This window comes from Myripristis murdjan, chromosome 5 (genome assembly GCF_902150065.1).
Source record: "Myripristis murdjan chromosome 5, fMyrMur1.1, whole genome shotgun sequence".
Classification (NCBI taxonomy): Eukaryota; Metazoa; Chordata; class Actinopteri; order Holocentriformes; family Holocentridae; genus Myripristis; species Myripristis murdjan.
In genome coordinates this window covers 21473420-21592702 of record NC_043984.1, presented here as the reverse complement: position 1 = coordinate 21592702, position 119283 = coordinate 21473420, and the positions used below count along the sequence as shown (strand labels likewise).

The 119283-nt window shown below is 40.9% G+C and overlaps 8 protein-coding genes across 16 annotated transcripts; 3 read left to right on the top strand and 5 right to left on the bottom strand.

Moving 5' to 3' along the window:
• The first annotated feature begins 1479 nt into the window (after nucleotides 1-1479).
• Nucleotides 1480-9968, top strand: nab2 (NGFI-A binding protein 2 (EGR1 binding protein 2)). The gene is made up of 7 exons (XM_030050896.1): nucleotides 1480-1844; nucleotides 2206-3123; nucleotides 3344-3477; nucleotides 4606-4666; nucleotides 4818-4932; nucleotides 5191-5376; nucleotides 7930-9968. Exons 2-7 carry the CDS (start codon nucleotides 2215-2217, stop codon nucleotides 8025-8027), a joined length of 1503 nt encoding a protein of 500 aa, XP_029906756.1. The 5' UTR covers nucleotides 1480-1844; nucleotides 2206-2214; the 3' UTR covers nucleotides 8028-9968.
• A 1644-nt stretch (nucleotides 9969-11612) lies between these two features.
• On the bottom strand, nucleotides 11613-17253 carry LOC115358857 (uncharacterized). 3 transcript variants are annotated; one of them, XM_030050944.1, is made up of 6 exons: nucleotides 17099-17252; nucleotides 13801-13921; nucleotides 13475-13503; nucleotides 12766-12906; nucleotides 12309-12682; nucleotides 11613-12198 (listed from the first exon to the last, which is right to left on the bottom strand). In XM_030050944.1, the coding sequence occupies exons 4-6, from the start codon at nucleotides 12881-12883 to the stop codon at nucleotides 12031-12033; spliced, it is 660 nt and encodes a 219-aa protein (XP_029906804.1). In that variant the 5' UTR covers nucleotides 12884-12906; nucleotides 13475-13503; nucleotides 13801-13921; nucleotides 17099-17252; the 3' UTR covers nucleotides 11613-12030. The 3 variants fall into 3 exon arrangements, with proteins under 3 accessions (XP_029906804.1, XP_029906803.1, XP_029906805.1); XM_030050943.1 differs by lacking the exon at nucleotides 13801-13921 and having other exon boundaries at nucleotides 17099-17253; XM_030050945.1 differs by lacking the exon at nucleotides 13801-13921 and having other exon boundaries at nucleotides 12309-12679.
• An 8700-nt stretch (nucleotides 17254-25953) lies between these two features.
• On the bottom strand, nucleotides 25954-32806 carry LOC115358821 (probable nuclear hormone receptor HR38). The gene is made up of 7 exons (XM_030050878.1): nucleotides 32702-32806; nucleotides 29653-30488; nucleotides 29385-29514; nucleotides 28955-29118; nucleotides 28567-28769; nucleotides 28262-28440; nucleotides 25954-28104 (listed from the first exon to the last, which is right to left on the bottom strand). The coding sequence occupies exons 2-7, from the start codon at nucleotides 30484-30486 to the stop codon at nucleotides 27842-27844; spliced, it is 1773 nt and encodes a 590-aa protein (XP_029906738.1). The 5' UTR covers nucleotides 30487-30488; nucleotides 32702-32806; the 3' UTR covers nucleotides 25954-27841.
• A 2784-nt stretch (nucleotides 32807-35590) lies between these two features.
• dgkab (diacylglycerol kinase, alpha b) lies at nucleotides 35591-48800 on the bottom strand. The gene is made up of 24 exons (XM_030050848.1): nucleotides 48676-48800; nucleotides 47769-47847; nucleotides 46350-46426; nucleotides 46099-46243; nucleotides 45261-45335; nucleotides 45076-45125; nucleotides 44678-44752; nucleotides 44212-44328; nucleotides 43866-43983; nucleotides 43567-43655; nucleotides 42476-42586; nucleotides 42259-42357; nucleotides 42085-42135; nucleotides 41289-41362; nucleotides 41034-41108; nucleotides 40542-40627; nucleotides 40360-40449; nucleotides 40105-40265; nucleotides 39378-39442; nucleotides 39168-39258; nucleotides 38851-39037; nucleotides 38591-38711; nucleotides 38434-38494; nucleotides 35591-37952 (listed from the first exon to the last, which is right to left on the bottom strand). The coding sequence occupies exons 2-24, from the start codon at nucleotides 47836-47838 to the stop codon at nucleotides 37872-37874; spliced, it is 2169 nt and encodes a 722-aa protein (XP_029906708.1). The 5' UTR covers nucleotides 47839-47847; nucleotides 48676-48800; the 3' UTR covers nucleotides 35591-37871.
• A 2079-nt stretch (nucleotides 48801-50879) lies between these two features.
• On the top strand, nucleotides 50880-63417 carry stx16 (syntaxin 16). 3 transcript variants are annotated; one of them, XM_030050930.1, is made up of 9 exons: nucleotides 50880-51345; nucleotides 56671-56682; nucleotides 56839-56946; nucleotides 57319-57459; nucleotides 58306-58468; nucleotides 59090-59178; nucleotides 60335-60478; nucleotides 61414-61494; nucleotides 61953-63417. In XM_030050930.1, exons 1-9 carry the CDS (start codon nucleotides 51265-51267, stop codon nucleotides 62052-62054), a joined length of 921 nt encoding a protein of 306 aa, XP_029906790.1. In that variant the 5' UTR covers nucleotides 50880-51264; the 3' UTR covers nucleotides 62055-63417. The 3 variants fall into 3 exon arrangements, with proteins under 3 accessions (XP_029906790.1, XP_029906789.1, XP_029906791.1); XM_030050929.1 differs by having other exon boundaries at nucleotides 50880-51396; XM_030050931.1 differs by lacking the exon at nucleotides 56671-56682.
• An 819-nt stretch (nucleotides 63418-64236) lies between these two features.
• On the top strand, nucleotides 64237-67752 carry LOC115358856 (EEF1A lysine methyltransferase 3). The gene is made up of 3 exons (XM_030050941.1): nucleotides 64237-64611; nucleotides 64706-64817; nucleotides 66470-67752. Exons 1-3 carry the CDS (start codon nucleotides 64450-64452, stop codon nucleotides 66865-66867), a joined length of 672 nt encoding a protein of 223 aa, XP_029906801.1. The 5' UTR covers nucleotides 64237-64449; the 3' UTR covers nucleotides 66868-67752.
• A 9931-nt stretch (nucleotides 67753-77683) lies between these two features.
• On the bottom strand, nucleotides 77684-82709 carry cnpy2 (canopy FGF signaling regulator 2). Of its 2 annotated transcripts, XM_030050946.1 has the most exons (6): nucleotides 82562-82709; nucleotides 82241-82347; nucleotides 82036-82151; nucleotides 80497-80694; nucleotides 79778-79874; nucleotides 77684-79658 (listed from the first exon to the last, which is right to left on the bottom strand). In XM_030050946.1, exons 2-6 carry the CDS (start codon nucleotides 82338-82340, stop codon nucleotides 79615-79617), a joined length of 555 nt encoding a protein of 184 aa, XP_029906806.1. In that variant the 5' UTR covers nucleotides 82341-82347; nucleotides 82562-82709; the 3' UTR covers nucleotides 77684-79614. The 2 variants fall into 2 exon arrangements, with proteins under 2 accessions (XP_029906806.1, XP_029906807.1); XM_030050947.1 differs by lacking the exon at nucleotides 82562-82709 and having other exon boundaries at nucleotides 82241-82521.
• A 1674-nt stretch (nucleotides 82710-84383) lies between these two features.
• LOC115358825 (natural resistance-associated macrophage protein 2-like) lies at nucleotides 84384-117107 on the bottom strand. 4 transcript variants are annotated; one of them, XM_030050888.1, is made up of 17 exons: nucleotides 116934-117107; nucleotides 107636-107720; nucleotides 105163-105302; nucleotides 104509-104628; nucleotides 103660-103779; nucleotides 102263-102369; nucleotides 102051-102121; nucleotides 101864-101931; nucleotides 101579-101734; nucleotides 101312-101470; nucleotides 101066-101152; nucleotides 100324-100443; nucleotides 99169-99318; nucleotides 98637-98710; nucleotides 97660-97813; nucleotides 96328-96381; nucleotides 84384-87770 (listed from the first exon to the last, which is right to left on the bottom strand). In XM_030050888.1, the coding sequence occupies exons 2-17, from the start codon at nucleotides 107667-107669 to the stop codon at nucleotides 87693-87695; spliced, it is 1692 nt and encodes a 563-aa protein (XP_029906748.1). In that variant the 5' UTR covers nucleotides 107670-107720; nucleotides 116934-117107; the 3' UTR covers nucleotides 84384-87692. The 4 variants fall into 4 exon arrangements, with proteins under 4 accessions (XP_029906748.1, XP_029906749.1, XP_029906750.1 ...); XM_030050889.1 differs by lacking the exons at nucleotides 107636-107720; nucleotides 116934-117107 and adding an exon at nucleotides 106921-106954 and having other exon boundaries at nucleotides 87693-87770; XM_030050890.1 differs by lacking the exon at nucleotides 84384-87770 and having other exon boundaries at nucleotides 94553-96381.
• Between the last annotated feature and the right edge of the window lie 2176 nt (nucleotides 117108-119283).

The window sequence follows — 119283 nt, the reverse complement described above, 5'->3', positions numbered from 1 at the left end:
TTTTAAGTGTTAGCTTTTGTTTGAACTTATATCCTGTTTTCAGCTCCGTGTCAGCAGCCAGTTTTCCCTGACTTCAGCTTTTTCACACACTTACTACGGTATGTGTTTACTGTCTCTGTCTCCACAATTTTCAACACACACATAAAAAATAAAAATGTTCAGCTGTGACTCCTCTAACCACTAATTATCTTGGTGATATCATGTATTCTATTTGTTGTATTTTTCCAAATGACACAGCTGTCCCTTTACCTCTGAGCCATCAGCCTCTCCCTCCCCCTCTTTCTCTCTCTCTCTCTCTCTCATTCACACACACACACACACACACACACACACACACACAGAATGTAACACACATGTGTGTTACACTCTTGCACGAGTTTCACTGTATAAAGGATATTGGAGGCATTTTTGAACTAACACTCCACACACTGACAGCAGGTTACCTAACAGATGCTGTAAATATGAGTGTGTGATTATTTAGCCTACAGAGGAGAAGGGATATGGTTTGATCATTTTAAAAGCTGAGTGTTAAACTTGCTGTGCTCAAAGTTAATTAGGAAGGTGCCACCTCAGTACTGAGGAAACTGCTGTTTGTACACAATGTTTTTCATATATTATAGCAGTAGAAAATGAGTGATAATAAATATAAATGATAGTAATGACTAATGACAGTAGTAGCCTGCTTTATGTCTATATATATATATTTGTAGTGGATGGTGTGGAGAGGTCCAGAGGCCTGGGGGTTGTGAGGGTGAGCCTAGTGACAACTCTAACAACAAAGCCGCCTCTGGAGAAGAAAGGTGTGCAGCAGATGGTACTGTAGGTAGGTGGCCTTAATTGGCTTCATCTTACCGTTTTCTTCACCCTGGTGACATGCAGTGCCTTGACAGAGTGAAACTGAGAGCCAGCGACCCACTCAGTATGGAAAGGACAAGGAGCCTCAAACGGCAAGCCCCTATAGACTGCACCCTGCACCATATAAATAGGCATTATAATATGTCTCATACAGGTGAACTGAAGTTGCAAGTGCACAATCAGCTGTAATAATGTTGCAAAAATCACTAAAATCCAATAAAAGAAATGATATAGCTAGACTATTATTAGCTGTCGCCTAACTTGTGTCCTGGTTAGTAGTGTGACTGGAGGACTTGCTGCTGTCCTGACTGGCTCTGTCTGTTTGAGGGCCTTTTACACAGCAAAGTTGTGGGAACCTCTGGTCCAAACTGCTGCATAGTGACAATCTTGGAGAAAGAGAGGGTTAATTTCAAGCCCCCACCACCACCACCCACATCTCCAATTTGAAAGCCGCCTCTCTACCGGGAGAGGAAGGCTCTTTTTCGGTCAGATGGCGTGCTGCAGTCCGCCCCCGTCATTCTCCAGCCCACACAGACTGCAAAAAGGCAGCCAGCAACCAATACGGTGCGCCGGAGGAGGATTTCTGCCAGTGATTTCAGACGACTTACGATACGCGCAGGGGATTTACTACGCCGATCTTAGTTTGGAAAGCGATCGGTAATAGGTAACAGGGCAAGAAACGCAGAAGATAATTACGATGTCTCTTTAATCATTGTAATTTTCCCCTCTTAACATCTGGCTCAAGAACAGCCCGTCATCCCTCCGTCGATGGCACTATTTGAACTGGAGCCAAGTGACCAAATACTTATATTACAGGCTACTAAAAAATCCGCCTAATTTAGTATCGCCGATCACGTCGAATATTTGTTGTGTTTTGTGTTTTTTGTTCGTGATTATCAGTCTCACTCGTGGATTACAAACCAGCGAAATCGGTTGATACCCTTGCGTACACGGAGTCTCCTCTTCTCCGTCTGTCTGACTTGAAGAAGGTAAGAGATGAAGGCTCCTTATTGTAGTCAACCATTTAACCATCCCGAAGTGCTTAGTGTTCAAATTACCTTAACAAAGAGCGAGTTTAAAAAAAAAAGAGAGAGAGAAAATAAAATCGTTTCTGCATGTGTGATGTGGCGACAAAAGCCAAGACAAAAGCATGCATAAACTTCCCACACGCGTTTTTTTTGTTTTTTTTTTTTGTTTTTTTTTTAATTATTGCTCCATCAATATGCGTTTGGAGCCAGCTGTGGTAGGTGTAGTCTAGATTGCAACTAAATAAACGGAACGACATACACCACCTTGTCAGGCGTTATTCAGTTGCAAGTTAATTTCTTTTCTCCTGCCTAAACTTTCCAGGGCTGTGCCATGTCTTTGCCGCGCACTCTTGGGGAGCTGCAGCTCTATCGGGTGCTGCAGAGGGCCAACCTGCTGGCCTATTATGATACCTTCATCCAGCAGGGTGGTGACGATGTACAGCAGCTCTGTGAAGCAGCGGAGGAGGAATTTCTGGAGATCATGGCACTAGTTGGCATGGCCACCAAGCCACTGCATGTGCGTAGGCTGCAAAAGGCCCTCCGTGACTGGGCAGCCAACCCTGCACTTTTTAACCAGCCAGTCTCCGTGCCTCTTGGGGGCATCCCGCTGTTTAAAGTTGATGGGACAGGCACAAGCGGATCAGCAGGAGGGCCCAGGAAATCTGTGAGCAATGGCCAGCCAGGCTCGCCATGTGAAAGAGAAGATAGGGCATGTCTCACCCCAATGCACAGTGGGAGTCCCAGAAGCCCGTGTTCGCAGGCCTCCCCGCAGCCCCCAGACACACACTACAGGGACAAACTATCACCGATGGATCCCCACTGGCTCAGCCCCGAGCCAGAGGGGAACTGCACCTTGGCCCCTGCACCTGCAGTAGAGGAGGAGCCACCCAGCCCACCCCTGCTCTCAGCATGTCCCCCAGGCCCCTCCACATCCCCAAGCTCCTCCTCTTCTTTTACTCCAGGGGCCCTGTCGGCCTGGCCCGGGGGGCAGCTGGATGGGGAGACGGCTCGGGCGGTTGGGGAGAGCGTGGAGCGGCTCCTGAGGACCCTGCCCAGGTCAGATCCTGGGGAGGTGAAGACCCTGCTGAGGATGAACAAGAAGATGGCTAAGACGGTGGGCCACATCTTCAAAATGGGGTCCCAGGATGTCAACAAGGAAGAAGAGATCAGAAAGTACAGTCTCATTTATGGACGCTTTGACTCCAAGCGGAGAGAAGGCAAGCAGCTCACACACCACGAGGTAAAGCTCTCAAACCAAAGACAACAGACCTGTGAGGTGCTGAGGCAAACATATCATATACAAACTCTTACATATCTTACATATGTATGCAAGTTTAGATTGTACGGTACAGGGTACTGCTTCTCAGACTTAAACGCACGTGATAAACATAAGTGCACACTTTATGAGATCATCATTACTGTTACCATCTCTCCCTTCACCCAATGCTTTTTCTCCTCAGTTAATCATCAATGAAGCCGCTGCCCAGTTCTGCATGCGTGACAATGCCCTTTTGCTGAGACGGGTGGAGCTCTTTTCTTTGGCTCGGCAGGTGGCAAGAAAATGTGCCTACACCTCCACACTAAAGCATGCTAGGTAAGAGCACCTCCTCTGGAGAGTAGGGATTTTTTCCACCCGCAACCAATGACCATCACACCCCACACCTACTGTGTTTTGATTGCTCTTTGATGCAGGAAAAATAGGTCCATGTTGTCGTCTTAGCTTTCTTATCCTGTAAGAGAAACAGGAATATCATTTCAGTATTCCTGTAACGTAGAGCAAAGCAAAGGCTTGGAGCCCTCATAAGAAGTATGGCAGTGACTAATATGTGTTTGTCTTTGGCAGAGGAGCTTCATTGGATTGGAATAAGCCACACTTAAATAATTGTGAATGAATACTGTAAATGATGGTATTTCGTAACCTAAAAAAAAAAAAAAAAATACAAAAACACCTCAACTTTGCCACATGGCCAACGCTTTTTTTCTGAAGCACCTAACAGCACCACAAGTGTTTATTTTCAGAGTGAACTTAATTGCTCCTGCGGGAATCAAACCCACAACCCTGGCAGTGTTGGTGACATGCTCTGCCCACTGAGCCAGAAACACAACACACCAGGCCCCTGCACAACCTGCCTGCTAAAGCACACAAAACATTCTCTTTATTTTTTTGTTATGTGATTTTTATATCTTTTTACTCCAAAGTGTCTTTGAGTACCAAGAAAAGCACTATACACTGTATTATTATTATTATCATATATTATCTACATCTTTATCATCATAATCACTGGCGTTTTATGTGAACCAAATTCCTCACTAAATGGCACTTCCTCCTTTAAGTACAGCAAAGCATTAATAGTTACTATAAACAGTTTTTATTTTTCAGCATGTTTTGAGACTGCAGTCAAACAAGTTTGTTTAAATATTATCAACATATAAACTTTTTTTAATATTTCAAATGCTGCTTGGCAATCAATATATTTCATTGCCACACTGGCGACATTTCAACATACTTGTCCAGAGAGTATAATTGTATGTATTTGAGGTATAGAAAGAGCAAAACATAAGTGAAATCTAAAGAAGACAATTAATTCTCTTAATGCTGAAGTGTTGTTAAAAATACATTCCAGGTCTTGTCACGACTTGAACAAAAAGTTGTATTCAGTGGGTTTTGCTGATAAGTTACGTATCTTGTGTAGAAACATTGGTGGGTTTGTTTTTCTTGCAGGCAAGACAGAACAAGTGCAGACGACAACAACATGATTTCCCAAAAGAGGATGAGACATGAGGTGAGCTTTCAGAGCATAGGAGTATATGTACAGTGACTGTGTGTGAATGGAGCAGGATCAAAGTGTCAGTCACTTGTCCTTAGAGCACCATTTCACCAGTGGTTTGTTGATTATTACTCCATCAACAGTGCACTTGTGTGATGTGTTAAAGGTAATTGTGCCTGAGAGTGTGTCCTCACTCCTCGGAGTGGAGGGGTCAGAGGGCTTGACCCAGAGGGCAGACGACGACAGCCTATCCACAGAAAGCCTGGATAGTGTATCACAAGGTAAAGTCTTCAGCTCTGCCTCGTAAAAAAAAAAAAAAAAAAACGATTTTCAACAAGTTTGGCTTTTGGGTACTTTAAAAAAATTCTAGCTCTGTCCTCTGCTGTAGATCATCTCTCATCCCCAGACATTTCCCATGTCTCTATAAATGTCAGCGTCTGTTTGTAAGAACCCTTGGCTGTCATAGGCAAACAGTGTTTCTGTCAAGAAGATCAGTGCTTGGAGATAGCATTTACACCCGATTCTGTCTGTCCTGTTAGACATAGGCTCACAGTGCAACCAATCTCCATCCCCCCGCCCCCCCACCGACACCACCAACCCTGCCAACTGGAGTCGCCATCTCATACAGCAAACGCTCATGGATGAGGGGCTGCGATTGGCTAGGATGGTGTCACATGATCGGGCTGGCAAGCTCAGCCTAGGGTCAGAAGGAGCTCATTCCACAGGTGACTTTTCAAACGATGGCTTAACAATATTCTCATTTTCTTACACACCTAATAATAGAGACAAAAATAAAGGTCTATTTCACAAGAGACCCATTCACAGTTTGCAGCATGTTTACCATTTCTGTGCTGACTGAAGTCAAAGTGGAGATATTGAAAAATAGGAGAAACTGGTGTGGGGTTGAATTGGGAAGAAAAAAAAGCAGACAGAGATTCCCTAATCTCTCTTAACAATGAATGTTTTATGGCTTTGCAGTTTGAACTCTAGTGAGTCACAATCTCTCTGAGGTGACGCCTCCCACCATCCACAGCTGAACTTCACTAGACTGTAAATTAGAAAGGATAGAAGTTAGAAGGGGAAACAGAAGGAGGTGGAGAGAGACACAGAGAGAGAGAGTGAGAGAGAGACAGAGAGAGAGAAAGAGAAGGGGGGGTAGAGGCAAAGGGGGGTGGGGTGTTACACTGTTATGTGCTAGAATAGCACATCTTTAATAACCAGTCACTGCACCATGTTTCTGATCCCTCGTAACAGTTTTTGTAATTCACAAAAAAAAAAAAAAAAAGCAAATGGTTCGGGTAAGTCTGAGCTGTAAAGCCTGGCCTGTAAAAGATAAAGAGACGAGAAAGAAGCCAGCAAAGACATGAGGGGGTGGGGGGATAGGAAGTACTCTGGGGGCGGCAGCATCGGACCCCCCCCCTTCCTCACCAGCAGCTGACGTCAGAGTGTGTTAGGTGCGTGGGCTGAAGGGCGGGATGGATGGGGCGTGGGGGCGAAGGAGTGGGAGGTAATTGGAGGGGCGTTACATTGACTCACCAAGCGACAGTGTACAAAAATAAAACCCGTGGGCAGGGAAATGGCACAGTCTTTTTTATACATCTCTCCCTCCACCAAGAGGACTGCGGAAATAACAAAAATGACATATGTTTCAGCTCTGACGTCGATCTCCCTCACTTTGTCTTGTTTTTTTTTTTTTTTCGAACTCATCCTAGTTTCCTTCTTCTTTCTGTCTCACTGATTGTAACCCAACTTCCTTTCTCTCCCCTTCAGCTTCTCTGTTTCCAACCATGCTTATCTTCCATTGTCACTTTTATCTAGTCACCTTATAGTTTCTGTTACCTCTGAGCACTGAAGGTTTAAATTATTAAAAAAAAAAAAACCCTTGAACCAATAAATTCACCATCTTATTTTTCTCCATGTATGTTTTTGAAAATATGTTATTAAAAATTTGATTTATTACAATATCATACATAATACACAAAACTGTACAGAAATTATTACATCATTGCGGGTTATTAAATCTAGTGGAAACCAGTCCAGCATATAGATTCTGTAGGAGCCTAATAAATAGTGATTCTTTAGCTCATAATCACAGAGGGGCCACTTGTGGTACTTTACAGAACTTATGCCTTAAACTACTGTTATGAAATGATAAGATGCATGCAGAAGTGGCATGTACACACAAAATCAATCACAAGTAGTGTTTTATTTACGATGTGACATGATTTATGGACCATCATAGCTCTTCATTACAAATTGATCACATGTATGTAAAATAATAGTCATAGTCAGCCATGCAAAATAAATGGTGAACATGAAGTTTTGTTTGATTTCTTTACGCTGTACCCTGCACATGATACAAAGAGGGGAAAGTATTGTTGAAGAAAGCACACTGTGACCCACCCAGCTCCTTGATTTATTTACACCCCATGACTCCCATTCCTAAGCTATCACCAGCCAGAGCCTCTGCAACCTGCAGTGCATCATGGGTGATTGTCAGGATTTGACATGCTCACACTAAATCATGAACAATAACAAAGTCAGCAAAGACTGGAGAGAGACTGGACTGGACTTTTTGTTGTTCAACAACTTGTGCCAGTGATATAAACCACATATGTCTCTTGACTTTGAGGAATGAGGAAGAATCTCCATCTCCCTCCTACAGTCCACTGGTTTCAATCAGTGAGCATCTCAACCATTGTAAACGTTTGCTGACTTTTACCTGTTATAATAACTCGTCTGGTGACTCTCCAGCTGATGTAAAGCATTTCCATTAACAGCATTAAAACTTAACCCTAATCCACAGCCATGCTCCCCAGGATATGCTTTGAAAAACTTTCAAAAATAAACTTAAAAAAAAAAAAAGAAGCGTTTGATTTTTAGCCATCACCTTGATGGCAGCTTAAAGGCCTAATTCTCCATGCAAATGTATAAATAAAAGGCAAGGCTTAATTTACTTTTATTTTTCCCATTCTCAAATTGAGCCAGCTCACAGTATGTGATGGTAATGGGGTTTAATCTGTGCCATATTTATAATGCTGATTCGTTCATGAATTACAGAACCACTTGCTGCGGTAGTGAGTTGCTGTTTCACTGTATGGTAATGCCGCAGTGTCAGTTTATCTGTTGTGAAAACGGTTAATTCTTCTAAAAGTGACTCATAAGCTCACAAGAACCTCAGAGGAACCATCTTTTTATAGATGCTCATGATCTCGGTGTATGTGTTGTGTCGTATTACGCATATTGCCTTATTTGAACGGCTTCATTTTTCTCCACAGACTTCGAGAGCAAAGCGGAGAGGAGGGGCTCGATAGCAGCATGCAGGAGTAGTAGCCCTGGCATCACCAAAGATGACTCCAACCACAGGGGGAAATGAAAACGCTCAGGGCTAACACAGAACTTGTGCTCAGACCTGCCGCTGAACTTCACTCAGTCTCCGCTACAGGGTGCAGCTCAGCAGGTTTTCCACATGTACTTACATCACTGACGTCATGAGCGCCTGATGGGGAGATGGCCACCATCAGCATCACAATCAATACAGTAAATGTCTGAAGTTATCGGCGATTGACATCACACACGTGCTTAAGGCAGTGACCTCCAAAGCTGAAGCTGTGTAACAAGTCTAAAATGCTCTGTGTTACCTCTGTATACATAACAGACACATTTTTTTAATACACATTGGCTATATGGACTATCAATTTGGGGGAATGAATAACAGGGGACAAGATTTGAGTCAATATTGGCCTATATGAAATTGATTTGTTAGGAAAAGTTTTTGTATAAGGACATTTAAAAGAAACTACTTGTGTCACAGCATTTCATGAAAATAATCTTATTTATTGTGTACAGTGGAATATTGTGGGAGTTTGATCTGCTTCAAATTAAATGGGCTCCACACAGCAGGGGGCGCCATAAGTAAGGGGCACTACAACTTTGGAAATGCGCCCCCATGCATTCTCACTTGCCCCAGAGTGAATAACATATTTCTGTAAAGTAAATTTGGATCATGAAGGACATATTTATCAACACTTTCAAAATGTCCAAGCATGATAACACATCTTTACAGACAATCACCCTCAGGAAATGGTTGCTATTGGTGATGGTTTTTGACTGAAAATGTGGTAAAGTCAGACTTTAAAGACATGAAAATAGCGCAGGACTTGAACATATATCCTCTAACATTCAAACTATAGTCTGTAGATGAAGTAGGACCAAAAGTAGAGTGTTTATGGTATAGGCTGATTTAGATTTGCTTGTGCTGAAGTATACATCATCATAGTCTGATCCTTAACTGCATCAGTTCCCACCATGCGTTCGACTGGAACAGGCAGGCCAAAGTGTGCAACATGTGAAGCCATGGGTCTGGTTCATCCTCTATCTTTCTATAATAATATTTAATTTATTTTATTTTTTATTTTTTTAAACAAATGGCAGACTTTTGTTTGGCATTTTTTGCTTTTATTGAGACATTTTGATACATTTCTATACCGATTAAACACAAACTCTATACTTATTGTACTCAAAACACCTTTGCTAAACTTGGTGGTGTGTTATTTATGGCGTTATAATAATGTGACACTGTATTGATCCCCCACTGGGAAGTTCTCCTTCCACTTGCCTCCCCCCCCTTCCGCAGGGAAATCAGGTTGCAGGCTCAGGCACGGAGCAGCACCCCAGGACCTGGAAAGGGTTCGGTGTCTCGCTCCAGGACATTTAAGCAGGCTGGATGCTTTCTGATTCAGGCGCAAGAGCTCAGGTCAAATGGTTGAAAAGTGCTCTCCCTGCTCTCTGCACATACCCGTAAACATTGTGCCCTGGCAGAACTGCATTGATCCATAATGTAACTTCTGTGCAAAATAGTGCAAACTTATGGCAGTGTACAATACAGTTAGCCGTAGACTTTGATATTAACTTCTACCAAGGTGAGTGTGATGTGAACCCCCATTTCAGAAACAATGGTTTTGTGCTTAGAGTTTTTTTTCTCCCACAGGGCCATTCATCTCTCTTTACCTTTCAGGCTTGACAAACAAAAGAAAGGAACAGAACCACATGCTTTAGCTGCTCGTGGTTTTCAGCAAGAGATCTCATGGTGCTTTATTTTTTGATAAACAAATGACACCAACCTATCTGGTCCTCATGTAAGGAATCATTTCTAATGTGTTTGGACTAAATGACTACACGGCTCATATTGGTAATATGATTTTTTTTAAAGTCTGTGTATTTCAGGATTAATTACACATTATGACAATGAGGTAGCTTGCAGTGCATCAGTTTCACCGGCCTGTCTCTTGAGCGTTAGATAACCTCCTCCGTTTATGTCGCAGAACAGATTATTTATTTTGTTAAATCTCAATAAATGTTATTTTATTGCTTAAAGCCATGTGTCGCACTTGTATCTCTTCAAAGAACTGCTTTCCTCAGGAGTTTGTCAGTGCCGTTTTGAGAAATGTGGTGAGTGGTAGAGGCTGAGAGGTTTGCGTCACACAGCCAGCAACACCTCTGCTCTGCTCTTATTTGCTGCTTGCAGGCCTGCGCAGAGCGGCAGCCCTGCACAGACGATACTGGCATGACTCACCTGTAGCTGTGATGTCATGAGAGCCACTGAGCGCTCTTCCACACACACACACACACACACGCACACACTCACACACACCCTCTCGTCACACAGAATATGAGCACTCTCAATCTAGTCAGACAACTCCGAGGCCCTTTGTTAAAGAGTGCTTTTGATTCCCTCTGCAAAAAAAAACTCGAACCCAGTGAACCTCTAGTTAATGGCCTTGAGGTTAAGCCTGGAATTTCAAGACCACAAAAAGGCCAAGTTAGATTTTGTTGTTTTGTTGTGAGATTTAACGTCAGCATTCAGAAGTTACCAAATAAATAAAAACAGCACATAAAGATATTTGGCTTTGAATTTTAATAGTGAAAATTAAGCATAGACCAGCTATTATTGTTTCACCAGCTGTTTTTATGGACCAAATACACAAAAAGTTGGTTAAGATTCCTTGATAATGGCAGTTATTCAGAAAGGTATAAAGAGAGGCACCAAGCGGCTGCCATCATCAATCAGCCGTCAGCAGTAACCTATCAGGAGCAAAATCTATGAATCTATCTTCAGCCAATGCTTCTTTTTCTGAGTAGCACTGTTTGCTGAGAGGCGTGCCATGAATGATTTATTTCACAAAGAATTATCTCTATTGATAAAGTAATTCAAAAAGGCCTGTGCATTCAAAAGTTTCAAATTTATTTTTAGAGTCATGCAGGATTTTAGCCTTGTCAATCAAATATCTCAACCACATACTAATTATCCGGTGATGATGACTTGGGATCTGTAAAGCCAAAAGTATTGATGTCTTTTTGTCAATATATCAGTGAAACAGAGGTGGAATTACTTTGCTCATTTTAACAATTAGGCTAAGTTTCCATTTTTAACTGAATCTGAAAATTTAATGCATGAGTGTTTTTACCCTCTCTGAGCTTGGTAGTGATCGTGCACAGTATCAAAACACTGATGTGAGAGCTAATTATCTGCACAAAGAGGGGCAGGAACCTCTGCTACCGTCATCTAGATTCAGTGTCCTAAATGTACACTGAGAATTACACAACGTGATGCCATCCTAGAGCTGCTTAGACCTATAGTGTCTAATATAAATCCTCTTGCTTCTAGAGCCTATAAACAAACCAAGGAAGGTGAAAGTGAAATATAACATTAAAGAAAGTTATCTAAGGCATCGGGGTATTTCATTTACTAAAACATCATCATGTCATGTCTTCCAGTCCATCAATGAATGATGCTTCAAGTGGCCAAATGCATGCAAGCGTCTATCACGCAGGAAGCATAGAGTGTCTCATACTGTGTCCAATTTAATTCGTTGGCTGGCCATTATAAACATGAAACCAGAACAAGTAAATTTTCTGGTGCAAAAGTGAGTTACCCAAAACCATCTACTAAGCATCGCCAAAATAAGGATGAAGTCAGCGGATGAAGGATGGAGTATGACCCTTCAGAGAATGTGAAGAGGTTTTGAATAGGAGCCATCTTTGACCAACGTATTGTAGAGTTACTATTTCATAATCACCAGCTGTACATATGACGGAAGCCAAAGAATTCCATGTGTCTTGATGCATTTTATATTTCCAACACAGAGATGATGGAAAACATAGTACCTGCACTGTTGATCCGTGAAAGACAGCTGAGCATATCAAGCAGAGGTAAATTTGAAAGCAGTTTCCGGGAAAATACCAAAACCAAACCATTAGTATATAAGCCTGTGAAGTAAATTTTCAAGAAAGACTTCGCCCGCGCCATAGGCCTATATCATATTAAAATATAGCCCACACATCAAGAGGCCAATGTGAGAAAAGAAGAATGTGTTTGTCTAGGTAATGTGAGAATGGAGATGTCGCAGGAACTCCCCTCTGGTGGTGGCGTTATCAGGGAAAACGGCCTGGCAGAATTCACAAACATGAGAGTCCAAAACCAGACCTGACATCAGCATCCCTCCTGCTTGGTTCAGACAGTCATTGTCCAGGAAGGGTCTCCCCACCTAACACAGAGGCAACGAGACACCACACAAGACAGAGTTTGTTAGACAGAAAATCATACAGATTGAAGTTAGAGGTTTTTTTCTGGGACAGATTCAGCTGGGACACCTACCATAAATGTTTGCGGCATCCTGTCCCCCACATAGAGACCTGCTTGCCTTGGAGGTTTGGATTCACTGGAAGAAGCTTTGTGCCACCCAGGGAAATCCAGGGCGAAGACGGGTGGCTCTTTGTGCTCCGTCTTCCTGTCTTCTTTTCTTTGACAGGGCTCATCCACACAAAGTTTACTCATATCCTCAGCAAGGAGATCAGAGAAAGGAGCCGCTCCCCTGGAGAGATGATCGATGCCATGCTGTGCTGTAGCGTTTTGTGCTGTGCTTACCAGTGGCCCCGGATCTTCCAGGAGACGCGCGGGGCCGTCCTGGGAGCACTGGACAGGGATGGACACCATGTCGCTCAGCTCTCCATTTGGAAGAAAGGTACCTGCTGGGTAAGAAAGGTTTAGATATGATCAGTGTTTCATAATTGAGCCCTGTTTAATAGCACTACTTTTTTTTTTTTTAGTTTACCTGAACCTTGCTGTTTCTGCAGTGCTTTTGTGAGTTGCTGCAACAGAGCTGCCTGTCTCAGGCACAGTGACCTCAGGCGAAGAAACTCCCGGTACAGCTCCATGTACGCTTCCTCCATCTCAACAGTTCACAGATCTGCAACTAGTGAAGATCAGAGAGGAGTTTACACTAGGCTTTACAGTACTTATAAATATCTACAGTATATATATACACTCAGTGGCCACGTTATTAGGTCCAACTGCACAATCTAATACAATCCAATACAACTCTTCTGCCATAAAGTTTACTTTTCTGCTGCCTATAATGCTCAGGTTTTCTTTTTGTCACAGTAATACAGGTGTTTGGCATTGAGCTCATAGTTAGTGCTGCTGTTGTGCTGGACTGCATTTTATTAAGAGGTATTTCCAGTATTCTGTCCCCCTCATGTATATAAATAGGAAGTACAAAATAATAGACCTGTGTAAACTACAACCTCAATAATAAACATAGAATTAAATTTACACATTCTCCACAAAGTCAACAAAAACTGAACATTATAAACTTTCTTAAAAGGTAGAATTTATGGCAGAGCTGTTGCACTGAACTGCATCAGAGTGTACAGGTGGACCTGATAAAGTGGCCACTGAGTGTATATTAATAAATATATCCTGCTTATTCATAACTCAGCACCCCCAGTATTTATGCAAATGTACTTGTATATGTTTCTTACCCTGGTCCTGGTCTTTCCTCACTGGTGCCCTGTAAATGCACAAATTGATTATAAACTCCCACTTGTAATTTACCAGATGTAACATGGCCTTGCACCTCAACATATCACTGTAATGAAGGTCCTTGGGGCTGAAACACATTGGTTAGCAGCCAGGTTGTTTTTTTAATTGTACTGAGACATGTAATATTAAAGGCTTTTTCAATATTTTTTCAAAGGAACAGTGTGCCTTGGATGTTTTTTAAGTTTGCCGGTCGTATTCCAGACAGCGTGTTCTTTAACAAAGGAGATGAACATAAACATATTCTCCATATCACTGATTTACTCACAAGCTCATCCATACTCTCCCCTCACATGATGCAGGGTTTGTTGTCATTCCCTGCAGCTGAAAGAAGACACCCTGGGCCGGAGCCTTGTCGTATCAAGCCCCCTCCCTCTGGAACAGGCTTCCTGCCATTGTCAGGCAATCAGACACTGTCTCAGTATTTAAATCCAGACGCAAGACCCATTTATTCAGCACCGCCTACGACGGATTTTTGACTGTGAAATCCTTTCTTCAGATGAGGCCTTTAAATAGCACAGCAATGGCAAGTCAGTCGCTCCCTTGGCGGTTTGATGTAAAAATATAATGTTTGAGTAGCAAATGCTCACGATCAGCACAAGAAGATAAGTGAACACTGCAAAGCAGCTGTGTGCTTTTCTGTTTCTGTTCATGGGCCATCAAAAGGAAGAGCAGCACTGCAAATAGATCACAGAATCTGACGGAAAATGTAAAACATGAGGAAGTAACAGCTGAAAACAGGGAAGTGAGAGTCTTGAGGAAAAAAAGGGATGTACTGTGACAATGTCTGCAAAAACCTGCTTTCTTTGGCAAGTAGTAAAGATATCAAGGTACACACACACATACACCTTTAAATGACCTTGTGATGTCCTTTGAGAATGCACCAACTGATTACTAAAGTGTCAAATTTCCTAGTGTGTTTTTTTTTTTGTTTGTTTGTTTGTTTTTTATAAACTGAACGGGGCACTACTACACAGTCAGTACAGAAAAAAAAACTTAAAAGTAATAAATAAAATAAATAAATAGATACATAAGTAGATAAGTAATGCAATAATGCATTTATAATGCAATTAAAAAGGTTAAAACAAAAAGAAAAGCTTGTTAAGAGTACAGATGATTATAGCGATCCCATTTTTTCGGGAGAGGCTGGCTCTGCAGCCAGCATTTTGTAATTTCTTTTTTTTTTCTTTTTTCTTTTTTATTTCTTAAGAATGAGGGCTGTCATTTTGACTTTGCCCTTCCATGGTTTCTTCTATTTTTCCCCCCAATAAGGTTTCCTCAGGAGATTTGCACTGAGGATGTATAACTCTGTTTGTGTTACATTAATCTTTTGATTTACAGGTGATTCCCCTTACAACATGTTTGCTGTCAGTGTAAGAGAATGAAGCAGTAATGTTGTTTACATGCACAGACAATTCCAGGTTTTTGGTCAACATACTGTAAATGTTAAAAGTCAGTTAGATTAACCCAGTTAATCTCATGCTGATTATGAGAAACCTTGGTTAAGATGTTTGGCTTACTCCCACATGGAACCACTTATTGTGTTGTCTCACTCCCTTCTGTTTTGAGTTTCAACACCTGCACCACAAACTCAGACCTGCACAGTGTTACGAGCATACAGATAGGTCCATAAGTATTTGGACGGTGACACAATATTCATAAATTTGCCCTTGTACACCACCACAGTGGATTTGAAATGGAGTGACAAAGACGTGATTAAAGTGCAGACTTTCAGCTTTGATTTAAGGGGTTAAATTAAAACATTAACCTTTTAGGAATTACAGCCAGTTTTATATATTGTCATCCCATTTTCGAGGCTTTCAGAGACAGATAGGAACAACTTTAGTAGTAGCCAAATCAACAGTTTGGTATATCGTGAAAAAGAAGGAATGCACTGGTAAACTCAGCAGCACCAAAAGGCCTGGAAGACCACAGCAGACATCTTAAGTGGATGACCAAAGAATTCTTTCCCTGGTGAAGAAAAACCCATTCACAAAGTCTATGGAAGTCAAAAACACTCCGGAGGACGCAGGCGTATTATTGTCCAAATCTACAGTCAAGAAACATTTACGAGAAAATACATACAGAGGGTATACAGCGAGGTGTAAACCACTGGTGTCACTCAGGAACAAGAAGGCCAGATTAGACTTTGCGAAAAACATGTAAAAAAAAAAAAAAAAAAAAAAGCCTGACCGATTCTGGAGCAAGGTTCTCTGGACAGATTTAACAAAGATTAACTTGCACCAGAATGATGGGAAGAACAAAGTGTGGAGAATGAAAGGAACGGTGGAGGCAGTGTTATGGCATGGGCATGTAGGGCTGCCAGTGGAACTGGGTCACTAGTGTTTATTGATGATGTGACTGCTGATGGAAGTAGCAGGATGACTTCTGATGTTTATAGGGCTCTACTATCACAATGTAAAAGACTGGCTGTAAAAGGTCAATGTCACATTTTTGTTCAAACCCTTAAATTAAAGCTGAAAGTCCGCACTTCAATCACATCTTGATTACTCCATTTCAAATCCACTGTGGTGGTGTACAAGATCAAAATTATGAATACTGCGTCACTGTCCAAATACATATGGACCTAAATATATTTGATGTTTAAGAAAATACATCGGAGGTGAGCTTTATTTACTGTAACTGTTGTATTGGAGCTATTAGTGAGTGAACGATTGTTCAATCAGAGCAGGAGAGGGTTGTGAAGTGAAGTTTTCTTCACTTCCTCCCTGGAGTTATTCTGTCATTAATGATCTGCTCTTGGAAACTGTGCTGGTGTGAAGGCATGAACACACACACACAGAGACACAGACACACACACACACGCACACACACAACCTACATTTACCCTATATGAATGTCCTTAAATGCCCTATAAAGATCTTGGTCAAAACTCTTCTGCCTAGAAGTGAATTGAGAACTACAGATAAATGTGCTGCCCTCTCAACTTGATGATCACAATTATTTTTACACTCACATGAAGAGTCGAAATGCAACAGGAATGTCCTCTAAGGGAATCTAATCCCCTAAACCCTGGACCAGCTCGCCCCAAGGAGGTCCAGCTGCACATCTCAGCATCTTCAGGTCAGCATCCTCACTGTAACCTTTTGTAGACTTTGTTTCATTTTCATTTCCAGCAATTACTTCTTGTGTTTCATTTCATCTCTAGAGATTTTATTTGATTGTTAAACAGAAAAAAAATGTGTGTGAGCGTAATAGAAACAACCATCAGAGCCTGTGTCTGCCCTGCCCTGGACTTTATCAGCAGCTACAAGGCGGTGCTGACAAACTGTGAACTCTGTCGGTAACTTCTTCCCCTTTGTGTTTCATTGATTTTCCTCACAGACAAACAGCCATTCCATTACATTTCTCGATCAGTTTTCATTCAAAAAGCGGAATTCACATGGTTTTGTTATGGCTTGTAAGTTAACCTTATGTCAGTGCATGGTGATTCGCCTCTTGACTTCACGGCTGACAGACAGACAGCCCATGACGGGCTTTGTCTCGGGTGGATCACCGGATCAGAGCGACAGCAGGCGATGATGAAGAGGAACAGGGTTACTTACAGCTGGAGTGGGTGTTGTTTCCCCCGCAGCAGGGAGCGCGGTCCGGACACACACCGCAGCACGAGCTGGCTGGCTGACCGTCACGGGTACGGGCACCTCGGCGTTTTGTCCACATGACGTCATCGGCGCTGCATACTTGTCTTACCTGCGTCGAGCTCGCGAGCGAGAGCCCAATAGTTCCTCCTTCAGTGCGACACTTCCGCCATCAACATAAAACAGCAACACATTTCAGAAGTGTTAGGTAATACTGGGGGACAAAAGTCATTTCAAAACCCTGAGATCATTGAGCCATGCACGCTGAAGCTCTATTATGTTGTTTGTTTTTTATTATTTATATATCATTATATGTCAGTAGTATAGTCTCTCCCTCTTTGTTTTTTTTTTTTTGTTTTTTTTTTTTGTTTTTTTTTTTTGTTTTTTAATTGTGCGCCAGGCATTTCCATTGTATTAGGAGCTAAAACAATGTTCTGTTTCATCCTCCACACAAAGCGTGCCAGACTGGAATTCCTTGTTTCCATTCTGATAAATGCAAATAAATAAATAAATAAATAAAAGCACAGATAAAGATCTGAATAAAGCGCCAAGAAGAGCCAGAACAGCCAAGTAAAAGAGACTACCAGCCAGCAAATCACCGCTCTGTTCTTGATGACAGAATGATGAGAAATTAGATGCGCTGACGCCCTGGAAGAAGCTGGCTCATACAGCAGAAACCAGCAGCAGGATGTGAATGAAAATTAAATACAGTGAAATAAAACACTGCTAAACCGAGTGTCTTCATGAATCTATTAACTTTCTTTACACACATTTCTCTATCTATAAAACCTTCATCACATCACTGAGGGCAGGCATGCCGACAGCAGGTATTTAACTGCACAGACCAAACACAAGATGCAAACTATTGTGAGAACAGGTTTGGGTGGAAAATCCTCTATCCCTGGTGGAGATCACACAATGTATGATCCTGTGTAATGGATTATCCTCACTTAGAGAGCTGCATTTCAAAGAAATAAGCAGTAAAAGGTCAAATCCCCCAAACATTAAGTGTCTAAGTTAATATACACTCACACTGTTTTTCAGACTGGAGGGGAAGTGGATTCCTTAAAAGGCTGAATCAAGGCGGTTAGTTCCTTGTCCCAGTCCCGGGCGTTCAGGTTCTGCCACTTGGTTCTTAGTCTCTTGGTTTCATACTAACTCTCCTTATCTATACAATCTATACAATCATGCATATACTTCAGCGCCATCTGTATATTGTCATACTCATTCCATATGTATATTTTCACATCTCGTATCTCCTTTCCTTAGGTTAGCCCTTATTGTATTTTTTGAGTCTTTAGTCTTTATAGTCTCTATTGTATATTTTTAGCCTTTATTCTTTTTTTAGTTAACTTTATTGTATGTTTCTACTGTTGCTGCTGGAACACCAGAATTTCCCTGGTTGGGATCAATAAAGTATATCTATCTATCTATATCTATCTATCTCATATCCACTGACTGTATGTTGACTTACTGTGTTGAATTATGTGCATATTGAAATGTATATATGTAAACTATGTATTATAATTGTATGAATTGTTTTTGCAAAATGCTATGGCAATAACATGTCATATTTGCTCATGCCAGTAAGGCAGAACTGAATTGAATTGATCTGAATGTAAGCAGGTATATGAAGGCTTACAATAGATATGAAAAAGAGAAAGTGATCCATGTACCAAATGAGGCATATTCTGGGGAAGAACCTTTGTGATGGACGATAGAGAGGAGTCACTCTTGTCCTGAACTCAAAACCAGGTGAAAAGCTACAACAAAACAGCCAACACACAAAACGAGCCTCACAGTCACTGTCAGAACAGCATTTTAATGAACAGACCAGACTACAACTCCCTGGAAGCTATGGGAGGGTTATTCATGTTTTCAAACAATGATAAAACCCTTTAAACCTATAGGAAAAACATGAATTTGATATCAGCTAGACTTTGTCTTTAAGAATATGGTTGTTCTTCCATGGCTCAACAAATTGCACTCATTTGTTAACATGAACAAGTATAATATAGTAGTGATTCAACTTTTACAGCGTATGAAAGCTACATTTTTTGCTGAACAGCTGTTTTCCAGAAATATGCTTTTTCATACACAGGAAGTGACGCGCTTTATGTGTCATTTAACTATTACGTGTACCCTGAGTCATGTGAAATTGTGTAAAAATGCAGGAAATTAGTTTTAATCTCCAGGGGGATCCCAACCCAACAAAAAAACAACCCCCGCACACCTTCCAAGCCAAAGTTAAGCCCCTAACTACTATTGACATCAGGGAGAGGAAAGATATTATGTGCTGGAACTGAAAGAAAATACTCTTTTGTTCAAGTTTTCAAAAAAAAATATAAGGGCTAGGACTGTTAGCCTGGTAGGCTACACTATCAAAAACAGAAATATTTATGACATAGGCAATATAAAGTGGAAATAAACAATGTTGTGCCAGACTAAAGAGCCTTCTTTATTTAAATAGGTAATCAACCTGCTGATGATAGATGAGTGGACTTACGGTTTTACTTGTTGGTTTCATTCTGCCTAAATAAAAATGATATAAATGAATACATAAATGCGTTTGGAGGTTCAAACAACAGTTGACTCATAGAGGTGAGTCTTATTCCACTGATGTGGCCAGATATAGACTAACCATCTATAGCTGTGCTGGTCAATTTCACATGCTGGCATCCCCACATGGCAGCCAGGGGAAACTGTTTGAATTTCAAGGACTTCAATACCCAGTGGTACTGTCAAATGACATCAGTAAACTGAGCACTCCTTGGCATGTAATTTCTTCTTCTTTGTGGTTGGCAGAGGTGATGAACACATTAAGCTGTTGTTGTTGCATCCAGCTTTTCCTGGATGGAGTGCCCTCTAAGTGCCGTACAGGGAGTAAGTTTTGTATTTTACTGTTGCTCAAATTGCCATTTCCTGCTGCCAGACAGGATTTTCTAGCCAATACAAGAATTTAGTTTGGTCAAACTGAGCGAATCTACAGGATCTTGAGCATTTTGCCTCAGGTTATACAATATATTGTCACTATGTGATCCTTTGGGGATGGTTGTGTTGACTGTAATCAGTCCTCCATGTGAAAATGGGAGTCAGATTTAAGATTCCACAGCGGTATGTGCTGGGAAGGGTTTTGGGTGTTCAGCAACATGCTGAATGTGGCTGATATTGGTTTAAAAATAGAATATTATCCCTGATTCTAAAGCAGTAGGGCACTGTGGGTGACAGATAACCTCCATACCACCCATTCACTTAAGAGGTGGAGCTGATTTTGACCTCAGTGTCAACCCATGCTCAAAATCACACCTTGGACACAGATGCCAGCTCTCCACTCTCCAGACATGTTATGTAACTCTGTGCAGGGGATTTCACTCAGCATTAATCCCTCTGACACTGAATACTGAACATGTCATTGTCGTGCTGCTCCTCCGTTACATTGTGTGAAAGCCTGCATGCTAATTCCAGTTTAAGACCTGCAGCCCGAGCTTGGCCTCTCAAGTTTCCACTGTGGTGCCTCGTCGCTTCCAGGACACTTCCATGACGAGACGGAAATTTTCAAATTTTCAAAAACTGTTTTTCTGCATGACGATCAGGATGCCGGTGTGAATTCAAAACACAAAAAAAATATAGAGCCTGATTTATGGCTATTTATGTTGTTGTTATTAATATACAGAGTGTCCATAAAGTCGCTTTACAATCGAACAAATTTATTACAAAAGCAAATGAATAGACAAATCTGTGGAAATTATTACAAAATGAGGAGTAGATATTGAAGTTTTTTTTGCCTCATTTAATACACCTCTATATGGGCACCATTAGTTGCACGAAGCACATCAAGATGGTACTCGATTTCTAGCTATGTTCGCTGTAGCATAGCCTCATCAATGGTGGCAATGGTGGCAATCAGTGATCTTTTGCTGAAAAATACAAATGCAATGTGATTAAAAACTTTGATAACCACTGAGTACATAGAACAAATCTGATTAACAAATCTTATCAACTGCTTTTGTAATGGATTTTTTAAATTGTAAAAACACTTTGTGGACACCCTGCATGTTGTACCCTGTGCCACCCACCTGCACCAGAGTGTTTGCTGTTTTGCACCATGTGTTCGCTCTGACCTTGAACCCCCTGCCCGCCGCCCCCAGCCTCACCCCCATTGCCTGTCCACCATCCCCTCTGCACCACCATCACTTTGCACTTGATCCCTATGTTGGGACTTTCTGAAGTGTGCATGTGTGTCTGTGTATCTGTGTGCATGTGTGCGGGTGCGTGTGTGTGTGTGTACGTGTGTGCGTGTGTGTGTGTGTGTGTGTGTGTGTGTGTGTGTGTGTGTGTGGATGCAGGGGCTTTGCTGTGAATAACTTCCGGGCAGGCAGCCAGGAACTGTCATCTGCCAGTGCAACACTAGCCGTCCTGTCAATCTTGTTTTATAATTGTAACATTCTCATATTCTCCTGGTGAGCAGAACGAAGTTTCCAACATGGTGAGGAAGAGAGCGAGAGAGAGAGAGAGAGAGAGAGAGAGAGAGAGAAATGGATGTCAGCAACATATTTTCTGTAAAGACTGGAAAGCTTTACCATAATTGCCCTGATGTTGTGAAACCTTTCAGTCTCACTCTGTCTCCAGCAGCCTCTTTATCTGTCATTAAGAAACTCTGTAAAGCAGCACTGATGAAATAATTCTTTTTCCTTCATTTGACAACAAAGGTTGGTGCTGGTAGAAAGGTAGCAACGCCCTCCTGCTTTTCCTTTTTCATGCATAGCAGCATGTAAAACAGCTTGCAGATGTCTGCTGTTTGTTACTGAACTAACATTAGCAAATTGATTTTTTCAGCAGATCACTGTTGTCTAATGGCTGCTTGTAATGAACAGAAGTTAATTAAACAAATAAATGTGTTTGATACATATGGTCTCTACTTTCTGTCAAGTAGCTTGCCTTCCCGCGAGTAATTATTATTTTTTTGCCTTGTGCAATAGAGGCTGAAGTCCACAAATAACTCAGATGAAAGTCTTTAGCACTGAATACATAAGTTGCCTGTGTGTGTGTGTGTGTGTGTGTGTGTGTGTTGTCTCAGCAGTGCAAGCTATTTTGGAGTTGAGCCAAAGTAAAAACTTTACTCTTGCTATTCCTTAAAGCCTGTCTTCCCACTCCTTTGGGTAAAAAAGGTAATTATGATACAATAAGTTGAAGTAACATCATAATTAAAGCAGTGTAAGCTACCATGTGCATGACAAAACCACTCAGCGTAAATCTAGGGGACTGAAGCCGAGCAAACAGGTTTCCAGCAAACCTCCTTTTCACACGCTTTAGAACGATAATGCAGCAGGCTTACCATTCACTTATGAATTTAATCCTGTGGGCACTAAGGGCTCAAGAAAGTGATATGGGCCGTACAGTTATGACAGAGATGGCATGAGTGGTGACGTCTGCCAACTCATTTATCACTGGACTCTCTTAGTGAGAGAGACCAGATCCAATTTCAGAGGTTTCTATGGGCTCAACAATGGCCTGCTATAAATACACTCACAGAGGGTTTTCCACACTCAACAACACACCCACACTCAGACTAATAGTCTTGTCCTGGTATAACTGTGTAACTGCATGTATGCTTGTCAGAGGAAGAACATGCAGTACAATAATAACATGACCGACGGTTTATCAGACCAGGAAGGAAAACTGAGTCTCGCGGTGATGTAATTTTATGTGTAAAACACACAAATGAGTGTTTTCATTTAAATAGAACAGACTGTAAAGAGGGATTTTCTAAGCTCTGCAAGCACAGAGAACGAGATGAATGCCTGCAGCAGAGAGAGAGAGAGACAGAGAGAGAGAGTCTGTGTGTGTGTGTGTGTGTGTGTGTGTGTGTCAGTGCACATAAAAAGTACAGAAGAAAACACAGGAGCCCCCCTACAAAGCACTAAACAGCCTCACAGAGTTATTTACAGCTCAATCCATCAATAAACGACAGGTGCAGCATCCTCACAAACAAACCTATTAGCTTTCCTCCCCCTGGAACAATATCCTCTCCAGCAATCAGCTGCTCTCTCTCTCTCTCTCTCTCTCTCTCTCTCTCTCTCTCTCTCTCTCTCTCTCTCTCCCCCTCACACACATACACACAGGTTTTTTAGGTTGTATGTGATTACAGTAGCTTGCTCTCTTACTAACAGGGTTTTTTTTTTTACAAGTATACTGAAAAATGAAAGTACAAACTAGTTCATTTTATTGGCCTCATTGCTTAATCACTGTAAAGTTAGCTGTGGTAGTAAACCATGATGTTAACAGTGGTGCCAACAGTGTGCTTTGTTTTTTCATTTCATCAAAACTTCTTCAACATCTCAAACTTTTTGTTCTGCAAAGTCTGGAAAAATCAGGATACATTACACAGCAATAGCAGCAAGGAGAGGCATGATGAAAATATAAAAGTACAAAGTGGCTCACTGGGCTTATTGAAAAAGTGACAATATTGATTATAACGTTTCATGTGATAAGACATAGAAATAATCCGACATGATACACCTTTAAAGGATAGGTTTAGTGTTTTCAGGAAGCATACTCAACCCAGGTGGTGTTAAAATATTGATACCCATCATGGATAATTGCAACGTCACTGTTGGTTTTTGGTGATGAGAAACAGACCACTGTGCTGCAGCTTCATGCCGGCTCTCAGCACAATCCAACAGATCACACATTTCCAGATTCAAACTAGAAGTGTGCACACAGCACAGTGCAGATCTCTGCCAGGCAGATATTCACACAAAAGCATCCCTTTTTTCATCTGCTGGGAGAAGGGGAGGAGAAGAAAAGACACAAAGGCCCTGCCTGCATATCCCTTTCTCTGGCGCTCATTATTCAATGGTTTTGAATAACCTCAACCACAAGAGGTCAAAACTCTGCACAAAAAAATATTAGGCTGATAGGCCCAGTGGTATGAAGATTAGCTGCGGACAGATATAAGCACACGGACAGGCACACACAACCGAAACGCAATATCCCTCTGCCTAGTGGAGATGAAAATATAAATCATCTTTTTGAAGACAACATATACCACAGTCAACTACATCTTGAAACTGTCCACCCCAGAAATGGTTGCAAACTGTGCTTTCTTTTTTTGTATTCAGCATTTACGATAATACATCTTTGCCTGCACCCACAACATCCTGCTGCTTGCTTTTCTCGCGCTGCATTCACAGGAACCAGGAGTTTCTGCCTGCCTGCAGCAACATGTGGTTCACAGTGTCAGTTTGGGATAGATGAATGCTCACAAGAAGAAACTCTGAATTTTCCTCCAGAGAGAATACCAAAGAAAAAAGCATCCAGCTTTCCTGAGTTGACACCACTGACACTAACACTTCATAAGACTGAATTTCTGAATCCCACGTTCGCGTGAACGCAGGATTGGCTGAGTCAGCAGCACAGAGTGGATGTTTACAAGGACATGTATTATGTTAAATGCAAAATCCAGCGTGGATTGAAGAATATCAATCTTATTTTGTTTTTCTATCATGGAGGAGTGAGCACTACATGTTTTCCAGTCCTGCTACAGAATACTATGCACTGTCACCGTTCTAAAATATGGCGAGTATGTTTGTGCAACAAATCACTGTGAGAGGTGTCCCACTATCCAGAGGGTCAGAACATAATGTTTCGTGAGTACCGCATGTAAGGCTAGACCTTGTTCCTGAATCCAGAGCGTTGCATGTCAGGGCAGAGGTCAGCAGGTCAATAGCTGCTCCAGATGGTACCTTTCCACTTTTGGAGGAAGGTGGGCCCAGGGAACATTGTACGGTGACTTCAAACATGAGACAGAACTGACACTGCAGGTATTTTGAGTTGTGTCTGGGCAATGTGAACAGGCTAGGTGTCACACCTGTCATGGAAACATGGCCATATCACGGCCAAAAGAAGAAAAAAAAAGTACAAAACCGCACCATAAAGGATAAAACAGATTACTTCCGATGCCTCTTCCATTAATATGTCAGAGGCAGACCAGCTGAAAGGTGCAATCCCTAGAGGAAGTGACAGCCAAAGGCACTCTCTTCGCTGTTCCATTTAAAACCAGCCTGTGACACTCATTTGGACTCATTTGCTGCACCCATCAGGCTCTGAGTTGGGCGACATGCTTGCCATTTTGTAACATAATGAACATCTCTGTGTTAGCTAGCTTTCATTTTGCCTCCTCCTCTTTTCTCCTCTTGTCCCCTTTTTCCACTCTGTCTGCCAACACCAAAATCCAGATGACCGGAGCATGGTGTACAGTAGGATCGGGTATCAAGCGGCTGAATGCAGTCCGCACTGCAGTCTGGTGCGGCTGAAAATGGCACAGAGACTGGAATCTGATCGTGGATGTTGTCAATATTAACGCCTTGAGTGAAAAAACACGACAGACTCACAGAGCAGATAAAAGCAGATAGAAGACCTTTTTTCTGTGCTGCATAAAATGACTGGCCAGTGTGGTCTTTGCCTAGAGAGTAGCTTTTTATGGCATGAAGGATTAATTATTTTCAGTATTTCCCACCTGGAGTAAATTATTCAAACATATAGGTGTGACTCCACATTTCATTTTGTGCGAGTGGCACAAGCAAAAGGAGAAATCCTTAAAAAATAAACCCCTTATTTTGGTAAGGGGGATAGATATAAAGATCAAAACTGAATATGAAAACTGAAAACTGAAACTGAATATGTGTTTTGAAATGAGAGAGAAACTACTTTTTGACAAACGCCACATGGTTTAGAGGAACACATTTCATTTCATGTATATGAATGATGTCAGCCACTGGTGTATTTTCCATTTTTTTATTATTAAATATTCTGTGTCTGAAATTTCTCCACCATATCACAAAATCCCTCACAGTATTTCAAATTCTTTAAGTCAAAAAAGATGTCCTTGAAAACGGATAAAATTTGTAGGAAAAGAAGTATTCTGTATACCGTGTTTGAACACTGGCGTGCTCTTAGCTGCTCGTCTTTTCATCACGTTACGTTGTGATTTCAACTTAAGAAATCTCTAGTCCATTTTGAGATTAAATTAAGGGAAAAAATGCAACATATAAAAACTGCACATGCTCCTATTTAGAAGAATGTGGAAGACAACAAAAAAGCAGCCGAGGCTGACACAAAAACACAGAGTTAAGGTTCAAAACACATACAGGGCGATCTAAGTGAGTGTTTCCATTTAACAGCAAAAAGCACAAACCAAATAATGCCTGTAAAATATGAAATGTCTCTCATTTGTTATGAACACGAGTCATCCCAGCAGGAGATTTTACACTGACTTTCAAGCATCTTTAGCCATACAGTTTTCACTATTCATCCTCCATATTCATACAAACACTCATTTTTCGTCTTAACCCTGACAGCTTCAGTTATGAATGACATTGTCTCGAGGGTTTGAACACGTGATCAAGCTTTAGTTCCATGGGGAAGGTCCTAGGTTCCTAAACCAACCGTCATCGATTAAAAAAACATTTCCAGTTTTGCTCTGCAGTTTGTGCGTTCAAGTATTGTATGCTTTTTGTCATAATACAGTCACACTTGCATTCCTCAGGCACTTCAAATCAAATGCTGGCACAGACCTGAATTTTTTTTAAACATATAAAATTCAGGATCAGAAATGCTGATGGTGATATTGGTTTCTTTCAGAGATTTATAAATGGGGCCCGTATGCTGTGTGGTCTTTGGAATGAAATCTGTGAATTTGCATTCATAATCCCTCTATGTGATTCAATAATTGGGGCTTTTTTTAAAGGCACTTTTGCACACTTTTTTTTTTTTACCATGCCAGTGTGCCTTTCTGTAAAATCATATGAAATAGAGCTTAGTGGATAGTTTGCCTATATAAAGTTAGGCAAGGGGAACCCCGCCAGCAACCATGTTTACAAGGTGTTGCAAGATGGCAGTGTAACAGTTATGGCAGTATGTTTAAGTTAAGGCTTTAAGGTGTGTAATCTGTAGTATCAAAATAAGAATAAACTTTGGTCCAAGACCTTCCACAGGTGCACAATTCAGACTATAACCATCTTTTGTGATATAATAAATGCCTGCAGTATAAGAGCCTCCAAATTTATAGTAAAAAACTCTAAGAAAAGTAGGATTCTACGGACTGTAGGAGATTAGAGGTGGTCTGTCCCTGTGTGCGGCTACTTCAGTCTAAGTGGGGTGAAAAAAAAAAAAACAATGGTGAAGACACTGTGTTAAAGAGATTTGTGTTCATATTATAGTGTTTTTTGGTGAAGGCTAAGTACATAACACTGCATCACATCTACCTCACCACCCATGTCCTATTTGCAGCGTGCAAAGACAGCATTCACATATGTTGCAAAGCAATAAAGCCACTCTACAAATGCACACAAAAAAACTATTCAACTTTTCTCCTGAAATATTTGATTTCAGTTCCGTCTGTGACAAATTCATTGAGCTGAAATTAAGATATTCAGCTCTGTGTACTTGCACATATATGTGCTAAATTCAGTTTTCAAACTTTATGTTAGAAAAATAATGGTCAACTGGTCACTGGAAAAGAATCACACCCCTATCAGTGTGGTGGAGAGGGGTGAAGCACACACCTCACAAAATGCATTCAACAGTGTAGTTCAATAATTAAAGAACTCAGTCTCGGTGTTTGCTTTCCAGTTCCTTTGAGTCTGTCTCTATTTCCAGAGTTAAATCATCAGTTAAGATTTTGTCCTTTGATTTATTTGGCTTTTACTCTCAGAATGGCAGGGTATCCATAAAAAGTTTGTCCACAATTGGTGGAGGGGGAACCAGGTCCTCCAGTTTCAGGTAGAATATGCGCTGCAGGCCCTGGGTGCAGAGTGTCCTCAGTTCAGGGAGTTTGCCCAGCAGACGAGAAAGAAAGTTGGGCTGGGTGCGGCTTGCCTCGGATCCGTTTCCACTCACATGTTCCCTTAAACACGTGATGATATGGTTCTGGAAGTCCTCAACCCGTTTGGGCTCCTTAAGGCCATGGCGATCTAGGCGCAAACATGTTCCAATGAATAACATGGGAAATCTCTGTCAATCTGACACAGTAAAATGCATAGTGCTCATAAATGTAAAATTCAAAAGGCAGAGATAATTACCAAAGAAAAAGAAGTACAATCAAATTGAGGTCATGTAAGTGAGCCTCACCAGTGATGATGACGAGTGCTGCCAGACAGGCAAAAGAGGACACGTCCAAGTTCATGCGGTGAAGGCTCTGGGAGAAATCCATGATGGAGTGGATCCAGTCGCCAAAGCTGCGAACACACTGCATGCGATGAAGGACGACTCCATTACAGAAGATGAGCTTGTTCTTCTCCGGACAGGACCTGCACACAGTTTCAAGCTGTTAATACCATCAGGGGATTGAGAGAGTGCACAGAAATATGTTGAAATGATCATTAAGGATGTTAACAGCTTGGTTTTAATTGTTTCTAATGATATAACAGGCCAACCTGTATGCCAAGCGAAGGATGAAGAGTTCAACAAAGGAGGATTCAAGGAGCAGCTCCTGGTCCTCCACGCAGAAGTCTGTAAATCCTGGGATAGTCTCAGCCCATTTCCTTATCACATCCAAGGCACCAGACAGAAGGTTGTAGAATTGCTGGATATCATTGGCATCCTCCTTCTCTGACAGGCTGACCTCTGTCTCCTGGTACTAAAGAGAAAGAGATGACAGCAGTAATGACTACCATCATCCTAAATGCCTCTGGTTTTCTGGAGATAATTGCAAATATATTCAGTGAGCTGTTAAGCGTCTTTACATTCATTTTATATACATTCTAAAAAACCAACTGAATTAATATTAAGAACCTCTGAGAACTTCATTCTCAGAATCTTTACCTTGGAGTAGTCCAGCTTTCCTATGGTCGGATTGGAGTCTAAATGTGCCCTGACGAGAGAAGCTATTATGTTGACATGGGGGGTGGTGGATGAAGCCTCAGCCACAGTCTTAGGTTTAGAGGGTAGACGACCCCGACGACCTTTGAGGCTGTCTGTGCGAACCACTAAGATGTGGAAAGAACAAAAAAAACAGAAATATTGATTCAAAGGACACGTTTGTGATCCTCACATGGCTGTCACCGCACTGCTTGAAAAACAACTGCTGTATCAGTTTCAGTTTCTCTTTTTCTGCAGCTGGCACCGTAAAGCTCCCGTTACATATGTCTGTCATTCCAAGCTATGGTTTCACAAGACTCTCATTACAAACCCAAGTTTCCCATCATCATACATTAGTTACTGAAAGGTTTAAGTGGGGCTGACATTGCATTACCTTCTTTGACCATTCCCACTGCAATACATTTCTGGAAACGGCAGAACTGGCAGCGGTTCCTGCGCCTCTTGTCTACCGGACAGTCTTTATTGGCGAGGCACACATATTTTGCATTTTTCTGTACAGTTCTCTGTTAAAAATGGACAAAATGAGTTGTGTTACTAGACAGCCGCAATGCTACAATACAAATAATAATGAAAATAATCAACATGAAGGTCCTCTTTAGTGTGTGACACGGAATACACTGAGTCACTGGTTAGCTCCATACCTTGAAGAAACCTTTGCAGCCCTCACAGGTGCGGACTCCATAGTGTTGACAGGATGCATTGTCCCCACAAACAGCACAGCGACCCTCAGTTTGTGCTGTGCTGCAGGTTTTAGGAGACATCATGGTCCCCTCCATTATCCTAGGGCTTTCCAGAGGTCCGTGGTCCAGGGACATCGGGGGGCAATGAAGTGGGGAGGTATGCTGCTGAGGAGACAGGAAGAAAGGGTCCTCCTGGCCCTGCTGAGGGTCCTGATGTTGCCCGAGGGGAGTGTGCTGCTCTGCTGCAGAGCTGAAGGTAAAGAAAGAAAGCTGCTGAGCTACAGCAGCCTTATCAGCCACTGAGGTTGGGGGAGAAGTATAGGGGCTGAAAGGGGAATCCCAAGCAGGTGTTGACTGAGCCTGAAAGCTTGGTGTTGGGGGAGAGCCAGCAGCATAACCTGGACTGCTGTAGTAGTCAGAGCCACAAGATGACAACGTCTCATCAAGATAGCTGAGTGCAAAGGAGCCTGGGTAGCAGCCATATACCTGGAGGTCATCCAGCTTGAATGGCTGGTGCTGCGTCTGAGGGCTGGAACTTCCTGCTACTGCAGTATGGCTGAATGAACCAGTAGAGGCAGTGGCTGAGGCTGTAATCTTGCAAGAGTAGGCGTCAAACTCCCCCACATAGCCATTTCCCACCAAAGTGTTGATGCTGGGCAACGAAGATGCAGATAGCTGGTCCTTATGGCCACTGATGTCCATTACCAGTTTGGCACTGAGGTCAGGATTCAAGAACTCAGAGCTGAAGTAGCTGTCATGCGGCAGGGTACCATACTGGGTTTGTACACAGGGCATTGCTAGAAGAGAGAATGACAGCTATGATTGCAACTGATAGTCCACATAACATGGCTGATTTTTTTCTAGTTCGTTTGGCATACCATATAAAAAATACATTTCCATGCTTAGAGAATGTCAAAATTATTGGGGAAAAAAGACTAAGCATGTAAATAATAATAAGAATGCATTTTATTTATAGAGCACTCTTCAGGATACTGAAAGATGCTTTATAAGTTAATCATCATAAAAAGCAACACAGTAAAAGCATATAACACACAGCATTAATCATTCATTAAAAGCAGCCCTGAGAAGGTGAGCTTTGATTAGTGATTTTTAGATTGGTGCAGTCTCAGATGTGTTTGGGGAGAGAGTTCCAGAGGGAGGAGGCAGCTATGCAGACTCCTATACTGACAGCTATACTGTTGCCCCAGGTACAGCACTCGGTCCTACCAATGATAATGTCTGATTTATCACAGTTTACTTTGAGGAAGTTGGCTTACACCGATGGTTTAATATCAGTGAGGCAGTTGGAAAGAGTTGAGTGAATTGCAGTGGTGATGGATTTAGTGGAGAGGTAGACTTGGACATCATCAGCATAGCAGTGGAAGTGGAGACCATGTGTGATTATGGCGTATGACTTTACCAAGGGAAAGCATGTAGAGGTAGAACAGGAGGGGACCAAGCACTGAACCCTGAGGGACGCCTTAGGACAGAGGAGTGGTGGAGGAAATGCAGTTGTTGATGCTGATGAACTGTTATCTGTTTGTGAGATATGATTTTTTAGCCAGGAGAGGGCAGGACAGGTGATGTTGAGAGAAGAATGGAGTGGCTGATGGTGTCGAAAGCTGCAGTTGACTACTGACTTTTTAAATGCTATCTAAACTACCATCATTCATTCCCTTTTTTTGACAAAAATTAACATGAACTGGAGCACATTAATGCATATATACTGAAAATATCATTTTAATAATTCAGCTTTCAAAGTTAAAGAAAGCAAGTGACCCAGGTCGATAATATTGGTTGACTGTTTATAAACATGTATTGGAAAAAATTCAAATGCCAGAATTTAAGTGAACAACTCAACATTTTTCAAAACTCGTCCTACACCAACCCTATTAATTCAGCATGCCCTTACACTAACTTTAGGGCCTATCAGTCCCTCTAAGAAAATGTAGAAGGTGGTCAAGTGAAGCAACGGTATTGTGTTACTAGCTTTTAATGCTTTGAAAACCTCCCTCAGAGGAGGGCAACCCTCTTCCACAAGGACTGTACAAGGGAGTGCAGGAGATTATATTTCAGGGTGGGCTAAATGCCAGCTGAAGTGGGAAAGGTGGCAAAGCCTGTTGCTGTGCGTGTGTGTGCATGTGTGTGTGTGTGTGTGCTAACTCTCTCATTCAGTTGCTCAATCCATGAGTGAAGCACATCTCTAGAGAACATCTAATTATTTTTTGAGAATCATTGAGTTCAACTCAACATTACAATTGGCTCGTTCTTCAAATCGAAAGGGAACACCACTACAATTTAACCCAGTAAACTGGTGTTACCCTAAATTCAAATTAATTGAAAAAGTAATGACTTAACTCTTAAAATCTGCTAATTATCTGCATGAGAACACAGACAGTAGACAGCTGATGAGATCAGGACAAGAGACACAGCAATGAACACCCACTGTGCTGTAATTGTAGTACTAGCAGTAATTGTAGTACTTTAAATATGTTATTGATCCCACTCTGGGAAATGATGATGACTAACAATAATGCAACACACCTAGAAGAATAATGTAGCCAACTGGAAGCCCAAAAATACTACTATGCTATAACAACTTAGGAGGAAAAGCAAACTCTTGAGAACAAATGAAACAATAATGTAAGTTACAACTTTGACTTAAAACAGCTATAAAGTCCTAACCTTACAGAATGGCAACAATGGGACTGTTCCCTGAACACTTATGAGATACACATGATATTTTCACACACTCAGGAATCCATCAGACTATCTAATTAATTATCAAAGTACAAGACACAGAGGGTAGAATCCCCATCAGTGTTGATTTTAAGTTATTATGAAAATAATCAGTATGAGAAATAAGCAAGCCTGATTTTTTTTTCTTACTGTAGCCACAACAAAATTATCAATAAGGGACCTCTTCCCCAAACAAACAAATACATAAACAAACAAATAAACAAAAAAGTGAATAGTAAAGCATGGAAACAAATAATCCACTTTCACTGACCTGATTCATTCAGATATCCGGATTTTGTAGGAGTGTTTTCGTTTATTCCACACGGATGAGAGCCATGAGCGTCACCTCTGCCGGCCGCTGCGCGCTCACACACATACACACACACCGCGTCAGGACTTTGGGAGAAAGCTATAGCCGTGCACCAAGCACCATTTAGTCTGTTTTATTTTGCTTGCATCGACATAAGGCGTGTCCTTGTCCATATTTGGTTAACGGGGCGGTGGAACTTTCCGGGTCACGAGCCAATGGCGTCGCTTCCACACCGACGTTCTTCCGTCTGACGCACGCACGGGATTCCATTGACGCAAGAGCCGGCTGAGCGTCTGATCTAAAAATAGACCAACAACGACTACGGCAGACACGTGGGGCTATTACTGGCCGAAATATGCTAAAAATAAACCCCGACGTGTTAGATGATGATATTTTATGACTGGAAATGTAAGTTTAATTTCATGATACTGCAATAAATGAATGGATGCGGTCCTCGTAGCTCTCTGCTTGGTGTTTGTGAGCTGCGGTGCATGTGCCCAGGAGGTGATGGGGTCAATAGAGGTTTGCACTGATCAACTAAATGAGATTTTTTTTTTTTTTTTTTTTAACTGAAGGTTAAAATTAATCATTACACCCTGCCTTGTGTGTTTTCGAAACAAACTGAATGCTGACGGAGTCTCCAAAATCATATTTCACCCACGAACCTCTGATATTCAATCACAGATATAAGACATTCCGTTTGACTTCTAGGAAACGGAAATTCATCTCTAGTAAATAAAACAATAACAATAATTTAAAAAATGTATATGTAGGCTTTTAGTGTTGATGAATAAAACAGGACGATTTGCTTCTTATTAATTATTCAATTCATTTAAAAAATTGTCAGTGATGTTTTTAAAATAGCTGAAGTCCAGGGTACAGAGGGATTTTTGTCACACGTCTCTTTCTTATGTTCAAAACTCATCTATTTTCTATATAGTTATGTCAGAAACTGATCATTGCCAAAGGGAAAATTAAAGCTGTTCATCTCGTATCTCTATGTGGTTATTGGGTAATTGATATGTTTCTAATGATTTTTTTATATAAGTATAAAATTTTATTTTATAAGTAAGCAAAAATATTTCAAAATCCATTAAGAAATGCAGGTTGTTTTGTAGTGAAGTTTCAGAAAACAGCATTAAATGCGCCTTTATGATGTGTAACATATGTCAGACTAACATCACATGTTATTAGGAGCAAAGAAAAAAAAAACTTTGACACACAAAAAGCACAAGTTATTATTATAGCCTGTCAGTGTACACTTTGCATTTTCCTTTTTCCTTTGGAGCTCACGTATCACACTGCAGTGACATCACCGGGCAGCCTGCACTGTGTCTTAGTCACAGCTGTAAACTTTCATTTGTCAGCATTAACAGAAGCATCATATCAGCTCTGAGGTCATTAGTTCCCCCCCGCAACAAGGAAAAGCAACACACACAAACACTTGAGCCCTCTCTGGGGTCTGATCTAATTAACTCCTGGTTTCTTTTTTAAGTAGCAGAAAAGAGATGGACACCACCGGGTACACTGGAGTCTAGACTATCTCTGCAGAGTAAAATGAATCCAGTTTCTGCCCGGGTCAGCTGTGCTCTCTCTCTCCCTCTCTCTCTCTCATTTATTTATCTATTTGTTTGTTTGTTTGTTTGTTTTTTCATTTCTCAGGGACATTGCATATTAGGATAGTTTTTCATGTAGTCCCTGGCCAGGTGTGAAGTTGGCAGCCTAAAGTTGACCTAAAATTAAGAAACATATTCGACAAATCTACAAAGTCAACCTGAACTCAATGGCATGCCGTTCTTGGCGAGGTTAATAAGGTTAATACAAAGAACAGCACTCCCTGTGTCTTCATCATAAGGTAAAAATAAACAAATAAAAAAAATAAACAATGGACTGGATTCTCTGATTCCCAGCTTTGGAGAGAGTCACATATGTTCATAGATATAGTTTGAGGTATCTAACAGAAAGATTTCCTCATTTCCCTCCTGTGAGTGACCAAATCCACGGCGTCTTAATCCCGGGCAGATGGGATGTTCTTCACTTCTGCAGCCCAACTGTGTAATTAAAAGTTTTTCTGCAGCTCCCAGTTTGAATTTCAGTGTAATATACTTTTTCTTCTTTTTGTATTTAACCCATATACACACTACTGATGGTACTGCTGGTGATGTAAAATGACTTCAGTGATGTTTAGCACAGGAAATGGAAAGCTTTCAATAGCTGCGTGCAGGTTAAATCACCATTGTGTTGTGTTCGTCAGGCGTAGATATTTATGTGCAGAGTATGAAAATATCAGATTGCAACTTTAAAGTAGGCCAGTGTCAGTGCTTTCATATAGAGGACCACTTATCTACAGCCGCCTGCATATTTATGAAAGCTGGGGAGGCAGAAAGAGTCTAAATTAGTAAATTCCACCTTAAAACCCACTGCTCTGTTTGATTTTGTAGTTCCATGCCACTACCTCCCCTCTCTGCTTTTTCCCCCCACTCTTCCTTCCAATCTACCACTCACTCTTCCGCTGCAACCTCAGCTCCTCACTGCGTCAGCCCCCCCACCACCACACACACCTTTTCCTCACTACCTCTGGATTAACCCTCATTCTTAACCCTCCCACCTTACTGATCCAAAATTACATTTGTACATACCTCATGTTGTCACACCCTCATACTGAGAAGATTATATCTGCATACTTAGCAATACTTTTCCACAGGTGCATACAGGTTAATACTGTGGAATAAAGTGTTGGTGAATATCCTTTTAGACAGGTAAAAAAAAAAAAAAAACACGTTCAGACATTTCCATACAACTCTATTCCAGGTTTTATAGCATGGATTCACTGCACTGAGAAAAGCATTATTTGAAGGTAAATTGTGGACTTTATTTCACTGTATTAAATTTGGGATGTATTGCCATTTGTTCTTTAAACACTGACATTTAGATGAGAATAATGCTTTTTAGAACCTAAACACACAGTAACTCAAAATACAGGCCTGTTTCACTCTGCTCTCATATATGCTCTTTGCATATATGAAAACTTAGACAATAAATTACAGTGACAAATAGTTTCAAACTGAATAAATGCCTATCACTGTTGTCCAAGCAAAACCTCTGACCTGTATCTTCATAATATCAACTTTTCAGAAACTAAGGAAAACAGTCAACTTTTTGAAACTTTAGGGGAGCATGAACACTCAAATTAAATTAAAACACGACAATCACCAAAACTGGAGATGCAATGTTTTCAGTGGACAGATGCTGTGTAAACAGAAAACAGTCATGGATAGTGTTTCAGTGGACTGAAATTTCAGACTGGGCCTTAAACTGCCCAATTCATTGTATTTTATCAATGCGACGCTGCGTGAGCTTCACTGTAAATGATCCTATAATCAGTCGAGACACACATGTAAACGACTACTGAACAACCTGACATAAAGACAAGGTATGAAATAAACAAAGAGTACAAATGATCAACCTTTTCTGGTCTATCATACAAACGTACATGAGACTGACTCCTGAAAGTGAAAGACTTAAAGATAAAAGATATACCACTCACAAACCAACTAAATATGTCATTGCATTTTTCACCTTGGAGCTCGCATGCTGCTTGTTTCTGCTTAGATGATCATTATATGATTAAGAAACATTTCCGAGCACAGTCTACAAAAAGTAACCTATTAACTATTACATTCAAATTGGGTTTAAAATGAATTGGCCTGCACGTTGAGCAGTCAACAACACACACACACACACACAAGAAAAAACATTTTCACAGAGCACAAGCGCATGCCATTGAAATTACATTTTAAACCCTTTTCCAAACCTCCTCCAGGCACTAATACTTGCTCCTTCCCCCTCTTGTACAAAATAAATGTTTCTGGGCAACTTTCAACCACTTTTATGTGTAATTCCATACTTTTTTTTTTTTTTTTTTTTAAATTGAAGTTTATGTCTAAGGGGTCCTCTGTGTAATTTGTGGTTATTGCTCAGCTGATGCAAAGCGTTCATTCACTGCATGAAAACTGAAGCAAACAAGAAAGGCAAGTCATCGGGAGTGTGACGTTTCTCCCGTCCTATACAGCCACCTTGAGGCATAAAATACAATGACAGGATTTTGTGAGTGGTAATCTGTTTTATTTCATGTGATGGTGGAAGCCTAAACCATCTGTAGGCCCAGACGGCCAGTTAGTTGTGCCGTGTTCCTGTTCTTGGTCCAGTTTTGGGTTCAGGTTCAACTAAACCATGAACGTCCCCTGAGCAACACTTTCAGGACTCAGCCGTAAAAACAGCCACTCTTCATCAAACCGAATTCAGTCACATAGAGTAAATCTCACATGGTTTTCTCAACACATTTAAGAAACGGTAAAAAAAACAATGACATACAATATATTACATTATTTCTATTAGGTATAGTGCACTTACAGGTTAGCGTTGTTTGACATGGTGATGGAGCGTGAGGTAAAAGAGACAGAGCCACTTTAATCACTGGCTGTGCAAGGAATTACAGATGAAACGCAACGGGACGTTAAATGAAGTTAATTACATTTACCACAGTAAAAGCTACCACAACATACAACACAAAAATTTGTAATGCTTATCCAATTGGATGCAAATTCAGCTTGAGGTGAAATTGTGTCCTGCTCTACTTAGCAAAAGAAACAACATTAATGTCTACTGTGTTGGCACACGACGACGCCGGTCAGACTGAAACGCTGTGAGACGTTATGGTGCACCAGCCTGCAAGCACACAAAGCAACTGCTGCTGTGATAACCAGCCAAACACAACACACTGCATGTTGAGGTCTGGCCGAGTTTAACATCAAACACCCGCTCCGCTTACAAGAACGCTTCCAACACTTTGCTGTCATGTGCTGATGTTCTGAAATCATTGAAAACAGTGGAGAAATTTGCACAAAACCTTTGTGATTTGGTGAGTCAGTGTGGTCACCGCCTACATGCTAGCTGCTGTCTGTTATGAAATAATAAGAAATCTGATCATGGATTATGTGCAAAAGACATACACAATGATGTTTAAAAAAAAGTATACCACTTATACGCTGAGAAAGAAATCGTGTGTGTGATCTTGTGCAGTGTTCTTCACAGGTCTGGAGGGTGCGGTGTCACTGATCAAACAGCTGCTCTACTTGAGGTGAAAGAAGCCGGATGGCTTCGTAGGGGCAGCCATGAGCATGTTAGCCTGGTTCTTGTGAGTTATGTGGATCTATGAGAAATGAAAGGAAACACAGGACTTTAAAAGTGACTGGAGACTAGCTACATTTCTGCAACATGTTTGTTACCAGCCAGGCGGATGACACTGACATTCAGATGGGAATGTAATTTAACTGGACACATAGCTCTTTAAATTGGTACATAAATAATCAAGGCAGTGTAATATTTAAATTCCTCCAAAAACTGTTGTTGTATGTTGTTTGAGGATTTGTTTGCATCTTTTCTGATAGCTTTGTATATAGGGGGTCTTGTGTTGGCTTAGAAGTGTATGCTGTGAGAGGGACATTTTGCAAAAATCCTCTCTAATAGCTAGAGGTTCACCAGTATTTTGTTAACATTTTAGTTATTCTATCCCCCATAATATTAAATACACATCACTCAAACCAGTTAAAATTACTGAGCAGCGCACTACAGTTCTGTTCATATATATTTATGAATATGGTACATAGTGGATGTGCCATCATATCACTTACAGTGCAAGGAGGCTGCATCCAGGGTTCCCCATCAATTTGCATGGCTAGAGATTTGTTGGTCCTGGATATGGAGAGATTAAATTAGACCATTTATATATGAATATAATGACCATCTGAGTGTTTGTGGAAACAAGATTGAACAGGCAGAGTGGACAACCTGATGGTTATTTGGGAGGTCTGTGCCAGTCGGTGCCCAGCGCTCTTCAGCCCAGTGTAGATCTGACCCATCTCCAGGACCCCTTCAAGCCCCACCACTTCCAAACGCCTGTCACTCATATCTGGAAAGAAATAAAAACACACAAATGAAGGTAAAAGAGTAAAAGAGTTGAAAAAGCACGGTGAGAGGACATGAACTATAAAGGAGGAGGATGGATGAGGTGATGCAGGGGAGGCTGTTGCAGAGAGAGCAGGCCTCACCTTGACAGCTCATTTTAAGAAGCTCAGGGTCGGTGATAACCTCGCAAGGCTCCTCCTCTGAGATGCTGCCTCTATCTGGCTTCTTTGCCTCTCCCCAAAGGTTAGAGCCGCCATGCATGCTGGGTATGTTGAGGACAGCGATGCCCTCTAGAGACAGGTTGCTCAGGTCCAGAGGAACCCCACAGCACTGGTGGAGGCAGACAAACAGCTTATAGACATAACTCAATAACAAAATAACAATGATTCAGAAAACGATCTTTTTTGAATCACAAATAACTAATCACATGACTTTCACAGACTGAATCTACATTTCTCACCTCGATAGTCAGACACTCCTTTATTTTCTTGCATGAGGCGGAGATAGACTCGGAAGTTGCAAACTCAAAATACCAAAGTTTGTTCTTCATTCTTAAAGACAGCAGGGAAAAAAACAGCCTTTAATATTACTGACAAAAAATAAAAAAAGTTTTGGGAGATTGATGCTGAAAAAATGAATATACATTGACACGATATGGATTCCCACTCACCTGCTGTTAAACCTCTGGGGGTGTTTCTCTCTCATGGAGTGGAAACGGTGAGCAATCGAGGCATCCTACTCAAATGCATATTCACATACACACAGGCAATCAGCCATGCATTTACAGCACTTATAGCAGGCATTTTGATTTGAAAGCTTTACTTTATGAAAGTTGTCAAATTTGATCTACATAGGAGAATTTCTGTTTATTTATGACCCTCATAATACTGTGATGCATCTTTTTGTTTGTCAACACAAAATTTGACAAACTAAACTCTGTCAAAGAGACAATACTCCTATCACAATGAGACATATCAGGTAAAATTAAGGTAAAATAATATATTTACACATTTACAAAACATACAAGCATAATAACAAATAGGCTAATTCTATATAGTGATTTGATCTGAGTACATTCACGTAATGAATAAATATACTTTGTTTACAAGGTTTATGAAATGTGACCTAGTACATGCAGTTTATTCTAACTCTGTTATTCTGAGTGTTACTGACAAATTTTTGACATGATTTTCACCATCATTTCAGATTGTTTAAAATGTTTCTAATCGCTCAGACAAATTTTCAACCCCTCAGTCATTTACATCCTCTGTGCCCTTCAACAGGAACTGACTAGATTGTGTACTTCAGAGGTTATCACAATAATCTGAATGATATGGTTCAGGGATGACAGTAATCAGTACCAGGCGACGGCACATAAAGATGAAACTGTGACTCACCACGCCGATGGAGAAGTAGTTGTTGATGATCTCATAGGGCACGGGGTCTCCCACCTCTTTGGGGTCATCCGGTATCACCTGAATGCTCCAGCGGTCCATGGGCAGCACCACGCTCCCCTCGATCTCCTTTAGGATCTCTCTCAAATCGGACCCCTCATACCCTTAACACAGGACAGTGATTTCGGCAATGAGGCACAGTAAAGATTGTGTGATGGTTACTTGATTCTGCGTAAACGTTTTGAGCATCTTTCTTACCTCCTCCCCAGCGCAGGCAGCGGGCCAGGTCATTCCCGGTGCCCAGAGGCAGGACTGCGATTGGAGGATGCACCTGGAGCTCTGCCTTGTCTGAAAGTACAGATGAACTGTTTACCAATCGTTCACAGATCAGATGGCGTTTATGTTGGGGTTTAATCTCACCCAAGAGGTGCCTGCAGTACCTATAGCATCCAGGATCCACCCAACCGTGCCGTCTCCTCCACACACCAAGATCCTATACTCGTGCAGGGTGCGGAATAAATGAAGCCTAGAATAGCAAACATCACATTTACGGAAAGAAACTTAAAAAAATACACCAACTTTTTGTTTTTTGTTTTTGTTTTTTTAATCCCATTTCAAATATACATGATACACTGTGTAAATAAGACAGCATCGGAGCTGCTGTAAGGTCTATTTATTCACTTTGACAGAACTAGGCTAACAACTCCCATAGACTTCAAGTCTTTACGCTAAGCTAACACAAAATCCTACCCATTGGAACCAAACCACTGGACGCACAGATGGGAAAATGGCATAAAACATCTTGTCTAGTTCTGGGTAAGTCGGAAAAAGGGTGTCTTCCCCAAACTGGTGCAGTATTCCTTTAAATCAATGACACATTTAAAGTGCCGTTCTCACTCTGACTCCCACAGCGGTAAAAGAGAGTACTGTACCCTGGGGCTGGACCTCCATTGGAAAGGTTGTACACTTGACGTGGGTTCAGTAGGTACTGAAACTTCCTCAGCACTCTGTTACACACACAGAGAGAGAGAGAGAGAGAGAGAGAGAGAGGGAGAAACACAGGCAATTTTGCAAGTTAACACCAGCAAACCCAGGCAGAAAAACCCTTAAGTGGAACATAATCTTATTCTCAGATGTAAAAAATGGAAAGGTTACACTGTCTGACATCTGCGCTGTGCAGTGCTTACCTCTCACCCTGTTTGCCTCCACTCTTTGGGTTTACAAACACCAGCAGAGGGTGGGTGTCTGGAATTGGTGCAATCTGAAGAAAAATATAAACACATGATTCAAAAAGATCCACTGGAATATGTTTGTCTCATCTGACAAATGTACTTTAAAGTGTAAGTGTTAATGGTCCTGTGCTGCCAGTTGTTCTATTCGATAGTTTTGTTGTGTTTTTATGTCCATACTCAAAAGACTAGAGTGTACTGTAGTAAAATTATGTTATTAATAAAATTTCAGAACCGGCATTAACTAAAGAGGCCCCCTGTTTAGCTACGCTTCCCTTGTTTACTAGGAATATGAGAAGTGGTGCAAAGGATTTAACATTCCTGTTTTTCCTGTGGGCTGGTACCTGTTTACAGTGATGAATCATAGTACAGTGAGTGCTCCTCAATTCATAGGTTTTTGCAGACCATAAAATTCTTGCCTATAGGTTTACAAAACCATCAACAAGTCAGTATAATCGTTCCTGTGTGATCCCTGAGTATATCTGAGCTGCTGATGTTAATGGATCTGAATGCATGACTATCCACAGCTGCTGTTTGGAGTTTGGGTCGGGAACATCTTGCTACAGCCTTCTGTCTGTCTTTGGGTAAATAATTATTGATCCCTCCCACTCATTTAGGCAAGTGCTTATGCAGGTGGTTGTTTGTGCAGAATATTGGAACAGGACCTGGCAGAGCAAGTGTGTGTGTGGGTGTCTGGACGGAAACAGAGTAAAGGTGTGTTATTGTGATTTGGGACAGTATTCCTGTTACTGACCTGCAGGTTGTGGCCATCGGGCGTGACATTCAACAGGTTAGTGTCTTCCTCCTGGGAGAGAGAGAGAGATGCACAAATAAGGAGAGACAAACATCTGACTAACAGTAATAGTGACAAAAAAAGTGAATGTTTTGGTGGTGGGTGGTGTCTTTTAGGGTAAGTTGTTCATTTTACCTTTGAGACAGCATATATGGCCCATGGGGGGAGTATATGATCTCTGAGTGGCCCACAGTCACATTTTGATAAGCCAGAGAGCACACAGTCATCATGACGCTGAAAGAGAGCCAAAGAGACTTTGTGAACATATATATAAAAAAAGCTCTTATTCTCCTTTATTTGTTCACTGATTTATGGATTCAAGGTCACACAAACACACACACATAATCCTCACCATCTCTTGGCACCACACACAGCGCTTCCCTGTTGATGTCTTGATCTTCTTGTGGCAGACCTGACACTTATTGGCGTTACAATCAGCGACGATCCAGTCATGAACCGGTACCTGTGACAAAGGGGCAGACAGAAACTGAGAAACAGAGGAACATAATTCCACTACACCATCCTGTTTTTTTTTTTTTTCTTACATAACCCTGTTTGCATGATCCAAGATGACTGCAATACCATTGCTGTTACTGCATAGCCCATTTGAAATTACGAAACATTGTTTTCACATATTCTCATATTCGTGTTTGCACAACTTTTAGTGTGCAATGCCATTTTAGCCTCAGGCACTGTGTCCATGCTTTAGCTCAGACAGGACTTATTTTTGTGGTATCACAACAATAACCCAACCCTACACATTAAAGATAAAAGAGGCTATTGTTCACTTCAGATCACATCAGCACGGGCCACACACCCCTCGCAGCACACCCAGCAGCTGTGGAGATTGTGCTCAGCTACCGATATCTGGCCTTTCAGATGACTAACGACTTGACTTTGTCACACATTTCCAGATCCAGTATCTCTCAAGCACTGTGACGCCACTACGTCCCCAGGCAACTTCTGAACTGTTTCTGACAATGTGAGTTAGTGCTGGGTGTGGCCATGCCACTGCAGGGCTGCAAAGCCATTCAATAAAAAGAGGGAACCAGACAAAAGAACACTGCTTCAAAGCTCCTGTATATTTAGGACATTTAGCAGACAGCCTCTGACCGATGTACTCAGTGTACTGTACAAGCTATAATCTGTACTTTTAAAACACGGATGAGTTGCGCTGATTACTGACTAATGCATGCTGCATGTAACCCTGTTGTTAATGTGTTTACTGTTATTGCCATGGCTCTGTAAGGGAGAGAGCTAACATGAATTAATTTTCTTAAGCTAAAATTCACTACAAATTCACTCTGGCCTGAAATTCAAATGCTTTTGTATGTAACCGTAAATGAGAGTGAAAGAGAGAATAATAGTGGGTTTGATGTTCACTGCAGTGTAAGAAACTGAAGAAGGGTAGTGGAAATGAAGAGAGATGAATGTGCTTCTTACACCAATCTCCTTTTTCGATTTGACAAAGGTACGAGCACATGGATCAGGATTCTTGTTGGCACATTGGCTGTGGACAGTGTACTTGCAACCTGGCGGAGGAATAAAAGAGACATGTTATAAAAGTGTCTGTGCCCTTGAGGAAAAAGGCTTTCTCCGGTAAAACAAATTCACTAGGTGTATGAACACATATTAACTAATGAGTTTACTCTGAATCATGCACAGTAGAGGTCTAAAGGAAAAGGCATGGTGCTGTCTGTGAGACACATGCTTGCTCCCTAGTGGCTGCTGTTAGCTCTTACAGTTGCAGCAGAGTCCCTGCTTCCCGAGACCCAGCAGCATGCTCTGACACACGTTGCAATAGGTTGGCTTGTTAAAATGCTTCATCCTCCAAATATGCTGCCCATCTCTCTCTGTCATCTGTGGAGGAGTTGAGGAGAAACGATTTAGAAAGGGAGCTTATCAAAGAAAACAGAGCGCACTTTCATAGACATGATTTTATTTTCATATTGGTATATAAAAAGCTACATGGATTACATAGAGAGTAAAACTACTGGTATTTTTAAAGGTACCATTGAAGGATGTATAGTGTAGTGATTTGTAGTGTAACTCTGTCATATGTGCAGCAATGTAATCGCGTTCTTTCACCTTCAGTCCAAGCAGAACAAGTAAAGGCACATTGGTCATGCCTCCTTTCACCCATTCCTCGAGGGTGACAGTGCCACTATCATCCACATCAATCGCTGTCATCATGTCCTTCAGCACCTGTCACAAAACGCATATTTATTCATTATCATGTTGTTAAACTGCCCTTTACTTTCAGGACATAAGCTTGTGTCATAAAATCTATATTTTTTTTACAATCCATCAGTTAACTGTGATTGCTTAGCTGAATGAATTTCAATTAATATCCTGTTTACACATGCTGCAGAGCGAAATATCACAACAGTTTCTTCCCAGTTCTGACTTTCACCAACAACCTGTCAAAAACTTTAGCAGCAACATCAGGTCCTCTTACACAACAAACTAAAGAGCTTTTTAAGAATTACTACTTATTTCTCCTTGGTGGCAATTAAAATCAGACAGAGCTGATGATGAGAAAGGGGCCTCGTACTGGTCTGAGTTCAGTCACATCCCAGCCCAGATAGTCTGCAGCTCGCATCATCTGGTTAATAATACGATCCACTTCCTGTGGGGGGGGGGAAAGTATTTATATTTATAGAAAATTCTGGGTACATGCGCATATTCCATTTTCAGTCACATTTGAGATAAACCTTTGATAGACATCTTCACTTCCCGTACACTGATAAACAACATAGTCTTGATGTTACCATGGCACTGAAACAGAATACACAAACCAGCTGTAAATGAGACACACACTGTCTCAGGATCCAAATATTAGCATACCCCAGTATATATGAGCTTCCTGCAAATAATATGAATTTGCATGTACATACACATACAATGCCATACACATAGAACAGATACAGAAACATATTTGGAGTAACTTACAGAGCTGTCCAGGAGTCCATTGCCGTCTTTGTCATAAAGTTTGAAAGTAACTGAAAGCATAACACAAAGTAAATCAGTTATACGGCCATTGTTTCTTCAGTCTCTAAAACCATTCAAACCAGAACTTTAAATGACTAAATTAATTATTTCACAAAAGTTTTATTCAGACAACGGCTGAAACTAACACTCCAGCTTCTCCCGAGGCTGTCCTTCCTCCAGCACAGAGAAGTAACAGGACACATCGCGGAGAAAGACCCCACCTGAAAACAAAAATGTGCAGGTTGCTCACAGAAACTTTTTTTTTTTTAACCACACTGTAAACGCTGCTTTCTTTGTGGATGCTTGAAAACACCACATCCTGTCTGACAAAAATAGCCAAAGCAGGATTCTTCATTTCCTCATTTGAAAGAAAACATGATGCTATTTTATGAAAGCAATTACTCAGTCATACAAATATGAATATGAGCAAAGTAACATTTACTGCCCACTGTGTGGAAATTTGTCTTGGGGTTTACCACATGAAAATGAAGACAAAAAAATCTATTCAAAAACTGTAAAATAAAGCGCACAAAAAAAGTAAAAACAGGTACATCATACAGTGCAAGTGATGCCTTGGCTATTCCAGTAAGATTTTAATGAATCACAAGTTAGTGGCCCTCTGAAATTAAATCTAATTCTAATCTGATCAAAGACTTCAGGAATTTAGTTTCACTGGGCTTCAGTTTTATAGGTCCAGGTTTATAGTGGTTAGTGGAACAGGTGCACTGATATGCTGAACTAAGCCCATGGCCTCATTCTTATGACTGCAGCACTACAAGCTATAAAAAAAAATAATAATAATCAAAACAAAAAAAGCAAAACAAAATGTGGCTGAATGTCCTCCAGAATCCACCTTTTTACATCTCCATTTCTCTCTCTATTTCTAATCTGAACATCGTTGTAGCGCTCAGCGAACACCTTTTCAGTGGTGTCGCTGACAAAGAGCTGGACACGGAGGGGGATCGGTCGTGTAAAAAGGCCCACCTCCTTTGGGCAGCGGGGTCCTCGCAGGCCCATCCTGCTCCACATTCTGAAAATAGCGAAACAGGCGCTGGCAGAAATCTGCAGGGAAGTCGTCCACCTCTAGGTACGTCTTCAGGAAGAGACAGAACCCCACTGCGTCGATGCACTGAGGAGACAAAGGTCAGGGGAAACATCAGGGGACTAATAAATGAGCCGATATATGCTTCAATCTACAAAGCAAAACGCTGCACATTGACAGAGATGATGCTCACCTCCCCAGACGTGTGCTGGACCAGCCGACCACCGGCATGAAACTCCTTAATCACATCCTTCACCCTCAAACTGCTGTCTGTTAAAGGCAGAGCTCAACATGAAACACTGTTTAAATGACTCAATCCAGTGGAACACAGCATTCCTATTAAAACATCAGTTAATCAATCAGTGTTATATTTCAATCAGTTGAAATGAATGCCATTAGAGCCTGAGAGTCTGTGTGGTCGGTGTGTGACTGCTCTAAACATCACTAACACTGAGCTTGGACACTTTCCCGACATCACTGATTGAAGACTTGAAGGCTTGCACCCTTGTAGTGACAAAGGCCTCCTGCATGTATCCGACTTTGTTTGCGGCTTAAGCCCAGCTGTGAATGGTAAAACATAATCTTGTAATACTCCCATATCCCATTCACAACGGTGCTCTTCTCAGCTCCTGCTAGGTACAGAAGTAATTATCCATTCATCCATTATCCAGCGACGAAAATACTCTCCGCCACACTGAAAGGCTGCAGACCCATTTCATTTTTGTTTTCAAAAGCCTTTGAGTAAGTGGTGTAATATTTTTAGCACTGAATGAACTCCCTGTACCACTCTTGTTTCCTGTCAACATTAGGTCTTTAAAAACTGTATGGGATAAAACCCCGGGGCAAGTGCTTGCACCTGCATACATCAGATGGTGGTGCGCGACGTGTAATAAGCAAATAGAAAGCTGAGGTACTGCCTGACTCTGACTGCATATGGGTAAGGAAACAGCGCTCATTTCATTTGCATTTTTGTTTTAAAGAGGTTTGCAGCCATCACAACCTCAGCACAGAATGTGGAGCTCCTTCAGCAATTTACTGACGCAAAAGAGGCTACCTTTCAAACCGTAAAAAACATTTTCCCATTGTCCTCATCTGGTTTTCTATGATACTTTACTGATCTTCTTAAGGAAAAGTGTCTTCTCTTTCAAGTACAACTCTCATTTTCCCTTAAATTTCCTCTTAAGTTGCTTCAAAGTGAGAGAACACACATTTTTAACATGAAAAATGTCACAAACTTATTCTGTATCTGCTGAAGCCATATCACATTTGTACTGCATGACATATTCAAACCCAAGAAGCAATTGTTCTAAGGCTGCACCATCACAACAAACAGAAAACATCTGGTTGTCTTGTGCATCATTTTGTACATGTTTACTACAATTCAGCAGGATATATGTGGTATGTGTGGAATCCTTGGGATGTCTGCTAGAATTAAAAAATAAAGTTTTGTGGGTTTGAACAAGCTTGCATTTGTGGTGACAAACCCACAACCGGGTTGAAGAGGTTTTTAAAAAAATTAAGTGCATTTCTTGTAGTTTTTAATACAATATTTAATTACCAGCGATATGAATTTGCTGTTGATATGATGTGACTGTGAAAAGCGGAAACTTACATTCCATGTACTGCTGCAGCTGGATGAAATCCACAGGAGTGAGAGTCCCTTCTGTTTCTTCAGACGCCATGCTGATCAGCTGAGCAAACCAAGAGAGAGTCACACAGCCTTAGCATTAAAAAAAAAGACGATGATGAGGGTAAAAACAGCCACCGGGGAACAGAGACTTTGAACTTGTCAGGCGCAGAGGGCACACAGAATTGCTTCAATTTGAATGTGTCATTCTTAACATTTCACAAATGACTCATATGAACTGGTTTGCCTCCATTCCTTGCAAAGCATCAGTAAACACTGCCCTTGTAGTACACACTGCCCCTGGTGAGTCAGTGTCTGTCTGCGCTTCCCAGCTGTTTTCAGGGGAAAGTAGGACTCTCACACCTCTGATTATTACATATTATGTTACAATTACACTCATGAGAAATTTTATGTTATGTTATATAACACAGCCATTAACTGAAATACTCAACTGGAAGAAATTTTAACACAGAGCTCTGACCACACAACATAAAGCACTAAGTCAAGGTGAAGCCTACAACTAAATAGAGTAGAGTGCAATATACTCTAACTCTGACCAAAGGAGTAAAGAAAACGGATTTAACAGCAGCTACCAGGGATGGAATGCAGGCTATGAGGAATAAGTGCGTAATAAGTTTCTCTGACCACACACACAGACCAGTTTAATATCGCTTTTAACTGTCAGCCGCGCAAGAAGCAACAATTAAACCCAATCTTTTAGCAGGGGCATTCATCAGGATTAAAATTCAAAGCCAGGGTGAGTGACGGGTACTAATATTGTTTTAGTTCATTAGGAGCGCGGTTTGCCGAGCGAGCGACAGGTGGCCAGACAGAGAGAGACGCACACAGACAGGTAGAGCCGGCCGCACCTGAGACAGTCAACATGTCTTACCTGGTGGCTCGTGGCTTGGGCGGACAGCAGAGGCAGAGGAAGTCCCGAAGCGGAGCCCTAAAACATGGAAGTTGACCGTGTTGGCTGACGGCAGCTGGCGGCTGGTTCCTCTGGGTGAATGTCTGTCACAGTATTAGCGGATATAAGGGATTAAGAAGGGGCGGAGGAGGAGCTCTTGGCCACATAATTACAGTTAGTGGCACGGCCTCGCGCGCGCACCCACACCGACACGCGCGCGCACAGATTTATCATAACATGCCCCTCTCTCCTGGACAGAAAAAAAAACATTTTGTAAATCTCTCTCTCTCTCTCTCTCTCTCTCTCTCTCTCTCTCTCTCTCTCTCTCTCTCTCTCTCTCTCTCTCAGAAAATGGAAATATGTTAAAGAATTAAATAATGAGCCTGAATTCATGATTTGATGTTTATACTCTCCAAAAAGATGCCTGACTGGACTTCAGAATAGTACACTATGAGATTAAGCCATTGTTTACTTTTGTAATTTACAATTTACATCATCCAAATAACTCATATTGGGTTGTGATTTCTGCCATGAAAGAGAGAGCATGTAAGTTTAGTCTCTCCCCCTACCTTTGTGTCACAGGTTGTGCAACACACCCATGGGTGTATCACACACAGGCTGCATTACTTCTGCAGCGGGCAGGAAAGCAGGAGGTGCCACCAGTATCTAATATAGGAAAAGCTAAAAAAAAAAAAAAAAAAAAAAAAAAAATGAAGAAAGAGGCAGAGACACACAAAGATATTCTGCTCTGAGACAGTGTTGTGGAGATGCAATCCCCAAATAAGCGGAAGGATTGGCAAGGCTTTCAGGTGACACGGTGACAGGATGTGGATAAGCCGTTAATGTTTTGTAACATCAATGTGGTAAACAGATAAATAAAGATAACGTGGGTGACATTTTGAGTGCTCCAGCTATTTTCAACAAACCATATCCTGTGATGGCATCTGAAGGAACCTTTGAGGATTAAGTTTTGTGTTTACACATTACAGAGGAGTGGGGTTCAGTCTGTACTGTGAGGGGAAACAACCAGCCAGACTGAAAGAGGTGATAGAAATTCCTATCAGAAATCCACAAAAGGATCCAATTAAAATATCACTAATTGTAATTAAATAGTTCATACACTTATATTATGTTGAACATGATTACAGAAAGCAAAACATAGGCCTACATGCTGTGCAAAAGTGAAAGATATAATGTGGAGGAAAGGGCTCTGATTAAAATATACATGCAATATGTAGCTATGCAAACAGACCACTGCAGGGTAATGTGATTAGTATGTTTTGTCCAGTATTTACATGATATTTTGATTGAGTGTGACTATAAGAGCCCAAATGGTGGAGCTTTATGGAAGATTAGTAAGGAAGTAAGGAATTAAAACATGACAAGCGGTAAATGAGCAGGAGCAGGGCACACATTAGTATAGATTGTTGCTTCCAGCTGAGAAAATATAAGTTGTTTTTTTTTTTGTTTGTTTGTTTGTTTGTTTGTTTGTTTGTTTGTTTGTTTGTTTGTTTGTTTGTTTTTCAACTCAAAGTCTACATTGTAAAGGAACTGGGGATTAATTCAGTTTGGTACTGGTGAGATTTTATTTGGGTTCGAGCTCCTGTGAGAGAAATGAAGCTGCAGCTTCCTGGCTAATTAAGAGATATTTAAGAGATAATTAAGAGATAAATGTAGCAATTCAACCACATCAATGAAGCCAGTGCCATAGAAATCATATCAGAAAGCAATGCAGACATGGTAAGAGCACCGGGTACGGACAAACAGAAGAAACAGTATCATCATTATTAGTATTAGTTTATCAGCATTAGAATTAAACAGTGTTATCAGTATCATCAGATGTATGATATGCAGAAAGAGATTGTTCAACATGCAGTAAATGTGCTGCTTAAGAATTAACACTGATGAAGACATGCAGCTGAAACGCATTGATTAATAAATTCTTGCATGAATAGTGTAAATTGCATTTCCAATATTTTACTGATTGAATTTACATTTTTGACTCTGTTAACGATGTTTTTCATTATTGTTTTATGTTGTTTTTTTCCTGAAAGCAACAGCATATAAGATATTATCTACTTCTTCGCCGACGCAGTGGGTGGCGACAACGCGTTTCAACATCACACACGAGGGGCTGAAGAAGAAGAAGAAGAAGAAGAAGACGACGAAGAAGAAGACGCACATTACGCAGGTGTTTACGTTTCCCCACTTCCGCAGTCGACCAGAGAGGAATAACGCTCCCAAACTAAAATCCCGAATTTGAGAAAACACATTTTGGTCACGTTTTCTCGTTTTTTTTTTGCCCTAGTGTAACAGTTGCCCGGTAATTGTAGATTGTAAAAACGGTTAGTTGTGTCACTGTTGGCGCTGTATCGTGAGTTTCCTTCGTCCTTCCTCGCCTCCTCGCAGGCGAACATAAAGCTAGCTGGAGCAGCTTTAGCACCGTTGGCCGCTTTTCTGTCATTCACAGGGGAAAAAAAGCTGTGTTAGCAACGGATCGGCATTTGACAATAAGTGATCCATTATTGATCGATACGTACATCGGCTAGGGTTAAATCAAGTCAGGTAGTCATGGCAACTAGGCGTCTGACCGATGCCTTCTTGTTAATGCGGAACAATGCGATCCAAAACCGGCAGATATTGGCTGAGCAAGTGAGTACATATGACCCCCGTCGTACTCTGAGTTCACGTAGCAATGCTGCGGTGAGTTGTCTGGATCGTTTTGACATTTTACTGTGTGTGTTTTTGATATTTTAGCCAGTCACTCAGCTGACCTAGCTAGCGTCAAGTGTGTGCTAGTAAGCCCCTCAGTTACTAGTGGCGTTTGTTTTTTTCGTCCTTAGTGTTGCTGTGCCGTGTAACTTCATCCATCCAAGGGCGTAGGACCGACTGATTGTGACCATTACGTGTGTGTGTGTGTGTGTGTGTGTGTGTGTGTGTGTGTGTGTGTGTGTGTGTGTGTGTGTGTGATGAAGAAGAAGGGGGTTATCAAAGCCCAATTCATTCTACATTAGTGATGAATCAGCACAAATAGCCATAAAACATCAACAGTGGATGGATTGATATGATGTTGATATAAGACTAGATATCATCTGGAATTTTTTTATGTTGTAATATGATATCGCACAAGTGTTTTCTTTTCTTGGCGGCATTTCAGTAAAGGGATGCAATTTTGTGAACTTCTTCGACATTTGCAGCTGTTATTTTCCTCCACCTGCCTGCTCAATGTATCCACATTATTAATGATTGTTTATCAAAAATCTGTTGTTTGTAAATAGCTTATAAAAGTACTCATAGTCATCCCTTCAATATTGATATCAAAGTAGGCAGTCAAAGGTATCATAGTGTTTGATTTTGTCCATATTGTCCAGCATTGAGTCAGAGCTAATAACCCTCTTATAAACAAATTAATAGAAGATTTTGTGTGAATGTGTGTGTCTGCGGTGGGTTGGTGGGTACGGGTCATATTTTTTGACAGATAATTGCATGAACAGTTCCTACGTCCTTGATTGTACTTTTATTGGCTTCTAGTATTAACCTTGCTGGTAGTTTGACATGGACTGTGCTAGTGATGTCCTAAGATGGGCTTTACAAGTAGAATTTCTGTCATTTGATAAACCGACATGTCCCTGAAAGTGCAGTTTTACAATTGAGGAAAATGCTATGGTATTCCTTTTGCAGCAATTGTCACTATTCAAACCTTGGTTAAAAATAGAAACTATTTAATCTGTTTTCTGGTGACTCTGCCATAAGTAAAATATTATAAAACAGCCTGATTTTGTGTAAATCAATAATTTTGTTGGAAAACAAAATCTTCATTTGTGTTTTCTCACACATTGTTACTGAAGTAGTTTACTCCAAAATTAAAAAATAAAAATTGAGTCATAGTGAACACAAAACCATGGAATCTCCATTGAAGTTTGTACAACCACCAAACACACAGCAATTTAGTTACCACAGTTCCCTCAGCCTTTCTGTTGACGTGAATGTGGCCTGTATTTTTCCCCAAAATGTCATAAAATGACCATCAGATTACTGTACAGCTTGTGCACAATAATCCAAGTGTCTGTCTACCAAATGACTGAACTGTGAGGTCAGTAGCCTTTTTTCATCCCACCATCTCATATATTTATCTCACTGTGTTAGTTGTTTTTGAAAGACTGAGTGATTGCATGCCCCATTGCACACACCCTACTGCGTCCTGCCATACATACCTGTGCTGGAGTCCACCTCACACCTCCTGTACAGAAGTTAGGGTGCAGTGCACACAGCTCAGCAAGCATCTGGAGGGTGTGTGCATCCATTCACCTACCCTGTGAACATTTAAAACAGCGACTTGCTTGCCAAGGTGGATTCCTTTCTTCCAGTCAGTCAACCCAAAGACAGTGAAGGAGTGAACATGCTAAGACATTCCATCAATGGAGGGTGCATGGTCTCAATATGTTCAGTGTGTCTCCGGTGTTTTGTCTGTGAGTGCAAGAAAACCTGATGAATTTAAGATGCTGACTGGGACAAACAATGACTTCTCCTAATCTTCATAATTTTTTTGCCTTAACTTGGCTGTTCTCTGTCATTCCTGGTGGCAACATGGAGCTGCACCAGGCAAATCTTATCATGCAGTCCTCCCCATGGTTTCCAAACTGATCTGAGACCTCTCCAAATCATGGCCTGAAAATGGACTGCAGAAGTCGGATGGACCTCAAACTGTTTCAGCAGTACAGAGCAGAGACCCTCAGATGAACAAGTGATGGTTTTAACTCCCTCCATCGACACTCCCTCACTCTCTGCGTGACACTGTGAAGAGTGGTGCACAGGGGTCAGCTTTGAGGACCAGTAGGTACATCAGAGAGTAGGCTCACAGGAAGGAAAATGAAGAGGAATACCACAGGGCCAAAAGCTGGCTAAAAAAAATGGAATTGCTACAGCCCAGTACTTCAGATTGGAGGGTCATTTTGTGAAGAATTACTCATGCTGAGTATTACAATTGTTCAGCACTGCGACAGATGAACCTCTCGTGCTAAAATGTGGAGAGTCTCCATGTGTGCCCAAGACCTAAACTCTGTGCAATGTCTCTGGCAGGATCCCTCCAGCTAAATTCCTAACACAAGCATAACCATCACCCCTCCATGATAGCCTTCATGAGGGCTGTCCAGTTAATCTAAATCGTATCAAAACTGCAATATTGCACAGTCGCAGTATCTGTCAAAATAATCACAATATGATTTTTTTTTTTTTTTTTTTTTTTTTTTGGACCATATCATGTAGCCCTAGTCCTCGTATTCAGAGCTCTGCACTAAGCCTCAATTTCTGGTCATGCCACAGCCTGATGCTGAGCAGCTGAGCCCTGCGCTCACAGCCATGCTCAGCCTCTCCCTTTCCAACAGGACTGTTTCAAAACACCCACTGTCATCCTTTGTCCCAGAAAGAAATAGATTGCCCACTCCTCACTTCCCCTGCAGTTCAGCTACAGCTCGGTGCCATCACCACAGACCAGCCGTTTGTCTTGGAGTCTTGAAACACTCCTGGATTCTGTTTGTGGACTTCCACAATCTGCATCACAATACCAGACTTTCTGTTTCCAATCTGCCTCAGCTATCTGTAAACTTTGCCACTGATAACATTTATTACTGTGATATGTGATATGCCCAAGTGGTTTTTGCGCAATAGATCTCCAGTATTTTGTCTGCACTGCTGAGTAGCTGAATGGCTGTTATTGCATTTCTGATTAAGACCTTCATGACACCAGGATGAAGAACAGTGCAGGCGGGACTGACATGCATCTCCAAACATTTCTTTGTTAAGACCGATGGTGCCTGTCAGCTCCACAGTTTCTTCATAAGGACTGTTTCCTTGGACTCAAGTCCTGCAGTTTCACAATCTGGGTTCCTCCTCACTGTGTAATGCTGCAGTCTGTACGCCTGACTACTGATAATATTCACTGCTGTCTGTTTACCCAGGTGGTATTTTGACAAGTCCTGTCCCATGCAGCATGTATACCCAACTCTGCATCACTCTCTCACAGTGACAGTTGTGCACTTTTTTCAGCGCATACATAAACATATGATACATCTCATTCCTCTCAAAATACAGCAGAGCTAAAACTATTAGTCCATTAATTTATTAGTCAATCAACAGAAAAGTAATGAATTATAATTTTTTATATTCAATTAATTGTCATTTTTCGAGTGAAAATACCAAACATTTGCTGCTTATAGCGTCACAAATAGGGTTAGGGTCACTTGTTTTACTCAGTTTCATATCATTACAAAATGCAAACACCTTCTGCACACCTGAGTTGTGAACAAAAATAGATGAAATGTAGAAATGAGGTAGTCCCGCACATTGATGTCAGAGATGTCACAAATCTTTTGTGAATAAAAGTGCGAGGTTTTGCAAGTTATAGCAGCTACTTCCATTCTACATAGTACAAAATATTTACACCTTTTTTAGCGGCTGGTCAGACCAACTAAGCAATTAAAAGACATCACCTGGGAATTTGTGATAGGCATTTGTCATTAGTTTGAACATCTTAAAGATGAAACGATTATCATTATTATTAATAATAACAATAATAATAATTGAAAGAATTATTGACAATGAAATGTTCATTAGTGGCACTCGTGGTACACTGGGATAACACACTACTTGACACTTGCTATACTTGTCTTACATCTACAACATATTGTATTCTATGTTACTCTAATGGAAACAGTTGAATATTGGATGTAAAGTGTCTGTATGGAGAGTTGATAAACTGTCTGCTTGTTGTCTTGTGTCCCTTTACACTGTATGTTTGGTCCTCTTGCATTTGTATCATGTTTAGTCTGTAATTGTTATCAAATTATGAAAGTTGTAATGTCTCTGTGTCAAATACACCAAGATGATGTCTGTCTATTCTGTCTCCAAGCTGAGAACAAGGGAGTTGTATTTTTCACAGGAGTTTTTTGATAGAGAGCATTCAATAACATTTCAATTTTCATATCAAAATTCCACTCTTGTTTTATAGTTGTAAATTACAACAGCATGCAGTCAAACAGCCACAGTAAAACTAATGAAAAAAACAATTTGTTAAAGATGGGAAATGTATTTTTTTTTTTTTTTTTTTTTCCTTTGTTTGCATAATTCTTAAGAATGTCACTTCTCACTTCTCTTAATCAGTTTTAGCTGAGATGAAAGATCTTCAGTTTAATTTTATTTGGCAGTTCTCTAATTATGACACACTCCAGTCTCAAGCAGAGGCTCAGATGTGTGCACACAGTCTAAAACAGCAATGACAACTAAGATTGTTTTGTTTTACACCACCAGATAAACATTAAGTTTACTGGAGCTGGTGTATACACGGTTTTATTTTATTGACTGTGTCTAAAGACTGAGATGAGCTTGGTGCAGCTGTTTGGCCTAATCAGTGACCACTAAATTAACAAAAATCATTCAGGTAACTCATTCAGTTTATTTTCTGGGCACATCCATTCTCATTAATTTCAGATTATGTCATAACCCCTTTGAAGAAAATGTTTGCTCTTTGTTACAATGAAGAAAAAAATGCTCTTTGTTGCTCCAAGTCAATCCCCCCAGGGTATCCTGAGACTGGTTTCTCCTCTCTCTCTCTCTCTCTCTCCCTTCTATCTGCTCATTTGCTTTAGCTAAATTATTTTGTTTCTTGCTGGTGGGATAGTGTGTTTTATTTTTGCATTTTCACTCCCAGTTATGTGCTTTAGTAAACTTAGCAGTACAAAAGTAAATGATTTGAAAATGGTTAGAACTGACCTACAGTGTGATCTTAAATCAGACGTTGCTCTCATTTGATTGTAATCACTCTAGTTTAAATTTAAATGAAATGAATTGTTGATGAGAGTGCATGCAAAAATACTTGAAAGCGGTTTACTTCTTATTTTGTGGGGCTCACTCTCTTTTGCTTGTTTCCTTTTCTGCATTTCTCTTGGATGGGACCACACTGGTATTTGCCAATCATATTAGGAGCTTGATGAGGTACTGTTACCTTCTTATTGTAGTAAATTGATTCAGATTTTTTTTTCTAACACCATCTTGCACCAAATTTCTGCTAGTTCATAGATAAAATGTTTAAATTCAAGATTTGCTTATTTTTTCTGTGTGTGTGTATGTGTGTTTGTTTGTTTTTGAAAGTTGGCCGATGACCGAATGGCCCTGGTGTCAGGAATCAGTCTGGATCCTGAAGCTGCCATCGGAGTCACCAAAAAGCTGCCGCCCAAATGGGTAGATGGGGTCGATGAGGTAAGAAATTGGAATTGTGACTGAAATGGACACCAGTTTTCCGATGTTTGTTTGTACTGTAAAGTGTCAAAACTTTTTAGTGAAAAACATCAAATGCAGTGGATACGTGGTGTATTTTTACTGTGGAGGTGCTTGGAGCTAAACAGGTTCTTCCTTAAAGCTTATGCACCATGGATTTTCATCTGATGGCGATGAGCTAAATTTAAAAGAAGAAATGCAAATCTTCCCTTGAACAGTTTAGCGCAAGATCCTACACCTGGACCTGCCTGTGGAACGTGCTCCAGGAAGCCTCCATGTGCCAGATGAGCCCAGTTTGACTAAGTACACAGTAACCATTTCCCCTGGCACTAACCTGTAAGCATTGCCTTTCAGATCCAGTATGAAATCACACGGGTGCGGCAGAAGATGAAGGAACTGGCCTCACTTCATGACAAGCATATGAATCGTCCCACACTGGATGACAGCAGTGAGGAAGAGCACGCCATAGAAATCACTACCCAGGAGATCACACAGGTTGAGAGACTCAAGCAGCAGCACAGTCACAGGAGTGATCTTAATCTGTAAACATTACAAGAACACACCTTAAAACTTCTCTCTAAAATAAAACACCTGCCTTAAAATGATAGTTGGGATTTGTACCATAAAGTGGAATTTGCTAATTCATAAGAGTGTAGTCAAGTCAACTTAATTGTCATCCGGCCACGTACAAAGTATTCAGATGAACAAAATGTTGTTCCTTTGATTTGTCAACGCCTTCCCTGTCGTGAGAAGGAGCGCTTCACCTGGACAAAATGAAAGAAGTGGAGCTGGTCTGGAAAACCAAACAGCGCGATTTCAAGCAGTGATCCAAAGCTGAAAAAACTGTTTTTAAAGATGCACAGCTGCACAGGTTTGCTTGAGATCAACACACTGTCCTAGCCCTCTTTCTTGCTAACTGCTGAGACTACTTTGTGTCTGTATCACTATGCAACGACTTAACATACCGAGTGTTTAGACAACAGAGGGGAGCTGCTGCATCGTGCTACAGAAACAAAGTAGTTCCACCACTCGGCAAGCAAGAGGGCTGGAAAACAGTGTGAATGATGCACCCCAAACAAACGTGTTGAAAATCCTACAAAACACCTTTTCACCTTTGGGTTGCTGCAGAAGACCAGCCCTGACGAAGTGCTTGATCTTTTGACAGGAAAGGAGCTGACAGGTCAAACTTGGAGAATTAATTGACAATTGTCAATCACAGTTGTTAATTATTTGGATGTTCTCCTGATAGTAGTTGATACGGAGACACATTTGAAATGGACATTTTAGTTCTTTTTGTTGTAATTCTCTATTTATTTGTTTGTTTGTTTTTGTTTATTGCAGATGTTCCATCGATGTCAGCGTGCTGTGACCGGCCTGCAGGCTCGTTGTGGCCATTGCACTGAGCAGGAGGAGAGGCTGCTGAGAAACGTGGTGTCCTCGCTGGCACAGAGCCTGCAGGAGCTGTCCACCAATTTCAGACACACACAGTCCAGCTACCTAAAACGTAAGACCTGCAGTGACATCTTATCTGGCTACATGATATTAAGACACACAATCTAATATATGTAAACTTTTACTGTCATAGAGAAAGGGTTAATATATTTGTAGTGCTGGAAAAGCATAACAGATCTCTTCCGTAATTACAATAAACCTGGATTCTTTGTGTGTGGTGTGTACTTCCCAGAAAGGCAGGGACCAGGAAGAGAAATATCCTGATCTCATGTTTTGCATATTATGTTCAATCACAATGATTTTAAACAAACTAAAACTGAAATTGGATCTACTTTGAATAGACTGTGTATGCTTTGAGTAGATTATATTTTTCCTTAAGTAGCAGTCCATCTAGTGTTGTTCAGTAAGAGCGTTTCTACTGTGGGAGCGGGTGAGCAGTTAAATATCCAACAGTTTAATGAAAGGTCCATCTTAATTCTTCATCAGTTGTGACATTGATTAATATTAGGATTGTTGCAAACCCTGTTTCTTGTGTCTCCTTTTTTACTCGTGCCACTCTCAAATATTTGTATCATCATCAACTTTGGGTCAGATAGCTTCTTTACTCTCCTGTGTCCTTACTATATTTTCTCTTGCTGTGTGGCCTCATGTGGTTGTGTTTTTAATTTTTCAGGTATGAAGAATCGTGAGGAAAGATCTAAACACTTCTTTGACTCTGGACCTCTAATGGAGGAGGATGAAGATTTAGCTCTATATGACAGGGTGAGTGGCATTTAAAGGCTCAGTGTTGAAGTAACAGAATGGAGGCCAAATCCAGTCAATCATAGCCACTCATACTTTGATGTGGGTTCCAGTTTTTTGTGATATTTAATATTTACTTTATTAAATATGTGTGACTATGCATCACCTCTTGGAGCTTTTCTCTCCAAAAAAAATTATGCTGGAAGACCTCCAAGAGGATGTCTAGAAAAAATGGTACCAACAATGTTGTTTCTTCTCTCCCCTCATCTGAACTGTCACACTCCACTGAAATCCAATAAAGATATTTGAAATAATAGTTTACATACTTCCATTTTATTTTAACTGTATTGTATCCATAATTTTCTTAATGGTACCTCTTTTTGTTTGACTCAAAAGACTCTGAGACAAAAGACTCTGCATTCTGACTTCCTGTTGATGAGAAGATTTTTTTTTTTTGAGAGTGGATACACTGACACTGGATATGCTAAAGTTTTAACTATAATTATTTTAGCAACTGAATAAAAACAAATTTATCAGCACTGTTCATGCTGAAGTTTGTGTCAGGCTGGAAAACATACATGTGGATATCACTCTGTAGATGGTGTAATTGAGTATATTTAAGGACAACATTGGCTTGCACATTCAAAGGCGCATTGGTTTAAGCGTGGACATAAAAATCCTGTCACAATCTGATTGAGCTTTAAAACACTTGTTAAGAAGATGAAGCATTCTTGCATTTCTGCATTGTCATTTTTCAGTAGTCAGTTTTTCCACTGCTCCCGTTTGTGTACAAGTCACCAGTCACAGCTGACTGTTGAAGAATGTTGGTCATGCATATTTCATCAGCAGAAAATTTGAATTGAGTAGTTTGGAGTTGGACTCCAGCTAACAAGAAAGATTTGTGTTGTTTGCTGATCACTGCCAGCTTTTTTCAATGCATTCCTGCTGGGAAAAAAAATACGTTACTTATCTACTATCAGCAGGGCAGTTGCTAGGAATTCTGGGCCCCCTGAAAGAATATCGGTATGGGCCCCTCTACCCCATTGATTGGGGTTGACTTTTTTAACTGTGTGTAGGCCCTAGTTGGCTGTGGGCCCTTAGAATTGTCATCACCTTTCCCCCCATACGACGGCACTGACTATCAGCTAATTTTGTTCTGTCCTTTGTGCTTCTCCAGGGGTTCACGGATGACCAGCTGATGCTGGTGGAGCAGAACACGGTTATGGTTGAGGAACGAGAGAGGGAGATCCGACAAATCGTACAGTCTATCTCAGATCTGAATGAGATTTTTCGGGACTTGGCTGGAATGGTGGTGGAACAGGTATTTAGATCCTGATGTTTCACAACACAGAGTTGATGCCATAGTTTCCTAACATTTACAAAACGTTCTCTGTCATTTTACACATATGTGCTATACAATAGTTTCAGCATCGACTCCTATGCTTACCTCTACACAGGACGTGTAGTAATGTGGGGAAGGGGGTGAGGAAGAGGAAGAGCAGGTGTGTTGTTGAGGTTATCAGGTTTGCCCATTGGGCCTGGCACCTGGTGCTCAGCAGGAAATTCTGCCATCGCCACACTACACCTACAGTTTGCCTTACACACACTCCGCATCATGTCAGCCCATGCTTTCCTGACTCAGCCTTGATGTGACAAACAAGAAACTAATGGGCCTGCAGGGTGCTGATGACGCTGGCCTGACAGGCCCTGCTTCTTTTTACATTCAAGAGGCGTAAAAAGCTCTTACATCAAACATCTGTACTTAAATCCACTTTTTCTGGTGATATCACAGTTACAGTCCCTTCAGTGAAAGGGAGACTGCAGGGGGGAGGGTTTGATCTTTCATTACTGTGACTGAGTGAGGAATGTGGGTCCACTATCCTCACACCTTCAGTCCTCAAAAAAGGCTTCAACACCTTCAGCTACATTTGTGAAAATCCAGAGGGTGCAGCTGTCAGTGTGTGTCTGCTCTCCAGTTTCCCCAGTGACTTGTGGCCTCATATGTCCTCCCACAGAGTGACACGTAGACAGTGAGGGAGCACCCTAAACCTTAATATTATCAACAGATTTGTTTGGCAAAGTGGAAGAATTCAAATTATGCAAGGAAAATCTGTAACTGGACTAAGGTTTTGAGGCAAGGTGCTTCTGGGCTGAGCTAAGCTGAGCTGCTGATACTGCTACAGTCTTTGATAATCTGAAATAGTGTATGCAGAATATCCCCAACCATTAATGAACCTTTATTATTCCTTTTTTAAGGGCACAGTTCTCGACAGAATCGACTTCAACGTGGAACAAGCTTGTGTTAAAACAGAAGATGGATTAAAACAGCTACAGAAGGTAAAACAAAATGCTGATGTCTAGATGTAATAATTTTTTTCCCTTCTGCATATCATCTATTTTTACACACACATTATTTAAAAATATTTGCCAACCACAAACAAATTATTTCATCTCATACAAAAGTGGTTTTATCGGACAGTCTCAGTAGCCTCCTGAGTATCAAATTAAGATTCCATCACTGAAATTTTCTCCACAGGTTGCTGTTATTTCTTTGAGGATATTTATTTTTTAGAAATAGCCTTGCAGAAGCAGATGTTGTTTGAAAACTAATTGTTAATGTTACAAGCCTACTGATCAGGCAAAACAAAGAAACGTAAACTTTCAGGAAGTTAATGACCGCATAATGACATGCCGCACGTCCTTTTAAGAGTAAAACCTGTTTACCTGCCTTTAATTGTTAAAATTAAAACCAGTGGAATGGAATGTGTGACCATTTTTTTTTATTTTCTCTGCAGGCTGAGCAGTACCAGAAGAAAAACAGAAAGATGCTGGTCATTTTGATCCTCTTTGTCATAGTCATTGTTCTAATAATTATTCTTTTTGGGACAAAGTTTTAATTTTGCATTCCTTTGGCTTCTGTTTTCTGTGTGGGTGTTTGTTGTGCATCTGTGTGGACTTGGATGAGCATCTCGGCTCTGTTCAAAACAATGCTTGAACTGCCTTTCGTACCCACCAGGAAACATTTGAAGAATTCCCCAGAGCTCTCTGAAGCCGCATTTTGGGTGGTGGAGACGCTCTGTGGTCGATTTTATTGGAAGAAACAATCATCTCTGTATGAGCCCTGCGTGTTTTCTCACGTGACTTGACTAACCAGGCTGTGTCGGGTTTATCTTGGACTCTATGTTGACATACCTGCGTCTTGATAACCACAGAAGGAAACACTCTCTCGCATATTAAAACGGACTACCGATGCTAAACTGTCAAAGCAGAGCATTTATACTTGGATTTCAGGCATGAATTGTGATATTTGTTGTGTGAAAATGAATTATGTCAGTCCAATATCATTGCAGGTGTTGTTTCTGTGAGGAAAAAATGTGACAAGACAATGTTTGTGAATGAGAAACATACATCTCATTTTGTTCGGCAAATTCATTTTCCTCAGTCTGTATTAGTGCTCTGCTTCAGTATTTCCCCTTTAAAGACTTAATGGCAGTGTTTGTATTGGCACTACAACTGATTAGATTAGAACAGCCATTCCATACCAAAAATATTCCTACTGATTAAGGACCACCTGTTCAGCTCGTATTCTGAAATTATGCCCTTTTTACACCAACTCCACATTTTCTTTAAGCACTCATTTTAAATCACTTGTTTTTTTGTTTTTGTTTTGTTTTGTTTTTCATGGTCCTTGCATAAAGTGCTACCTTTTTATAACTCTTGCAGTTTGCACATATTGAGGCCTGAGGAGGGTTGTGTTATGGATGTAATACTACTGTCATCTGTATGATGAAAAGAATTATTTATTTTTTAATGACGTCAGATAATTCAGAGGTTCAAAGTGTTCTGTCTCGGGCAGAGTTGCTGTATATTGAGTAAAATGTATCTGTAGTCTAAACCCAGTCGTTACTTTGTCCACCTCACTGAGAAAACAGTAACGTAGTCCAAAACAATCTACCATGTGAGCAGCGTCTTATCAGTCGGACAGACGTGGATACGGGACATTTTACCTTTGTGCGTTGGAAATGATTTACATGTTTGTCCAAATGTTGTGTAATGACGGATGAGCTGAAATGATGAAGAGGTTTATTTGACATCTGTACACTTTATATACTCGTTAAATCATCATTGTCATTGATGTGAAGTTCTGTGTGGAAAAATGGCTGTGACCCAGTGGTACTGTACTGAGGATTTGTTTGTTTTTCAAACAAAACGGGCGGGAAGAGAAAAGATTTTTTTTTTTTTAATAAACCTGCAACCTGGTGTTTGTGTGTGTGTTGTGAGCTGCAGCCGGTGTGTGATCAAGTGGAGCCGGAGCTGCTCTGTGATCATGTTGCCTTCTAAGTGAATTTGAGTAGCCAAGTGCAGCCACAATAGACAAAAAGACTAGATTTATTGTACATCAGAATTAGTTAAATGCTTTTAATTGTGAGAGCCCAAATGAAAAGGGAGGTATGGGCCTAAATATCTCAAGGGGCCCATCAGACAAAACTGCCCAACCATTTTTACATCAAAGTAATAGGTGCATAAAGCCTAATGGGTTTTTAATATTTAACTGCAGTTTCAGAGGGGTGTAATGATGCAGTGCTGATTGATGAAAATATGTGATGAAACGTACAAGAGCATTTTACTGCATTATTTATCTTTTGTGCACATTTGACATCAAAACATCAGAATCAATACAGGCATTTGGAGGTTTTCAACAGTCTATCATCTCCCACCATAGATCAGTCCTGATTTGCAGCTGACTTTAAAGTCTGATTTTTGATGCGACTGGAACAGAGCCTTAATCGTCATTTAACCCGGAAGATGACTTTTGGTCGCCATTCCAAAATAAAAGCCCTCAGCAAATAGGTTAACTCGCGCAAAGTTAAGATAATTGAGAAATAATAAATTTCCCTAACATTATGGCCATACACGCTGAAATAAAAGACTGAAACAAAAAGCCTGAAGAGGACGCACATTTTCTGGTGCCTAGTTAAAACAGCCAGAGAGCGGAATAATCTGACTGGCACTTCTGGAAAAGGAGTGAGCTTGTTTAAAAAATAAAAATGAACGTGTAAAATGTTGTCGTCACTAATCTCGGTGCGACACATACATACCTTTTCCGTTAGCCAAACATGCTATTGACACTTTAGTTTCAATACTACTTAAGGTTATGGTTCCTATGTGCAAACGCCGATCTGTAGTTCACCTGATCTGGAACGCAACCAGCGGTTCTCCTGCTGCGCTCCGTCACTGCTTCATGTATGTGAGAACTAACTGGTGATACTGGTAAACATTATCATATACAACATGACCTGCACAGGAGAAGAAGCCGGCCCGTTCCCCGTGGACGACGGCCTGTTCGCCGACACATTTTCCGAGGACAGCGTTTACAAATTCATCGGTGAAGAGCTGAGGATCAGCCAGCTGTTCAGCGCCAACCTCGGCGTGGCTGCGCCGGTGTGGGACGCGGTAAGACCGGCCGCTCGCTGTCCTCCTCACGGGTTGTGATGGTTTGATGTGAATCTAAATGTGTTTCTGAGTCTGTTTATGTCTCCCCGCACAGGCTCTACATCTGTGTCGGTACTTCGAGGAGCAGTCGCTGGACCTGAGAGGAAAGCGCATCATAGAGCTCGGCGCCGGGACGGGGCTTGTTGGGATTTTGGCAGCGCGTTTAGGTGCGTATCAACTCCTCGAGCTGGTTGTGTACCCACCGTCCCACGTGGGGATGGGACACCAATATTCACTTTCACCATAATCTCAGCTACAGGAGCAACAAAAGGGGGTAGTGAGGCTGTGTGGCATCATAAACCAGAAGTAACTAATTACACTTACTCCTGTTACTCTAATTGAGTAGTTTTTTTTACTGTTTCTTGAGTACAGTTTTGCTCGTCATGTCCAAATTTCCAGTAAAAGCTGCAGGATGAAAAACTGCAGATGGTTGGTGGAAGTGCGGCTCATTTAGACTCAACTGGCAATAAATGTGGAATAAGAGTGAAGAAGAGAAATAGTATCAGTGAGTTGGCCTAACAATGAGAACCATGAAGTCTCAACCATCAGATTATGTACTTATTCCGTTTGTCAGTTGAGTCTACAGGGCCCTCACTTCAATTAATCCTTTGCAATTTTGCGTAATGCCCCTTTAAATGAATGAAGTTTGAACCCGCACTCTCCTCCTTTTCTGACCACATGGAAAAGATCACACCTAATACAGTTATTGTTTTGAAAAAGTAACTCAGTAACTTTTAATTGAGGTACTGTTTACTTTTACTGCAGTAGATTTTTACAGCAGTACTTCTACTTCTACTTAAGTAAAATATCAGCAAAGTAACAGTACTTGTACTTGGGTAGGACTCTTTCCACCACTGCATATAACTGGATTGGTGTTACCATGGCACCCATCTCTGTCTGTCAGCTGGCTGCAGCACGATTGTCATATTAAACTACTTAACACAGAAAACATTTTTAAAAAAGCTTGTATCTGAATCAGGAAACTGGATTCATATGGTGTAAGTAAGAAAAAATTTAGAGACTGTTTACATAAGTCTTGTGGAAACGTTTTAAACTTTTCATATGTGTACATGGTATGGCCACCTGAGGGCTAAGACTATCCAGAATTATAAACATGGCCAGTAACATTATTGGGAAAGAGCAGAGATAGATAGATACTCATAAAGCAGGTACATCATAAATTTTAGCTTTTTAAACAAGGTTAGGCTGCTGGAGTTTCTAATGTGATCCGGTCAGCGGCTCCAACAGAGACATCCTCGGGATATAGTGCAAAATTTGGAAGAGGATGTCCTCAATAATGTCCAGTCAGTGTCCACTTTATTAGGTCCACCTGTACAATCTAATGCAGCTCAATGCAACAGCTCTGTCATAACGTTTACCTTCTTAAGAAAGTTTATAATGTTCAATTTTTGTTGACATTGTGGAGAATGTGTAAATTTAGTCATGGGTTTATTACTGAGGTTGTAGTTTGCAGAGGTCTTATACTGGACTACATTCTATTTAGAGGTGTTTCTATTTTCCTCTTTATTTATATACATGAGGGGGACAGAATAGTAGAAACACCTCTCAATAAAATGTAGTCCAGCACAACAGCAGCACTAACGATGAGCTCAATGCCAAACATAGAATTGAATGAACACCTCTATTACTGTGACAAAAAGAAAACCTGAGCATTATAGGCATCATAAAAGGAAACTGTATGGCAGAACAGTTGTATTGGATTGTATTAGATTGCAGTAATAAAGTGGCCACTGAGTGTATACATTAATGTATTGAAATATCCCTGAAGAATCAGATTCTCACATGGGCTCTGTTTCAGGAGCAGACGTGACCCTTACAGACCTTCCTCTGGCCGTCCCACAGCTGGAGACCAACGTCTCTGCCAACAGGCCCTCTCGGGGCTGGCCCGCCACCCCTCCGGCTGTCCTGCCTCTGTCTTGGGGGCAGGACCAGCTCAGCTTCCCCTCTGACTGGGACTTGGTGTTGGGTGCAGATATCGTCTACCTCTCTGAGACATACCCGCTTCTACTGGAGACACTCGTGCATTTGTGCAAGAACGGTGCTGTGGTCTATCTTTCATCCATGATGCGGAAGGAGCACGGAACTCCTGGTTTCTTTGAGGAGAGTCTGCCGAGTCGATTTCACGTGGAGCTCGTGCACCGCGACGCCAAGCAGAACATTAACATCTACAGGGCCTCTCTGAGGACAGCCCAGTGACAGCTTTCCAGGCCCAGGACTTGGATTTTTAATCGTCAGTGATTACCAGTTGTGCCTCCGGTTTCTTCCGTGCCTTGTTTTCATAAGAGAATTTAATAAAATGTGGTTAATGAATAGTGCACACTATACAGATGTCAGAGGCAACAGCTCATTTGTTTTGTTTTGTTTTTCCCCCCGTATATTTGTATTTATCCTATATGTTGACCATTTTCCATCACTTGACAGATCCCAAGTGTCCTCTGTCACTTGTGAACAATTTCATTTTTTTGGTAATAACTTTTCTATGTGATTGCGAATAGCATACTTTTTTATTTCATCTTTTGTCTTTCATGATCAGTTACGTATTCTGACAATTTGCTAAGTATCTTTGAATTGTGTCTGTATTTTGGGTGACACACTGACTCTTTGTAGATTTTACCTGAATAACTTGACCTCTCATGGAATTTCTTCCCTTTTCTGGTTTATAAATACTTTACAGTTTAAAAAAAAAAAGGTAAAATCACAGGAAATAAAGAATCTTATGGAAAAAATAAAGTAGATCAATTAAAACAAGTAGAATATATAAGTGGATAATCCAATCCCTACCAACTCCCCTTCAAAAAAAAAAAAAAAAAAAAACCAATGTGGCCCAGTGTTATCCATGTATTATCATTCACTAACACTAACACACTAAGTCAAAAAAGACTCCTCAATTCAAATTTTATCAGGCTACCATTAGGAAATTTTATTTTAATAGCAATAAAAGTGATTATTTGAGTCAGGTTGGGCACATTTCCTACGCCTTTATTTGTCATTTAACAGATTTTACTTAAGCACAGAGTTACTTTGACAATAAAATAAATTAATTGCTCCTGAGAGATTGTTATTTTGACAGGGCTCTAACAATGTGGAAAATAAAAAACTCAAATGTTGCCCACAGTTAAACAGCCATGGGAAAAACAAGTACAAGCCATCATTGTGGTTGTACATGCAGTAAGGTAGCTTTATGTTTTGCTCATGAGGTCTGAACGTGTGCTGGGTTTCACTGAGATGGGGAAAAAAAAACTCCGGTGCTCACGGGTATGAGGCAGTAAACTCCGGTTACATACCAGGTGCTCTTTGAGTCAAATCAAACGGAGCATGAGCTCACAGGAGCATTTCAGGCACACTCACATTTACTAAAGTTTACTAAAATTACATTTATTGATTACTAGGGCATATTAAGGTGATAGGCATAAGATACATATGCCACAAATCACCAACCGGTTTGGACTGACAATCTTCCTCAGGGCGTGGCTGGAAACAGATGTCCAACACAGCAAACTGTTTTACTGTGTGACTAAATGACACCAGCACATGACATAATGTACAAAAAACAAAGAAAAACAACAAAATAAAGATGAACATGTTTACAGAGGTGGTTCTGGTCTTCTGTTGATTAGACTCATTTCACCTCGGAGCAGATGACACCACACACACTCCTCTCTGACTGCAGCTTACTATGTTTTGTTCCTGAGTGACTGTGATGGTTAGGTGACCGATCAGGCCCATTGCTTCCTGATAACCCAGCAGCAGTCAACCTGTTTGAGTAAGTCATACATCCCTGTTTGGTTTTCAACAGACACAGAGCAATTTGCTGAAGTGGTATGAAGAGAACGTGAGAATAAAGAAAACAAAGGACATCTTGGAGCGATTGTTTCATTTCCTCTCAAAACGTAGAAGGCACTTTGGTGTAGATGAGGGAAGCTGTTACAGTGATAAATCTTCTCACCTTTATTTTAGTATTTTATTTTGCTCAGTCAGGATCAACACAAATTAGAGAGAGCAATCTGATACACCATAATATAACTGTTGTTAGTCAAAACTTAGTAGCACACATGCATTGGGGCAGGTTCTTCTTTGCTTCATGACCTTAAGAGTTTTTTGGTTTATTGGTTGGTTTTTGTCTCTTTCTCTTTTTAGCTGGGATTACAACTATTATTTTCTCAATGTGGACCCTGTTGTCTCACAATTTCCTTCCTAGTAATAATTTAAAGAAGGATTTGCCTGAACCTCATCTGCCATGCATGTCAAAACACCCGTTTAAAACAATGATTTGTGAGCTTGATCACACTGATAGAGATCACTCCATCCCCAGCAATTCTGTCAACATCAACAGATTGCACTCCCTCCAGCTCACTGTCTGTACGCACTTCATCCCCTCTCTCCTGCTGTCTGCTGATGTACAGAGTTTCTGTTCAGAAAAGGAAAGCCTGTTTGTCACGCTGGAGAGTTTCAAAGAAAGGGAGACAACCCGTCCACACCCCAGCTCTCCCTCTACTACAATTCACCCGACAAAACAACAGATCTCTATCTACATCCAGAGTCTGCTGCCCGCCGAGTGCAGCCCTCCCGCCACAGAGTCATGCAAAGTGCATAATTATTATCTGTTTCACTGGCAGGAAGCATCATTTCCAGTTATGAAAAAATCATGTTGCTCAGAGGTGGTGATACCGACTGATTGGATATCAAGTGGAAATTCGACTCCAGACACTTTTTACACTGACAAGAAAACATCCACAGCCATTGTAATTACAGTGTAAACACAATTTGTTGTATTAAAAGGTGTTTCCATTCTACGCTCATAATCTGGAAACTCACTGAGTATTATAAGAGTGTGCACGGCTAAGAGAGCTGATTTTTAGTTGCTTTTGGGTATTAAATATTACACTTGAATTCATTTAATACATTTATGTCAAAAAGCCTTTGTCATCTGAAACATGTGTTTCCTTGAAAATCATGCATTTGAGATTAGCTTTTTGTGCCACATTTGGCTGCTTGCCTAGGAAATAAACCCATGTTCCAGCCTTACACCTCGAGTGGTAAATTACAATTACAGCTCTGCTATTTTGGTCTTATCTACAGTGAAGTGATGCAGCTACAGTGCAGTATTTTTAATAAACTAGCTAAAGAATTTCTCTTTGGCACTTTGACCGGGCAAGCTGGCTGTGGATGAGAGGAGGACGGCCTTACGGTGACAGGGGAGTGAGTGTATGTAGTGCAAGTGGAGTGGGAGGGGGATTGAAAAACACTGTCGTTTTAAAACAAGTTGTCCTGTTTGGACTTCATTAGACTTCACGCCCCACAAGGACGGTACTCTGAAAACAGCAACTGAAGGTATGTGTGACAAACACTGCATGCTTGTGTCCATTTCTAAATGTATTTAGTAATATTTAATAATTTATAACTAAGTTTAGTGTTAAGTTCTTGTTGAAAGTTTTGAAAACTTTCTTTTTAGAAAAACTACAATGTAGCACATAATCTAGGAGGCAAAAGATATTCTTCCAGTTTTCTTTTCAAATTTAAGAAAAGTATACAGTTGCTAAGAGATAGAGATAAAAAGCCTGTATGTTTTCCCCATTCATATTTCAGAACTGAGCTTGTCATACCAGACCAAATGATGGACTATTGGGCTGAGAATCAGGGGCATTCACCTCTGTATGCCAAATATGGCACTGTTCCTGGACGAAACTGTACACATGTGTGAGTTCAGTATCATAAAATCTGTTTCATTTAGTTTATTCTGTTTGTCTGCTAAGGCTGCTAGACTGTTGGCAATATGCTGACAGAGATATTATTGTCATTTACCAAGAGATAGTATATCCTGAAATGAGCTGTGATGTGGAATATGGCTTTGGCTGAAATCATATATTCCTCTGTGAATTAATGAACATACTGTTATCTTTACATCATTTTATCCACAGCTATCATGACAAACATCAAGCAACACATTATCCACTGTATCTGTGTGAGCAGCAAGACCAAGGCAGGGAGTCCAGCTGCTGGACCGTGCCAGGATCCAGAACGGGAGGGGCCCTACAGGACTACACAAACTGGACAGACCCAGAACTGACAGCCCCTTCCTCTCACTTCCCTTTTATTCTGGACAGTCAGTCTCGACAGCCCCCGGACCTCGGTGAATATCTGCCTCCAGAGAACAGGGAAAGAGAGTGGATAGCAGCAGGAGCTCACCGCGCAATGAGAGAAAGTGAGAGAGGATATCTGAGGGAGGGATGGCAGAGGCAGTGGGAGCCCTGCAGTCCTGTCCGCTACAGAGGCGACACCCCCAAGAGGAGTCTGAGCGACAGCAGCTATCGGGAGCTGGAGGCTTGGGCAGCTCGCTACAGCCACTCACTTCCAAGGAGGAAACGTATGGGGGTCGAGCTGAGGGGGGCATCCCAGGGGCTGCCCGAGGGCAACAGGACTCTGGAGAGGGACCACAGGAGTGTGACAGACCCTCGAGTGGCAGCACTGCATCAAACCAGACTGCCTGCAAACATCAGAGAATTAGGACAGTGGGATAGAGGGGGCCGACAGCAACCCATGACTCATTATCCATCACAACCCCATGTCCCACATATGAGCTACATGCCAGACATCAAAGAAAAGACAGGCTCCCAAAGGAGGATGTTTAGCCAGCCTCCTGGCTATATCGCACCTCCTCCCTATAACCGCCCTCATAAAAGTTCACCTGTAATGCATCACTATGACAGATACACCACCAGCTGGGAGCAGGAAGGTAAGAGACAAACATACTGTTCACAGCCCACACCCAGAAAGCTGGATTTCTCTGAAGATTTGCAGGCTCAGAGGGTAGGAGAGAAGGAAAACTTTACAAAAGAGGAGTGGAGGCCAAAAATGGCCGCAGAATTTGAAGGACACAGGCATCAAAGACAGGCGACAGATGCTTTATGGACAAGTAGTCCTATGCACACACAGAGCATGCAGATGCAACCTGACAGGATTTCGCCTCCACAACAGCCAATGTTACAAGAAGTTCAGAATACAAAAATAAATGAGGACCCATCTCCAACAGTCATTGAAGGAAGGAAATTCAAATTTAATAAAAAGACAGGTGGAACAACCATATTTTGTCTGGTGTCGCGAATAAGTGGCACGACAGACCTGTCAAGTCCTTCCAAAGAAACAGAAACCCCACCTTTGCCACTTTACACGTCACAAACAAATATTCAAAACAAAGAAAAAGGAGAGGTTTCTAGCAATCTGAGGGCCAGTGGTGACATTCACCAAACACATAAGCTTGCAGATGAAGTGGACTTCAGTGTTCAAGAGAAGTTAAGAGCCGCTGCCCAGCCCTCTAGTCCCAGAAATCTCAAAGTCAAACCAAACAGGACCCCAACCCTGGTAAAGAGAGAAGACGCAACTGCTTGCACAAAGGAGATGCTTGGAGGTCATGATAAAAATCACAAAACAGAGACAGATGTTTCTTTCCCAGAAATGACTAAAATTAATGATGCAAACGCTGCATTTGAGAGTCAAGTTGCTCCACCACTGCCGCCTGTTTCAGCCAAATACCCTTTGTGGAAGGAGCCTAGTTACACAGACAGGGTGGAAACTGAGAGGTCCTCCCCCAGCTGTTTGAAAGCAAACAGCGAAGGAGGTGAATCAGGGGATCTGCCCAACAGAGCGGATAGTCCTAAAGTTGGTGGTCATCCCATCGACATTGAAGTCAGGAGATTAGAAATCAAGGAAGACACAGAATCTGAGGACAGCAGTGGCCTGCTGGTTATTGACACAACTTGTGTCGTGGTAAGAATGGAGCTGATTCCATCGCCTAAGAAAGAGCATGTTCATTACTTATCTTCACCATACACTGAACCCAGTCCTCTTGGTGATCAGTCACCCACCCCTTCTGAGTTTATCCAGTCAGATAAACAAATAAATCAGGATGTGACAACTGACCAAACAGAAACATCAACCCAGATAAACTCCTCGCCTATGGATGAAAAGCCCGACACCGAACTTGATATCGTGGAGGCAAAAGCACCTGTACAGACTGAGGAGGAAAGTGAAATCTCTGTCCCCTGCTTGCCCCCACTTTCAGTTTCTGAAAAAGAGACCCTGGAGGAGCGTGCTGAAAGAATCCTGGGAATCCCTCTGCTTGACTCGGTCATTGAGCAAGAAACTGAAGATACAATGGCCTCAATGCAATGTGTTACAGACCAGGAGGAGAAGGGTGAAACATCACAGCTGACAGAGAGTGAGATCAGTGACACTGTTGAGCAGCTCTCAAAAGATATGACAGACGAGTCAGAGCCACAGGAACAAGTAGAATTAGGTCAGGCTGAGGATGCTGCTTGTGTTAAAGAGAGTAATGACACTGAAGATCAGTCAACAGGTGAAGAGCAAGATGAACAGGCATCTAATATATCCGAAGAGAGTGTTACTGACTGCCAAACAGATGCCAGATCTTTACAGGAAACTGAAATTACTCTGTCTGAATCCAGCGATGAGGAAGTCATAAGTGAAAAGAAACAGGAAGAAAACAGTCTACCTGATGATAAGGATGAATATCCGCAATACCCCCCTCAGTGTCTCAGTTCATCCTCTGACCTTTCTAGTTTGTCTTTGCACTCACCGTCAGACTTGCTAGATTACAAAGAGCCCACTTCTGCTCTTAATGTCAAGCTTCCTTCTCTGTCATATGTTTCTGAGTCAAACACAGATGAGAATCTTCATCCTGAGTTGGATTCACTGTCTTCATCAGCAAATCTAGCTTCTCATCATGAAGCCATTGTTTCTGGCATCTCAGAAACCTGCCCCGTTCCTCAGCTGGAGTCTCACACACCTTTTCTTCACCTGCCTCCTCCCCCTCCCTCTGAATCAGCTGTGTTCTCACCTCCCAGTCCTGCTCCTCATCAAGACTATTCCTCAAGTCCTCAGAGTCTTGATTTACTGGATCAAATTGAAGATGCAGGGTCCATTGCTGACTCATGTGTTAAGGACCAGATGGAGGAGGGTGAAACAGCACAGCTGAATAACAGTGAAATCAGTGATTCCCCTGAGTGCTTCTCCAAAGATATGACAGAGGAGCCAGAATCACAGCAACAAGTAGAGCCTGGCCAAGCTACGGATGCTGCGTGTATAAAAGAGGGGAATGACACTCAAGAACAGTTACTGAAAGATGCTGATGAGGATTTTACAGGCTTACAGACATCTACCATACCCAAAGAAAATGCTATTGACAGTCAAGCTCAAAGAGAGGTGACATGTTTGCAGGATATTGAACCATCCAGTGACACGCCTACATTTTCTCCACACCCAGCCTCAGATTCACAGGATTGTGAAATGTTTCCCTTTCCTTTGGATGTCAAGTTCTCACCCTCCCAGATTCCTCCTCTGTCTCATGTTTCTGAGTCAAACACGGATGAAAATCCTCATCCTGAGATGGATTCACTGCCATCATCTACTAACCTAGACCCTCATCTTGAAGCCCCTCCATCTGGCATCTCAGAAGACTGTCCTGTTCCTCAGCTGGAATCTCACACACCATCCCTGCACCTGACACCTCCCCCTCCTCCTGAGTCAGCTGCACTTTCACCCCCCGGCTGTCCTCCGCATGAAGATCATTCCCCAAGTCCTCAGTGTCCTGATTTAGTCAGTAAAAGTGAAGATGCAATGTCCACTGTTGAAGCATGTGTTGAATACCAGAATGAGGAATGTGAAGCATTACAGTTTACAACTAATGAGACCAGCGATGCACTTGAGCACCTCCCCAAAGACATGATGGAGCAACCAGATTCACAGCAACAAGCAGACTTGGGTCAAGCTGATGATGATGATCATGCTCATATAAAAGAGATTTACGATGCTGTAGAACAATTATCAAAACAACATGATGACAGTGATCCTATAGGCCTTCAGAAGACACCTAATATATGCAACGAAGGTTCAGTTCCTGAGATGGATTCACTGCCATCATCAGCTATCCTACCCCCTCATCATGAATCCCCTCTATCTGGCATCTCAGAAACGTGTCCTGTTCCTCAGCTGGAGTCTCACACACCATCCCTGCACCTGCCACCTCCACCTCCCTCTGAATCAGCCGCGCCCTCAGTCCCCAACTCTACTCCCTGTCAAGATCATGCCCCAAGTCCCCAGTCTTTCAATTTGCAAAGTCAACCTGAGGATGCAATGTCCACAGTTGACTCATGTATTGTGGACCAGAATGAGGAAGGAGAACCAGCACAGCTGATGAACAGTGAGATCAGCGATGCGTTTGAGCTCCTCTCCGAAGACATGACAAATGATTCAGAGTTACAGCAACAAGTACAACTTGTTCAACCTAGGGATGCTGCATGTGTAAAAGAGCAGAATGACCATCAAGAGCAATTACCAAAAGAAGCTGATGATGATGATGACCTTACAGACCTTCGGGAACAGACGTCTAACATATCCAAAGAAAATCCCTCTGACTGTCAAACAGAGGTAAACATTTTGCCACCCTCAGACTCGGCAGACTGTGAAATGTCTCCCTGTGCTTTAGATGTCGGGCTCTCACGATCCCATCTGACATCTCAGACACACGTTTTAGACCAGACAAACACAGAGCCTGTTACTCATGTGGAGACGCCTTCCTTCTGTCCTTCAGCTGACATTGCCCCTCATCCTGAAGCCAATCTGTCTGGTATCTCAGAAGCATCCACTGCTGATCTTGACTCTAATAAACCATCCCTTCACTTTCCATCGGTCCCTCCCTCTGAATCAACCTCACTCTCACCCCCCAGCTCTACTCCCCCTCAAGAGGGAAGTAGAAGTGTTTCCTCTGAGTTCTGCCCATTACCTAAACACACAGAAGAGGCCCAGTATCCTAAGTCCTTGTGGGATGCAGTAAATCGCATTAGGAAACATACAGCACCTGACTCAGAGAATGAAGAGGAGGAGGCTAGTGAGTTGTGGGATCCAGAGAGCGTAGGAGAGGATTTGGTCTCATTGGATCTGGTGGTGGATTTGAAATCAGAGGATATAGTGTCACATTGTTGTGAGGGACTTCAAGAGGAAACTGTGTCTTCCCCCAGTGACAGCAGAAAAAATCCTGTCTTTGATAAACCAGGGCAGCCAGAGTTTCCAAAGGAAAATAGTGTTGAGAACACAGAGACAGGGCAAAAGCAGCAAGATAAATGTCCCAGAGGGTCATTTCTTGAAGACTCACAGTCCTGTGGCAGCACAAACAGCCACAGTTCAGGAGACACTGTTACTGGAGCAGCTGAAGGTGGATTTGAGGAAAAGATGTCTGATGCTGTGACAGGGAGAAAGAAAGAGAATGAGAAAGAAAGCAAGACAGATTTTGAAGGGGAGCTTCATGTGGCTCAGGAAGAGAGACAGACTGGCAAAGTAAAAGAAAACACTGTGGTTGAAGAAAAAGGAGAGGATGAGAGACAGAAAGAGTCCAGCTGAGGTGGAGAAGTAACCGAGACAGTGGGACTGATAGAAGCTGAGAAAATGCACATCTCTGAGGAGGTGAAAGTCATCATTCATTGCCCAAGTATTTTTTGCTGTGGTCCCAGATGAAGTCACAGGTCGTGTCAGAGTGGAGGTCAATGTTACAGCTGCATACATAGGGGAAAGTTAGTCCTCATTAAATGATAATTTGATAAACAATGAATACTGGTCTGATATTTGTCCATTAAAATGATTGTGACCACTGCTGAAAATTATAAAATATGTAGCAATAATGTACCATTCAAAATTTATATTTAAAATATCATGTTTTAAGTAAGGATTTGCTTAATGTTTTTTTTTTCTTTTTGGGAATACCGTCATTCTAAGAGTCTAATATGTTTTTACTTCCTATTTATTCTTAGAGCTTATTCTTTGGGCGGGTGAATGGGGGACGTTTACCGTTTTTAGAAATGTAGAGCTTTAAAAGATGAAGGAATTGTGCATCATCTAAAATGTCTCAAGACTTGTTAATTTGCTGTTCTTATTGAGTGTAGTTTATCAAATATTACTCAGTTGTGACATAAACGGAAGTAGATGTAATAAAACATGTACAGTTGGTGTGATTTTATGATGTGCTGACATCCAGTCATTCTCCTGTATCTTAAGTATCTTGAATAAAAACAATGCAGTGGCTAACAACATGTTGTTGCAAAGTTCTGAGGGCCTGTTCTGAGTAATGTTCTTATAATATCTTAAAATTTAGATTCAAGGGCTAATATCTCAGTCACACGTTTAACAGGCATCAGCCTCTTAGTTGAATTTTTCATTCCCATCTGAGCCTACAGAGTTCTCTTTCATATTATCTATTTTGTTAACAGTGTATTATATCCTGTTATGGTTTGTTAATTTCCACTATTCTCCAATAAGGTCTTTCTCTTCTCAGTGGAGTTTCTCAGCAGTACATCCATCAATGTATACAAAAATTGTTTATTTTCAAAATGCTCTGGCAGTCCTGATTGTTGGGTGGAAATCTAGTCACCCTTTAAATATGTATGTGCCCATTAACTATAGAACAATGCACACATGGTCTGATAAAGATGTATTGTCTGTGACAGCTTGCCCCATAATGAGGCTGTTCATCTCAAATGGCTAAAGTGGCTGCCACGTGGTTTATTATTATACTTCAACCTCATCTCTACTCACTATTATCATTTGAATGCTAGGCATTTAGGCAATCTTCAAATTGGACACAAACATTTCCACTGTCAAGTGCCAAACAATCCAAAGTATGCTGCAAATTGAGGCTTTGCCAGAATTTATAGTGGGACATTTTTAATCCACTAAATGAAAGAAAGTATTGTGAACTCTTCCATGTATTTAGCCAGGATTTTTTTCCAGATACAAAATGGCACCTTCTGGCAGAGTAGCCCTGAAAAGCTGCAATTAAAATGTGACATTTTGACAGCAACATCAAAGCAACTCCACAGTTCCACTAACCATCTTTTAAGCCAAGTGAGCATGAATTTGCACACACAAAGCCAGTCAGTTCACAGTCAGTACAGAAGTATAGTAAGGTGAGTAATATCTGGATAAAAATAAGAGGCTAAACTCATGTTGATGTTGTACAAATATATTTCCACTGATGGAAGACAAAACAGATGCAGAAACCTTGCAAAATTTATAAAAATGTAAGTTTCAGGGGAATATTCACATGAGACGCTAAGTCAGTCTTTTTCACAAATGTAAAATAAATGACTGAAAAATAACTCTTGACCTTTCTACATCAACACAGCACCATGAGAAGATTTAAACCGTGCAGGCCTGCAATGCCACAGTGTTTGCACATGGGTTCTGATGACAGAGACGGAGCACTCAGATGATGGACTACAACACACTCTAGTGGGGTTGCACCAAACTTCAATCCAACTAAAGCAGGAGACACCAAACCTTCACCTTTGATTCCTGAGAGGGTGAATTACTGAGCTGAGTATCAAAATGTGTGGTACTTATGGTGGTGCAGCATGTGTTGGTAGCATTTAATGAAGATAAAGACACAAACTTAATATCAAAACAATAACCAGAGGAGCAGGACCGCTCTAACTAAAGTTGCTCTAATTTTTTTTTACATCGTATCATAATACTTCTTCTGCTCTAGTATTTCTACGCAGAGCTGGCGAATGAGGTTTTGAGGAGTGTTTTAAGTTCAGTTGTGGACACACTGCAAGTGACAAAGTTTACAGTAACCTAAAATCAGAGGGAACTGAATGGCATTAAAGTACAGTTTGTGTGCAGTCTGCAGTGCTTTGGGTGTACTTTTAGGCAACTTTAAATGCTTATCTTACTCCACCATGTGTATATATCTCAATGAATCTGCAATTTGCAGAAGTTTGCATGGTGTAAAATGTTTACCATGTAACCAGTTTATAAAAAAAAGAAAACATTTCCAATTCCAAACCACTCAGGAAGCAAATTTTTGCTTCTTACACCTTTAACAGGTTAAAGGAAACTCAAATCCGTGGGAATGTGACTATGACTTTGGGGCAGTTCAGTCTAAAGTTATGAACTTCAATTAGTTCATCACAAAAATAGAAAAGAAAAAACCCAAACAAAATGTTTGATGACGACAGAAAGCACGACACTGAGGCCCCTCTGTTGGTGGTGAAGGGGTTTCTGCCTTTGTGAAGAGCGGCATGACCCAGTGTGACATTCGCTCTATGATAAAGGCACATTTTGTATGTCTCTATGTGATGGTACTGCAATGAAATAAATAAATCTCTAACTCCGATCCAACACTTTTCCATCTACATATGCAGTGTCTTATTCACTGTCAGGGAAGCAAATTTGCCTCCTCAAAACATCACACAGTAGAGCCTCAGTGCTATGGTTTCTACTACTGAGAAAACTGTCTCTGATTGCAAAAATATGTTAATTGTGTTTTTTTTTTGGTTTTTTTTTTTTTCCTTTAATGCTTTGATAGTTGAATAGTAGAATTGTGCATTTCCACTACAGTACCACTACATTTTACTTTTTACCCAAATGAAAACTCCAGGCTTAAAGAAGAAAGAAGAGGAAGAAGAGAAGAAAGATTTGCATTGGTTACTGTGATCTTGGACAATTCAATAAATACTGGTGAACATTAAAAACTCTCTCCTAAAGCTAGAACCATGAATCTGCCTTCAAATGACACTTTGTAGGGTTGTTCCACTGTGTTTCAAGTATCTATTTTTTCTCTTTATGCATGTTCCTGCTGCTACAGTGACTTGGCAGACACAAAAACTGACTGTCAACATCAAAGATCGGCATCTTTACCCTGCCATTTTCTAGCTTTGAGGGAGACTTTTTCATGTGCATGAAGCTGGACCTAATTCTCCAAGACCACAGGAATCATCTGAATTTTATGTCCAGGTGGAGTCTCCATTTCTTACTTGAGGACTTGTGTAAATCTCCCATCACTGGCGTGGTGTAAAGCTGTGACAAAACGTGACAACCCAATACTACAGTGCCCAGCTGGGTGGCGACAGCAACCGTGCGTCAGGCGGGACGATATCAAAGTTCATCATGGGGTATTTTCAGAGCGTGGTCACAGAGATCTGCAACACAAACAGGACATGAAAACAGTGGGTCATAATATGGCCACTGGAACTCTTTTCAGCTATTTTGAATAACATACTTCAGGCATGTGATTCAAAGGGGGGCGTTGTATACGTACCTGTCCTTTTACTGCAAAGTTTGTCTTTGATGTTATCCGTCTCATGTGCGAAGAATTCGATGATTTCATCTTCATGCTGCTCAATAATCGTTTCACACTAGAGCAAAGAGTCAAAATAAAAAGGTTAAAAATTGAAAAAAAAATCACCTAAGATCATTACACTCATGAGATTTAAAGGAGACTAAGGTTAACAACTTTTTTTTTTTTTTAAAGGTAGGTTTTTCAACATGATGCACAGCAGCACTTAGTAGTCTACTGTGCCAAAAAAAACATAAGTTTATGCATTAACACACATACACAGCTGTAACTGTGTCTAAATGAGTATATGATTCTGTAATTACATTATTTGATGCAGTTAAATCCGCTGTTTATTTCTTGCAGCCTGAGAGGAGGAGCTGCACAATTCTGACAAAAGTACCACTAAGTGTGAAAACTGACATGCCGGTGGCTTGGCTTTTGCTCACTTTGAATCGACTTAAACATTTTCTCCAGGGTGCAGCTTAACTGCACAGAGTGTAATATGACACCCTTTTCAAACAGTCTTGCATCTTATTAACAACAACAACAAAACTACAGTCTCCAGCCATTTAAAGAGTGCAGTAGTCAATACTGGTATTTGCTTTGTTTTTGTTTTTTTAACCACCAGCCCTGACGGACAGGTCAGGGTCAACGGCATTTCCAAAATCACCTCTCTAAACCCTTAAAGTAATCGTACTCACAGTAAATTTCAAACTGGATGTAACTCTGGAATCTAGTTTGGCCTCTGAGAGGTCCATGGCTTCACCGTTTCGAGACTTGACCCTGACGTAGGACTTCCTGTTTGTGGAGGGGTCCACGACCTCACCGTAGTCCTGCATCCTCTCACACACAATCTCCATCAGCTCCAGGAGGTTTCCCTCCGAGCGGGCCAGGGGGACCTGGAGGTGTGAATTACAAAAGAAACCAGAAATGTCCAAACCTTAAAAATATACTGTTCATCTTCTATTTCTACACAACAGACTTTACTGATGAGAGACTTTAGCAGACCCTCTGGGGATTATCACATGACTACTGACCTGAATTAATCCCAGTTCCCTGCACATAGCCCAATTAATCCCAGTTCCCAGCACACATTAATCCCAGTGTACTGGAGGGTGTGAGTCAGGGCTGGGTGATATGGACAAAATCAAATTCTCATCTGTCTCATTGTGATGATACTGTAAGGATGCCAACTGGTGCTTTCAAAAATGTACACAGTGAGAGTTATAATAAATACACAATTATTAGTAGTATTAGAGTGGATATGATGACCAAGTAGATAGAAACAGAAGTTCTAGTTCAGAAAACTGCTTTGCTTTTCTGTCATTCAGCCTTTAAAACCAAGTAAAGTCAACACTTACACCATATCATGATATGGAAAATCCCAGATGATATCTAGTCATATATCACAATATCGACATAATATCATTTGTTTTTCCTTCAGTTGTTAGGAGAGCTCTCAGTGTTTTTAACACCCCATTCCCATATGAGATACACCCCACTGGTCATGTTATGCTAGATAGTTTAACCCTCCTAGTATCTTTGGGGTCATTCAGTTCAGTCACTGTTTAACATCTCTAAATACATGATTAACTGTGTGTGTGTGTGTGTGTGTGTGTGTGTGTGTGTCATAATTAATGACTTTTCTTGATTTCATAGTGGCAAATGGGTAAACATTAACATGATGATCTGTTTTCAGTGTCCTGGACACATTTTGCAGCCATCTGTGTCTCTTTGGGGTCAGTCAGGATGCTGTAGCTGTGTAAAACACATTATAAATATCAACATTTCACACATATTTGTTTCGGCTGTTTTGTATGATGCTGAGGAACTACAGCATGCCATTTCTAATCTTCAAAACACTTCCCTCTGCTTTAAGGCCCTCAACTAGCACAAACACACCTGTAGCAGTGAGAAAACCGCTGATAGTTCATGTGACATTTGGGAAAACATGATTCCCACAGCTTTGTTGTCAAAAGGAGGTGAGCAGGGGAGACTAGGTTTTAATTAAAGGTAGTCAACAAGACACACAAAGTAATCATTTTCTAGAGGTTTAAATTGCTGGGGTCAAACTGACACCAGCTGATGAAAAATGTTAGTGAATTTGAGGGTGACATGAGGGTTAAAAAGGTAAAACCGAGCCACATAAGGAGCCAGCAGGACTTTGTGTGCCATGCCAGCCGGGCGTCCTGTCCCCTGCGGGCTGCCGCGGCTCCTACGTGGCTCGGCTGCAGCCTCACCTCTCTGACGGACTGGCTGCCGTCCGGGTTGATCCTGAACGAGCCGGTCTGGATCATCTTCTTGGGGTCGATCTGGGAGATGGCCCACTCCATCTCGTCCACGACGGCCCTGCACGCTGCGGAGAGCAGAGCCGGGTGAGCAGGCGACATGGCACGGCGCTGTTTGCCGCTGTGCACACAACAGAGGCAGACATCGAGACTTTACCTCCACATTTCATGTCCTGTCCCTGCCTGGCGCCCTCACACAGGCTCGTGAGGAAACACAGAGCCACGCACACCGGCAGCACGAGCGTCGCCTTCCTCATCTTGCATCTGGAAGTGAGAGATGTCGGGTCAGGCTCGAGGACACATCAACAAACAGCATATAACTCATGTGAATGTGACCCAGTTATTCCCATTCACGGGACGCCTCCGGTGATAATCTGCGTCCGCGTGCCTCCGGCGGATTGACGGACCCCTGCGGCCCGTCTGCGCCTCGCGCCCACAAACCTGCATCCAACTTTTAAAACTTTTCATTCAAACTTACACGAGTTTGTTGCTGTATGTAGAAGCCACCCCTACGAGAAATCCTGGACACGCTGGTCCATCGCATTTGGTGAAATGTGGTGACGTAGGCAACGGAGACGCTCCACATAAGCGAGAGGGGAACGAGACAGCGCCCCTCGGTGGCCAGGCAGGGCACCTGCAGCGGGGCTTTGGGTTTTTAAAATTTTAATGTCGTGTACTTGTATTCGCTTATTGCTTTTTTACGCGTTTCTGTGTTATGTTTCATGTGTTGTGGGTTTGCTATGTGATACTTTGTAACTCTGTTTTGATAAGTGCTATTTAAATAAAGATATTATATATTATAGATGGTGTGTCTATCTGTCTATCTACACTCAGTGGCCCCTTTATTAGGTCCACCTGTACAATCTAATGCAGATCAGGTCAACAGCTCTACCATAAATTCTACCTTTTAAGAAAGTTTATAATGTTCAGTTTTTGCTGACATTGTGGAATATGTGTAAATTTTAATTATATGTTTATTACTGAGGTTGTAGTTTGCATAGGTCTTGTACTGGACTACATTATATTGAGAGGTGTTTCTAATTTTTCATCCTCCCTATTTATATACATGTGGGGGACAGAATATTAGAAACACCTCTCAATAAAATGCCGTTCAGTCCAACAGCAGCACTAACTATGAGCTCAATGCCAAACATAGAACTGAATGAACACCTCTATTACTGTGACAAAAAGAAAAGCTGAGCATCATAGGCATCAGAAAAGGAAACTTTATGGCAGAACAGTCATATTAGATTGTATTAGACTGTACAGGTGGGCCCAATAAAGTGGCCAAAAATTATTGGTTCATAAGAGATCTAATGTTAAGATGTAGCTTTGCAGTGCACGTAATAAGTATTACAACTTTAGACTGGTTTGACCGGCATAGAAGCAGCAGTTTGGACTCGCTGTGCTTTGAGCTTTCTCAGTTTGTCTTCGTCATTGAGCTGTAAGTAACTATTATTATTGCACCTCCAGTCTTAGTGTATTTAACTAACTTATATTAAGGTTGCCTAATCTACCCACCGCCCCCTAAGCCACCCGGTTAGTACTGTTTGAACCACCTGTTTAGGTGAGGCCAAATTCAATCACCAAAAAAAAATAAATAAATAAAAATAAAAAATAGATTATGTGATTTCAAGCCCCTGTACTAAGATGAGCCTGTCACTTGCAGTGGAAAGGAGAATAATCATGACAATGAGAATAATCACGTTTGGTGCTAACAAAAACAATCTTAACAAAAGGGATTACACAAATAATTTCATCTGTATGGTTATAATCTCAGTGTACAAGGCCAGGTTGAGTCTCAGTTTAAGTCACCTGTAATAAAACACATTAACCTGCTTTGACAGGTGACGCTGATGTGCACAACACACTGCTCCAGCTCGGTAGCCATGGAAACCACCCTGATAAATCCACTCACCCTGAATACCCTCTGCATATTCAAGTGACGTGGTAGTTTAGTGACCACTAACACAGTCACATTGGCTGTATCTGTCGGGCAGCGGCGCAAATTTCTCTTAGACATTGGGGGGGACACATTTAGCGGGGTGTCAGGGGGTCAAGAGGGGTGCCAAAGTATTATAATTTATAATTGGTGGTGGTGGTGGTGGGGGGGGGGGGGGGGGGGGGGGGGGGGTATCACATAGCACTATTTTTCTTGTTTTATGACAATTTGTTTTGAGAAACAATGACAAAATAAGACAGTTTTTGAGAGAAATATTTATTATTAAACAAGGAAAACAACATATAAACACAAAACAAAATATACAATCTAAAAAACAAACAAACAAAAAAAAAACAGACCTGATGAGAAAAGCAGAAATCCTCCCTTAAATAAGGTTTCTCAACAGGGTATATAAGGTTCATGAAGTCAGATATAGCACATTATAGAAAATAACTTTTATCTAGCAATGGCAAGAAAACTGTCTTTGACAGTCTCATCTTTCAGCTGCTCCCAGCAGGCCATCTGTTCCCCTGTGCAATGTTATTCTCTCAGTCAGCATCTTAAAATAAGATTAAATATCACAAAAAAGAGAAACGGATGGCCTGCTGTGGTCTTCAATAAAAATATGGTCATTTAAAAGGTTTTCATGGATCCATTTGGAAGCTAATTGATAGTTTTTGGCAGAGCACCAAGACAGAGGGCGACATGAAGATGCATTTCTGTCAAAAACTCTTCAGAAAATGTTTGCATAAGCTCAACAGATCGAGGTAAAATCACTTGCCGAGCATCGATTTTCTGCCTTCTACTTTTGTTAGTGGACAAAAGTAGAAAACAATGATCCCACAAAAGTCATGTGAAAAAGTTTTATCATGCAGCTTGAAATGTCAACTTTTACATTTTCCAGTTCCACCTTGGCCCATTTATTATACCATTAATGCGTTGTTTGTTTATACACGTCGTGAAAATGCTGTATGTCTTGCAATAATAGGTGTGAAATAAAATGACCTTTTGTACTTTTTCCTTTAAAAATTTGGTATGGCTTGTCAATACCAAATTTTGTCCAATTGTACAAATCAAACTGAACGTGGTGAATTTGTGCAGTTCAGGTCAACACAAAACAACAATTTGAGTCTCTTGAATTAGTTCATATCCCTTTTTGGCAAACGTGTCCTGTAGATTGCAGAAATGAGGCACACTGGTGAGCACGGGAGGCACTGCGGTCGTCTGGACAGTCAACAGGCTACATGTTCAGTACGGGTCCACATTTGGCCATAACAACCATGACTGGTTCATTTCATAGACGAAGCCAACTGTGTACATTACATACCATTGGCCTACCATAAAGCACAAAAAGATATTCTTGTGGCAATAAATTATATTAACTTATCGCAAAAAGGGACAATTCTTATAACTATTAGTAGTCTTGGATGCAAAGCTAAAATGTCTCCCACCGTTCGCGGAAGAGTATATTTCTCTGTCAGTGCCTTGATGCTTCATAGGCCAACTACTATGTAGTAAGAAAACATTCAAACTTGGCACTCTGTTAAAGTAAAAGTGGGTAAATAGTGAATGTGCAGTTGTGTATCTACAAATACAAACCCTCCTGGCACTCCTGCTAAAAATGTGCAGCAGGCCTGAATATCATTTGCCAGAACACCAGGAGGCCCTGAGATGGAGCTACAGGGGTGTGTTCCCCCCGCCACTCCTCATTTGCCAAAACAGAACAACACAGCACTCACATTTCATTTCACCTCACGTTTTCCCACTTTGCAAATGACCAACTTTCAACTCTAGCATCAACACAAAGAACTGAATCCTCTGTCTTTCCATAAGAGAGCACACTGTTGCACACACAACACTGAGAAATGCACGTTTGGTTTTAGTTTCCAAAAGAAGGCAATTTGATAAGCACAGTCCCCACAAAAGCTGAAACAAAAATAAAAATACAGTCTTTCAAAATAAGTAAAAAGATGCTTCACCTAAAGCTAAATTAAAGCCAACAAATAAGTAACACTTAAGAAAGAGCCTACAACAGACATAAGTGCTATGCAAGCAAGTGCTATGTTGAAATGAACTGAACCTACTTGAGATGTAAATTCATATCCAGAAATAAAAAATACAGTAGGAGAAAATACCAAACTAAAACAAAACTTGCCACTGAAACTGTTCAAGAACAAAAGAGAAGCGCTGGACCAATGAAACTCAGAATTATCCAGCCACATCACATCAAAATGGAGAACTACTGCTCAGATTTTACACTGAAGGTTCATGAATTTATCTGATGAAAAACATATAAATAGGCTGAGAAATGTATATAATGTATACATATATTGAATTACTGTCAAATAATTGAAAATATTAATTTAAATTCTCCTACATTAATTTGACCAATCTTCAAAAGACTTAACAAGGAGTGTACAGGGCTTTCTGACAAGTACACAATATATTAACCTCATTTAAGGATTTGATGGAAGTTTGAAAACATTTTATATTCTATTTGAATATACACTGAAGGACCTCTGACTATCACAGCTGAAAACTACTTGGTCCCCACCAAATGCATAAAAATTGTAAAAGTCATTCTATCGATAAAAATTCTTGACTTTTCCGTAAGGTGTATCAACCATTCATTATTGCAGCAACATGGCGTTTTTCTGCTCTGGGCCTGCGAGGATCAACAGAGGCAAACAACTGGAAGTGTGTCAACCAGTGATTTTTGTTAAATAGATAAAGGTGAAAGAAAAGAAAAGAACAGAAAAGAAAAAGAGGGCTCTCAGGTGATGCACCGTGGACTCTGTGGTGACTCTGTGTGACCGTGGTTGCTGTATGGGAGGCCATATTCACGGGCATCAGTGTGTCTCTGTGTCTTTGAGTCTCTCTCAGATGGAACAGACACGGTTCAAGGATGATTATTTTCAACCTGGGCGTTATTTTCCAGGTTTTTGCCGTCATGGAAATTGACTGTATACACTGTAGAGCTTCAAATGTGTTAATCAGCTTTCTGTGTTCAGCCGTGTGTTGTGCCTCATGGGTGTGTCGTCACTCCTGTGTCAAACTCCTCAGTGAAGCTGCTGTTGAAATATGAGGGGAGTGAAATGTGAAGCTGAACCAGCCTCACATCAGCCTGGGACCGTCCCCGGCATCCTCAGCAGGGCCTGACACTCGGTCCAACATCGGCCAGATATTTCTACAGCGTTGGCCAGCATTAGATCAACTCAGCTGCCTCGTCTCAAGATTAAGCACAGGGTGCGTTGGAAAAGAATTTAGGAATAAACACAAGCCATTTTACCATATCACAGTAACCTAAATTGTTAACATCTGTTTACTATATGGACTCACACCTGTGACTTGTTTTTTTCATTTAACAGCTACATCATTTGGCCAGATATTTAGTAATTATTTGCACAAAGATAACTCTAACATAGAGATCCAACACGGTTGGTTTTGTAGATTTGCCATGCAAAGCCTCTATTATTCCTTTATAAATAAGATCTGTGGGTGTGCTAATATAATGTAAGAGCACTTTAAAATGAATGAAGTACTGGAAGGCACGAGAGGAACACGTACTGGCCCGGCCTCAGTGGTCCCGTTCCTGAATGAGGTCACCTTTGAGAGCTCTTCCCGGCATCCTGTGCCAGAGTTCAATGTCCACCCGTCATATGTCGTCCTATCGCTCAACCGAAGAGTCAGTCTCCATGTCATTCAACAAGTAAATGTCAGTGTGCCCTGACAACCCCAGGCGAGTCTGAAAGAAAGGGGAGGGGACAGACACAGCTTCTATTAATTATGGGCACACAGCTGCTAAGAAATTAGGCATCACATCAGTGCCATGATTGGGATTGACTGCTATTGTTATTGTATCCATGAGTATGTAAGTCTAGTTGCAGCCCCTTCAAAAAAAAAAAAAAAAAAAGCCTTGCAAACCACATGCAGGTGCAAGAACGCACTGCTAGCATGTTGGTACAACATTTTCAACATGTAAACAAATTACAGTGACTAGTCAGTTCTAAGTATTTTATCAGTGTTAATATTAAGTTTCGAAAAGTGAAGGATTTAGTTTAGTAGTTCAGTGTACATATGCAGTGTGTACAGGTTATAGAGTTTTTTGTTTGTTTGTTTGTTTGTTTGTTTTCCAGGGAAAGGAAAGCTAAAAACTGCAGATTCCCAGGGCCTCTCTTGCTGAAAACAAACTAAAGAGGGAAATCACATCACAATCATGCTCTGTGATCAAATGTGAATTGAATGTCATTATTCCTCAATTTTGATTTATTACTCATATTTGATTATGAATGACAGGGCATTGAGTGGGCTCACCTTGGATCAAAGTGTCACCTTCCAAACAGAACCTTCCTCATTTACATACAGCATCATGAAATATTTTTCCATAAGGCCAATTTATACTTCTGTATCAAAATGTCGCTGTAGCAATGCCGCAGGTTTTCGTAGCTCCCGTGTAGCCCACAGAGGCTGCCGCTGTTGTTTACGTGCAACTCTCCAGGAGCGTAACCGCACGTTGGACGACACAAGACTGCCAAGTCTGTGATTGGGCGACCGGATCGCTTTGCAAGTGTATCTCACCTCACTTCAGAAGGCTGGAACTGAGGTTTGAAAATATGTTGCCAATTCATCCCCAAATTATTCAGATGGTAAGATGTCATAAAAATTCAGAGAGAAATGTCCCAAAGTATCGCTTTGAACGTTGCCAGCGTGTCCGAGAGTGGACTCTGTTTCAGGTGGTGGAAACAATAGTGCCTCTGTGTTTACCTGGGCTTCATTAGCGCAGTGTGAATAAAGGCTCAACACTGCTGTCCAGTGTTGGAGCGATCAGCTCATTGTGTGCAGATTCTCTTACAAAGAGCTATAAATATTCACACCGGCGTCAGCAACACCTCGACGCAGGAGTATAAATTAACCTTTAGTCAACATGAGAAGCGTGTGTACAATTTCACAATGTGTGGAAAGATATTTATTTCCACCAGAACCTTCTCGTTACATCTTAAAGGAATACACTATTTTGGGAAAAATACCCATTTGGTATTTGAAAAACACGTTTTGGATTTTTTTTTTTTTTTAACAAGTTGTTTCAGTAGAAGTTAGATGGTGGAGCTGTAATTGCTGAAGACATTTATCCTCCTGTCTGTCACAGTGATCCACGCACCGCTGAAGGCAGAGGCAGATCCAGCACAAATTGACTGATCCTAAAGATACTTGTTTTTAAATTTCAAGATGTGCACTACAAATACACATGATACACTGTGTAAATAAGACCGCTTCAGAGTTGCTGCACAGGTTATTTTTTTTCTCTTTGATGGAGCTAGGCTAATGACTCCCATAGACTTCAAGTCTTTATGCTAAGCTAACATGAAAAGCTACTGATAGGAACCGAACCGGTGGACGCAGAGGTGGAAATAGTATCAAGCTTCTTGTCCCAGTCTGGGTACATCAAAAAAAAGAGTATTTTCTTTTCCTTATATTGTTTTAAAATGAGACCAATTTTACAGCTGATGATAATGCAGGTTTATAACTCAAACTAAAGAGTCGACTACCTTATTAACAAGTGGCAGAGTGAGGCACGTCATTAATGATTTAATGTTCGTTTTATTTACTACATGGACATAATTTTCAAAAAACGTGCCATCTTACTATATAAACAGACACAAATAGACATCAGTGTTCATACTTATAAGTAAATCTGGAAATGATAAACCTGATTTTGAATGGTTCTTCACTTTGACTTAAGGTGTGTTCACACCGGACGCGATAACGCGAATTCGCGCGTCAAGTTTACATTAAAAGTCAATGCAAAGACGCGATGACGCGCGATTTCGGGTCGGGCGGCGCGTTTCGCGCGATACACGCGTCGCGTTGACGCTTCATCGCGTCGCGTTGACGCTTCATCGCGTCGCGTTGACGCTTCATCGCGTCGCGTTGGACGCTTTATCGCGTCAAACGCCTCATCGCGCAAGTTGAAAAATTTCAACTTTTGACGCGACATCGCGTGATGCTTTGACGCGATAGCCAATCAGTGTTGATATTCTCCCTACGTCACCTATGTCAAGAACTGCCAAAGGAAATCGAAAAATGGAGGACAATATTATTGTTGCCGTGTGCGGGCTACCGGGCTGCCAGGCTGCCGTGTGCCGGCTGCCAGGCTGCCGTGTGCGGGCTACCGGGCTGCCGTGTGCGGGCTGCCGGGCTGCCGGGCTGCCGTGTGCCGGCTGCCGGGCTGCCGGGCTGCCCTGTGCCGGCTGCCGGGCTGCCGTGTGCGGGCTGCCGGGCTGCCGTGTGCGGGCTGCCGGGCTGCCGTGTGCGGGCTGCCGGGCTGCCCTGTGCCGGCTGCCGGGCTGCCGTGTGCGGGCTGCCGGGCTGCCCTGTGCCGGCTGCCGGGCTGCCGTGTGCCGGTAAATTTTGCAATATGTGTCCGTTGCTAATGCAGCTATTGGATGTAATTTACTATTAACCATGCTAGCGGTAACGTTAACCCGGCATATCTGTCTCGCTATATGTGTGCGTCTTGTCAGTGGATGTGTGTCGCCACAGATGGAAAAGTCTGCGGGACACCTACATCAGGGAGAGGAAGGAGGGAGAGAGGAGGGCGGGTTCGCATCAACGCCTCCATCGCGCGATAGACGCGATTGAGGAAATTTTATGTTTCCATGGTCACGCGGCGCGTTTCGCGCGTGACGCGCGATTTCATCGCGTTCATCGCGTCTGGTGTGAACACGGCATTACAAAGACGGGGCACCGAATTGAGTAAAAAAATGGCATTCAAGCTAAATTTATTGAAATGAGGCAAAATTTATTAGCATGTCTGATTAAAACAGATGTGTGACTATACAGACTATGGGGGGAAAAAAAACAAGGAAAAAGAAATGAACAAAGTCTCCTTTAGACACCACAACACAAAACGCCAACAAGTGTCCATACATCCACGATTTACTGTTTATTTTGGATACATGGTGTGCTTCATTCAGTGATAAAGGACAGACATTCATTCAGAAAGTCACAAAGAGCAGAAACGTGTATTTTGCTCTACACCACACTACATTGAGCTCTTCTCTAACAATTCAAATGGGCTACTGTCACGTGAGATGTGCCTATGATCTGCATATGACACCCGATACTGTGCGGACAGATCAAGTTTCACAGCAGAGAAAAATGTCGAGGTATATTTCCACTTCCTCTTAGCTCTGAGAACTCTGGAAAAAAATAATGTGCACATGCCGCCACTCTGTATTGTGACCAAAAATGTTCAACAACGTGCGGCCCATTCCAGTGTAAATTAGCAATGAACTTGTTGTATTATTGTATGAGTGTAATACAACAGTGATGCCCAGGAGAACTTTCCTCACTGTGATTTCTGGTGCAACAGATTCAACACAGGGGAAAATCATAATTCACGAACTCAGGGTGAGCTGTAGCCGCCTGGTCACCCAAAAAATTGACGTGTAACCACAAAACTTAGCTTGCCAGGCTTTATCGAAATTGACAGCACAAGTGGAATGCATCTTCCACCAATCAGATTGAACACAATATTGAGGTGTGAGAGAGTAAATCCAGGTTAGTAACATTGTTGTTGGTGTGCATGCAACCACCCTCTCACATTTGCTGAACACTGTCTCCTGCATAAAACAACAGTGAATGCCAGATATAAATAAAGACTGAGCGATCTAATTTGGTTATGTGAGAAATCAAAACAATGAATACTGATTAATTTTAAAGTTGCTGGTTTTATAACATATTCCCATTTCATTCTTGATGAAATCTGAGTTTTATCTGACTACAGCAGATCATTTTGTTTTCTTGTGCTAAATAACCACCACAGTCTTACAGAGCAGCTTTTTAAAACCCTGATGTTGTGTAACAAAGTTGTCAAGAGGGCCGAGGAGCTAGAGATACAGACAAATGAACTGCCTCTTGTGGCTGATTTGAGGCAGAAACTATCAAGTCAGCCCCACTGTAACAAAGATCAGCCCTGGATGTTTTGTTCTTTTGACTGAGCGCCCTGTGATAGATAATAAAAACACACTCACATGAGATTAAAATGCTGAGGTAAAAAGCAAGCTGGTATTAAATGGTGCCGTGTTTCAGGTCAGAGAATTACTGACGTTATGCAGCGCCAGTAAAAGAGGCTTTTAGTGTTGCAAAGTGGCGTTGGCTCGGCTATTTTAAAGTGCCAGCAGAATTTTTCAGGAAATTTTCAACAAATTGCCCACAAAATACAAATCTCACCACAGCACAGTGGCTGCCCTATAATAATTCCTACGCTACTATCACCAACTGTCAACTTTCAAACAGTTCCTGTGTTTATCTATACTTTTTTATTGAAAAAAGTATGCAGGGAAGGTAGAATGGGTTATGACTTTAGTTGCAGCATACGCTACAGACTACAAGAGGAAAACACTGGGCACTTGGTGGTACACTGCTTATTAAGATTTAAAAAAATGCACATGGATGCCTTTCAACATGACAACATTACCAACAAAACGTACGGTCAGCTCTAACCGCTGGCTAAGACACAATTATCAAGAGAATAAGGAATCTGTAACCTTTGAGATGTTGAGCTTCTGCTATACAAATCAATATATGCCCATGACTGATTCATATAAATTACAATGAGAGCCTTTGACAAAAATACACATCTACGCCTCTGACAGGAAAATGTTTGCTGGATGTAATGCTACTTTGAATAAATGTGCAGCATGCTAGTGTTAGAATAAAACTATTCTTGGACAGAAAACATTATGGTCAGTTAACTCTAAATGTATGTTTTTTCAAAAAGTTGAGCTGGTTGAAACTGAAGCACGTCTGTGCTCGGGTTTGATTCTTAGTCATTGCACTTTTTGGACACTATGTTACCTGGAAGACTCCTAGTTCTCCTTTAATACAACTATGCCATAACAATTACAGCAATAACTTGGTAAAAGCTACATTATTAATGCATGTTGTAACCAGTAGTCGAGTTGTAAAAAAAAAATTCAGGGGGGTGGGTCAATTTTTTTCACTTGATGAAAAGTGAGGATGGCAGTTTTATAGGGGGGATGATTTTGACCGTTTTTATTTCAGGGGGGATGCCATCCACCCTCACCCCTCTCAACTCGAGTACTGGTTGTAACCAAACACAGTATTACCGTATTGATCTGAATATAAGACGATATTTTTTCCATTGAAAATGCCCTGGAAAAACGCCCTTGTCTAATATTGGGGGTCTAAGCAAATACACATGTATTGAACTTGCATATGTTCCGTGCGTGAATACAGTATACTTCCCCCGCTCTGGCACGGTTGGAAGGGGTGTGCTCCAGCATGGTACGGGCGTTCATGCACGAGCACATGAACGGTCACGCACGCAGCGCGCGAACGGGGATACAACGTAAATCATGCAACTTTCCTCCTGCCTCCTCAAAATCGTTTAATGCACGCAGCGCGATTACCGGCGAATGGCCGCGTTGCGCAATCAATAATTAACCGTGTTGTCTGTGTCGCTGTCCATTGTGCTGCTGCAACCGCGTTTAAACAAAAGTTGATTTATGATGAAAGGTATATATGGCAGTCTGTGTGCGCCGCGCACCTGTCAGATCCGGCAGACCTGACCAGGTGGGCACGGTGCCGACCGAGGCACCGGCCGGCATCAGGTGGGCCGGCCGCAGCACCGCACTGTGTGCGCCGCCACCCGGTTGAATGTAGCAGCCAGCTGACATGCCACTCCAGGTGTCAGTTGGACACTTTCTGAAGTTACCTCCGAAACTGTCAAGGTAAATAAACATCCCTTAACCCTGGCCCTGAGTGCAATGTGAGACGGTGGCGGTCTCAGAAAGAAGAGCTAAAAAATACCCACAGCCAGAGAAGGGCTTTTCGTGGTCCAAAAACGAGTCAATTCAACGAGATTGACAGGAGGGTGTGCGGTTTTGTGAATGAGAAACATCGTGAAGGACTGCCCGTTACGAGGGCTGTGATGCATTACGAGGGCTGTGGCATCTTCAAAAGCACTTGAAGATGCCACAGAGCTCAACATACCCCGCGCTGAGTTTAAAGCTAGCATGGGCTGGTGTCGCAGAATGTCCATATAAAAAGTATATTTCCAAAAAAGGGTCTTGAAAAAGAGGGGTCGTCTTAAAATCAGGGTCGCCTTATATTCAGATCAATACGGTATTACAGTACGAAATATCTCCTGAAGGTGTTTCAATCTCACAGATTAATGATGCTGGATGAAAATCTGCAGGCAGCTTTTCTTAATACCAATCAACAAAAGAGAGCACAAAATAATGCTCTGTCACAGCTTCATTTTTGACATCCAACAATACCTTCACCCAAACTCTACTTTGGTCAGTTATATAAACTCTGTCAGGAAGGTTTGAGAGAACACAATTACCTTGACATTACTAATATTATTCTGATATTCTGCTCCTGATGTTGTTGTTTTTCAAAATGCAAGTCAGTGTTAGCCAGTGGCAGCGCCCTGTTTGACCCCTGTCTCTGGCATGATAATTTAAGACCGAACTGGGGGCTTTGAAGATGAGATTACAGTCATCTAAAAGATTGAATGTGTTTGAAAAGAGCAGTTTGGATTAGCCTGGATATACATTACAGCATATTAAAAAAAATATCAGAGTTGCCGTCCACTTCAGAAGACAACCATTTCTAATCATGTAAGAACATGGCCCAGCTGTGACAATTTATAACTAATTTTTTCCTGATTTTTCCTGATTTTTCTTACCATATCAGTGAGGAATCTGTACTGTAGCTTTCAGAAAAGAGCCCTATGCCAGGTTTGTAAATCAATGGTTAAACTGTCTTCTCTAACAGAGTTTCCTGTAGCATGACGGCCTTCTAATCAACCCCTTAACTTCCCAATCTGATCTGAAAATCAGAGGGTCATCATTTTGCCCTGAAAAATCCCTTATTCTCTGACCTTGGTTGCACTGACAAAAATGCCATGTCCAGTCTGAAAGTGTGTAGAACAAGTGGACAAATGGTTTTCTGCACATCTGACACATGAAGTGACAAAAATCACCAAGTGTATGACATTTCTCACAGTCTCAAACAAGGCTCACATGTTAGACAGGACATTTTGAACAGTTTACAAGAACAAGATCACAAAAATTAGGGCTGGATATCATTTGGAGATTGATGGTACAGATGTGCGCATGCTGGTGTAATGGAGGTATGTTTTACAGTAATTTGTATGAACAGAAAAAAAAATCCTGTTTCTTTCTTAGAGTAAAATATATGCATTAATTCTTTTGCAGGAACAAATGTTCCTGCAAAAGAATTAATGCATATATTTTTAAGTAAATCCCTTGGATAGCATTTTGTTTTCTAACAACAAAGCACAGCAATTTCATATAGCAATTAAAATATCTAATTCTACTGATTCATCTTGCATTAGATGATGGTGACTGCCAGGCCACCAAGGTGTTTGATCCCATCACAGCACTACAATACCGAGGTGAAAAGGCTCAGTGCAACTAATATTTGTGCAAAATGCAGCACTGCTTGAATTAAAATAGAATAATATCATGTTAACAAGCTAAATAGTCTGAGTTTTATTTAGCTAAGACGGAGCTGAAGAGGAGTGTGAAGGACGTACTAGTTCTGCTGATGTTGGTTTAGTTTTAGTGAACAACACTGGCACTCTGTTTAAGGCATGCTCATAGATGCATAAGTACAATAGAATATTTTCACATCACTGCCAAAAAATATTGTTACTTCAAAATACTTACACTTGGCTTAATCAAATGTATTAATTATTCATTTTAAGATTTTTTTAAGTTTGATTCATTTTAAGATTTTATGAGAATGACAGAAGGCTAATGATTAGTTTTTAAAGCCCACAATCATTTACTTAATTCAGTTTGCTCAAATATACAAAAATTTCTCTTTTTTTTTTTAAATCACAAGCAAAGCTGAATACAGTTACTGACAGTAGCTAACTGTGCGAAGTACAACGATTATTGATTTCTAAAATGACAAGCTTACATTTTCTTAAAACATTGGCTCAAGCATCAAATGCTGGCACCCAATCCCTCACCATTTTATGGTGCTTGGTAATACTGCTATGACTGAGTACCTAAAAAGCTCCAAATTTTGATACCCAGCCCTACACCTATTTAACATGTACAACTGTATAGAAAATATTCTTTGTTAATTCTACTATCTGAAAAACAGAAAAAAGAAAACAGCTCTGAAAAGGTTTCAGTGTCTCCAGGAGGAAAGAGGAATGCTGGTGGTTACTGTCCTGTTCAGCTCTAGGAGTCGTACTCACACTGCTCCTCTATGAGCACAGCAGGTCTATTGCTTACCCTGCTGCCAAAGTCCAGACAGGAAACGCCCAAGGCAATCAAACACTGCCATACCTGCAGACAACGACAAGGGAGCAACAAGTCAGGACAGAAAGAGCCCCAGTTTTGTGAATTGAGACACAGATGCGGGCACTGGTGCAAGCTCGCAGCAGATGTTTAGTCATTTTGTGACCAGCGGCAGTGGCACAACAAGGCAGTCATAACAGGGGCTGGGTTAGAGAGCAGTATATTATCAGTGGGTGGCAAACAGAAAAAAAAAGAAAAAAGTAGTTATAATAATAATAATAAAAAAAGATCATGGTTGCTCTGTGTGATCAAGCAACGATCAAGAATGTGTCAGGTGCTCTTGGAAATGGAGAAAGCAGAGAACTTAACACAAGAGGGCGATCCATGCACTCCAAATATCAGGAAATCTGACAATGAGGAAGGAAATACTAAATATGAACGAGCCTTTACTGTAGTGGCTAAATCACGGTTTTAGAAATGTTTCTAAAGTGCTGATGAAGACCAACACTGGTCAAAACGTGTTGGTTTTTCTTTAATGATTTAGCCACTACAATAAAGGCCTTTTAATATTTCCTTCCTTGCTGTCACATTTCCTGATATTTGGAGTACCTGAGATGCCGGACAGACCATATCAGGTCTTCTCCTCCCCCTTAAAAGCTGATGCACTGATAGTTTTGTGAAGGAGAAAAGGGCCCAGACCAGCTTCTCCAAAAAGGAAAGTGTTGTTTTTGTTTGAGAGGTGCAGAGTCACAAGGCATGAATATACAACAGCACAAATATGACTCCATGGCAACCGAACCCGTGATGTCCCGCTGTAAGGCCAACATCTATATGAGTGTGCCACTGCCAGCCAAAACCAAGAAAATGACACACAACAAAGGAGCAGGCATATTTTTGGATAAGAAAATTGCACCGTGCCCCCTGATTTATAGTGGCACGCCCCTTTGCTCCCCACCCATTTTGGCACAAACACTATCATGGCCTAACTGACTGGGTGCAGGTGGGGAAAAACCTGTTAGCAGCCAATAAAATTACCACCTGCCTGGACAAAAACAGGGCCCTTTTTTGCCCATTATTTAGAGAACACCGCTCTATTATGCATCAGTTTTATCTGTGTATCTGTAAGTATGAAGTGTACACATGCATACATGGAAAAAACAGCTAACACTTTAACAGAAGGGGGACTGTCTTTATATATTTTATTATGGCTTTTTTTTTTTTTTTTTAAAGAAAAAATGTCAATGTATAAATTTTGGTAAGAAAAAATGACTGCAGAGGCTGAATGGATCAGAGAAAAGCAGATGATGCTGAAATATTCAAACTCACCAGGTAGCCCACAAAGCTCAGGTAGGCTATCGAGAGGAGGGCGGCCAGAACGTAGAGCAGCACGCTGTTCAGGGTGGTCACGTAAACCACCACAAAGTACATGTTGATTGCACAAACCATCAGGATGACGCCGCCTCCAGAGATCTTCCATGCCCTGAGAAACCGGCAGAAAGTTGGTTAAGATAATCATATTGTACATCAGAGGCCACACAAATACATTTTCTTTCTGTTTTTTTAAAATCATGCCAAGTTCTTGCAGTTTTACCACAGAAACCTCAAATACTGTATCTGGGGCAACAATTTTCTTTTTTTCCATGTAGTAATCACATACAGAATTTCAGTTTTGACTCATTTCCTCATTTTAACCACAACAACAGCAAAACAACACAAACAGCCTTGAAAAGTTTCTGAAAAAGTGAGTGAGTGGTAACCTTGAGCAGATAACTTGTATTTGAAAAGTCAATGAATAGCTAGAAGGTGCTCCAAAACCCTCGGCACCATCAACACCTTGCTGTTTACATAAAGACATTATTCATATTCATTTATATTTTGTGTAAATTGATTTTTCGATCCTACAGACATACCCTGAGTATTTGAAATCAAGTCTCCATCTCTGTTTGTTTGTTAATTTTGGCTAAATTGTACTGGCGAAAATCCCAGCTCTGGATCACCAGAATATAATCAATTATTCCTTGGCTCAAGGCCTATCTGTCCAGCAAATTTCATGGATATCCTGCCAGCAGGTTCGAGATCATCCTGCTGACAGCCAGAAAAATAAATTAAGACAGGCAAAAACAGCCTCTTTGTAAGAACTAATTGTGGTCTCAAAAATCAGATATGACTTTCAGCTTGTGTCAGACAAGAACAAATGTGCATTCAATAAAAAAAAAACAAACTAAAAATCTAGAAAAGACAACAAGGAGTAAAAACTGTTTCAATCTACTTGAGGGAAGCTTTAAATATATATTTTCACTTACAGCCCATTTGCAAAGTCATTCATTATGGACTTTAGACTGGTGAAGGTCAGAATCGGGATCAAAGCAAACGGTAACTGTTGGGTGAGAAGAGAAATAATCAGAATAAACAGTTTGCAACATCATGTAAAATACTTCTGGAAAAAAAAAAAAAAAAAAAAGAAATAAACTGCAGAAACTAAGCAAGCAAACATTAGGTATGTGAGTTCATGCAAAAATAAGACATGACTGATGTTATTTTCAATTTGTGCAAACTGGAAGATGTTGAGAATACTATAAGGCAGTACCACTCCTCATATAAATTAATAATAATGGTTCCTTAAGGTTACAACTTAAACAGAAAGAAAAAAAAAATCAGAAATAAAAACAGCATACTGCAGGATTCCAAAATGTTGAATATGACAGAAAAGGTAAACAGTGGACCTGAATGAGTGTTTATTCGCTAAAAGTAGGGAATGATTACATGAAAATGTGAATTTTGGAGATGTTTCTGAGAGTTGAAGGGGGATCAGTGCTCGGTAAAAAGGCGTCTGACCTGCATGCTCTGCAGCACGTTCAGGAAGTCGTTCATCCCTGTCAGATGCTGAACGTCCTGAAAGATGGCCACCAACAGTGTAGGTGTGATGGCGATGGAGCGAGTCAGCAGAACCCGCGCAAAACGAGACCAACGCAGATTCAGGAAACCCTTGAAAAAGAAATATTGAAGAAGAATGTTACAGCAAAAATATACATATACACCATACAATGTGTTTTATTATTATTTTAGCCACATGCATCTGGTACACAAGAGATGAGGATCGCTTTAAGACTAGCCCCTGCTCTCATTTCTCAGTTTGTACATCCTCTAGTCCCTTCCACATGTCCCTCCAACATGAGTCCCTCCAACATGAAACACGAGCAGAGGAGGCGAGGAAGAGATGTGATATAAAAAGAATCAAAGGAAAAGCTATCTAACAAATGAGACATCCTTCTTCACTTGAGCTTCATTTTAATTACATGTTGCACATCTTGCAACTTCTATCAGACTGTATAGTGATAAGAAATCTGATACAAATCCCTTTTGTTTTTATGTTTCACTCTTTGAAAACTGATGTTGAGGTCAAAGTTTACAAAATAAAAGAATACAATATATAACATCATCCCAATCCCAGCTGCATAATGTAGCTCTACCTGAAGGAGATTCAACTTGGGTATTTTATAAATAAACATTATGGGCAAATGGATTAACGTTATTACAACAGCATGGATGCAGCAAATGCACCCAGATATAACCAAATCATCTCGCCATAAACTTTTTCACTACTGAGGAAAGAAAATTGAGGGGAAAAAAAAACATGTTTCTTCAGTTTATAGCCTTCTGTTTCAGTTCCCTGCAAACATGACAGCTTTTCTGCCAACTGATAAACTTGTGTGTTGAAAATAATTATTTGGGAAGATGTAAACATCGACCTTGGAATGACACAAATAAATGTAACTTGCAGGTCAGGAGAAATGCCCAAACACCCGCACTGACACTTATAAAGTGGTCATAATTCCAAAAGCCAGATCTAAAGGTGGAGATTATATGCTAAATTCCTTAAAAAAAAAAAAAAAAAAAAAAAAAAAAACTGGAAAGAATTGTGTTTCCCCACTCAAACCTCTACTCACACACACACACACACACACACAAAAAAAAAAAACACATCCTTACCTCCATGACAAACTGTCCAGAGTAAGTGCCGGTCATAGTGGAGCTCTGCCCGGCTGCCAGGATCCCTATGGCCCAGATGTAGAGGGCTGCTGGGCCAAAGAAACAGCCCAGGACCACCCCCTGAACACACACACACACACACACACACACACACACACACACACACACACACACACACACACACACACACACACACACACACACACACACACACACACACACACACACACACACACACACACACACACACATTGAAACACAGTGGGTTAGACAGATACCCTAAATATCTATCCATCGAGAGAGATATTGACAGATTAATAAGATAGGTGAATCTATTTTTTTTTTAACATCAGGTGTTAAAAGCACCATTTCATGAGGGGTGTATCATGCACCAGGTTACAGAAAAGGTGATCAAATTTCAAGCTTTTAACAAGTGCATATTTCATTGATTCGATATGTATTAATATACAATATGGCAGAGTGTTCTGCCAATGCTGAAGTACATTACAGACATTAGAATTGTTTGGCCAACATGTGGCCTGTGGAGCTGCTTTGGTCTGACAAATGCAACTGACCCACTAAAAACAAAAATACATCAACAAACAATACATCAAACTGATGTATTTAAATGCTGAGAAATCTTATACAATATGTGAGCCAGTCTGCCTCAGAATCTGCATCTTTAGCTTCTTCCTTCTTACTAAAAATCACTAAATTTGTATGCAATAATGATTCGATTTACCCCTTTGTAGATGTCCACCTCTAACGTGTTGTTGTCAGGTGGGAAGAGATCTGTGTGAGGGCTGCCGGTTGCATTGCACTCTGCACTCTGCAAAGAGAGGATAAAAAACACATCATCAACAGATTGGACCCTCTGAACACTGCGTTAATAGAAGTAATCAGAAAAAAATTATACTCAACAAATATGAATAATATGGGCGTCAGCAGCACTCATAATAAAATAAGATACATAATAAAATACACCTACCACTTGCATATTGGTTTTCATATAGAAGGCCTCAGCAAACACTGCCACCACAAAGACATTGATGAGGAAGGAGACAAAGAGCGCAATAGTCGACTCGATGAAGTAGTACTTGTTGGCTTCTTTTACCTCCTTCTTATTGCCTCGATCTATTTGACGAGACTAGAACAAGCAGGGATAAATACATTAACTCCAAAACGTCACAACAGTAAATAAATGGCTAGAAAAGAAAGCCTGATATTTGACATTGATTATATTTAAGTGTCCCACCTTGACAAGGGCTGAATGCAGGTAGATATTGTGCGGCATGATGACAGCTCCCACAATTCCCACTGCCTGCTCCAGCTGCACCGCACCACAGCCTTCACAGTACGGGATGAACATGCCCTTCAGCACCTCCCCTTGGTTTGGACTTACCAACACGTACTACAGAGACACAGCACAGAATCAGACACATCGAGAAGCAGTGAGCGTCTCTGTAAAAAACTGCAGGAACTCTCCACACACAACCGAATCAAATAAAACATGTAATCAACTAACAGATGGGATCCTCACCTCATAACCAAAACTAACAGCCATTATGGTGATGAGAAAGCCAAAAAAGGCTTCAAGTTTCCTTAAGCCTGCAAAAGAGAAGTACAATGTACTAAAAACAAGGAAACACATCTTTTTTTTTTTTTTTTTTAATAAAATCACTGACATGCTGAAGTCATTCACATGTTTGTACAGGAAGTTCACATACCGTACTTGTCCAGAAAAAGGAACACAAATGTGTCAACAATGGTGATGAGAACACCTGCCCACAGTGGGATCCTGTGACAGAAAAACAGAATTTATAGTTACCCTGACTTAATCATCCTGATTTTACTCATTGATGTAGAAATGCAATTTCTGTAAATCTACAAAGAACATATACAGTCGGTTGTTGAGGAAAAGTGGTAAATAAAATCATACCTGCCCACAGAGAGAAGGTTGAGAGCTATTGCGCAGCCAATAACCTCCTGCATGTCTGAGCCAATAATTGCCAGTTCCACCATGAGCCAAAGGATAATCCGTGGGACCTGAAAAGGAGAAAAAAATGACATAAAATAAGGAAAAAGAATAAGACCAAAAAAAAAAAAAAAAAAAAAGCAATGATAAATCTGAACTTTTATCCTATACTCCAACACATGAAACACACATCATGGCTCATAAAAAAGGGGAATAGAACAGTAAGTGGAGTTTCAATTTCACTTTAGAAAACAAGAATTTTGTTGAAACTATAACCAGTGCCCATTATGTTATGCCCAAAAGTTGAATGATCTGAGAACTAGTAGTTTCTACTTTATACTCCCCCCCCCCTTAAAAAAAACTCATCGGATCTGCACGATTCACACAAGTCACCCAAATGGCCACAAAAAAAGCGAGTTGCGCTTTTCGGCGCGCTGTTTGCATCCCTGATTTCAAATAGATTCTATTCAGAAAAATGAGGGAACTTTTTTGCTTCATAATTTTGACAAGCCACCACTATTCCAAGAGTGTCTGATCCAAAATAAATGCATTGAGATTTTCCTGGCGGTGTAACCTTAAAATCTGATCAGGACAAATCAAACAGCCAGCTACCTTAAGGAAGCGCTGTGACTGCAATCACGTTTTGTGCACACGCATGTGCACCGTTGCTGTGCACACTCGCTTCCCCTCCCCCAAAAAACACAGCCTAGCCTACCTGAGCGACAGTAATTTAGCTTCCTACTCACTTCCTACTACATCACTGCATCTGCATCAGAGCCACACACACAAGTGTGTATGCACGTGGGAGTGACTTGGACGACATCCTGAATTTGAGGTGGCTGCTCTTTGAGCTGTTTTGAGTTCAAATTCTTGATGGCAGTCCTTCCACTCTAAAAAGTTAGCTGCACAGGTTTTAAAACCACTAAACATAATTCATCAATCAATAACATAAAATACAGTCAACAAAATGAGACTGAGCACAGCAGCTGTAAAAATAAAAATGTGAGAGGGCTGACCTATTTATAAAAACGCTTGGGCTTTTGAGAGTTTCTACAAAAGTGAAAAAGATGGTAAACCTGACAGTCAGGGGGGAGATGATTCCAAAGAATAAAGGCAAGGACAATGAAAATGTCACCATGACAGTGTTGAATGAAGGACAACTCAGAAAACCTGACCGACGCTGCTGCTATGTATACCATCAATACATCTGCAATGCAGTGGGCAGCCAAAGTGGTTGAGTGTTTTAACAGTAAAGGATAAACAAAGTTTTTCATCAGTGATTGTGTGTCTGAGGAAAAGAGCCAGTGGGGAAAAAACAAACAAACAAAAACATATGACTGTAATAAGAGGGTGGCGCTCACAGTGGGATACTGGCGGTTGCAGACTTCAGCCAGGTGCATCCCTGTGACGACTCCCAGACGAGCAGCAAGTCTCTGCAAGAGCAGACCGATGATGGTGGCCCCAAGGAGCACCCATAAGAGCTGAAGGAGGAAGTCAAAACAATCACAATTCAGTGTAACCCATATTTTAACATGTGCTTTCTGCTAGGTAAAATACCTGTATATACAATTTTATTTATAGTTATTTTAGACATTGTGAGGCAGTATGCTGGTAATTAAATGTAATGTATAACACTCAAAAAATGTCGGTGAACTACAAAAACCATAATTCAGTGCAACACAGTAGATGGAGAACGGAAGTCTGGCGTAATTTTGTGGGTTATAATGATAACTTACAACATACAAAGCAGTAAGTTAGCATTTCCACCATTTGTTGTGTAGCCCAAAATCCCAATGGAAAGTATGCACAGGCTGAGCCAGAAATGCCAAAAATAAAATCAATGCAACACAGAGCCAAACTGTGGTCAGAAGTATGGCCGATTTATCTTTAAAATAAAGATGCAAAACTTTTCCCTATTTGGGAAAACAACTGATTGGGGAGTAGAGAAAAAAACAAGTCATCAAGAAATAGTCACTGAAATCGTTACTTCAAATCTGGGAAAAACATGAGCTAAAATAAATACCAAGAGTGTACTGTATTATGGTTTATGGTATTTCCTGAATTCCCACCCGAGACCCCAAAAGTGAACTGGCACCTTGTGGGAAGCACAGCAGTTAGTGAGGGGGTCATATCTTCACAAAGTAAGTGGAAAATAACAGGTGAAACTATATTTGCTTTGCTGTGTAGGTTAATGTGTTTTTATTCATCACCTTGAAGCCTGCTTTGGCTCCAGACTGCAGGTCAGACTCAATGTTCCCTGGATCCAGGTAAGCGATGCTCATCAAAAAGCCTGGCCCAGTGAACGCCCAGAGTTTACGGAAACTGAATATCTGTAAGACACGGCAGCAAAGTTTAACGTCAGTTTGCATGATGTAAAATTTCTTGTTGGTGCAATTTAAAAAAAAAAAAAAAACATATGCTTGCTATAATCCAATGTATTAAAAATCCAAATTTTGACTAAATGTCCAACATAGACAACATTTTGAATGCCACTCAATGTGAAAAGGAGAATGAAGTTCAAAGTTCTGACATGACAAAAAGACTATAGGATTTTGCTCTTTGGCCACAAAAACTTGCCTTCTGTGATAATCTGTGATAAGAGCATTATCTTTCACACTGATGAAATACAATGATATAATAAAATAAAGTAAGTTTTCACTTTGCAGTTTGGAGAGACATTAATTTAATGTGATGACAGACATCATTTACATCTTTGTTTTTATCCAGAGCTGCCCATCTTGGCCGGGACCCCGTTGGAAAAGAGTTTTAATCTCAACTGGGATATTTATGTTCAAATAAATTTAAATTAAAAAAAGAAAACATATCAAGGAACAATCATTATTCACTGTGGTCATTGTCAGTACCTGGTTAACATCCTCGGGAACAGGCACCTTCTCTTCAAAGTAGGTGGAGAAGGGCTCCTCCTGGGCCACGGGGGAGGCGGGAGGAGAGATGGAGCTGTACTGGGACGTCTGGATGATCCCATTCTCCTGAGGGGAGTCCTCTGAGGAGACGACAGGAGAGAGAGAGAGACGAGTTCTGGTTAATGATGAGAAGAGAAACACTAAAACAGAAAAAAGCAGAAGAGGCTGTATGTTGGCCCAACCCTAATCTGTTGTTGTTGACATGCCGTTCATGCTTTCTACCCACTAAACTCCTCATTTCTCTGTTGTATAAGCTTTGCTGAGGTGAAAATGATCAAAGTCTTAGTTTCAAGTAATGTTGCTCAACAAATTCAAAACCAAGCTTTCCACAGTATCCTCTGATTGATGTAGAGAAATGTTTTCCCAAGCATACGCTATGGCCAAGACAAAATTATTATCCACCCAAGACAGCGTCCTACTTCATGTTTTCTACATTCAGGCCACACACGCACACATTTTAATTCAGTCCGGTGCTGGACAACAAACAAAATACCTGGAATTGCACTCAGGATAGATGAAGTCTTTTTCCTTTATTAAAATTTAATTATATAATTTAGTTTAAAATTATTCAAATTATTTTAAAATAATAACTTTAAAAAAACTTCATCTATCCGGAGTCCACATTTGGGTTAAACTCATGATTTTCTGCTTTGGGAAGTTCAGGCTAATAAATTAGTTTGACACAAACCTGGAAGAAGCCAGCTTGCCTGTTTGCGATCTATTAAAGAAGTCCAGAGTAGTGTGTGATCACTTTTGTCTGTGTTTTAGTGTGTGATCACTTTTGTCTGTGTTTTGTTTGTTTACCACAATTTTACCCCCAGTTAAAAAATAGCCTGTGTATGTGATATGGCTACAGGAATTTATCAGAAAGTTTACAAAAAAAAAAAAAAAAAAAACTCAATACCCAGAGATACCAGTGAGCAGACAGACAGCACACCAGCAGCTCTGCTTTATAACAACTCACCTACATTCTTTAAAAGCATTACAAGACAAAAAAAAAAAGTAAACATTTTGTGTGAAGTAATTGTTTTCTTTAAATCTAAATTCATTCAAACAAAATTTCTGAGAACTGTCTGAGCTTGAGTGGCTTCAGTGGAAAAAGGAGTTGTACAGTGTGACCAAATGTTTGCAGTCTGAAGTCCTGCACTGCAGAGACTTAGTTAGTATAAACTTACAAGAGTAAGTAATGCTATTTCAGAAGGTATACCAACCAAAAGCAATCACTGAAAAACATCAGCGTTGTTGCAGCTAAAAGCAATCCAAAACGCTGCTTCACTGAGTATTTATCTTAAGATTGCAATTACAGGCATTTCTAAACATTAAGTACAGAGCCAGATTTATTACAGATCCAAATACAAAATAGAAACATACATTTAGTGCAGTTCCAAATACAAAGCAGTTATAAGTCTTGAACCAAGTGACTCCTCTAACATTTTTGGAGTACAAGATGAAACATAAAGAAGCAGCGTTTGGCCAGTGCTCAGCCCACATCCCTGTTACTATAAAAACTCACACGAATGCCTGCACTGCCTGAAGACTTAAATAAGCAGCATGTGTCTAGTGTCTAACATTTCAAACACAAAAGTTTCAACTAAACTCATTCATGAAAAACAATTAAACAATGAATTACAATTTCACAATTACTAACATATCTGGTTTAATTACTTGCTCCACATACAGTGATGATCTACTACTCACTGAGACTGGATTGCTCATTCTTCTCTTCCTTCATCGCAAACTTGTGGTTTTTTTCCCCAACTCCACTGATCCCTAACTATTACTCTGCATTGCTCATCTCTTTTTAGATGTTACAATGACTCCCTGACGTCAAATTTCTAAAAACCGAACAAGGAAATGAGAATTGAGGAAAAATAGAATTTCCAGTCTTGCAACTCTTAATCCCGCCCACTTCCATCATCTCTCTCTCTGACACACACACACACACAGAGTTACACTGTTTCACACCCCACAACCCTGAGCACAAATACACACACAGTGAGCCCACTCTGTACACAAAGTAACCACAACGAATAACAGAAGTATCACTAAAGTTCACAGAAGAAGTAGCGACATTTAAAAGATGTCACGGATAAACTTCAGTGGCATTTTACATATAAATTTCTCAGCGGAATGCATTTGCTCTCCTCTCCCTCCTTACATTGTCGCTCTTGATAACAATGACTGACAGAAGGCAAAGTAAAGTCCAACAGTTCTGCAGATTATGAATGCAACAGCAGCCAGTTTTTGTGATCTCTTGTAGAGTTATGTGCACACAGAGCACAAGGTGTACCAAAGTAAAAGAGTTTCAGGCACCTCTGCCAACATACAACCTGACTCTATTGCTGCTTTACTGAAATTCCCACAGTGGTTCATGCGAGGAGAAATAAATAGGACTCTGTCTGACGTCTGTTACCTTCGAGGAGGTCTCCCTCTTGCTCGGCCTTCATCGGGGTCGGCTGAGGTATCCCTGGAAACTGGAGGGATGATTATCAGCCACCCTGCAAAAAGAAATCAACAGTTACGATGAGACAGGACAGTAAGACTGTTGAAGGTAAGGTTTTCATTACCACGTCCTGCTAAAACAATACACAGTATGTTAAATAATTTCTGGGTCTCTAATGCTAACAAATACTTGGGCAATAAAAAAAGTGAGGTAGCTTTAGACTGTGCCAGCTTGAGCTTTAGACTTGTCACAAAAATAATCATTTCAACATGTGATATGACTATGTGACATGTTTGCTTGTGTGTAAAAACACTGCTTTCATGTCCCACTTTTCAATCATTGAAAACACAGAAGAAAAAAAACATCACTGAAAATTGCAATTCATACTAATATGACTAAGCAGCAAGCAACAAAACATGTGAAAACTGGGGTCACAACTTCTCAGTCAACAAAAAATGAGAACTTGTCCTTCAATAACATGACTTTGCATTTCTGGATGTAGTTTCAGTTCCACAATAATCAAGACATGCCTTTCCTCTCACTCTTGATGTCACATTTGAAATGGACTCACACTTAATTTTTCCTCACAATCCAAACAAATTAACTGCACAGTTAGTCCAGCTCAACAACTGTAGCTTCAAAAGTCAAGAGCACTGGCACAGCCAGAGTCGGCTCTGTGAGAGCATGTGACTCCTGAGTCAGACTGTATGAGTCAAGCCAAGGCATCAGACACAACAGTGCAGGGGTGTGTTTGCTTCCCAACTCTCATGGTTTTTAACAGGGTGCCACTTCCTCTGCTTCAGGACCCAACACATGGCATTTAACTGGCACTATCACGGGACATCAAGTGTTGAAAATTGTAATATGAGAAATAATGTTATTTAATGGTGGTAAAGTAAGTTGTTGCTTCTTTTAATATCAATACTAAAAAATGTCATAATTTTAATGACTGACAAACAAATTTGCTCTCCCACCACAAACTGATGGACAGGATAGCTGAGGCACAATTTGGTGAGACCATTTTTGGATGAGAGGACAGAACACACTGCTCTCCCTGAGGAGACTAATACAGGATTGCAAAAGGTTGGGAACTCCAGGCAGGGTTTTTTTTTTTTTTTTTTTTTTTGGAAAATGTCCATAATATGTCATGCCTGGGAATTTTGGAAATTTGATGCAATTTCAAAAGTAAAAGTAAGTACAATACTGAGCATTAAGGTTGTTCCACTGCTTTTAAGCAAAGCCTCAATGAAGAGAGCAGGAACAGTACTGGACATGGAACATGACAGAGCAGTGATGTTCAATAGACCTGTGAAACTTGACTTCACAAGCTCTGGTCATTATTGTGTGAACATAATAGACAACAAAAGTGAGAATATAAAAAAGGAAGATCAGGTCCTGACAGCTACAGAGGACAGCATTCCTGAAGAAAGAAAGGAAAGTCAACCTGAGGATGAAAATCAGTATGAGGATGAAATACTGACAGTTACTGAGGAAATGAGCTCAGCTACTAAACAGAAAGTGTTATTGAAGCTCCATAAACAAATTGGTCATGCCTCCGCTGACAGATTACAGAAGCTCCTAAAAAGTTAAGGCAACAATGATGCTGAATGTATTGTTATTCTGCAAAAGATTGTTAGTGATTGTGAAATATGCCAAAGATACAGCAAAGCTACACCAAAGCCTGCTGTTGGCCTACCACTGGCATCTCAGTACAACGAGACTGTAGCTGTAGACTTCCATGAACTTGAACCAGGTTTGTGGTATCTCCACATTATTGATCAGTTCACACAATTCAGTGCAGGCAGCATTCTGACCACAAAGAAGTCTTCAGAAATAGTGAAACACTTTGTTCACGACTGGATAAGTGTTCATGCCCCCCCCCCCCCCCCTCCATGGGCTGCCTACAGCCCATGGAGCAATGGCTTTAGAACGTCATAATCAAACACTTACTGAGGTCATAAAGAAAGTAAAAGCAAGCAACGGTTGTGACTGGAGCACTGCGATGGATTGGGCTTTAATGGCAAAGAACACCATGCAAAGTGTACATGAATACAGTCCTCATCAGCTTGTGTTTGGACAGAATCCTAATCTGCCCTCTGTATTAACTGATAAACCCCCAGCCTTAGAGGGAACAACAAAAAGTGAATGGGTGGCAAGCCACATCACTGCTTTGCATGCAGCAAGAAGGGCATTTATAGAAGCAGAGTGTTCAGAAAGAATACGGAGAGCCCTGCGGAAGCAAACACGTAACACTGATGAAAAATATGAAAGTGGAGACCGAGTGTATTACAAGAGAGTTGACTGTCCTGAGTGGAAGGAACCAGGAGTTGTCATTAGACAGGACGGTGCAGTGATTTTTGTCAGACATGGAAGAACATGTATTCGAGTGCATCGGCTCAGACTGAGGGAAGTGAACACAGAAAAAATGGATCAATGCGCAACAGCTGATTCAGAAAATGACACAAACATTGAGCAAGGACAGGACGTTGCTGGACAGGCTGCCAGTGACAGTGTTCATAGAAGACAACACACCTGTGGTGCAACAGGGACTGAGAGACATGGAGACAACACAAATGGTTAATAGGGTGCAAAATGAAATAGATAACACAACTGACAATACAGTTACACATGATGGTATAGAACAGAGAACTGATGTTAGTCTGAAAAAGGGACAAATTGTGAAATACACAGACAAAGATGGAGATTTTCATGTAATTCAGCTCAACAAGTGCTTTTGCAGTGCTAAGGACTCATGCACTTTTTACACTTAAGTGGGGCGATGCAATACATGACTTAGTGTGAAGTCAGGCACGGACTCGTGTTTATGTCATGGAGTTTTTTTTTTTTCTTTTCTTTTCTGTATTTTAAATGTTGTATTGAGGGTGATGTACTGTATTCGCAGCTGAAGCACTGGAGTCCACGACAAATTCCCCCTGGGGACAATAAAGACATTCTGATTCTGATTCTTAAGATGTTTTACATACAACTAAAGTTTTGGAGCGTGCAGGCAAAGCTATGGGCAAGTACAAGAACTGGTACAATTTGCTTTATACTGAACCAACTAATATTGCAGGCACTACAGAGTCAGCTGATATGTCAAGAGTGGAGAACCTTGAAGTGGTAACAAATGATGTACCTTTAACTAATGTTGATGACACTAATGTAACAAATGCATGTGAGAATATATTTGTAACAAAAGATGTTTAATTTGACTTTGCAAAACATGTTGAGATAGAGAGCTGGAGAGATAACAATGTGTTTGAGGGAGTTAAAGATGAGGGACAGGAATGTGTTTCTACCAGGTGGGTGTGTACTCTCAAAGAGACACTTACCGAAAGCACGGCTTGTGGCTAGAGGATTTGAGGAATTACAAGAGTCAGAGTTGCAAAAGGACTCACCCACATGTGCTACAAAGTCACTTCGATAACTTGTGGCAGTGATTTGTCAAAGACAGTGGACACCTCATTCAATGGACATAAAATCTGCATTCTGCACACTGTCACGTGAACTATACATCAGGCCTCTTCCAGAGGCTGAGAGTGAAGGCACATTATGGAAACTAAAAAAGTGTGTCTATGGACTGGCAGATGCTTCTCTCTACTGGTACAACAGAGTAAAGGAAATTGTGCTGACAACTGGAGGAAACATTTCCAAAGTTGATCCAGCCATTTTCTACTGGCTAGATAAGGACTGTGTTGTGTCTGGGGTTCTAGCCTGCCATGTGGATGACTTCATATGGGGAGGCACACAAAGCTTCTCCACTACAGTGATACCACAGCTCAGATCTACATTCCAAATTGGACGAGAGGAACACGAAAACTTCTGTTATGTGGGCATAGACTTTGTCACTCTGAACAGAAAATTGCAAATTCACCAAGAAAACTACATACAGCATTTGCAGCCCATACATATGGATCCCACACGGTCTGTGGAGCAAGATTCTCCTCTCTATCAGAAAGAAAGAGATAAACTCAGGTCCAAGATAGGTCAAATCGTCTGGGTCGCAAGACAAACCAGGCCACATGTAATGTTTGATGCGAGCAACTTGGCGTCAAGCATTAAAAACGCAACTGCCCAAACTATTCATGAGGCAAACAGGATAGTGTCTAAACTAAAATCCAAGAAAGTAATTCTCAACTTTCATCACTCGGGCAGAGACAGTGCCCTGAAGATGATTATGTTCAGTGATGCCTCATTTGCTAATCTTTCTGATGGGGGCACACAAGGAGGGCACTTTATTGTGCTGCTGGGGGAAAATGGCAAGTTTTCACCCCTTTCTTGGCAGTCTAGGAGAGTCAAGAGGATTGTACGCAGCACACTTGCAGATGAAACACTGGCAATGCCAGAAGGGATTGATAATGCCATATTTCTGTCTACACTCTTCTCTGAACTAACTGCTGGTGATGTTGAACATGCTGCACTCATAACCTGTGCCGCGGATAATCATTCACTGGCTGATGCGCTCAAGTCCACAAAGTCAGTCACTGAAAAGAGACTCCGTCTGGAGATTAGCAGCATCAAGGAGCTCATCCAAACCAAAAGGGTTGAGCGGGTCCTATGGTACAAAACAAAAGAACAACTTGCGGACTGCCTTACAAAAAAGGGGGCTTCACCTCTTCAGTTACTGAAGGTTCTTAGTGAAGGGCAGTGGCAACTTACTGACATGGACTGTTTCTGAATGTAATCTTTTTGGTCACAAGTTGTAAGATGTTTTGTTTGTTTCTTTGCACAAAGGTTACATGTTTTTTGTTTCATTTTTTCAAATCATTGCAATGTCTTAAAAAAAAAAAAAAAAAAAAAGACTGAGTTTGTTAATGTACACATGCTTGCACTGTGAGTTTATGTGTGGGCTTGTATTGTGAAGGGCTTAACCGGATGGCCAGAAGTGAGTGTGACTTTGTTGAGACTGCTTTGTTAGGGTGCAGGTTGCAACGACATGGAGCCGGTAATAAACAAACAAAAGTTGTCTTATTCCAGTAACACTGCTTCCCTCTACATGCACTGTGCACTCCTCCAACACATGTAAACTGTGCTCTGATTATTCTCAGCATCCTGTAAATTCGTGCAGAGGATCATAGGAAATACATTATTTAACAAACCAGTTTTTGTTTTCTGTTTTTTTTTTTTTCACAATTCAGTTGAAGAATCCCATGCACAGAGTCAAATACTATCATAACTGTTTATTTTTGGTTTCTACTAAGAACTCTGCATTTATGCCAATACATTACAATAAGACAAAAAGTTTATGTTTCTGTCTGCACATGACAGGGTAAATACAGTCTGATCTGTAGATTTTTCACCTGCGCCACTCTGCTAAATTCATCCCAAGTGCCAGCCAAACCAAACAAAAATCAAAAAAGTAAAACAAAAACAATTATAATACTTAAAAAAATGTAGGCTGTATTGCCATTGCTAATGTACAGCAGCAAAATAAAAACAAAAACAAATAAAATAACAACACTAAACAACATAATAGATATAATCGTGTGCCTTGCAAGTTGTCTTGTTGCATTTTAACTATCAGAAAATCATAGCACAAAATCCTCTCTCAGTTCATCCATCTTGCCAGTCCTTTAACGAGACCTGATGAGGGGCTGCCAGTCACTTTGCCAACATTCATGCCCCGTGCTGCCAGCTCTTGTAATGGCACTGAGCGTGTGTTCACACCACAGTGTGCAGATTCTGTGGGTGTTTTAGAAAAACTGCCTTTAGTTGGAAATTGCAGATTAAACAATTAAGAAGTGATTCATCATTCTCAACCAAAGACGACTTATCTCCATGCCAAATGAAACAGCATTTTATTTTTTGTTTTTTTAATTAAAGAGTGGGTGCTACCACATCCAACTCTAAACCACCAGGAGCTAACTGAGCTGGTATCCAATTGAACTGGTTTTGAGGCTGACGGATAAAACCTATCACCTGACCCTTGATGCACCTAATGACTTCAGCGCACGGCTGAATGCACTGGATGAGGTGTCGCTTAAGCTATAAATAAACACAATTCTGCTCCTGAACTTTTTACAACTATGGTAGTATACATTATATTGTTTAATATTGCAAGAGCAATGTGTGGAGTCTTTTTTAAAACTGATGCTTTCATACTTACATGGTCTAAAGCACCTGCACAAAGAAGAATTGGATATGCAAGTTTTTGTTTGTTTTTTTTTGTATAGTTTTCTTTTGTACTCCAAGACCTAGCAACAACAAAAGCATATATGCCTGATGAGTAAAAATGGAATGACTACAAGAGACTGCTTCAAACTACAAATCAATAACACATACAAGCCCTATTCAAATCTTATGACCGTTCAGCTGCAGCAGCTCAGAGAGAAGGGAAATATGCCTTTTGCCAAACGGCATGACCCTAAATAAATACTGTAGCAACAAATGCAGACATGGGAGACTGGGAATACAAAAGTAGCAGGATAGAACTTTGGATCGGAAGAGAGATGAGATCATCAACGTGCTGCTGACGACAGATCACGACTCACAGGAAACTAGAGATGGCATTTTGATACTGGTTCTCTTATTTATCAACCAAGCTGCACTTTGCACACCTGTGAATGTACCATATCAACTGATCCTTGTGACTTTGTTTTGTTTTCCTGTCTGGTTCAATCAACACAGGATTGAGAGTTTATGTCACATTAGACCACAGCACGAAAGGGCGGTCACTAACCCCTCACCAGGGTTGGCACCTTTGCAAATGCGGCTATCCTGGAGCAGTTCTGTTGCTGCTGACAGTTACACGTGTGTGTTTAGTCTACTATCATTTAGTGTGTCTTATCTGCATTATATGTGAAGTGCTGTTACGTCTTAATCTCATATTATGAAACTGTCTCGTGATGCGTCAGCACCAATCGACCATGTCAAATTCCACGTGCTCCCATTGTACTTAAAGAATAAGAGCAACTCTGACTCTCAGAAGCTGTATCTACCAGAGAATTGTTTGGTAAAATGGGATCCAATATTCTTATTAATAACACTTATATTTACTTTTGACCTCCTCTGTGTAATAAATAAAACACAAAAAGCGTCACTTTGTGATGGAGAATACAGATTTTTAAATGCTCGGATACAGAAACTCTCACAAATGTGTGTAAAGCAGTTCAATAACAGTACCATATGCAACACTAATCCTTTCATATATATAAAATATCAATCTATGCTTTCAACTAAGAGATTCATTCGGAATTTACCAGCTGCTGTAAAGTTACAGTTGACCAAACTTGTCGCACACCTCATTTAATGCCGACCTCCCCCAAAACCACGGCCTCACAGAACACCAAGGAGGTGTAATCTGCACAGAACAGCTCATACAATCACTCTAAATCTATGTCAACTCCCAAACTGAAAAATGATCTTGAGCGTCACACCCAACTATGGGGCACTGGGGTCCATATGGCCGACAACCCCTGTGCGCAAAAATAATCTCTATATGGAATTTACTGCCAATGTAAACAACAAAGGAAACTGATTCCCAAACTCTCCTCCTGACAATCTCTGTTTTAAACAGAGAGCTGCATCCTGTGTAACCATCATTCCCATGTTTACACACCACAAACTCTGACAGGGATATTCCATGAAACAGGATTAACAAATTAGCCTGATAACCTGAAAAATTTAAATCTCCTCAATTATGATGATAAGCAACCCTCATCAGGAAAGACTGGATCATTATCCTAAACTTGACACTCAACCTGTATTTTACAGGTAAACATCACTATCACCAGGATGTAGCATCATGTTTCCCACAGTTATGTGGCTAACTTGCTAATCTGGTTTGTGGAATGGCCTCTTGATTTTGTGCTCAAGCTGGAAGAAGACGACAGACAAGTAAACAGAATAAATACATGAGCACTGAAGTAAAATATGAACCTACTGCTGGTAACACCCAGCATGTATTTTGGATGCATGAAACATGTAGCTCTGAAAATGTAACACAAACAAGCCTGTAGTCACTGTCCATGCGCTGGTTTCCTTGTGTTTATTTATCTCACATACAGAAACTGAGAAGCACCTGGGTGTCTTGAATAGCTGCCATCAACCTCTCAATTTGTTTTGGGTGACGCAGGAAGTATACTTTTTCATGTGTTCACTTTGGTGTGTAACCAAAGAGACGGCACAGAATCAAAACATCATACTGGCTGGTGAGAGTGTCCGACATTTCAGCATTTAATAACTGTCTGATCCCGTTTGTGGAGTCATAAGTTAACACTTTTAATCTCCTTCGCACATGAACACAAGTTACTTCACCATCTTTCAGTGTCATGTTTTTTCACATCATCTGCTTTCCTTGCATTAGCTTTTTCACAGCAAATCAAATTTTGAGTGACTTCCAAGTTCAAACCGACCTGACTCTGGCAGTGCTTTAAAATTAACTTTTACTTGGCAGCCCTGGTACTCCCAACATTGACACAAGCAAACAAACACTGATATCTGCTAAAACGTTCAAAAGTTTCCAGTGCATGTGATGAGTGGAACATGTCACTGGTTTTATGCATTTATCACATCATTTCTTGGGACTAAGTTTTCAAGCCATCACTATATAGATGGTAATTCCAATCTCAGTTCATCTTCATTCTAAAAGCAGAGTCCCTTTATTCTAGATAGCTGCAAATAAATATGTACATATGCAAATCTGCAACAGACATAACTGCTGAGACTTAAAACTCATTCTTGCTGAATCACTTTGAGTAAGCAACACCTTAATTTCTACTGATGATGGACCAGAGTGGGACTTTAACATCCAAATGCTGGTCATTTTACAGGCTGGCAAGTGTGTCTGTAGTGGGTGTACTACTTTATAGGACGGCCAAATAATGATGAGGAATACAGTATTTTCCTACATATTTTAATGGTATTAAGCTGTTTGGTGGGAGTAATCTAAACTTCCCAAAAAAAGTGAGTTAACTTTACCACTGTCACTAAATGAAACTGAAACCAAATCCAGTAATAAAGTCATTTTGTTTGAGATGAACGCTATTAACTGATCTAAACTACAAAAGACCCTCTGGCCTCCCGCCTAAAACGACGTGTGACTGTGACGTTACAACGATATGGGAGCTACCATTACTGTTAATTTGATTAATGTTAGGCAAAGCTTAACTCCATAACTCGACACCTTAGTGCGCTAATACCCGCGTTAGCCGACGTGTAACAACAAGACCAGGCTAACGTGTTGCCATGACATTAGTTGGCTGTCCAGCTGCCAGTTTGGTTACCTGCTAATGTTAACCTTCTGACAGGACGAGTGAAACCGTCTTACCTGAGCGCTCTTCAGCTGAATTCAAAGACGACAGACGGGTTACGGCGAGGCAGGTCCACCTGAGACCACCGGATCAACTAGGAGCGAGCTAGCCGTAGCTAACTAACAAGCTAAACAGTGAAAAAAGTGCCTTTCCATGTCACCTGTAAGTTGGACACTGCAGTGCGCACGCGTCGCAGCGCTAAACGTTCTCATTGGTCTATGACGTGACTCATGAGAACCCGTAAAAAACGTGTCATTTCCTCGCCCGACAAGTCCCGCCTCCTGTGCTCGGATTGGCTGGCAGGTGACACTCGCTTCTGTACGCTGATTGGACAGCTGAGAATTCGTTCAAATGAGCGTAGAGCAGCGCAGAGCATGGAAGTAAAGGGACAGTTCAGCAAATAATGGTGCCATTTTTTTTTTTTTTTTTTTTTTTTTTTTTTGGCATGAGGAGCATTCATTCATAGCGCTGCCACTCTCTCAACATGGACGGACTACTATTTTGAGATGTCATGACTTATTTTGACCATGAAAGTTTAAACAGTAGCCTAATTCAAGGGCTCTTAATTAAAAAAAAAAAAAAAAAAAATCATGTTCTGGACCTTGCAAGTTGACTTTTATTAAGTCGCAGACTCCCTTTTGAGGTGATTTTGCCATATGGACATAGATATTTTAATTTGTACTAATTGATTTGTTAAGATGACTTATTTGAACACTGACAAATTTATTCAAATGATTACAACATCTTCTTTAATTGTGATCTATCAGTTTGTAACTCCACCCAATGTTTAAATACGAATAAAAACTTATCACAAAATTATTAAAACATAATTTTGAAATAATCATCCATATTTTTGTAATATCTATTGAATTAAATTGTTGTGACGTTAAGCTATTTCTCATTTTGCTGAGGAGCCCCTCAAGGACCCCAAGGGGATCCCTACCCAATTTGAAAACTACTGGCCTTATGGATCAATAACTGCCTCCAGTCTGAGCTGCAAAGGCATTTGTCCCGTTTCAACCTGAGGAGCACATACAGCAGAGATTTAAAAAGCCCTGCAGCTTAACCTGGAAGCCTGAGACTTTATTAACTACAACTTAGGCCCACTGTTACGCCCCTCTGCAAACCATTGGCTCTGCAGTGCAGTACAAGAGTCTTGGGTGGTGCATGGGCTAAATTGGCTTAATTATCCACACCTGAGGAGGAGTGGATAAAAGGCAGGGATCCCGCCTCCTGAGTGAAGCTGCATATTAGCCACACTCTGTTTTGCGCTTTGCATTTTGTACTGCTCCCCTTGATTTTAACTTAAATTATTTATTGAAATAAAATAATATCTGATCTGACATCTGTTTCCACTTTATGTTGCAGCCCATAAGCCAGGCTTGTAATTTTACTTAATGATATTTTAGCTGTTTATCCATACACAAAACCATCATCAACCAATGCTTTAAAAGAACTTTGCTTGATGAGGCTTTTCAAACATTATCCCTGCCAGTAGCCTAATGAATCCATACTGTCTAAAAACAGTCATAGCCTACATCTTTAGTTCTGCATCAGTGAACCTTTTTTATGGAAATCACTGAGTATTCTCTACAAAAAACCCAACCCCCCGAAAGAGGGCCCATTTTATAAACAAATTCATAGCCTCTTGCATTTTATGCAAAACCTGACAGCACTGTAAATTTATTTTTCTCCTCAGCTATGAAAAACTTGACACGCCTGTGATTGCTTTAGACTAGAGTGTTAATGGCAGGATTCACAGCAAAGGTGTGACTTACACTAGATATCATGTGAATGACCTACAAATTAACACTGAACTATCTAATGGCTGATCCTTGCACAACGACCAGTCAGCATGGGTATGTGCAGTTTTTCCCCCGTAATAAAAATTTTAATTTAATGAATATTTGCCTGACAACAATGTCCCACTTAACCATCTGCTATAAATGTCAAGTTAGTTTGGATTTCTAAACACTAAATCAGAGTCAAATGTTAGTGTTTTCAGTAGCCTGACTAATACTGCTGTAAATGTCAAGTTAGTTTGGATTTCTAAACATAAAATCAGAGTCAAATGTTAGTGTTTTCAGTAGCCTGACTAACAGTGTTATAAATTTGGTATACTTTTGATATCCGAGAAAAAAGTATACTTTTTATTATGCAATATTACATCATCAGTCAAAATTATTACATCAACATTTCTTTAAGGACCCAACTGAAAGGTATTATATCATCGCTAAAAATAGTATTACAATATCAGTCAAGACATTTGATTACATTATTGGTCAAGTTATTACATTATTGGTTTTTTTTACATTTTCAGGACATTATCACCTTATCTGCAGTTTAGCCACAGGTTATGGGTCAATC

Coding starts and splice junctions, on each gene's coding strand:
- LOC115358856 (XM_030050941.1), top strand. CDS start 64,450: ATGACCTGCACAGGAGAAGAAGCCGGCCCGTTCCCCGTGGACGACGGC. Junction 64,612..64,705: donor CTGCGCCGGTGTGGGACGCG/GTAAGACCGGCC, acceptor CTCCCCGCACAG/GCTCTACATCTGTGTCGGTA. Junction 64,818..66,469: donor GATTTTGGCAGCGCGTTTAG/GTGCGTATCAAC, acceptor GCTCTGTTTCAG/GAGCAGACGTGACCCTTACA.
- nab2 (XM_030050896.1), top strand. CDS start 2,215: ATGTCTTTGCCGCGCACTCTTGGGGAGCTGCAGCTCTATCGGGTGCTG. Junction 3,478..4,605: donor TCCACACTAAAGCATGCTAG/GTAAGAGCACCT, acceptor TTTTTCTTGCAG/GCAAGACAGAACAAGTGCAG. Junction 5,377..7,929: donor AGAAGGAGCTCATTCCACAG/GTGACTTTTCAA, acceptor TTTTCTCCACAG/ACTTCGAGAGCAAAGCGGAG.
- stx16 (XM_030050929.1), top strand. CDS start 51,265: ATGGCAACTAGGCGTCTGACCGATGCCTTCTTGTTAATGCGGAACAAT. Junction 57,460..58,305: donor CTACCCAGGAGATCACACAG/GTTGAGAGACTC, acceptor TGTTTATTGCAG/ATGTTCCATCGATGTCAGCG. Junction 59,179..60,334: donor ATTTAGCTCTATATGACAGG/GTGAGTGGCATT, acceptor GTGCTTCTCCAG/GGGTTCACGGATGACCAGCT.
- dgkab (XM_030050848.1), bottom strand. CDS start 47,838: ATGGCGTCTGAAGAAACAGAAGGGACTCTCACTCCTGTGGATTTCATC. Junction 42,136..42,258: donor CCATATATGCTGTCTCAAAG/GTAAAATGAACA, acceptor TCTCTCTCCCAG/GAGGAAGACACTAACCTGTT. Junction 37,953..38,433: donor GGATGCAGCCTCCTTGCACT/GTAAGTGATATG, acceptor CATTTCTCATAG/ATCCACATAACTCACAAGAA.
- cnpy2 (XM_030050946.1), bottom strand. CDS start 82,340: ATGAGGAAGGCGACGCTCGTGCTGCCGGTGTGCGTGGCTCTGTGTTTC. Junction 80,695..82,035: donor GCAGCCAGTCCGTCAGAGAG/GTGAGGCTGCAG, acceptor TCACACCTCCAG/GTCCCCCTGGCCCGCTCGGA. Junction 79,875..80,496: donor CATCCAGTTTGAAATTTACT/GTGAGTACGATT, acceptor TCTTTGCTCTAG/TGTGAAACGATTATTGAGCA.
- LOC115358857 (XM_030050943.1), bottom strand. CDS start 12,883: ATGGAGGAAGCGTACATGGAGCTGTACCGGGAGTTTCTTCGCCTGAGG. Junction 12,683..12,765: donor GCAGAAACAGCAAGGTTCAG/GTAAACTAAAAA, acceptor TTTCTTACCCAG/CAGGTACCTTTCTTCCAAAT. Junction 12,199..12,308: donor GGATGCCGCAAACATTTATG/GTAGGTGTCCCA, acceptor CCTCTGTGTTAG/GTGGGGAGACCCTTCCTGGA.
- LOC115358821 (XM_030050878.1), bottom strand. CDS start 30,486: ATGCCCTGTGTACAAACCCAGTATGGTACCCTGCCGCATGACAGCTAC. Junction 28,770..28,954: donor GAAAGCTGGACTACTCCAAG/GTAAAGATTCTG, acceptor CTTTCTCTTTAG/TACCAGGAGACAGAGGTCAG. Junction 28,441..28,566: donor ATCCTTCGCTTGGCATACAG/GTTGGCCTGTTA, acceptor AACTGTGTGCAG/GTCCTGTCCGGAGAAGAACA.
- LOC115358825 (XM_030050888.1), bottom strand. CDS start 107,669: ATGAAGGCCGAGCAAGAGGGAGACCTCCTCGAAG. Junction 102,370..103,659: donor GCAACCGCCAGTATCCCACT/GTGAGCGCCACC, acceptor TCTCCTTTTCAG/GTCCCACGGATTATCCTTTG. Junction 101,153..101,311: donor TGAAAACCAATATGCAAGTG/GTAGGTGTATTT, acceptor CTCTCTTTGCAG/AGTGCAGAGTGCAATGCAAC.